Genomic DNA, 144179 nt, shown 5'->3' on the forward strand with positions numbered 1-144179 from the left:
TTGTGCTGGCAAAATGCTGCAGGGAGTTTTGCCAGCACAAGGGCGGCAGACTTGGGGCCTGTATTTGGGACCTCTTATTTGTGTACCTAGAGATACAGATTTAGTTGCTGAACTTCAGGTATCTTAATTTGAAATTTTGGATCTACATTTTATGTACATTTCATAGAATCATAGACATGTAGGACTGGAGGGGACCTCAGGAGGCCATATCCAGTCCCCTGTGCTGAGGCAGGACCAAATCAGCCTAGACCATACCTGACTGGTGTTTGTCTAACCTGTTCCTAAAAACCTCCCATTACATCTTGAATGAATATAAAGTTATCACCAAGGGTCCAAGAGGAGCGGGTTCTGTAGACATCACTGGGAGCCATTGACTACAGTGGGCCTGGGATTAGATCCATGGTGAAGCATCTTGAATGAATAAAAATGTACATAGCAATGCAGATAATTTTTTTTCAAATGTAGGTGCCTGAAGTTAGGCACCTAAATTCCTCTTGCTAGGTGCATAAATAAATGGCTTCATTTGGGGCCTGATTCAGCACAGAATTTAAGCCCCTTCCTAAGACCCGTTGAAGTCAATAGGAGTTAAGTACATGATTAAAACTAAGCAGGTACTTAAAAGTTTTTGCTGTATTGGAGCCGTTTAGCTTCCAGTGGAGTCCAAATAATGGGCAGCCAGTTGGTACTTTGTGAAGTTAAATTATGCCACTATTAGGCTGAAAAAGGATTTATTCCCATGCAGTCCTCTGATGGAAGAATACGGGTTGTTACCGTTGGCCTTGTGGAGTGATATCAGTGAGCAAGGGAGGTCAGTGTTGCTTTGTGTGGCTGCAAAGCTTCTTTCCCAACAAAAAGACAAGAAACTGAAAAGGAAAATCCGTCCCCATTCATATAGAGAAAATCATAGGGGTTTATTCTGTGACAGACTCAGCGTTCTCCAGATTTGGAATCTGTCCCACTAGCTTGAGAAGCGTTTACCAGATATAACTAGCTTTACTCCAATAGATGAAATTGACAATGTGTTTGCGTAAGCTCTTGGATTTTGATTACTTTTTATATTTAAACTGAAGGAAAAAAGGCTCTTAAGAAGCAAAACCTAGACACTTTGGAACCATTGCAGGCTTGGCAACTCTATATGAAACACTGACCTCTGGTTGCCCTTTGTATTCAAGTTGACTCCTAAGATCAAAGGAGACTTTGCCTGCCATACGCATGGAATGTGTCAGGATAATATCTTCTGTGCTTCTGTCACAGCCCGTATTTAAAATACACAAGTCAGAGTGTTTGTAAACCAGCGTATATTCATCTGAGATATAATATTCATGAGAGCACTCAGATTGTATTATTTCTTTAGATTTCTTATTATTATTACTATTTTATTATGAAGTGCATCTTTACAGAAACAGAATTATACTTAAATGGAGAAGAAACAAAACAGAATCTCAGGTAAGATCCAGCTTGAAATCTTAAGGGCCAGATCCTAAGGTGATAGTAAATCGGTGTAGCTCCAGCAATTTCAATGGAGATGCACTGACTTACCCCAGCTGAGGATCTGGCCCTACAACAGAATGTCTGTCAGTGTATATGTCTCATTTTATTCCATGAGATAATATTTTAGGCAAGCATTTGATAATGAAAATGTTTTAAAATAAATACAAATTTTGCTATCCTATTGGTCCTATCTTATTTGGGTCTCTTTAATACAGCTGCACAAACCATTTACAGCAAACTATTGATATACCAAATTTAATATCTTTTACTGTGCACAAATTATCTTCAGAAAGAATTTGATTTTTATACACTTGTTCAGTTACTCAGCATGCACCTAACTTTAAGCATGGGAGTAGGCCTACAGAAGCCAATGAAAGACTAGTTGAGCTTAAAGTTAGGCATGGGCTTAAGTACCTTGTTGAATCAGGGTCTCAGTGGATGGCTTATGTGATTATATTTAAGTTTATGTATTGCTCACTCCTTGTCAAGTTACAACTTCTCTGCCTTAGTTTCTCTGTAAAATTGGAGCAAAGTTTACCTCACGGGGTGCTGGGAGGATTAGTTTACATTTCAAAAGTGTTTGAAACATGACAACTGTGTATTGATACAAACGCTTAAATTCTCAGCAGGGACTGGTGCTTTTGGGAGCCTCCATATTTAGGTGCTCAGCTCAAGACAACTTTTAAAGGGCCTGAGTTTCGGAAAGTTGTGAGTACCCCACCCTAAAAGTCAGGCCCCTTTAAGGTGACTCAAATCAGGCACCCAAAAAAATGGAGGCACCCAAATCATTAGTCACTTCTGAAAACTGTAGCATTATATTATACATAGGCGCTGACTTCCTCAGTTCCTGGGAGTGCTCAACCCCTGCCCACCCCAGGCGCCATCCCCACTCTACCCTTTCCCTCAAGCCCCTGTCCCACTTCTTCCCACCCTCTTTCCCTGCCTCTTCCTGATCACGGTGGGGGGGAAGCACTGGGGGCAAGGGGGGAAGAGCTGATTGGCAGGGCCACCGGTGGGCGGGAGGTGCTGGCGGGGAGGAAGAGGCACTGATCCGCGGGCTGCCAGTGGGTGCTGAGCACCCACTATTTTTTTTTCTTTGGGTGCTCCAGCCCCAGAGCACCATGGAGTCAGCGCCTGTGGTAGGCCTAACTGTTTATACAATAAAAGACAAAAACCTATAAGTAAATATGTGACAGAGCCTTTTGTTGTTTGCAAATTATATATAATATAATGCTAATTGTTTTTCTAGCATGTAGTTTTCTAACATGAAATGAGTCTTTGTTGCCATACCCTGGGAGTTTTCTTTCTCGTAATAATTTTTAACTACTCGGAGGCTAAAACTATGATGAAGAGTGAACTCTCAAATAAGGGAAATAAGTGCTGGGTGGTGACACTGATTTCTCTGGTTTTGTTTTATTTTATCCTTGCGGACAGAAGAACAACATGATTTCTAGCTCTGCCCAGTATACAATTTCAAGTTCTGGTGACTCACTGTGCAGTGATTTAATCAATAGGCATTATAAAGGTCTCTCACTCTATAGATAAAACTACCACGGAAGTACTTGCTCTATATCATACAGTTAATCCAATTTATCTTAAGCCACACCTCTGTGTGTTTAACCTTTGGGGGCTGTGATCATACAAGGATACACGTTCAAACACAGCCATTTCAGATGCACTTGTAAGCAGGTAGTTGTATGTACAAAGGGTGCACTAATGTCCAAATCCGCACTCCAGTGCCCGACCTGAGGAGCCACGCTGGCCATTGGACAGATGTGGAGGGGGATGGTGCAGGTGGCTCCACCACCGCTTTGCAGAGATTATTCCAGCATGGTCCCTTACACAGTGAGCCAGTGGGGAGTAAGAGAGAGGGATGCTCTGCCCTTGCCCACCCATATTTCCCCCCCCTTGGAAATCCTGCACATTGCTGCACAGGGCAGGGAGCTCACGTCCAACAGAGCTCCATGCTGGGCTCTCCATGTGTGGTTCCCCAGATCCACGCTGACTCCCACCCTCCAGGTGCTCCCCTGGCCACATATGAGGATGCTGGATTTTCCTTCCACTGTTGAAGTTAATGGCAAAACTCTCATTAACTTCCAAGGCGGCCAGGTCTGCCCCTGTGGAAAACGCTGTGACTTTCAGGGTGTTGCCAACACAGAGGCCCGAGGACAGCAACAGGGGTTCGTTGCCCGGTGTGCGCCGCACTAATTAACACACCAGGGTGGAGAAGCAAACCAAGTTTATTTGAGCCCAAAAAAAGGTGCAAGGGAGACATAGCAATCTCAAATCCTGCACACAGATACAAGCGGTTTTTCTCTCTTTATACATAACTTCAGCTAAGCATTCCCATTACCCCCACACTCCTCATCCCCCTCTACCCCTCCCGTCTATTCCCATGTAGCAAATACATTATAAAGTAGCAATTACACTAAGCAGGTTAAATCATTCTTGGCAGCAAACAATTTATCTCGTTAGTGACTTTTTCTTCAACTGTTATCTTGTTTTACTTTCCTGGATCCGTTATTCTGCCCACCCCCCCTTAGCCAGGTGTAAGCAGGCCTCATCATTATCTCCTGGCAGTACCACGGTTGAGCTAGCTGTTGTACATTCCATTCTCGGTTACTGGCCTGCTAGGTTGATTAAAGTTCAAACATAAACATGGAAGCGCTTTGGTCAGACATGGAGTGACTTTAGTTCATTCAGGCCTACTACAGAAGGCTTTATTGACACTTATGGTTTTCCATCCTCCTGAGTTACCTAGAGTCATGCCTAGTGACACCAACAAGGGTTAAAGTTCTTTGGCTGCGCTTTAAAGGCAGCTCTGGAAGTGTGGTGCTGTTGTCATGGATGCATCCACATCACTCATCGTCCATGCTTGTGTTGCCCTTGTTGATAAAAATAGAAGTCTGTGGAACTATTATTGTCATTGATTGCAGCTAAGTCACCAGTCAGATCTGTTGTGAAAGAATTAATACAACTTACACTGCACATAAAAAACCCTAAATACCAACAACATATAAATCACATCAACTCCCTCTTTCCAAACACCACCCTTTGGCACTGTACATGCTGACATTTCAAAGCCAGCTACTGATAAAAAGGGGCTGGTTCCTTCTTCATGGTCAGAGGAAGGTGAAAGGAGTGACAGTAGGCTTTGCCAGTGCTTCAGGACACAAGACCGGAAAGGATCATGAGTCAGACAGCTGGTGAGTTTTAAAACTTTGTAAGCTGTAAGGCCAGTGTATGCACAGGAGTTGCTTTTTGGCAAGCTCCTGCACTAAGAACCTGATCTGAAGTCCATTGAAGTAAATAGCACTCTTTCCATTGGCCTCAGCTCCAGAAGCTATTTGTAATATATCTAGTTATTGCGTTTGTTGCTGGCAACACATCTTCATTACAGAGGGAAGGGAGCATAAGCTGATGAAATGCTGAGAAGAGTCTGACCTTGCTATATAGAATCATAGAACTGGAAGGGACCTCGAGAGGTCATCTAGTCCAGTCCCCTGTGCTCAAGGCAGGACTAAGTATTATCTAGACCATACCTGACAGCTGTTTGTCCAACCTACTCTTAAAAATCTTCAGTGATGAAGATTCCACAACCTCCCTAGACAATTTATTCCAGTGCTTAACCACCTGATAGTTAAGAAGTTTTTCCTAATGTCCAACCTAAACCGCCCTTCCTGCAATTTAAGCCCATTGCTTCTTGTCCTATCCTCAGAGGTTAAAAACAACGTTTTCCCCTCCTCCTTGTAACAACCTTTTATGCACTTGAAAATTGTTAGCATGTCCCCTTTCAGTCTTCTCTTCTCCAGACTAAACAAACCCAATTTTTTCAATCTTCCCTCATAGGTCATGTTTTCTAGACCTTTAATCATTTTTGTTGCTCTTCTCTGGACTTTCTCCAATTTGTCCACCTCTTTCCTGAAATGTGGTGCCCAGAACTGGACACAATATTCCAGTTGATGCCTAATCAGTGTGGAGTAGAGCGGAAGAATTACTTCTCGTGTCTTACTTACAACACTCCTGCTAATACATCCAGAATGATGTTTGGTTTTTTTTGCAACAGCATTACACTGTTGGCTCATATTAAGTCTATAATATGCAAGTAAACTATTGTTGTATGTAAAGTAAATAAGTTTTTTAAAATGTTTAAGAAGCTTCATTTAAAATTAAATTAAAATGCAGAGCCCCCTGGACTGGTGGCCAGGACCTGGACAGCATGAGTGCCACTGAAAATCAGCTCACGTGCCGCCTTCGGCATGCGTGCCATAGGTTGCCTACCCCTGGGATAGAACCATGTCAAGGCTTTAATATGTAGACAATATTTCTATTTACTCTCTCTCTCTTTCCTCTTTACCATTTTTCTCCATACATGATATATTAAAAAACTATCTTACTAGAACTTTGCAAAGTCGAGCACTCAGAAGTTAGCAAATGCCAAAATTAAGGATGCAAAAAAGATTTTCCAAAAAAATTCAGCATGAGGCAGACACTTAGCATGGGAACTTTCAACCTGAATGGTTTAAAGTTGGAAAAATTATAAGCAACCATAAACAGGGTGTCAGAATGGGAAGTGTTGAAAAACCTTAACTGTAAGTTGTGTAACCAGCTCTGCTTATAATAATTATTATTAATTGTTATGTAATTATTATGCCTATTATTAAAACATTTACCAGGCAAAAATACTCTGAGAGATAAATCTAGCTCTCAGGTATGCTATGTATGCACAAACTGAGTCAATTCAGTTAATCAAAAATACATAAAGAACATACATAAGGTAGGAACAGAGACTTAAAAGATTATTATAATGATGAAGTTAAAAAATCTCTGGTAACTGCAAACTAATAATATCCCAATGAACTTCAGGAAATATGATGTAAAACTATCTTATAAATAATTCACTATGTTCTATAAATAAGTTTTGATTGTGACTTCCATTTAATCCACCTTTGTGACCAAATTATCAAAATTAGTTCTTTTGCTTGAAAAATAAGTAAAAAGGTAATTTTGAGAGCAATTTTCTCATGTCAAATGTGTAAGTATACATACACACATAATGACATACAAGTAGCCACTTGCACATGCAATTAATCCTTTTGCACATGCAAATGAGTGTTTGTGCACCTGTTTGTTTGCTTATATATACTTTTCTGAGGGAGCTTAGTTGTAAGAATTCAGCCCTTGTAGCTGCATATTTTTGTTCATGTGAAAGGACTTTTTGTCCATTTGAAATCTAGACAATTAAAAAAAATGAAATAAAAGTCATTTCAGCCATTAAACTTGCACTTACACTTGAGACTCTGCCAGTTTTTCCTATTTTAGAGTTATATTTTCCTATATTTAAAAATGTTTTTCTCTCCCTTGTTGCTGTTTGAAAGAGACAAACTGCAGGGGACTCTGCATAGCTAATTAAGGCTGTATCCTCACTGCAGAGTTAACTCAAGTTATCTACACCCAAGTTAACTCCTCTCAAGTTAGCCGAGCTTGAGTGAGAACAGCCACATTGCGAAATCTCGGTTGCACTGCACAGAGTGATTGTGTTAGCAACTGATGAGTTGTGTTGACTCAAGCTGCAGCCTCTTCCCTCAGACAGGCCAGCCAACTCAAGTTGAAAGCACTACCACGCTCAAATTAAGGGATATTGTGTGTGGACAGTACTGGAGTTAGACACCACATGAGTTACAACTCGATTTAACTTTGCCGTGAAGCTCTTACTTCGCAGAGGAAATAGTGAAACCAATTGTACACACAGCTGCAAAAACACAGAGTAACAAAATGGGAAAATAGGCACAAATATTTTTCTCTAATCCTCTGATATAGTCATTGTAGGTCTGACTTGTCACACTAAGGAGCTTGAGAGAGCATGCTGGGGTCCATTTAAGCTGTCAAATAATGTTTGGGAAACTATCAAATGTTTCCTCATGCAGCTGTTGGTCTGATCCAGATAAGTCAAGCCCTAACTGTGTTAGCATCTAATGTAGTACAACTAATACAACAGGTACTGGCAGGGCACTGGGTTTATTTCTTAGATATTGTGACTGGTTCTTGCTTACCCTAATGTCATGTCCCATGGTGCAGTTAATGTAGCTACATCTATCCAGCCATCCTACAGGATCTTTTCTCTTTGAAATACTCCCTTGGCCTTTGACTCTGTTCTTTTTCTGTTGTCATGAAACCCTTTTAAATTCCTGGATCTTCCACACATGCTTGTCACAGTCACAAGTTATGCCTGCCATAGTCATAAGCAACCAAGATTTGCACAGTATTTATAAATGAAGCTTAGAGTGTAAATAAAAATGGCATTAGAGGCACTTAAATAGAAAGTTACCTAACCTTTATCCTGGCACTCCTTGGCTTGTGCTGTCACATCTTTGCAATCAAACAGCAAGAGTCCAAGGTATGAGTGCCCCAAGGAAAGTCATTTTAAATATGATGGTGTTAGCTTTGTTCTGCTATTTCCAGACCTCTGCGATTTTTTTTGCCTTGGGTAGCATAGTGGATTTGACCTGATAGCATAGCTTTGAGCCTCAGCTGTAGCTAAGGGGCACTCATGCTGCTCAGAAGATGGAGTACAAAGGTGCTCCTTTACCACCCCTCCCCATTCCTGGGCCCTGGAATAAATTAAAAGCAGCCTGAAAGTTACACTGGCTGCCAAAGGCCCCAGAGAGCTGTTATGAAAGCAGGAGACTGCTGGGGTGCAAGGATGGCCTGCTCAAACTCCCTGCACTCACCACAGCGTAGGAGGTGGTGTAGGGGCCACTATAATGAAAGTGGCTTTCAGGCTGCTTTGCTCTGGGTGAGTGTCACAAAGCTGCCTTAGTGGAGGGAAGAAGTGGGGCCCCTGTGTTGTTCAATAATAGAGCAATAACCATCAGAAGGATTTTTTTAGAATGTGGCATCTGTATGGTTGATTGTTTTACTAGAGGTAAACAGGAATAATAGTACTAGGGTGAAATCCTGGCCCCATTGAAGTCAAGGGCAAAACTCCCCTTGACTTTAGGGATATCACCCCTAAAGTTTAAACACTGCCCCCGCTCTAGTCTGACAATACATTTAGCTGAGTACCGTTTCATCGCTCCAATGCTCCCTTTGGTTCTTGGTTGGTCAAGGGGTTCCTGGGTGAAATGTTTTTCAATTGATCATGAGCACAGATTCCCAAATGGGATTTACTAGTGGTAATAGTTTACAAGGGCCAAGTCGTGCATGGTGCTGTGCGCCTTCTGCCGTGTCCTGTGGGCTGCTATTTCCCATTGCTCTGAGCTCCCAATGACATCAGCACAGTCTAATTCATTGGGAACTAAGGATACTCTGCACCTGGCAGGACTGGACCCTAAAACTCTAAATCTTAGCAGTCCAAATATGGCTTCAAAGAGACCCCTGCTCTTACTATTAATTATTAGTTAATAAGCACAAATGACATGCTCAGGTCTGTACAAGATACAGACACAGAGACAATCCTTGCTCTAAGGAGAATACCCTTAGAAGTAAAACCCAAAGAGGACAGACCCTTGAAGCTGCGCTGTGCTAGTTAAATGCCAGTGCAGACCTTTTAGTACTTTCTGAACAGGCCTGGACATGAGTACTTTCCTCATATATAAACTGAAGTGATTACAGTATCCTCCACCTGCAATAAAACCATACTCACGGTCCACTGAGGAGATCCCTTCCAAAGAGCTTCAGAAATCTATTTCCAAGGGCTAATAATGAGGCATCTATGCCTAAAATTTAATCAGTCTTATTTTGTTTTTGATATTTCACTATGGTACTTATTGGAGAGCAACAGGAAGAACAAACTTCTCCAGGAGTCTCAGAGATTAGCTTGATGCTGGTATGATTTATTTTAACAATGACGATGATTGGTATTGCCATAGCACATACAGGTGCTGCTCAAAGAGCAAAACCCCATTGTACTAGGTACTGTGTAGACATGCAGTGAAAAGATAATCTACACCCCAAAGAATTCATAGTCTAGGTTATGAGCTGGCACAACAGATGAATGAGACAAATTGATGTGGGGTAAAGGAGTGAATGAGGTATCAATGAAGCATTAGGAACACAGGAATTGCCAGACTGGATAAGATTCAAGATCCATCTAGTCCACAGTATCTGAGAGTGTCCAATACCAGCTGGTGCAGAGGAAGGTATAAGAACCCCACAGTAGGTAGGTATGGAGTAAGCTGCTCCCCCACAGGTCTCTCACTGCTGTCTAATAGCTAGAGATTGACTGAAGCCCTGAAGCATGAGGTTTAATATCCTGTCCAAAATTTGTTGTCAGGATGCAGTTGTCACGCAATAAGCAGGAGATGCAGCTCAACACCTGCCTAGCTCGTGTCAACTGGTAGCACAGAAGACTTAACTCCTGAGTAGTAAAGTTGAGTTTCCAAACCACGGCAACGTCCCCGTAAGTGACAAGGATGTAATCCAAGTTTTTGTTGACCAAGAAAATGGTTACACAAGGCACATTGTATAGCACTGACAGTGCTCACATCCCCTGAGAAGTAGGGTGTGCATGAGCAGCCGTGGCAAAAGTTGGCAATCCCCTTGCTCTGCTCAGTTCTGTTTTCAGTTAGCGCACAAAAAATCCTGAACAACTAATTGTTTATTGTATTTAGAAGAGGCAGGAGGGAAGCGCATTGCAGAACCCCAGTATCTGAATATTTTGGAGCGCAATGCAGATAAGCTACTCTCTTCTATATAGGTTCTTATATCATGCTCATCACCACTATATCTGAGCATCCTCTAGTAGCACATTAAACAATGTAGCTAACATCTGTCTCGTGTTTGTTTTATCACCCTCACCCCAGGAGGGGAAGTGTGTACCAGGGCGTGTTTTTGTTTATTTGTGTAACCCTTCTGCCCATCTGAGTTGGCAGCAACAAGGGCCAGGTTCAATATCTAGGGGTTCCATTTCAATAACGCAACGCAAAACCGGCTCGAGCCCCTACCCAGTGACCTGGGACAATTACATACCACCCCCCGGGCGCCTCTAAGAGGCAATACTTCCCCTCTCACAAGCACAGAGTCTGAGTGTAGCAAAATCCTTTCAACAAAGGAGGGAAACAATGCTGCATTATGTTGGGGAAACACCACAAACAGGATTCATAACACAAACCATAAGCAAAAGACCCACCCGCAAGTAAGTTTGGAAGTATCCTTTTCCCCTCAGAGTCTTAACTCCAGCAACCCAAAAAAATCACCCAAAGTCCCAAAACTCCAACACCACAAAAGTCTCTTGAGTCCAGCAACCCCAAAATCACCCAAAAGTCCAACAACCCAAAAGTGTCTGTCCCTGGTCAGTGCAGCCCCAGAGTTCAAAAGTTTATCTGCAGAGTTTTACCTCTCAGCCAGGGAATGGTGGGGTGGGGGGGGACACACAGCAGTGTTAAGGGGCACCTTACGTGATCCGAGGCCGACTGCCCGCATCTCCATGGGGTTCTGCTGCAGCCTTCACCATGAGCCACTCCGCCAACTGCTCTACTCCACCAGCCATCCCATGAGCCGCTCCAGCTTTTCCACAAACTGCTCCTTTCCACCAGCCGCTCCACTCCACCAGCTGTCCTGCAAGCCACTCCAGTCATCCCACAAACTGCTTTGCCAGCTGCTCAGCAACATATCTTGAGGCACCCCACAGCACTCAATGATTTCAGCTTTCAGTGATTTTAGCCCTTTAATGATTTCAGCTTGTGGTAAGGGAGCCTCAGTGCTGGTGCACCATTGTCCTAAAGTGAATTCAGCTCAGCAACATGTAACTAGACTCTTAATGGAATTAAAATTAGCTCTGATATTCTACAGTAGAATAAAAGGAACAGGAGCAGCAACTAGTATGTCATGCCCTCAAACAGAGCCCATACCCTCAAGTACAAATACCTATCTCTATCCTCTCTCAATTCACTGGCTTTTGGAACCCATGTCCCTTGTCTAGCAATTGCTACTTAGTTGATGGTGAGTCCCTCTGTCATAAAACACTTTCATTGTCTTTGATTCACATAATCAGGGTAACAACACTTTATTCTTCCTGCCCCAATAACAGAAACTGGGGATCCCACAGCAGCCAAAGTGACCATTTGGGCTCATTCTAGGCAGGCTGGGTGTGCCTATGCAAACAAGATCAGCCCCTGAAGTTCTTTTCCACAACTCGCCACAATTCACCACCAGATGTCAGAGTAGAGCTCATCCTGACTCTGCTTACATCTGTTTATTAATAGCTACACACATGCATGTTGTTCTATGTGTAAATGAAAGAAGGTAAAGTCAAAGAAATGTGTCTTGCACTCGGAGTGCATGGTGGTGAGGTTTGTGATGGTCTTTAGTTCATATAAAAACAACAAGGAGTCTGGTGGCACCTTAAAGACTAACAGATTTATTTGGGCATAAGCTTTTGTGGGTAAAAAAACCTCACTTCTTCAGATACTCCATGCATCTAAAGAAGTGAGGGGTTTTTTACCCACAAAAGCTCATGCCCAAATAAATCTGTTTGTCTTTAAGGTGCCACCAGACTCCTTGTTGTTTTTGTGAATAAAGACTAACACAGCTACCTCCTGATACTTTAGTTCGTATAGGAGTTCATTACACAATCCTGGGCCAGCCCTTGAGAAAGTTCTGCCCCCACCCCACCCCTCAGATGAACTTTACCCTCATTGTAGAGTTCCATTGTGCCAGAGGAGCAACTGGCACAAACAACACAATTGCCAGCTAAACAGAACACATTTGGCATCAGACTAGAATCTAGCTATCTATTGTTCCAACCATCCTGTACCCCTCGCTACAGGGTATGAACACTTAGCTCCTACAGGTGCAAAAATGAAGACCTCTACAAGCAGAGCTGAAGGAGCAGCACAAGCTTAATTTGTGTGGTAGAGGCCGGTGTTTTTGGAAATGAAGGTTCTGGGTTCTACTCCTGATGCTGCATGTTGGCTGTTTAGATGATGGTTATGTCATCCCTGTGCTGCAGCCCCTTTACCCTGGCTGCTCTGAAGAATGTCCTTGAGATAAGGGAAGCCCCCTATGTGGCATAGCATCAGCACAATGCCAGCTACGATAGCAGGTCCCCACACAGGGGACACGTTGGGGGCTATTCCTGAGGGAATGGAGACATGAGTGGAGTGCTTCTGTGCTCTGGCAGTTCCCACCTGCCTCGATGACCCCTTGGGGCCTTTGGCAGCCAGGCCCAAGAGAGAGCAGCCTTATATTGGCATCCAGATTGGGTAAGGAAAAAGTGGCATATAGTCATCTTTGCCTCCTGTTTTGGGCCTTGTGCCTAGTGCTGGTTGGGTGTAGAGATGAATGGGGCCCTTTGTGTCTATGGCTTGGTTATACTTTGCTGCCAGTGACATCTGAACTTAAGAAAACTGAAGGAATTTTAAGAATCTAATTTATTTGTATTTTGTACATTTTGTTCAGTTTGGGCACTGGGTAATCAGAGCCTGTTCTGTTTCACTGTTATTTCTAGTCACTTTCACCCTCTGGTACTTCAGCCCTTGCACGATGTTATTGACTAGTTAACACTGAGGCGGGGGGAGGTTGGGGGCAGGATGATTGTTTGGGATCCTAATGTGAGTTGGTCCTAAAACGCTTTAAAGGCTGTTTGCACTTAGTCATCAAACACACGTAGATGGGCTTGGGAGTTGGGTCCCACCCACTAAGAATAGAAGCTACACTCAGTTGTTTTCATTATTTAACAAAATAAACAGTAAAAGCAACTGGAATTCCCCCCTCCCCGGAGTGTTTTAACATCAAACCATTTCTCTTTCTCCCTCCTTGCTCACTGTTTCCAGCCAGCAGCCTGAAGACCCTTGGAGTTGATTTGCTCCAAAAGCAAAATGCCCGTCTTCACCACACTGAGGAATATCATGAGAACACCAGTCTGATTGTGAGACGAGGGCAGGTGTTTCAGTTAAAGCTGACCTTTGACCGGGAGCTGAAAGACAATGACAAAGTGGTGGTGCAGCTCAGTGTCGGTAAGAACACAACTCGTTAGCTCTCAGCAGTATGTCTAGCAATGCAGGAGTTGCCATACTGGGGTACACTAGCCTGATCAGACTTGTATGGTACCCAGTCTCAACACTAGCCAATGCTGCTACAGAAAAGGGTGAAGGATTGGATGCACCATAATGCACCTGGCCAATTTTATACTACACCATCACAGTGGAGACTTAATTTCTTCCAGACCTTGGCTGGTAGCTAGATTATAGATCAAAGCATGAGAACAGGAAATAGAACCTTGTAGTCCTGACTACCATACATCTGGTCTAACAATTAGACCTTGTCATCTTATCACATGCTGAGTCACACCTCCTCTGTATTTTGTATTGATCTATTTCCAGGTGAGAAACCCCTGGAATCCAACGAGACCCTTTTGTCAATGGACCTGAGGTCTGGGCAGGACTCCCAACGCTGGTGTGCCAACATCTCTAACACCAATGGGAAGGAGGTAGACAGATTGCTTGTACACATAATTCATTCAAGTGGCAAATGAAAGGACCACTCGGTGCTGCAATGGCAGAGTGGGTGCTCTCGGTATGCCAGGGCCTGAGGGTGCTGTGGAAGCAGGGACTACACTCAGCTTTGGGGAGAGAGAGAACACTTGTGTCACTCCCCAAGGCCCCCTTTGAGGCAGATGGATGCAAGATGGAACAGTGTCAGCAGGCTTCAACGGATGCTGAGCCCAGCCCTTTTCTGTGCCTAGGAAAGAGTCACTGCAATAGAGGAAGGGGAGTTAATTGGGAGACATGGAAGAGTACTCAGAGCTCTGAGATTGGCTTCTGCTGCCTGCTCACTAGCTTTATAGGAGAAACTGTCCCATTTAATTCATCGCTTTATCACTATATTTCTGACAGCTGCTTTGTCCTCATCCCCTCCATTTCTCCCTTCAGCATGTGCCATGGGCTTGACTAGATTCGTTGCTGAAAGATCAGAAAGTGTTACTTATACCACACATTGAAGAGGGGGGCAATGTGAGGGATAATCGCCTGCCTTGTGCTTTGCTTAGTGCCTGGTAGCTGTGAACAGTCCGGCAGATGCAGCTGTTGGAAAATACTTTCTGAGTGTGAAAACTGGGCTTCACATTTACAACCCTGGAAACAAAGTTGTCTACGTGTTGTTCAACCCTTGGTGTGAAGGTAATAGAAATGGCCTCATGACGTGGTTACGACTGCTATAGGAGATGATGTGTTCTTTAGACTTTCCCTCTTTATTCTCAAATTCTTGCACCTCTTCTCTTTAAAACACTGATGCCTAATTCTGCAAGCCATGGAACGTCAGCCAACAATATTTAGCACTGATACTGGGCCTGACTGTGAAGCCCTTACTCTCATTGGTGCTCCATTATTCACACTAATGGTCCCATTTAAGCCAGTGGCACGGTTTCTCTGAGTAGTGGCTCAACAATGGGAAAAAGGGGTTCACCATCCAGTTTATTGTGAACAAGTAGGTGTTAAAAATAAAGATGTTTTCTACCATTTCATAGAGAACATGTTTTTTCCAGGGAAGGAAGAAAGTTCAGGACTTAAATCTGAATGCTGTTTAATCATTATTCTGGAACCAGTGCTACTAACTCTAAGCTTCACTAGCTTTATGTTTCAAGAACAGAAAAGACTTGTTCAGCCTTTGAAAAGTTTTCTACAAAGTGCATGGAAATCAAGTAACATGTTCATGTGTTTTCTTCAGCTGACACGGTTTTCATGCCTAATGATACTGAAAGATTGGAGTACGTTCTCAGTGACACAGGCTACATCTATGTTGGATCAGTACAAAATATAGTTGGAAGACCCTGGAATTTTGGACAGGTAAAAGACAGTAATAATATGGGCATGATCACATGCGCTCTCTCCCTCTCTCAACATAAGCAGGTGCTATTCCAATAAATGTGACCTTTCATTGAGACTCCAGTTCAAGGAGCTACATAAGCACACACAAATCTCAGAGGTCATGAGTACTCTTACTCATTTCAATGGGAATACTCACATGCTTAAAGTAGCACACATGATTAAAGCATTCTTGGTAGAGGGTAGGTGGCTGTGGAGCGAACTTCCAGAGGACCTCAGGCAAATCCAGAGTCTAACCATCTTTAGGAACTTTGTGAAACCTTATTCTTCAAAAAGGCCTCCCCCGTATGAATGACAGAGCACAGACACCCCTTCTACTCAACCACCCATACCAAGCTGCAGTCCCCCAAGACATGGTTTTAGAAGGTAAATTAATGAAATCTAAAAGATAGAAAGCAAAAACCCTAGTCCAAGCAAAGGTTTTTACCTCGAAAAGGGAGACATGCCAGAGGCTCCATGAAGTCCACTAGGGACTTTGCTATTGCTGTTGATTTAACATGGTAGGCACTCGGATATTACCGTGATTGGAGACAGTATAAAACCCTAAATGATAGATTTGATTTAAAAAGTGGTTGTTATTAGTGTGATAATGATATTCAGAGAGTGTTAAGAAATAAAAGACCTAATTCTCCACTCTGTTACATCAGTGTAAGAAAGGGGAGAACTGGGCCCAAATGGTCTAAAGACCTGATCATGTAATTTACACATATACTGGTTGACCAGTGACTGAATGGGCATGGTGGGTAAACTACCCTGTAACTCATAAAGGTCACCCTCCAAGACAGCTGTGAGATACCATTAGCAGAGACGTGGAGGAAATCTGTATGTGTGCTAAATAGAGAGCTTTGGCCTCTAGTGCTCTCTGGCATATTTCTTGAATTATCTGTTCACACAAGTAATAAATAAATAAACAAAACAAAGTAAGAGGTATGTCTACACTGCAATAAAAGACGGACGGCATGGCTGTGGCTGGCTTGGATCGGCTGACTCAGGCTTGCAGGGCTTTGGCTGCAGTGGCTATAAAATTGTAGTGTAAATGTTTACGTTCAGGTTGGAGCCAAGGTTCTGAGACCCTGCGGGGGAGAAAGGCCTCAGAGGACGGAAGAAGAGCTCTGTGTATGCATGTCTCTCTCATTTACAGAAGTTGGTCCAATAAAAGATATTGCCTCCCCCACCTTGTCTCTCTACAGTTAGGTGGCAATATATAGATTTATTCATTCTACCTTTTACTGTCACAAGCTTTTGTTAGTCACATGAGTAGTTCCACTGACTTCAGTGAGACTATTAATGTAACTAAAGACTACTCACATGAGTAAGGATGGCTGGATAAGGTCCTATATATTAATGCATGGAGACTGGTCTATGCTTGCCCCCACAGATGAGGTCCTTCCATTTCAGGCCTAAGACAGAGATATGACAGTTCTGGGGCCCTGTTCTGTAGATAACCAGTGAACTTCAGTCTCCATGAAAGTCAATCCAGTAACTTTCATTGACACTAAATTCATTTGCCATAATAAGGTTTGGAGGTTAATCTGAGTCATATTGATTAGTTGCTGTAAGATAACTCAAATAGACTTGTTAGCATCAGGCAGTTTGCATTTGGAGCAGCAAGTAAACAGGCCTTTGTTTTTTCTCTCCAAAACAGTTTGAGGAAGATGTCTTGGACTCCTGTATGTATCTCCTGGACAAAAGTAAACTCAAGCAAAAAGTTAGAAAAGATTCTGTGACTGTGTCCAGAACCATGTCTGCTTTGGTGAGTCTCTCTGAGAAGTGACTTGTCATTGACTCATTTCTTTATATTTTGCTGCTACAAATCAGTTTGTCCCAACCCCTCTTCCTCCTGTTTGTCCTTCTGCGCCCCTGACATTTAGAAAACCATTACAGGCCTAATTTGAAATGGATTTTGCTTATAACTCACATGGAGGAGGGTCTGAAGAAACTGGCAGAGGGAAAAGGTAGCTGCAATGTAGCATCCCCACATTATCTAGCCAGTCCTTTCTGATGCATGGCTGCTATGCTGAGGTTGTACTCTCTGCAGGGCAAGAATCAGGAGAACAGCTGTTGTACATGGTATGTTCCCCTTTCAGTGCACTAGAAGAACTTATGATGCAAAATGCATGCTGAGTTACCGCTCCTCTGAGCAGCAGTTACACCTCCCCTCTGGATGTCTGAGCCTTACAGGAAGAACATGGGCAGCTGGCTGAGGGAAGCCAGCTAATGATAGCAAGACAACCTTGCTAACTGCCATAGTTACAGTGGGTGCCCTGTGCCCAGAGGAAGTGCAGACAGAGAAGGGATCTCCATGACAGGTCTGAGTTCCACTGGGTCTCTTGCCTGACTTTGTTTTCTCTATTCTCTGCGTCTTAGGTTAATTTCAATGATGAATCAGGAGTCCTTTTGGGGAACTGGTCAGGAACCTATACTGGTGGAACCTCCCCCGTGGCCTGGACAGGAAGTGCCCCCATTTTGCAGAAATACTACAAAACAAAAAAACCCATCCGCTTTGGTCAGTGCTGGGTTTTCTCTGGAGTTCTTACTACAGGTAAAACATGGCACCATCCATCTTTCCCGATACACCAAACCCTGGGGAGAGATTCCTCCACACAGTGCAGCTGGTGGTGGGGAACTTTCCAAAGAGCTTTTCCCAGTGAGGTTTCGTTCATCTATATTTCAGTCATGCGCTGCCTGGGGATTCCAGCCAGAAGCGTGACTAACTTCGCCTCGGCTCATGATACTGAGGAAAATCTGAAAGTTGACATCTACATGAATGAAAAGGGCGAAAAACTGGATGACATGACATCAGACTCTGTCTGGTAACTCTAAAGAATGCTAGATACTTCCTGTACTCCTGAAGCTTTCCTGTAGAACTTTATCTGTATTTCTAAGCACCAGGAGGTTTTTCTTTTAGAACGTCTCTATTATTTTGAGTTTGCAGCTGAACAATAAGAGGAAGCTTGAATATTTTCTATAGGCATTTCCCTGTTAAACCTGCATCTGAGAGGAATAGACAGTTTGGGCTCTAGCCGGGTTTGTGTTATAGCCTTAGCAGCCACTGTAGTTAAGGATTCCAAAGCTGTTCCATTCTAAGCTCTTGTTTTGACCTGCTCGTATCTTTCTGTTCTATCCGGCTGAAATTTTGCATGCTTGGTCTCTTTCTGAAGTTGAATTTTCCTGTAAACCACATGGAAAAGTGTTTCAGCCATCTTTGTGGGTGAAGAAAATGAAAAAAATGCCATTTTTTTTCATTATGAAAAAAACCCCTTACGTATTACTTAGTTCTAGTGTCCACATGGTTGGTGCTTGACGTGTCATGGAAACAACCCTTGGACCAGACCAAGTGACCTGATGCAATTTGGGGTTAACTTGGCCACATTATGAGCCTTTGAAAATCATACTTGGCCCATGAGCAGTAAGGGCCTAATCCAATTCTCTTTTAAATCAATGTAAGATTTTCATGGCCTACAGTGGACACTGGATCAGGTTGTACATTTAAAAAAATAACGTTAAGGGTCTTTTTCACAACGATCACGTAATGGTCTGAGCAAAAGTGGATGGGGCTGTGTGTGCATCAAAAGCCTAGCTGATTTATAGTGAATGAGGCAGGTCACGTTTAGGAGCCCCGCTTCATTCTGGGCCCGATCCAAAGCCCATTGACGTCAGTAGTAAGATTCCCATTAACCAAAGCCAGCAGGCTTTGGACAAGAATCTCACTCTGCACAGGTGCATGTCCCTGTTCCCTCTCCCCAAATAAAGGGCCAGACTGTGGCCCCCTGGTTCAGGATGAGTAGCACATGGCTCCCCAACTAGTCTTATTGCCACCAGTGGTAAAGCTGGGGTGTAAACTACCGGTCAGTGTGAGTAAGGAGAACACAATCTGACCCAATCGGACAGTTAAAGACAGAAAGAGGTAAGACTGCTGCAGTGGTTTACAGATCTCTTCTCACCACGGGCAAAGGACGTAATGCATGGAAAATACAGATTTTTCCTCTCCATTCTTTAAAAAAGTATATCTGCCATAAAAATGAGACAGGGTACAAAACTGAGCCCACTTCTTCCTCTGGGGGATCAATATGGTCACTCAGCTCTTTGGGTCCTGAACATGCATGTTAAATTGCAGGGTGCAAATAATGTTGTTTTTAACTTTGCAACCTAATTGCATGTAGGAATTTTCACGTGTGGAATGATGTGTGGATGAAAAGGCCAGACTTGCCCCAGGGTTTTGATGGTTGGCAGGCACTTGATGCCACCCCACAGGAGATAAGTCAAGGTAGGATTTACAAACAAAGAGACTCTATTGTGATTTGGGGGTGGGGGATATTTTACAAGGAACATTTTTCAGCAAAGCACTTAAACACTTTAAGCACTTGACTAGTCCAATTCATGTCAAACCTGAGTGAAGTGAGTTGCCCAAGTTCACACAGGCGTAGAGCTGAGAATAGAAGTTAGATCTCCTGGTTCCCAGCCCTATGCTCTGACCTCTTAAACGAGAGTCCTTTGGCCTCACTGCTGGTGCCATGGATGTAAATGTTATGGCATTTTTGCAATCAGAAAATCAAACATTTGATGGCATTAGGAAATGAAAATGGTTTAAGGTGTTGGAGCATGGGCTCCTGATCTGGGTTCTGTTCTCATCTCTACCCTGATTTACTGGGTGACCTTGGGCAAGTCATTTTGCCTTTCTGGGCCTCAGTTTACCCATTACTGAACAGGAGATGATAGTCACCTGCCTAAAAGAGTGTTGTGAAGACTAATTGATGATTAATGTTAGCAAAGCATCTTGACGTCCTCAGATTACAAGCACTACAGAAAGGCAAAGCACTCTTTTTATTTTACAGTAAATTCTGCTGACACACTTTTTTCAGCCTGTACCTTTTTGGGTCAGTTTCCAACATCCATCAGCATACATCTCTAGATCCTACAGATAAAGCAGGTTTCAAAGGGTTGGCCTGTGCATTAGCCCTTGTTACAGATGATATTTAATATGCTGTCCTTTGCCATTTCGGGTTTGGGAACAGAGCAGTCAGCAACTGTGTAACTGTAGCAGGAGTCAGAAGAGATGAAATAAAGAAGGCCTAGAATTATCATTGCAAATTGAAATATGCTGAACTCTAGCACAAGCAGACGAATACAAAGGGCCTGATCCTGCAGTGCTGTGTGGTGCTGAGCACTGTCAACTCTCGTTATAGTCAATGGGAATTGAGGGTGCTCAGCACCTCGCAGGAAGTGCTCAGGAAGTGCCATGATTTTGGCCTTTGGAATCTTTTGCTGCTTTGTAAAACCTGCTTAGAAATTGCATGTCTGCAGCTGGTTTCATAGGGGAGAATGTGGTAGGATTCCTAGCAGCATACAAGTGATACAAGTCACATTTCATCATGTAAAAAATCTGCTACTTAAAGGACCGTAAAAGTTTTGGGCTCAGAACTAGTGTGGAGGTTTTATTTATTTATTGCCAGGTTCAGTTACCAGGGGGTGGGCCACTGCTGTGGGAGGTCAGGGATATTATGTGTATGTGGTGATTGAGGAAAATGGAGCCTCACTTAATACATGTGAAAAGCAAGTAACATTCAACATACTCTTTAGGTGTTTACCAGTGCGGCCCTTGTCCACTAAAAGCCATCAGAAGTGGAGAAGTCTATTTGCTGTACGACTCCAAGTTTGTGTTTGCTGAAGTGAATGCTGACAGGGTCTTCTGGCAAGTGAAGAATGTGAATGGCAAACAGAAACTTGTCAAACTGCGTGAGGAGACCAAGGCCATTGGGAAGAGCATCAGCACCAAAGCTGTTGGGAAGAACACAAGGGAAGACATTACGGCACAGTACAAATTCCCAGAAGGTGACCAGTAGTCGAGATCTTTCCAGCATCCTGTAGAAGATAAGATGAGACTGTTGGTCATGTGATTTTCTGCAGACACCAGAGTAGTCACATGCTTTATCAGTGTGGAAATCCAATCGGCTGCTTTAGTAATATACATTTAAAGCGTACTACTCAGCAGAATACATTCAGAAACAGCGAGGGAATCGGGAAAATTGGCGTATGAGTATCTTTGTGTCTGCAGTGACACCTGCTGGCTGTTTTCTAGTAAGAGGTTGTAGCAAGCATGCTAGTAACAAGAGAAGTAGGCCCAATAGATTCAGCAGTTCTGCTTGATCCAAAATTGCTCCATTTCTTATCTTCTTCTATCAACAAATTATATCATATTTCAAGAAACAGCTCCTCCCCACCCCTTACTACATACCCAAAACTTGCTGTGTTAAGCAATGTGACTATTAAAACATCTCATTTGAGGAGCAGCCAAGTTGGGAAATCAGAGGGACATTGCAGAAAGGCATTTAAGTTAGACTCTGCATTTGATCCTTCTTCTCACCAGTTTTCCAATATAGATATTTTAGATAAGTTTACTTCTCCTCAGCTCTTGCAGTCTTAGGTCTTTGTTCTAGCCTATTCCTGAACAGAAGTCTGGGTTATCTGAACCTGCTTCATGCTCCACTCTGTATGTACAAAGTTCTATGGAACACTTTTAGTGTGGTTTTTGGCCACCACATATATTGATATTGACTCCCAGTCATCCTCCTTCACCCTTGAGTTGTGTAAACCTGGTGGCCTGAGTTTTCAAAAAAAGAGTAGTGTGTTTTGGGTGCTCAGCGATTTTCAGAAAGTGCTGAACACCTACCTTCTAAAGATCAGGGTCCTCTGAAGTGTCTTAAATTGACAACCCACAAAATTAATGGTCACTTCTGAAAATCTGGCCCGGTGTGTTCGCCGACTGTTTAAATCCTATGGTAGAGTAAAATCAGGAAAGATACGTAGACTAGTTTAAACATGCAGTGCTCAGTACTGGGAAGCATGTCCTGCTATGCTGTCTATATTTTAGCAGAAGGATAAACAGAAAAATTGGACCAGATTGAGGAAACTACAGTGCACATTATTTATTATGACTTTAGTTTTGCTTTTCCTTTTCCTGGTATTCAGGCTCTCCAGAGGAACGGAAGGCTGTGGAAAAGGCTTGCACCTATCTGAACTCTTCAAATTTGGCAGTTTGTGAGAGCACAGCTCCTCTTCCACCCCTCCAGGCTGGGATCCAACTGGATGTAGAGAGCGAAAAAGTTTTATGGCTGGGCAATCCCATTAATCTGAACATCATTGTACAGAACAGTTCTGCTGGTGCATTGACGATCAATCTTGTTGCCTCTTGCCAACTGCAGTCCTACACTGGGAAAGTAGAGGCCAATCTTGGATCCATCAAACAGACTGTCCAGACCGAAGGCAAACCTGGTGGGTCTATGAATCTGTCATATCCCATGTGCCTTCTCTTATGATACTGCAGTGTGTCTTCAAGAGAGCTAGTGTGGAATGACTGTGAATCAACACAGGTGTATGACCTGTGGTCTGACGATGCTTATGGTATAGCAAAGAGGGATTTGTGCAGGGGAAAGTCTATATAATTATAATTATTATTTATTTCTTCTGTAGTAGTGCCTAGGAGCCCCAGTCGTGGATCAGAACCCCATTGTGCTAGGTTCTGTACAGACACAGAACACAGAAAGACATTCCCAAAATGTTTATAATCTGAAACATTTGCATTTAATTTGATGGCCTTTTGATTGACTGAGTGAAATAAGTTTGCTAACTTCAGTGCAGTTTCCAGTGGATGAGTGTCAACAGCACTAAAACCAACACACCAATTGGCAGATTTTGGCAGCTAAAATTGGTTGGATTATTGGTGGTGAGATCGTTAGGGATTGTGAAATTAAACCCATTTGTGTTGTTTCTGTTTCTAAATTGTTGATGAACTGTTTCAGGGCTTCTGCAAATGTATTCATTCTTGATTGTTATTTGCAGAATAGTTTACACAAACTAATTTCAGATGATGGGCTGCCCCTGAACTGTTATTCATGGTGTGTCATTGGGGGTCACGGGAGAGTATTTCCGATCCCTGACTAGATGACTGAATTTTTTTAAAAAAGGACACTAATGAATGACAAATAATTAACAGCAAATAAGGCACTTGCAGTAAGAGTCTTCAGAGGACTAGTCATTCAGGCTAAAATACATTCAATTCTGGGGATTCAAGAGTGTTATTACGTTTATAAAAATGGCCATCTGAATACACAGAACGTATGTGTTAGGACACTAGCTCTGCTATTAGGCGGGGGTGGAGGTCTGCTTCATAGGTTGGCACTTTAAAGGCGAGGACAGGAAATGTAAAGAGGATTAGTTGGACGGAGGTTTTGTGCTATATAGAATTCAGTTTCTCGCAAGTCAAGTCTGGAGGCCTTTCACAAGCACTAAGGAAGTTTTCCAGAAAATTAGGAATAAAATGCAAAGTTAAGAAGAGGAGAGAATTTACATAATCACAATAAATACCTTATGTCCTGTGCCTCTGGCAAAGAAGTGGAAGTATCCCAAATGCATCTATGCATTTCATACGTCCAAATGCACTTAGGCACTTTACAATCCATCCTATCAAACTACTTCTTAATCAAGGAAACAAACTATAATAAGTGCTGAGCGCTGCTGCCAAGAGAGTTACATATGGGACAGAATCTTCCTTTGTCAATCAGATATTGCTCACTTGAACTTTTCTTCATGTCCGTGGTTCTCACACATCTAGGCCCCATCATTACTGTGCCGAGGCCTGGGTGGGACTTTCTTTGGAGTTCCATTCCTCAGCCCTAACCATGGCTTGCTTAGTAACTGCAGCCACTCCCTTTTCTATGAGTTTCAGCCCAGGGCCTCTGCAGATAATTCACCTTCTGCCCATATTGGAACTAGGGATCTAAAAGTTTAACGGGTTAATGGATAAGCATCAGTCTTATCTGTTTTGGTTAATGATTAAACTCCACTGCTGCCGGAGCCCAGGACTCCGTTGCTGCCCCGGGGGTGGCAGCCAGGAGAAACCCCGGGCACAGGGGTGGGCAGCAGAGTCCCTGGGCACCGGGGCCAGCGGCCGGGATTCCCCGCACTTGGGGCTGGCAGTAGAACCCCGTGTAAAATGTGGGGATCCTGCAGCACCCACAAAACCCCTAATTCCCCAGTTAAATGTTTAACCATGTAACCAATACAATTTTATTCAGTTACATGTTTACTTTTTTTAATTGTTATTTATATCCCTAGTTGGAACCATGTTAAACCAGAAGCAAAACAGTCACCATTTATTGGTCCATAATTAAAGCTATTCAGCACATCAAGTCTATGTAGAATAGACATCGCCAAACATTTTCATGAAGATCAACTGACTTTCTGCTTCAGCCTTCTGTTGTTGTGTACAGAAAATGCTGCATTAACATCTTTTTTTCTCCTGTTGTTGGTCCAGTTATTCAGCTCCCTCTGAATATAGCAGCTGATGCTTATATGAAGACTGTAACATCTGTTGAGGATGAACTTCTCATAAAAGTCAATATTATTGCTGAGATTCAGGAAACTAATGAAAAGCTCACTGATGAGCTAACACTAACATTCCAATACCCCCCTCTCAAGGTGGAGGTAAGAAGTTAAATGACGGATGAAGCTGTGCATAGATACCCTGGTGATGGGTGTTATACAAATGCCTATGGCTGGCTGGGTAGGTAAATAAGTGAGCTAGAATTGTGACTAGAAAGGTTAGTGAGAACTGAGCATCTGGATATTTTCCAAAGTAGGGACATGGAGCCCTGCTTCCAGATAAATGAAGGTGCCCAAACTACCCCAACCTAACATCGCAGCCGAGATTTTCAAAAATTGGAACCTAAAACTGTGCCCCTCAGTCTATATTTAGATATCCAAATAAGTGGCTTGATTTTCAAATGTGCTGAGCACTCAACACTCCTGTGGGAGAGCTGCTGGGAGCTCAGCTGTTTTGAAAACCAGGCCTCTTGTGATAGGGCTAAATACCAGAGTGAGGAGCCTGACTTTCAGCTCCTCTTGTTACAAAGGTGGCTGCAGTGTCTGACTGGGCACTGCTGTGGCAGTTGAAAGAGGTCATAAAGATGGACTTTAAATCCCTTGGCACAGTCCCACACAAAATCCTGGCTGAAAGATGAGTTCCAGCTGGTATAACTCTGTGTACATTCATGTCAATTGAAAACTGCCTCAGAGGCTACTGACAAACAGATATGTACCAAGTCAAGGGCGGGTAGGCCAGTGGGTGCCGTAGGGATCAGGGCTAGGCAAGATTTCAATCAACATTTCTATTAATGATCCAAACAAAATATTCACTCAATGTTATTATAGGCTAAAGGCCAAATCCTTCTCTGGCTTGTGCTACAAAGGCGAGCCAGGATTCTGGGAGACACATCTCTCTCTGTAGTTAATGCTGCTGGCCAGGGTGGTATTACACTGGTGGGCCTGAGGATTGTGGGGGAAGGGCATGTTTTAATGCACCTGTGAAAAGGAACAGCTACGTGTGCTGACTGCAGCTTACACGCTCACTGGCCTGTGGAGACCTAAAATATACAAGTCAGCACTGTAGATGGACGTCCTCCTCCCTTATCCAGGGGTGGCTCCAGGCCCCAGCACGCCAAGTGCGTGCTTGGGGCGGCATGCTGCGAGGGGCGCTCTGCCGGTCGCCGGGAGGGCGGCAGGCGGCTCCAGTGGACCTCCCGCAGGCGTGCCTATGGAGGGTCCGCTGGTCCTGCGCGGCTTCGGTGGAACATCCGCAGGCACGCTTGCGGGAGGTCCACCGGAGCCGCGGGACCGGCGACCAACAGAGCGCCCCCCGCGGCATGCCGCCCTGCTTGGGGTGGTGAAATGTCTAGAGCCGCCCCTGCCCTTAGCAATCTCACATCTTAGGGAGAGATCCTAGATCCTTGCATGAAAGTAAGGGGCTATATTGGCCCTCTTCCTCTCCTAGTCCATCAGTGCAGCACAAGACAGGTATAGCCAAAAAAAAAAAAAAAGAGAAGATGATGATGTTAGAAATAATACACCTTGGCAGAGAGATGTTTGAAGCAGGGACAGGAAATACAAATGGTATTTACATCCTGATAAAATGCAAACTGATAGAACCGGGGAATAGTTATCCAAAATATAGCTATCTGATAAAGGGTAATATAGTCCCAGAGCCCTAATATTTCACCTGATCTACATGAAGGAAGGGACTTTTTAAACAGGATTTTGATGCTACTCGATGGAATTAACCCTGCAGGGCAGAAAATGCAGTCCAGGATAGACTGAATTTCAGGACCCCAGAACTTAATTGGAAAGCAGTAATGGAAACCCCCTCCCCCACCTATTTTAGGATTATATAGGACCACAAATTAGATGGAAGTTTGAAATGCAAAAAAAGGGCAGCCAGTGCTTTGGTTCTCTAGGGCATATAAAGTAACGCCAAATATAGGCTAGAATCACAGAGGCTTCACCTCAGACAAAAGGGAGGTGATGGTCTCACTCTGCCCAGGACTGGTGAGACCACACCGAGAATGCTATGATTACTTCTAGGTAGAGATGAGCCAAGAGTCCACAGGTCTTCAAAATCTGGCCTAGACAAACCCTCCAGCCCAGGGCTGTTTAGACTCTGAGTTCTGGTTTGGCCATTATCAAGATGGAGGGTAATCATAATATGAAAATCTGGGGGTGTTCAAACTGGGAGGTTTGGTTTGGGCCCATTTCTGTCTCTGGGCTCCTTATTCCCAAAAAGTTGTTAACAAATTGGAGAGAATTCATAGGCCAAATAAATAGAATAACTGGAGCGAATGACCTCAGAGGAAAAATTAAAAGAGCAGAGTATCTTGTCTGAATGACAGGTAGGATGGTCACGAGAATCAGCTACCTGTATATAAACACTGAGAAGTGGGAGGAGCATGGGCGGCAATAATGAGGGGGCATGGAATGAAACTGAGCAAATGAAATGTTGGGTTGAATATTAAAGACTATTTCCTGCTAATGAAATCTATTAGATGGTAGACTCCCAAGGAAAGTGGTGGAAACTACATTGTTTGAGTCATTTAAAATTGGAGCGTACAAAGCCCTGGAGAATCTATGTGGAAAACAACTCTGTCTTGGCAGGGAAATGGATCAGATGACTAACATCTCTGGTTTCGGTTAACTCTCTGACCTCAGCTGTTTGTCGTTTTGACTAAGGCATGACTTTCTCATGGTCAGTCTCTCTTTTAATGCCATCTGCCATAGACACCTTCTATTCTGCTTTTTAATAAGAGGATGCACCTAATCTGTGCCTCTGTAATCCTTCTTTATTTTGCAGATGCCAGAAACTGCAAAGATTAATGAAGATTTTACGTGCTCCTTTATCTTCAAAAATACCTTGTCTATTCCCTTGGAAAAGTGCAAATTGCATGTAGAAGGACTGGGCATTTTTAAAATGGAAACAATTGATCAAGGGTGAGATTACACTTAAGATAATTGCGGTACTTTGCATTAGATTAATGTATAACTTCTGCTATCTGTAGAAATTTGTACACTTTTAAAAAGCAATTAGGTACATCCAATAATAAGTCCCATTGCCTTTATAAAGTCTATTGGCCCTAGTCAGACCTGATGCAAGCAGGTGCAATGCTGCACAATGTATGTCTCTGCGTAGCAGCCCATCTAACCTTGGTTTATTCAACATATACAGCTAAAGAATTGACTTTCTTTGCCTTTTCCTTTCAATGACTTTAGCCTTATAAGAGGGTGGAATGGTCTACCAAGGAAAGTAGAGGAAGCCCCATCCCTGGAGACAGTGAAAAGAAACGTAGGGCTAAATACACAGGGCACTTAGGCATTGGCATGCCGGACTTCAAGGCAGCCTGCTGCTTGATGGAGTCCACAGCCCCGAATTTAGGCACCTAGGTTCCCACCATACAATGCTTGAGGAGAGTTAGGTGCCTAAGAAGGAGATTCCCAGAAGCCAGCACACTGAGTGGAGAGGTACCTAAGTGAGCAAGTAGGAAACGCTGAGGCTAAGTCCCATTCCTCTCAGGGTGCTCAGTGCCTAAGTCCAGGCTGCAGGGGGCATCCTCTCCTGGAGTTAGGTGCCTACACCAGGTGAGCTGCTTAGGTAGCCTGTGGCCTTGCAGCCAAAACTCAGAAAGAAAGAGCCCCACAGCCCATTATAGCTGATAGCCTAGTAGTCAGGGCACTCACCTAAAATGCGGGAAACCTAAGTTCAAGTCCCTGCTCCAAATCAGGCAGAGTGGGAATTTGAAATATGCCCCAGTCTACAAAATTCCCCAGCTGTTCGCCCCAGCGGTCCATTGTAAGGATTTAGACCAGTAGCGTAGCTGGGGGGGAGCAGGGCAGCGGCCACTCCCCCACTGAGCACAAGTGGCTCCTTGTCAATTTCTTGGTGCCTTTTTACTCACTCGGGGGAGTGATAAAAAAAAAAAGGTGCCACCTACTGCGGCGCTTTTATTTTACTCATTTGGCAGCACTACGGTTCTTCAGTGGCACTTCGGTGGCATTTCGGCAGCGGGTCCTTCAGTGCTGCCAAAGACACCCAGAGCGAGTGAAGGGCCCACTGCCGAAGACCCGGACCGCCGCCAGGTGAGTAAAAGTGCCGCAGCGGGTGGCACCTTTTTTTTTTTTTTTAACACTCCCCCTGTTCCCTCCACCTGGCTACGCCACTGAATTTTAGACATGTTCTAGGAACACCTAATGAATCAGTCACTGAAGGCAAGATAGGTGGGGAAATGCCTATTCTGAGAATCCTGCTGGGACCTTGGTGTGAATGAGGGTGCTGAGCAGGTTAGAGCACCAGGAGTTAGGCAGTTTTGTGCATGCGTCCCTGCAGAAATTTAGGTACTAGTGTTAGGTAGAGCTCAGCAGTGCGGTACCTAAATGTTGTCGTTTGGTGCCTAACAGCCACTGTAGGTGCCTATGTCCCTTTGTGGATCTAGTCCTTAACCACCAATTGGCTCATTAGTTCATTCCCCACCCACCACCCCCAATAGAATTTTTGTTGCACTTTACATTCAGGCTGCAGGAAATATCAGCTCTATGTTGACTACGAAAGCTGTATTTCATTCGCAAAGAAACTGTTAGAAAGCAATGAATACATATAGCATTGTGTTAGTAACAGTCTTTTTTCCCCCTCTTCTCCTTAGGGACATAATGCCTGGTAGGATCATTAAATCCCAAATAATATGTGCTCCAAATAAAACAGGAGAGAAAAAAATTGTAGCCAAACTGACCTCTAACCAAGTCAAAGGAATATCTCAGGAAAAGATGATTACCATCACCGCCTAGGGGAATTACTCAATATCTTAACAGGGTGTCAGTCTTGGTCTTGCTGAATATGTACTAGAGATGGATGTCACTGGCACTTCCTGCCTCCTTGATTAGTAGATTATAGGCTATCATAGGAGATAAGGTAATGTAAGTGGCTTAAGGGCACAGTTGCTTTGATTCTAGTTAATGGGGATTTAATAAAGATTGTTAAAATCTACTCTCACATGTATCAATGTCAGTTTATGATGATTCAGGACTTGTTTGAGAAAGTGGGAATGGTTAGATTGTGGCTCACGCTGAGGTTAGCTTTTCCTTTTGTAACAATCACAAGCTTTGTGTAATGATAATGCCATTAGTATCTGCACACTGTTTTGCCTTTTTAAACTCCCGTGTTGGGTGAAGTAATGATTTATCTGTCAATTACTGTCATGCCCATTTTGGTGTTCCATGTATGCCTCAATTCATAGGATGGATTGTGCTGTATCGTATGTTACCGGACTGACAGTATCATGCACTGTCGTGGTTGATATGCAGGTATTATGCATTATTGTGCTCATTGTAGCATACCGTGTGGTTTCACCACACAGAACATGGCTTTTCTTAAAGAAACAACCTAAAACTGGATCACAAGCAGAAGTTTTCTGAACAGTCCCCCTTTTGTTAACTGTTGGGTAAATTCTTTTTAATTTGCACCTGCCTCTTTCATCACAATAAACCTTGTTACTCTCGGGTTCTGTAACTCTGTTATTGCTTCTTATTCCTATATGTATCTAGTGTGCTGTAGCCAATGAGCGTATATGAAAAGGCTTGGATTTTTGTGGCACTCTGGTTAAGGCATTCTCTCCCGGTGCGTGATTAGGCTCTAATTGATTTAGGCTCAAACCCACAGTGCTGTCTGTGCAGGCGAATCCAGAAGTCTGCCTCTGTGGTCCTCCTGGCAGGACTGGAGCCTTACACCTGAAGTAACTGCTCATCTTGTAGAAGGAAGTGAATGGTCATTGTCTGTAAGATGAGGGTGACCATATGTCCCGTTTTGCCTGGGACAGGCCCTTTTTTAAGCCCTGTACTGACTTTTTTTGCAAAAGTGGGCATTTGTCCCGTTTGCTCTTGCCGACTTGATCAGTTGACAAGAGCAAATGCCCACTTTTGTCAGGAAAGGGGAGAGGGGAGAGGCAGGGTTCCAGTGAGCAACGACTGCTTCATGGAGTGGGGGTGACAGGGCTCAGGCGAGCAGCAACCCCAGCCTTGCGCAGAGGGCAGGCAGGGCTCGGGCCAGCCTCACGGGGAGGGGCGGGCGGGGCAAGGGGTGACCTCAGGCTGGTATCGTATGGTGTCCTGTTTTCCCTTTGGGAGATATGGTCACCCTACGTAAGATGCTTTTATAGGGGGCTGGTAGAAAAATACCAGTTATTCTTCATGGGGAATTGGGGCGGGGGGAGAAATGTATTTGTTAAAAGCTCCCATGAACATTTACAGTGGGTTTTTTTAAAATAAAAAAATGAAACCAAAATAATTTTACTTTTGAAAATCCTTTTACTGAAAATATTTCCGTTTCTGGTTTTCCATTAAGAGAGTGGCAAGTGTTGTCAAAAATGACTGTTTTCCACGAAAAGTTTTGTTTGCCAAAAAGCCATTTTTCATCTCAATTACTTTGACAAAAAATTTCAACCAGCTCTGTTGCTATATTTGAAGGAATTGGCAACTACCATATCATTACAAAATACTGCTGTAAATAGGGTGACCATATTTCCTTATGCTAAATACGGGACACCTAGAAAAATTACAGTTATTCAAGTGTGTTCAATAGCAATCAGTCAGAACCATGCAGTACAAACATTCAAATTAGTCAACTTGTTGAGCCCCCATTAAAGAGAAATACTGTATAGTTGGATTCTTTTTATTTACCTTCTTTCTTTAAGGCTTTAGGGTTCACACAGGGAGGGGTGACACAAACACCCTCTACCCCCGCTCCCCACAATCACACACACACTCCTGTACACCTGTGAATGACCGACCTGACCCATGCTCTCTGCCCACCATGCCTGACTGGGCCCCCAGGATAGACCCGCCTCGCCTGGTATCGTGTCTTCCCAAGGCAACACATGGGCGGGAGGCAGGCAGGGTCACATGCCCCACTCCACAGATTTCTGTCAGGGTTCACACCAGAATGTGGCCAACAGCAACCTTTCAGCACTGCGTGGGAGGGAAGGGACGGGAACTGCTTCCAGCTGCAGGGGATGAGGAGGCGGGAAAGGGATGACCTGGCCTGTCTTTGCAGAGCTCATCTCTCCCCTGGCTCCCTGGTGGCTGGAAGCAGCTTGGCCCTTCCTGCCCGCAGAGTGTTGAAAGGCAGCTGACACCTCCAGGCTGCTGCTGACCACCAACATAACCCAGACGCCTCCTGTCCCTGGGCTACAGCGCTGGCAGGAAGGGGTTAAGCCTAAGGATGCATTGTGCACCAGGGCTCAGGGAACCTGACTGCAGGAGTGTCAGCGAACCCAGACAGAGGGGGCTGAGCAGGGGAGGGTGCCTAGGGGACAGAGCAGCCCGTGCTCCCTAGGGGCAGGACCCAGGGCTGGGGGGGCGAGGGGCTGATGAAGAGGGTGTTAAGCCCCTGCCTGGGGGCTGCTGTGGAGCCTGCAGGGTTAGGACACAAACAGGCTGGAGATTGCTTCCCCCATCCTCCAGCTCCAGAGCGTGGCTGAGGGGCAGAGAGGCTTCCCCGTACCAGCACACTCTACGGGGCTTTGGCACATGCAGAGCTCGGCTCCTCCTAGTTGCTGTGGCCAGTGCCCCAGGCCAGAGGGTCTTGGGCTTTCCCAGGGTCCTGGCCCAGCCAGAGGCAGGGGGGGAAGGAAGGAGCCTGCTGGCCCAGGGCGGGGCGGGGCAGGTTCTCTGCACAGTGCTGACAGCGGGGTGCGCCCTGCTGAGGGGGGGGATATGGAGGAGCAGTGGGGCTGAGGGTGGGGGTGAAGGGGCAAAGCAGGGAGAGGACAGTGAGAGGGGGAGCATGTAAAGGGCTGCCGGGTGGGCAGCAGAGGTGACACATAACCGCCCACCACCGGGTGCCTGCCCGCACTCACCAGCCACCACAATGCACAGCCAGTACTGGCTGGAAATGGGATGGGGCCCTGCTGGCTGAGAGCTGGCACACAGCAAGGGGAGCGGCCGGCCCCATGCGCTACAGCTTTGCCCTGCCACCAGCCTTGCACACCCATCCCCATTGTCGGCCACTGGACCTCACCACTCATGGGCGGGCAGCTGGCAAGAAGGGATCCAGCCAGCAGCAGGACCCACCAGTACTCATGGGGGGTAAGGGGGAGAGACAGAAAATACTGGACAATTTGCCCATTTTTAAGAAAAAGTCAGGACACCTGCAGGGGGGCTTAAATACGGGACTGTCCCTTTAAAAATGGGACATCTGGTCACCCTAGCTGTAAACTAGTTTAGTATTTAAAAAACAAAACCAAACCCACCATACCTAAAGACCCACTCTCTTCCCCAATTAAATCTAGATTGTAAATAACGTTTTTAACATGCTGGGTCTTCCGGTCACACCAGCACAAAGAGTGTGTGTGGTGTCATAAAGCGGACAAGTGGACTCCCTTCGACCCTGTTCCACTGCATGGTATATTGAACTTACTGGCACAAGCTGGATCAACCCTGAGGCTATTGTATGTAGCCATTAGCAGTCTGCCGTGCTGAGGTTTGTCGCTTACCTCGGAATGTAGTAAATCAGACCTCCAGCAGACCCTGCCACTGTGCTGCCAGGATTTTATGTAATCTGATAGTGTGACTAATACTCTGCCAGAGAAAATACAATGTCAGAGTTGCACAGTAATTGACAAGTAGGTTCTTTTGATCAAACACCTGCTTAGAAAAGCTACTAAAAATGTTGAGGGCTCTGCTATCTTCTGGTGTGTTCTGTATGGGTGTGTACAGCAGAGGAAATGGCTTAAGCCCAGCTTGAAGCATCCTTCTAGAACTCAGGCTAAAGCTGCTCCTGTGTGCTTGAAACATTCTGATAAGTCAGGATGCACCTGTGGGGTTCATTAATGTGACAATTTATACACTCCTGTGGTTATGCGGGGCAGGTGTGGCTGTCCCGCCATCCATCTGGGACAGAGGCCATGCCCCCTCCCTATAAGGCCTCTGGAGGGGCACAGTTCAGGGGGAATTAGCACTGGGGCTCCACCACTTGGTTGGGTAGAGTAATCAATAACCTCAGACCCTAGGTCCTCAGGCAGCACAGGGCACCAAATAGTTAGAGGACTCTGCCCTGTAGTCAGGACAGAGCAGTGCCGTCTATAAGCTCAAGCTCTCAGGCAAGGCAGGCAGCAAAGTCTATATGCCCAGACCCCCAGACAAAGCAGGGCACCAAACAGTCAGGGGTCCTGGCTGGCTCTGGCAGACTGCCGACAAACACAGGCCTCTTGGCCTAGAGTGGGGAGCCTGCCAAACCCGGGTGGGGTGGCAGGGGGTAGGAGGACACAGGCCCAGCTGGCTCCACCCTGTCCCAGCCCGGGGCCCTAGCAGGGGCGGACTGTTCCACCACTGGGTCAGCGGGGATCCACCCACAACATGCTGGCCGGCTGTCAGTCAACACCACAGCCAAACGATATTCAGCTCCCCGGGGCTACTTCCAACGCTTCCATTCAAGGGGGGTACTTGGGTCCCGGGGTCATTGTTCATCTCGCCAGGGTAAACAGCTAACGGCAGCCCCAACAACTCCTTGGCAGCTCCGGCAACCCTTCTGGGTCTTAGTTGCTGTAGCGGCCGCTGTTGGGTCCAAGCTCCAACAGTGCATTGGAGACATCCTCCTCCGGTGGTCCCTCTCCAACTGAGCTGGAGGGCCCAACTTTTATATTTCCAGTTCCTGTCCTGCCCCTCTGCTTCTGGCGGGGTGGGCATGAGTGTCCTGGCTCTGCCCCCTAGGAGGCAGTCCTGTCTGTCCCTTCCTCCATCTGGGAGGTCATGCCCCTTCACTACAGGTTACTTAAAGAAAGGCAGTAATTGCAATGTGTGGTTCAGGCACCATGTGACACACTGACTGGCAAGGGAGTTCAGTAGGCCCATTTTCTTGTTTCCCTAAAACGATTCTAGCATAATACTGTTTTTTAAAGCAAAATTTTTGTCAGTTCTGTAAATCCCTTTGTGCTCTCACAATTAGTTGAAATGTTTTGCATGATGACCTAATCTTCCTGCTTTGCTGCTTAACTGTATGCTTTGAAATTTTGTGATTTTTAACTAGGTAAATCCAGTCACCTTTTATATAAAAGAACAGATGCAAGGAACCACATAGCAAAGCTTTTGGGGGACTGTGAAAGGACTCATGAAGCCAGAATGTCTGTGGGTCATGACAGACACATCAATGACAGGTTGTGAGGGTAAACACACTCTGAAAATTCTGCTTAGGTCACTGCCACAGGGAAAGCGCGTGGCAAGCTAAATACCCAGTAATCCAATCAGTTAGCTGCACAACTATAACCCTAGCTGACCATATAAACCCTCCTCAGAAAAACTGATAGTGATGAGTAGAAGAAACAAGAATTTGCTATTGGCAGGACTTTATTGAATGTGGATCATAAAAAATGATAGCTCCAGTCACACTTTTTTGGCTATTTAGGGGGAAGATAAATCCCAATGGACCCATTATTTTGTGCAGATTCCAACTTCCTTCTATGAATTCCATTATAAAATAGATTCAAAGGGCTAGATCCACAAAGGGGAATTAGGCTCAACATTACAGCACCTAACTTTAGGTGTCCTGCCATTCAACAGAATCCTCACTGCTGGGCTAGGCAGTCAGGCTCCCTGTACAATGTATGTGGAGAGTTATTCACCTAGGAATGGGATACACAAAAAGGCAGCACTGAGCAGGGAGCTGCCGGAAATGGGAAATGCCAAGGAGAAGGATGTGGGATAAGATCTGCACCTGAAGAGATTTAGGGCCAGATTAAAAAAAAAAAAAAAAAAAGACATTTAGGTGCCTAGTGGAATTTTCAAACACATCTAGGGCAGTGGTCCCCAATCTTTTTACCGCAAGCCCCTCCTTATTGCTGTACATGCCCCCCAGGAGCCATGATTGGGAGGCCACAGTCAGGGATGAGGCTGCAGCTGGGAGCCGGGCTGCGGTTGGAGCCAGGGCCACAGCCAGGCCAGGGACCAAGGCTGTCTGCAGCCGGAACCACAGCCAGGCCGCAGTTGGACTAACAGTTGGGGTCATGGCTGGGTGTGGAGCTACAGCCAGGCTGGGAAACAGTGGCTGAGGCCACAGCTAGGGGTGGGGTCGGAAGTGGAGTTGCAGCCGGCGGCGGGTCTGGAGCAGGGCTGCTCTCTCCCCACTCCGTGGGGGCTGGCCCCACCATGCTCCCCCAAACATTTCTCTAGTCCCCAAAGTTTGGGGACCACTGATTTAGGGTGAAATCAATGGGTATTAGATGCCTAGGTGCTTTTGAAAATCCCACCTAAATATCTTTAAAAATCTGGGCTTTAGGCAGTTATTTCCACTAGGGAGTCACAGCCATGAATCTTCTCCTGGAGTTAGGTACCTAAGCCAAGTCAGCCATTTCTCACAAAAAACAACACAAAACACAACATGATGGTCATGCTCATCTTCTATATTCATTTCACCAGAAAGCAAGAATAACTCTCTAGCCCAGCGGTTAGGGCACTCACCTGGCATATGGGATGGCAAGGTCCATGGCCCTGTTCCAACTCAGGCAGAGTCAGGATTGAACTTGGGTTCCCACTTCCTGGCAGTGTGCACTGAGCACTGGAGTATAGGGTGTAAGGATGTATTTTGTATGGGGCCTGACCCAGTAGACCTACTCTAAGGTTGGGCTGTGCAGGTGAGATAGGTGGGGGCATGCCTAATTTGTGAATCCTGCTGGGGTTTGGGCAAGGGCTAAGCATCAGCACTGAGGCATGCACACAGCAGCCTACCATCAGAAATGTAGGCACCATGGGGACTTTACTGGTGGAAACTTAGGACCTAGGACTTTAGACACCTACCAGGTTAGGTGGCAGCTGAGTCGGGGTTCTGAGGTTCTCTGCTTTATACTTAGGCACCTAAGTCCTTTTGTGGATCTATTCCTAAGTTTGCATGAGTCTAAAAGTTAGAGCATACAGTATAGAAAAATCATAAAATCATTTATATACAAATATCTTTATTTAAAAAGTTACACAATTCCAGAAGACCATTACTACTATATATTATAAACATATGCCATAAAAAAGGGTACAAATTGTATTACCATAGCTGCCATACTTGTTCCCTAACAGTATTACAAATTCTGCAATACATCAGATAGGCTATCAAGTGGGTCTGACCTACTTCTACACCTCATGACTATCAAGGGGGAGAGTATTGCATAAAAGGAAGCCTTCATTTTCCACAAGGAATGAAGGGAGCAAGAGTTGAGGTCATCTCTAAAATTACTTCATCTCTGGAAAGAAGTGAATTTCCTGATTTAGTCTAAATAGGGCAAGTCAACACCCTCAGTTTTCTGGAGGCTCATCATTAAAGGTTTGATTGCCCTTTTCTCTCCTCTTCCTGAAAAACTTAAAATAGAAGCTACTCTGGAGTATTAGGTTACTTTTAATACATAATATTAATATCTGAATTTAAAATCACTGTCATTTAGGCCCTAGTTAATTACCGTAGAACCTCACTAAACTTTATACCCTATAGTTCAACACAAAAATGGTCTCTCCCTTCTTCTCAGCAAATATTTAATAGTGAAGTGCTGTAGTAAGGAATTGCATTACTAAGACTTCATTACTTATACAAAACATTACAAAATATTTACTGACATTTGTCAACTCAACTAACATTTGTCCAATTAATATTGTGATGCATTATCAATACTCCCCCCTCCCCTCATTTTGAATATTCCAATCATTTGCAACACATCTCCAACTCTTTAGGGCAACTAATGAGGTTCTACTGTATTCTTACAAGATGTTGCATACATTTAAAACTCTTGATACGGGATGGACTTCTGTTTGATAGAATTTTCTGTTATGCAGTGCTTAAACAAGTTAGCCAATGCGGTTATTTTCAACAACACTAGTGCAGAACGGTTTATTGTCACTACAGAAGTCCCTGTTTGAAGCTTATTCATTGAAAAAAAAAAAGTTTGTTTTGAGAGCACTTGAAATCCAGAAAGAGTGGAACAAGGGAAAGGAAGCAAATATTATGCCACAAGATTCCAAATATTCATAGTACTATTTACAAATCAGTTCATTATTAAATTGACATTCTTGCTTTATTGAAAAAACCTTAATATAAAACATGTATTTTTGAGCAATAAAGAAATATGAATCAGTTCACAACTTGACAAGTGAATTTCATCATTCCAGCATCAACATTTAGACATCCATAAAAACAACAGGCAGAAGTTGTTTAGGTACTAGTTGAATTTGTACCAATTACCTTTCTACAAATTGAGGTAATGTGAAAAACCCCTAGCATTAAAAATAAAAAGCATTGACCTGAATTAAAGTACAAAAGGAAACAAGAAATAGAGAATGTTCCAGTGAAAACTAGTCACTTTTCCTGTACAAGCACAAAGTTGAAAGGAAAATCCTGCACCACCTATGGATAAAGCTGTAGAACAACTTCAATAAGTGGGGGGTTAGAAAATCTGCCAGATGAGCTGAAGCAGACTGTTCTACTAAAAACCACCACTTGGTACATTACAAAGACTGAAATAATTAATTATCCTGAGTACATCTGATGAAGGGCTCTAGTTAATAGTGATGAAGGACAAGCTTTACTTTTAGAACTCTCTCTTTAAAGTCTATCAACATTTTAAAATGATCAGTTTTGGAAATTTATTTGTTGTTGTGGCTGATCAAGGTTCTTGACATGATTCAGATTTTTTAATTTCCTTCAAAAAAGTATTTTCAACACGCAGTTTTTCAACCTCCTGTAAAGGGAGAGAAATATGGTACTCAGAATTAGAAGAAAGTCTGTCTTCAAGAGATTATACTTATTCTAAATTGTAAAAAGAAAAGCCACGAAATGTGATGACATTAACTAATTTTTGCAAGCTGTACTACTTCTTTAGTGTTTTATAACTACAGGAGTAATTAAGAAAATTGAACAATACTGACATTGATGAAACTGACTAGCTATGAATCAAACATTGTTGCATGGAATTGCAGGATGCCAGGAATAGTTAAATAGGGGAACGAGAATTCTAGTCCTCTGATCAAGCTTTTGCTTTCTGTTCTACCTCAAATCATTTATTTAATCTGTATTCTAATTTCTGGGACACATACCTCGGTAAGTTTGGCATAATCTTTCTTCAGTTTCACAAGATACTGAATCTTCTGGTTTAGGTTTTGGTGACCTACTAACTTCCCGTTCTCCACAGCGAGAAACTCTACTTGCTTCCTTAGCAAGTCCATCTCCTGTAATTAAATAATAAATTAAATACAAATGTGTCTTTTTTTTTTTTTTGACATGTTCAGATTTTAAGAAAGCTGTTTCTTGTGAAATTGGCAATACTGCTACAGTAGAACCTCAGCGTTACGAACACCTCAGGAATGGAGGTTGTTCGTAACTCTGAACAAAACGTTATGGTTGTTCTTTCAAAAGTTTACAACTGAACACTGACTTAATACAGCTTTGAAACTTTACTATGCAGAAGAAAAATGCTGCTTTACCTCCTTTTTTAACATAGTTTATGTTTATCACAGTACTGTACTATATTTACTTTTTTTTTTGGTCTGCTGCTGTCTGATTGTGTACATCAGATTCCAAACGAGGCATGTGGTTGACTGGTCAGTTCATAACTCTGAGGTTCTACTGTATTTAAGTCTGTTGTAGCATATAACATAGCTGTGGGTCCATCCACCAATTGATACCTACTTGTTACTCACTGTCATGGGCTACTAGACTAGATTTCTCTAGTGGACAAGTACAGTTGTCTGATCTGTATTTCAGATCACATCTCTGCATAGAACTCCCCTTGGCATTTGATTACTACACTACGAAATACAGTTGAAATAAAAATTATCTATAAAGTAAAAAGCTACATTTTGGGAGGCAGTCCTTGATTCCTTTACTGTTTGCTGGTTAATTCACAATATTGACTATTTATCATGGGTTTGTCTCCCAGTCAATGAGGTTCTAGTGGATACAATTGGTGAAAGGAAGTCACACATGTTGCTTATAACCTTTTCAATTTTGTGTCTCTCTTCACATGTTTCTTCTAGTTTTGATCTCATTTCTTCTTTTTCCTGGAATGTTTTTGACTCCAAAGCTCTTGTTCGTTCTATTTCCATGGTCATTTCAAGATAGGCACTCTCTGTGCTCTTAAGGGCATTTTTGGTCTCTGCTAATCTGCAGATATAAAAGTATTATAAAACACGTCAAATTAACCACGTTAATGCATTCACATCACTCTATATCCCATCACATTCTTTTATTAAAAGGTCCTTTTGGCATATGTGCCCTGGTATATGTTAATAGGTACTGTTTAACACTGGTACATAACCACCATCTTCAATTGCCTGATCTTTTAAGGGTATGTCTACACTGCAATTAAAAAGCTGTGGCTGGCCTGTTCCAGCTGTCTCAGGCTTGTGGGGCTTGCACCAAGAGTCCGTTTAATTGTGGTGTAGGCATTCAGACTTGGGCTGGAGTGCACACTTTAGGACTCTGTAAGGTAGGAGGACCCCAGAGCTCGGAGTGCAGCCTGAGCCTGAACATCTACACCGCAATTAAACAGCCCCTTAGCCTGAGCCCTCGGAGCCTAAGTCAGCTTCACGGGCCAACTGTGGTGTCTAATTGCAGCGTAGACATACTCTAGCTAGTGTCCTTCACTTGGGATTCAATGCTGGGCAGAAGTACTCCATTTCAAGCTTAAATTTCCAACTCTCTCAACTAAGCTAATGAAATTGGAAATGGAATCCTAGCCCTCCTAGAGTGCACTTCACCCACAAAAATTCAGCACTCAGAAGGTGAACTCAGTCTCTTATATGAAGATTATATTACTACATTTAATTGCATACTGGTGAATAGCTCTTCACATACAGAATTTTGGCTCACAATTCATTCAGCCTGATGCCTTAAACATTCTTTTTCTCGATCACAAGACCAGAAGCAGTGCTCAGGAAACATTCTGCTCTGCCAAAACCTTTCTAGCCCTGGCAGGTTGTGAAGCGTAAGGTCTTAAAATGTATGTGTTACCAGTATTTCCACTGTTAATGAATACACACTTGTGAACCTATTAATGTTTTACATAAACTTAATACAGTTTCACTTCTATTTTTCCTCCCCAGAAGTCTGAGAGTACCAGCGCTGCTTCAAAAAGCAGGTCCTGTTTCCACATTCAAGAGGAGCAACAAAAGGCCTAAAGGTGAGAAGAGACACTAATAGACAATATCTTTTCTGTCTTTTGTCTGATATTTTCTCCACTTAAAAGATGACTTGCAAAGGTGGAAAAAAACATGTCTTACTGCTTCTTTATGATGCAATAAAAACAGCCTGAAAGGTTTGTTGGAAAAGGTGATTCCTCCCATCCCACCTTGCTTCTTACATCAGTAATTCAAGTCTTTTCTACTCTAGAAAACTCTTTGGTGACCAGAGCACTAGTAAAATATGACACTACAAGAGATAAGATTAAAAGCGGAGCATTGGAGAGGCGACAAGAATTTTTGTCTGACTGGTTAAAACACTTATAAATCTAGTGCTTAATGAACATGGGGGATACAAGGTGTCTTTATTAAGGATTCAACAGTTTGCCTCTTCAATTTAGGTGCAAGTGCTCACAGTACATACCCTGAGACACTTACCCACCCAAGAAATCCTCTAGCTAAGCCAGGGAATTCCAGATTTTACATTCTCTATATTTCCAAGGTTAAAAACATCAATTAGGAAAAAAAATAGATATTCACGTCATCTTTATATATGAACAGCAAAAAAACAAAAAAACCCACCCATTTTTAAAAAACATTCTTTGCCGGTCACCTTTAATTCTTTTGGCCCACTGACATTCTTCTTGAATGTAAAAAAGGAACTGCTGATGACAGCAGGCTGCATGGGGCTTTGCTGGAAGAAGAAACCATGGAAGTGATACAAATATTGACTTTAATATTTAAACTCTAAGCAGCACCAAACTACTGTGGTCATGGGAACATTAGAAAATAAAACCAAGTTAAATAGACAAACTAGAAGTTCTATATAATGTTCAACAGCAAATACTGACAAAAACGTAAGGTAATGCATAGTTTAAAATCAGCTTCTTCTGTTTAGAATTTTGCTTCCCTCTCATTCCCACCATTTGAAATCTGTTATCACAGGAGAAGCCAATAGTCTCAAATTCCTAAAACTGCAGATTAATGGCGGGCGGGGGAGAGGCGGGGAAAGAAGTTTATGGTAATCAGAACGCTGATGTGAATGCAATGTACAATACTAATGTGACATCAAGGCTAGGAACAAATGCTATACACATTACTGGAAAGCTTAATTTTCCATCTCTCTAAAGGTGGAAAGACTCAAGATATGAACATTAAATGAAGCAATCCGCTTGGTTCTGCATACCAGCAGTGTTACTTTGACAATGATTCAACTCTTGGAAACTATCTTTCTTTGTTTACATGTGCTCTGCCCTATTAAAGCAGATTTTGAAGAATATTGAGGCAAACTTGAAAACAGTTATTTGAAAAACACTACATTTTGAGGGTAACAAAAAATTCCTGCTTACAATTAAAAAGGGAAACTGTCTGGTAGTTCAGGCCAAAATTTAGTTTTTAAAGACAGGTTTTAATAATTAATGACTAAACTCAGAATCGTTTCCATTTTTTACAAGTTTTATTTGCATGGAAAATATGCCCCTGCGGGGTTCATAGTCTAACTATTGCAGCACCGTTATTGCATGAGTACTTGAAGTGGACACGGATTAGCTAATGATAATATCAACACTATTTCAAGACCGATCTTCATCCATTCATCCATCATGTCTTGACTACTGTCCACCCAATATGCAGCATATACTGCTGAGTTTCTAGTAGCAGGGACTAAATATGGCTCCCCCCATATTTATATGGCACAGGGCAATCTAATGGCACTCAAATAGTAAATTGTTTATTTTCATCCTTCATTCAAGCTGACTGAAGGGCAAAAATTAAGTAATTAGTACAATAAATGGTGAAAAGTTAGATTTTTAAAATTCTTCAGTTTTAAATCTAATGTATTGTTTTAATTCAAACAATAATCTAAAATAAAATATTAATTTTAACATGAGTGTCCCTAATAAGTGATAAGTTTTTTCAAAAAATAAATCTAAGGCCCATATTGCAACCACTTTCTCATATGCACAGTCCCATTAAGATCAGCAGGGCTACTCACATACATTTTATGCTTCTTCAAAGGACTGGCCCTCTTTTCTGAATCAAATTGACTCTGAAAAGTCTTACAAATGAACAGAAAAACTCCAGTTACTTACCCTGTCATAACTGTAGTTCTTTGAGACGTTGGAGTTAGTGTAGATGCCACTGTAGGTATGCAAGTGTCCAGGTAGGTGAGATCAGATTCTTTTTCCATAGTTGTTTCCATTGGGTCTTTGTGATGGCATAAAGAGCAGAGTGGCCTTGACTCTCCCTCATTTCCCTCACAATTTGAAACCTATGTTAGCTGAGGACCTTGAAAGTGGGAATGGAGGGTGGGTTGTGGGATCCACACTGACTACAACATCCTGAAAAATCTGTTACAATCGGTAAGCAATTGTACTTTCTTCTCCAAGAATATGGCAGTGTGGATGCCACTGTAGGTGATTGGCAAGCAGTATCTTCTTCAGGATGTTGAGAATGAGGAATGCCATCTGCATCAAAACAAAGATCTGTGTATAGCTCTCTTCAATGAGGCATGGGCTCTAGTAGCCAAATCCAGTGCACAATGTTTTACAAATGTAAGCAGATTGCACCACATAAGCAAACTAGCAGATTTTGGATGTCAGCATGTTTGGAATAGGCCGAGGAATATGCCTGAGCTCAGGTAGAGGGGGCCTTGATGGACAGAGAGGGCGGTTTATTTGCCAACAGGTAATACAGGTGATGGTGACTGAATTTTCCATGTAGTCATTGATATGAAATGGCCAGGTCTTTAGAATGGCCAGTTATTGCTACAAACAGGCATGTGGACAATTGACAAGATTTAGTCGGGTCAGTGTAGTAACTACAGGGCATGAGATATGTCTGAAGTGTTCAGTTTCTTCTCCCTAGGTGTTACTTAGGGAAGAACAGACACTGCTTGATTTATGTGAAAATCTGACACCACACTGAGATTAGCTTTGCATGAGGTCTCAGAACTCCTTTGTCCTTGTGGAATGAGGTTATGAAGGTTCTGCAATGAGCACCTGAAGCTCACTCATTCTCCTGGCTGAGATGATGGCCATCAGAAGACTATTTTAAGGGTCAAATGGTGGGAGGGCTCAAAGGGCAGCTCCATCAGCTTTAGGAGGCCCTGAGGTTTCATGCTGGGCTGAGCTTGCAAGCATGCATAAGGTCCTTAAGAAATTTCAAAACCTTTGATAGGAAAAGATTGAAAGTGACTATATCAGAAGCTGATAAACTGATATTGCCCTCACATGATCAAATTGAAGGATAATCTGGAATGTTTCCAATGCAGTAAATAATCCAGAATTTTAGGTGCTGAGGCCTGCTTTGATACTAGGCCATGTTGGGTCATACATAGAGAAAACCTCTTCCACTTGAAGGAGTAAGTCTTCCTTGTGGATTGTTTCATGCTAGGATCTCCTGAACATGTGAAGAGCAGTCGTTTTCCAAGGTACTCAGCCAATCAGCTGTAGAGTCATGACGTCTGGATGGAATATTTGTCCCTTGTTCAGTGACAAGCATGGACCACCTGGAAGCTTGATTGGAAGCTCTGCTGATTTGCAGGAAGTCCATCACCCAGAACTGCCTCCGCCTGCAGAGAGCTATGCGTATGAGTTTGGCTCGATCTCATCTGGCTTTGGCAATCACCCTGGGGATTAGCGGGATTGGAGAGGCATACAGTAGCCCGTGGTTCTTTGGGCAGGGAAGGAATCTGGAGCGTTTCCCAGGCCTGTCCTGTCAGATTTCCTGGTTGCTCCTCTGATTCTGGTGAGGGGACCCTTGCTATAGTTATGCTGAGGGGTACCAGGATATTCTCTTCATGAAGATATGTGGTGGGCCACAACTGCAAAACTAGTGGGATGGTGGATCCCACTATGACCAGAAGGGCCACAGTGGCAGATTGTGGGTGGCCTATCCGCTGCCAGTCTTATAGGGGTCCACGGGACTGGGTGTTCTTAGGGCAGGGGTTGGCAACCTTTCAGAAGTGATGTGCCGAGTCTTCATTTATTCACTCTAATTTAAGGTTTCACGTGCCAGTAATACATTTTAACGTTTTTAGGTCTCTTTCGGTAAGTCTATAATATATAACTAAACTATTGTTGTATGTAAAGTAAATAAGGTTTTTAAAATGTTTAAGAAGCTTCATTTAAAATTAAATTAAAATGCAGAGCCCCCTGGATTGGTGGCCAGGACCCAGGCAGTGTGAGTGCCACTGAAAATCAGCTTGCATGCTGCCTTTGGCACGCGTGCCATAGGTTGCCTACCACTGTCTTAGGGTATATCCTAGGGTTTTGTTACAGTCTCTCTGGTGTAGTCAGGAAACAAGAGGCCTGGAAAGAGGGAGAACTCCTCCTCTGGGAACAACAGTGCCATCTGACACAGTTGCAGTGAAGATGGTGCTGGACGAAAGGTGAGGGTGGATCCTCAAAAGCACACCTAGGCAGGAATGGGTCATCACCCCATGCTGGATCAGTGCCAGAATGGGGCTCAGTATCAGGACGAGGCAGAAGTCTCTCCACTTTCTTCCCCTAGGTCTGAGGTTATCTTCATGGATCCCTCCAAGAGATGCTATTTGAGCTTCACATCCCTGGATTTCCATATGTGGGAGGAGATGCAGCAGCAGACGGAGCATATTTTAGGGAGGTGAGCATCCCTGAGAAAGAAAACACCTCCTATACCCATATATACAGGCATCAGGCCACTGCACAGAGGACTTAGAGTCCACCATTTTAAATGGCTGTGCAACTTGGCCCTGGTGCATGGGGAGGGATGGGGTATGTGTGGTTTCCCTTATTTCCATTTTTGTTTGGTTTTTGGAACATCCAACTAAAAGGAAGAACTTAAAAATCAAACAAGATGAATATCTTTTCACAGGTAAGTTTGGTGCTTAGACAAAAGCCTGAGTGGATTGGACACAGTTGGGATTTCACATTGCTGCCACAGGTGGGGAAGGAACTGAGGGAGTTTCGAGGCCACTCTGCCCTTTATGCCCCTGCATGGGAACCACAAGGAAACACAGGGTACATGAACGGTCCCAACCGACATGGCTGGCTATGCAAGAGATTCTGAGCTCACATGCATGATGTGCATGCATACCTTACCGTGGAAGCCACACTGACACATACTCAAAGAACCTCATGCAGTTTCAGCATATTTCAGAGCATTTTACCTAGACGGTAGCTTTGTATCAAATTTAGAAACTGCTACTGCCACCTATTGATAAAAAATGCTAAGAACTGAATGTTTATTTTAGAAGATAGACAGGATTTCTGGTTTTAAGCTTTTTTTGTTCACATCTTCAATGTTAGTTGGAAAATGTCTTTTTTTTTTTAAGATGTAAGTAAATTATTTTTTTCAGTATTTAAAACAGTTTTTGTGATCCAGTTTTCAGGGTGATGAAAAATATTTAACTTACTCTGATCTAATTTTCAGGATTTCTTCCATCGCTTTATTCTGAAAAGGTTCAAAATAGGAAGCGTTACAGCAGTAACATTTAGAAGTTATAACAGGATTTATATACAATTGATTATTTAACAGCAAGCTTCTTAGTCTTTACTGACACTGAAATAATCTTGTAACACTGCTTGACTAATATTACCAACATTCACAGCTGACTATTAAGCGGTATGGTGTCCTTGTTATGTAAAAATAATCCCTTGACTGGATGAACCACAACCAGCCAGTGCAGCTGTAAGACTGGGCTGCACTGTCTGGGAAGTGCGTAGCCAGGGCTCATTCAGCACATGCCATGAGCAGTCTCCACTGTAACTTAATATTGCTTTCTTTGGGCAGAAACCTCAGGAGAGGAAAGCGGTACAAGCTGCAACTCCGGCCTTGTCTCCACTATGGGGCAAGTTGACCTAAGTTACACTACTCCAGCTATATGTTTTGTTCTGTTTCATATCAATGCAAAATTTATAATTCTAGTGAATTCTAAAGGATACTGGGCCTGATTCAAATCTAGCATTGCTTTTACACTGGTTTAACTTGACTGAATTCAACAACAGTAATGATTAGGGCCTTACCAAATTCACGGCCATGAAAAACGTGTCATGGACCGTGAAATCTGGTCTTGGGTGTGCTTTTACCCTATACTGTACAGATTTCAGGGGGGAGACCAGCGTTTCTCAAATTGGGGGTCCTGACCCAAAAGGGAGTTGCAGGGGGGTCATGGTATTGCCATCCTTACTTTTGCGCTGCCTTCAGAGCTGGGTGGCCAGAGAGAGATGGCTGTTGACCAGGTGCCAAGCTGTAATGGCAGCACCCCGCCAGCAGCAGCACAGAAGGGTGGCAATACCATGCCACCCTTACTTCTGCGCTGCTGCCATCAGAGTTGTGTGGCCAGAGAGTGGTGGCTGCTGACTGACGGCCCAGCTCTGCAGACAGCAGCACAGAAGTAAGGATGGCAATACTATAGCATCCTTACTTCTGCACGCTGCTGGTGGCAGCTCTGCCGTCAAAGCTGGGCTCACAGCCAGCCCTCTCCAGCTGTCCAGCTCTGAAGGCAGTGACGCTGCCAGCAGCAGTGCAGAAGTAAGGGTAGCAGTACTGCAACCCCTCCCCTCCCCCCACAATAACTTTGCAAACCCCACCTATCACAGCTCCTTTTTGGTTCATGATCTCTACAATTACAACACCATGAAATTTCAGATTTAAATAGCTGAAATAATAACATTTATGATTTTTAAAATCCTATGACTGTGAAACCGACCAAAATGGATCCTGAATTTGGTAGGGCCCTTGTAATGATGATTTACATCAGAGTAAGAGAGGAGAATGAGAACCAATGAGCTTGATTCATCTACACTGGGATATGGAGGCCATGTCTACACTTACCAGGCACCAACGCTGCCGTGATCTAGGCACAATGCTCTCCCATCAACTTACTTTACTCCTCTCATTGCGGTGGAGTACCTGAGTTGACCGGAGAGTGCTCTGTGGTTGATTTAATGGGTCTTCACAAGACCCGCTAAATCAGCACCCCCTGCATCAATCGCAGCAGTGTCAATCCTCGGTAAATGTAGACATGGCCTCTATGTCCTGGTGAAGATTAATCAAGCTCAGTGGATCTCATTCTCCTCTCTTATTCTGCTGTAAATCATCATTACTGTTGTTGAATTCAATCAAGTTAAACCAGCGTAAAAGCAATGATAGATTAAAATCAGGCCCAGTATCCTTCAGAATTCACGAGAATTATAAATTTTGCATCGATATGAAACAGAACAAAACATGAACAGCAACACTTACGAACAGCAACACTTACAACCAGCAAAACAACTGAACATCATATAAAAAGATAATACCTTTGATAGTCTCTCTTCAGCAATTTCTTTCTCTCTCTCTTTTAGGTGCTGAATGTCAGAGTGCTTGTGACCACTGTAGAAGTCCAAGAATGAGAATTCATCTTTCTTATGTGCAAAGGGAACCATTTATAACATAAGAGCTGCACAAGAAAAAACTAGTAATAACTTGTAATTTTCTTAATGCTTGCTCAGAGTTGATTACCATATAATCACAAAATATAGTTCTGGAAGCAGTTTTAACTTTTATATTCTTAAGAGTTTTAGTTACCAAAAATAAGTCTCCAAAAGAAAGATTTTTGCTATGGGCAGTGAAATCAGCATTTTAATTAAAAAGCAGTTTCATTTGGTGTTGGTTTAAGAACAGAAGTGTCTAATACAGAGCTTAATGATAAACCTCAGGGTTTCAAGTAAACATTTTTAGCTGCCACAATTTTGATACTCCATATGGATTGCAGAAAACAACTCCCTTCTAAGAGAACTCAAAGGTCTTGCTCAGTTAAGAGAAAATGATTTTTATTCAGAATATTTAGAGACTTGTTTGAGTTTAACAGGAGATAACAAAAACACTCAAGAAACAGTTGGAAGAAAAGAAACTATCAGAAAGCAAAAAAGTATGTTTATTTTTCTTTCATGAATCACTTGTGATTATCTTTAATATTTTAGAAAAACTATGTGAGAAGACATTTACATATACTATAGGCAGGGCTGGTAGCAAGGTCTATTATGCAGACGGCAGAAGATGTGTACAGGAAGAGAAAGGATTGTCTCATGGGGAAGGCAATTGAATTTTGCCCTGGAAATCTGAATTTCATCCCTGCTAGACTCCCTGTGTGATGCTAGTCACGTTACTGAGTCTCTTGTGAAAAGTTTCTTATATATTCCTTATTTACTAGGTGCCTGATCTGAGACCTTGTGATCTGATTTGCAGAAGTGCTGAGTGCTAGCAGCTGCAATTAAAGTCAATGGAGCTGAGGTCAGAACATATTAAGTGCTACATACTTTGAAAAAATCACGTCCACGTGTCTCATGCTGGGCACCCAAAATTAGTTGGTACTTGACCTTCTCTTTGAGCCTCAGCTCCCTATCTGTAAAACTTTGTAATATTCTAATTTGATGCTTTCTAATGGAAAGGGAGATTCAAGTCCTACCTTATATCCAGTTGTAAGGTGCCACACCTTTGTGTCTGACTTGTCCTTTATTACATTAAGTTTTTCCTTAATTGATTAATAATTAGTAGTGACAAAATCTCCTATTACACTGATTTATGCTTCAAAACAACTTCATATTTAACACTTTGTAAACCCTCTAGGGAGTTCATCAAACAGAAAAACACCAGAACAAATGAAAATTTGGTGGGAAAAAAATTCTAAAAGCAAGAGCTCAGCCTGCAGATTCAGACAAAGATCATACTTTTTACAATCTACGGGTATGCACCAGTTTGAAGCCTTTTCACCAATCATCTTTGCATTTTGCACAAAGCATAGAAACAGTTATGTTTCTTACTGTCAAAGTTGAGGTGTGGAATCCTGACTCCATTTAAGTCAATGGGAAAACTCCAATTGATGGCACTGGGACAGCATTTAGTTTTGTCTATTTTTCTTAATATGGATAGTGTTTATATTCTATTACTTTTCCCAGTTAAAAGTTGCATGAACAAGTAGTTAGGAGTTATAAACTTGTTTCTTTTATAACTTAATTATTGTACTGTAATCATTTGCAATTTCAAAGGCAATTCTATTTACTGGCCATTAAAGCATACCATAAAAATAGGTTTCATTGAGTTTTCTTAGTTTAACTAGTTCTGATACTGCAAGTATGATATTACACATACTTTAAAGACGAAGAATTACAATTTAGTTTACATAATCACTTAAGGGTTAGGACAGCTTTTTACCAGTTCTTCCTTTCTCTCTGATACTCTTCAAGCTGGCTCTGTAGGTTCCTATTATTCTCTGTTAATATCTGCATTTCCAGGCGCAGGTTTTCTAGTTCACATAACTGTCCCTAAACCAAGCAAGAAAAACACGTTATTTGAACACTACACCATAATTCTTGTTTTCGTTTACAAGTAAACAATTTCCAGTAAAGTACAGAAGGAACAAATATTCTGAAACTGTTCAATGGAAGACTTAATAAATTCTCTGTCAAGATCCTATCACAAGCATAATTTGGGGAGCAGGCGTTGCCACCTCACCCCAAACGGCAAGCCTCAGGCAGGCTCAGAATTTGCCCTCCCACCCCACTCCACATGCAGCCCCGTTGGCCTGACTGTAACTGCTCCCCCAAATACAGAAGTCAAACTACACCTATGGATCCCATACCAATAAAGCGTGAACAAAACTTGCTTTGCAGAAAGCCAACGTTGCTGGTACATCAGCAACAGAGATTGCAACAAAGTGATACAAGAGACTATCTTTTTTCAATCAGTTGATTGCTCTGCTTCTTTAGAATGCTACCAGCCCAGGAAAGGAGAAGATTAAGAGCAGGCTTCCTGCATGGCAGTGCGGAGTGCCAAACACCAATCCACTAGGATAGTCTATATGTTTCATATTAACTTTAACCTTCAAAACTACCTTTTCTGTTTACTTCTCATTACCTTTAGCCTTAGGATTTCATCATTTTTAGCTGTTCTTTCTTCATTTAATTCAGATACAAGATGCTCCAGAGTAATTGCAGAAGCTCTCCGATCTGCTATTTCCTGCTCCTGAGTTTCCAGGAATTTTGCCAGATTAACACCAAAATTAGGGGGAGTTTTTGGACTCTGACAAGTAAAAACAGTCATACTGAGAAGGGTGAGTCTTCCCTATACTGCATAAGTATACATTAAAAGATTTTACTTGTTCATGCTGTGTAACTAGGAGACAAATATCAATAATGTTGTTTACCTTACAAAACAGAAATAGGATTTCACAGACTATACAACTCTTTTCAATATACAGTCACTATTTCTGTACCCAGGCTAAAGATGTTTTCCCCGCACACACGAACTGCTTTGCTTCTTCAGTGAAGTAAACTACAGTACATAATTAAAATGAAATACTATACCTGTGGCAGCGCTATTGCAGCAGAGTCCACAAAACAGTCTAATTGTTGCATTTTTAGTTCATAGTCACTTTTCCTCTTTTCCAGTTCTTCTGTTTTTTTGTCCAGCTATTATAAAGCCCAATCAATTAAAATTCAGTTAGCACTAAAGGTTCACAGAATGTTGAAAGAATTAAAGCAAAAACTAGTAGCTTGTAAGTATGCAAGTTTACGCTATATATTCTGAGTACTTAAATATATTAGACTTCACACTATGTTTTATCGTATCAACAGTTCTTCCACATTTACTGTACCTATGGTCTTGTTCCCTTGTTGCTCTCCAAGCAAACACTATTTAAAAACATTTAAACAAGGTACTATGTTAGCAGCTAATCTGCTTCTTTTTGGCTAGCATTCAGCCTCACTCTAGTTAGAGTATGTAAACGACACAATGAAAATCAAGCTGCGGTGCGTAGTTACGTGTCAGTGAAAGGATCTGGCAGGGTAAGGCAGTGGGGAACCACTCTGGCAGTGGGGAGCTTCCAGAGCCTTTCCCTACTGCCTCCTCTTGTCAGAGCCTCTCTCTTGTTGCCAGAGTCTTTCCCTGTGGTGGGGAAAGGCTTCAGCAGGACATTGCAGTGTAGATGGGGGAAGCACTGTTTGGGCGAATGGAAATCCGTACAAGGTACATAGAGAGTGCTCATGTGTCTCTTTACTCACCTAAGCAGTGCCTCACTATCTACATTACTACTTATACTCGTGTATGTTCTGAAGATTCAGAGCAGGCTACGCAGCGGGGACAGAAGGCCAGCGAGGATAAGTGGCGGCATGTGACTTCCAGAAGGGGAAAGAGTACCAGAAATGTCCATGTACCAGTAACACAGATACAGGTGAGCAACCGTTTTCATGTTCTCTCCGCAGGTACTAGCGCAGAGAGTGGAGTGGATGATACATCTGAGGGAACAGAGCAGAAGGAGACTCCACTGATTGGAAGGCATGAGATGCACTGTCCTAGGGATGGGGGTTCCACGACCACCACTCCCAAGAGAAGGAGGAGGAGGGAGGTGGTGGTTGGGGACTCTCTCCTCAGGGGGACTGAGTCATCTATCTGCCGCCCTGACCGGGAAAACCGAGAGGTGTGCTGCTTGCCAGGGGCTAGGATTCACGATATGACGGAGAGACTGCCGAGACTCATCAAGCCCTCGGATCGCTACCCCTTCCTGCTTCTCCACATGGGCACCAATGATACTGCCAAGAATGACCTTGAGCGTATCACTGCAGACTACGTGGCTCTGGGAAGAAGGATAAAGGAATTTGAGGCGCAAGTGGTGTTCTCGTCTATCCTCCCTGGGGCAGGAAAAGGCCAGGGTAGAGACCATCGAATCATGGAAATCAACGAATGGCTACGCAGATGGTGTCGGAGAGAAGGGTTTGGATTCTTTGACAATGGGATGGTCTTCCAAGAAGAAGGATTGCTAGGCAGAGATGGGCTCCACCTCACGAAGAGAGGGAAGAGCATCTTTGCAAGCAGGCTGGCTAACCTAGTGAGGAGGGCTTTAAACTAGGTTCACCGGGGGAAGGAGACCAAAGCCCCGAGGTAAGTGGGGAAGCGGGATACCGGGAGGAAGTACAAGCAGGAGACTGCAAGAGGTGAGGACTCCTGTCTCAGACCGAGAAAGCGGGACAATCAGCGGGTTATCTTAAGTGCTTATACACAAATGCAAGAAGCCTGGGGAACAAGCAGGGAGAACTAGAAGTCCTGGCACAGTCAGGGAATTATGATGTAATTGGAATAACAGAGACTTGGTGGGATAACTCACATGATTGGAGTATTGTCATGGATGGATATAAACTGTTCAGGAAGGACAGGCAGGGCAGAAAAGGTGGGGGAGTTGTGTTGTACGTAAGAGAGCAGTATGACTGCTCAGAGCTCCAGTATGAAACTGCAGAAAAACCTGAGAGTCTCTGGATTAAATTTAGAAGTATGAACAACAAGGGTGATGTCGTGGTGGGAGTCTGCTACAGACCACCGGACCAGGGGGATGAGGTGGACGAGGCTTTCTTCCAGCAACTAACAGAAGTTGCTAGATCACAGGCCCTGGTTCTCATGGGTGACTTTAATCACCCCGATATCTGCTGGGAGAGCAATACAGCAGTCCACAGACAATCTAGGAAGTTTCTGGAAAGTGTAGGGGACAATTTCCGGTGCAAGTGCTGGAGGAACCAACTACGGGAAAAGCTCTTCTTGACCTGCTGCTCACAAACAGGGAAGAAATAGTAGAGGAAGCAATAGTGGATGGGAACCTGGGAGGCAGTGACCACGAGATGGTCGAGTTCAGGATCCTGACACAAGTAAAAAGGGAAAGCAGTAGAACAGAGACCCTGGACTTCAGAAAAGCAGACTTCGACTCCCTCAGGGAACTGATGGGCAAGGTCCCCTGGGAGAATAACATGACGGGGAAAGGAGTCGAGGAAAGCTGGCTGTATTTCAAAGAAACCTTATTGAGGTTGCAGGAACAAACCATCCCGATGTGTAGGAAGAAAAGTAAATATGGCAGGCGACCAGCTTGGCTTAACAGTGAAATCCTTGCTCGTCTTAAACACAAAAGAACAGCTTACAAGAAGTGGAAGATTGGACAAATAACCAGGGAGGAGTATAAAAGTATTGTTCAGGCATGCAGGTGTGAAATCAGGAAGGCCAAATCACACTTGGAGTTGCAGCTAGCCGGAGATGTTAGGAGTAACAAGAAGGGTTTCTTTAGGTATGTTAGCAACAGGAAGAAAGTCAAGGAAAGTGTGGGCCCCTTGCTGAATGAGGGAGGGAACCTAGTGACAGAGGATGTGGAGAAAGCTAGTGTACTCAATGCTTTTTTTGCCTCTGTCTTCACAGACAAGGTCAGCTCCCAGACAGCTGCACTCTGCAGCACGGTATGGGGAGGAGGTGACCAGCTCTCTGTGGGGAAAGAAGTAGTTCGGGACTATTTAGAAAAGCTGGACGAGCACAAGTCCATGGGGCCGGATGCGTTGCATCCGAGGATGCTAAAGGAGTTGGCTGATGAGATTGCAGAGCCATTGGCCATTATCTTTGAAAAATCATGGCGATCTGGGGAGGTCCCGGATGACTGGAAAAAAGCTAATGTAGTGCCCCTCTTTAAAAAAAGGGAAGAAGGAAGATCCAGGGAACTACAGGCCAGTCAGTCTCACCTCAGTCCCTGGAAAAATCATGGAACAGGTCCTCAAGGAATCAATCCTGAACCACTTAAAGGAGGGGAAAGTGATCAGGAACAGTCAGCATGGATTCACCAAGGGCAAGTCATGCCTGACTAACCTAATTGCCTTCTATGACGAGATAACCGGCTCTGTGGATGAGGGGAAAGCAGTGGATGTACTATTTCTGGACTTTAGCAAAGCTTTTGATACAGTCTCCCACAGTATTCTTGCCAGCAAGTTAAAGAAGTATGGGCTGGATGAATGGACGGTAAGGTGGATAGAAAACTGGCTAGATGGTCAGGCTCAACGGGTAGTGATCAATGGTTCCATGTCTAGTTGGCAGCCGGTATCAAGTGGAGTGCCCCAAGGGTCGGTGCTGGGGCCGGTTTTATTCAATATCTTCATTAACGATCTGGAGGATGGTGTGGACTGCACCCTTAGCAAGTTTGCAGATGACACTAAACTGGGAGGAGTGGTTGATACGCTGGAGGGTAGGGATAGGATACAGAGGGACCTAGACAAATTAGAGGATTGGGCCAAAAGAAATATGATGAGGTTCAACAAGGACAAGTGCAGAGTCCTGCACTTTGGACGGAAGAATCCCATGCACTGCTACAGACTAGGGACCGAATGGCTGGGCAGCAGTTCTGCAGAAAAGGACCTAGGGGTTACGGTGGACGAAAAGCTGAATATGAGTCAACAGTGTGCCCTTGTTGCCAAGAAGGCTAATGGCATTTTGGGTTGTATAAGTAGGGGCATTTCCAGCAGATCGAGGGATGTGATCATTCCCCTCTACTCAGCACTGGTGAGGCCTCATTTGGAGTACTGTGTCCAGTTTTGGGCCCCACACTACAAGAAGGATGTGGATAAATTGGAGAGAGTCCAGTGGAGGGCAACAAAAATGATTAGGGGGCTGGAGCACATGACTTATGAGGAGAGGCTGAGGGAACTGGGATTGTTTAGTCTGCAGAAGAGAAGAATGAGGGGGGATTTGATAGCTGCTTTCAACTACCTGAAAGGGGGTTCCAAAGAGGATGGATCTAGACTGTTCTCAGTGGTAGAAGATGACAGAACAAGGAGTAATGGTCTCAAGTTGCAGAGGGGGAGGTTTAGGTTGGATATTAGGAAAAACTTTTTCACTAGTAGGGTGGTGAAGAACTGGAATGGGTTACCTAGGGAGGTAGTGGAATCTCCTTCCTTAGAGGTTTTTAAGGTCAGGCTTGACAAAGCCCTGGCTGGGATGATTTAGTTGGGTTTGGTCCTGCTTTGAGCAGGGGGTTGGACTAGATGACCTCCTGAGGTCCCTTCCAACCCTGAGATTCTATGATTCTATGTGTTAGGGAAATGTGCAGTGTACATACTCTACACACTCCTGTAAGGAGCATGCAGGATAGATGTACCCTAAAGTAGTTGGATATTTGTGCTCCAAAAAATATTAGGGGTGACTTCAAATCACCCTCTTACTTTGTATCATTTAGACCGCTCACTGGTTATCCACAAAAACTACCACATATGACAAGGAGAAAAAAGAAAACCCCGTTTTGTATTGTTCAGACCTCAGGTTGTTGTGTCTTTATTTCCACTCTCATGTAAAATCAAAGCCTTCAGAATTAACCCTTGTGCTAGCTTGGGACTCCCCATTAGCAAAGTTGTAAAGCTTATCCAGACCTTTGTTCAAAATCCTTTAATTTATCACTGTCCAATGCAATGAGAAATATATTGTTAACCATAAGCAACCAGTTAGGGAGGTGTGTGTAGGTTGCAATGTATGATGTAAGTCTCTCAAAAAAAATGACTAGCTGACTCTTTAGGAGGAACATCCTAAATTTTACCTGTTCCTTAAGTTCCTGAATTAAAGCTTCTTTCTTTACTAAGTCTTCTTGTGCACACTGAAGCAATACTGCATGTTTTTTAGAAGCCTCTGTTAACTTGCTTAGCTGCTCAGTGGTATGGTTCAGGTCTTCATACAGGAGTTCTATCTGTTTTATTTAAATGGACAAACAAAAGTAGAAACAGTGAAATAAATAGAAATAAAATACCTGCTTTGGAGGAATAAAGTGGTGTACGGTAATGGTTTAATTACAAGGGTCCCTTTCCCTCTACCTTTTTTTTTGTTTAAATAAAGTCAGAACTAAAGTAAATATTCATCCCTAAAGATAACTTCTTATTTTGGCTATTCTTGATACGCAGTATCTTAGCCCCAGAGCAAAATTTTGTAACAAAGTTTTCAAAGGTACCTTAAAGTTACAGTTAAATTATTAGTCCATGTTTTCCATTATAAGTAGAGCTGCAGGTTTGTCATGGTGCGGAAAGTCATTGATAGCATGTTTTCTCAGTTTGGCCATGACTCCTCTGTCTGTGTGACTTACTACAGGAAGGGTCTAAGTGGGTGGGTTGCCAGCCCAATGCAGAGGGGAAGGGTTTGGAAAATAAGCCCTCCCCACATTTATCCGCTGGGCTGGGCAGCCCCCCACCGCTCTAGGCATTGTGCCCTGGAGGATTGGGTCACAGTACCACTCAGGTTTAGCCTACCCAGGACACTATGCCCAGAGCAGAGAGCTAGGCTCAGCCAGCTGCTGCTGTTGCCTCCATGTGAGTGCACGGCATGTTTCTCTCAACCCCCAGGCCTAGTGCTTTCAGCCTGTGTCCCCCTGCCCAGTCCCAGGATCCTGTCTCCCTCTTCACTGACCCTAACAAGTGTTCCCCACTTGGGCCCACCACCAAGGGGATAGTGAGGGGAAGAAGAGGTCCTGGCCCCTTCTGGGGGATGGGACGGAGAAGAGGTCCCAGCTGGGGAAGGAAGACATGCCAAGCCTGAGCCCTGATTGCCAGGGCACAGCCCTGAGAGCACACTGAGAGGTACCATGCCACCCTCCAGGTCCCAAGTGCCCTTGTTCATCATGGAAGATCTGGAATCTGGACTGCAGCCTCTCTTCTCAATGCTGCGGGGCTCAAGGAGGTCCCAGGGCCTCTCCTCCCAGACTTCTGCATTTGTACTTGGGCAGGGGCTTCCTCAGTTGGGCAGAGATGTGAGTACCCCACCCCATTATCTCCTGTGCAGGTGGTAGGTTTCTGGCTGTGCGGCCGCAGGCACTGCTTTCTAGGGCACATCCAATAAGGCAGGAAATGGTGGCTGCTGGGTCTCCCCTCAGAGCCAGCCAAGGGAGAAGGGGAATCTCCCATCTTGTTGTGCTCTGGGTCTGAGGACGACGACAAAACGTGCCTCAGAGGTAACGCTGAACTTCATTTGTTACCCAATTAATTTTTTTAAATTAAAAAAAATAAAATAAAAAAAAATAATCAGGGAGCAGTCAAGGTAAATTTTTAGTAACCTGCGGCTTTTACTAAGTTTACCATGACTACACCATGATTTTTGATAAAGTGCTGTGACAAATCTGCAGCCCTAATTATAACTTCTTGGGGTGTAATTTAAGCTAAAACAATCATGTTTTCCAGTTGTACTTACATAACCCAAATATTGCATAGTTTCAGAAGTAAGTTAGAGAGTTCAGTGTTTTTTTCCTGTTGCCTTACAATTACGTTTCATACTACCCTATAGATACCCGAGTTGGAGCCTGATAAAGTACCTGGACCGACTGCAGTTTAGTAAGCAATTCAGTTCTGGCTTTCACCTCACAAAGACATGGTAATATAGACTCCAAATTAGTTAAGGTCTAAAGCGAAGTCTGTGATCTTATACTATTCCCTAGATCCCTCATGTAGTAGAGATCTATTTGCAGAGAAAGGGAAGTTTGGGAGGTGAACAGTTTGTTCTGGTAGATGCAGGAATGGCGCTAAGTTGCAGAATAGAGGTACTATATATATACTCCTGGGGGAATTCTGCACTACTGTGTGTGTGCAGAATTCATGTCCCCTGCAGATTTCTTTGCTTCCCTGCAGAAAAATGGCTGACAGGGAAGCAAAGGGAACCTGCAAGAGCAGCCACGCACCACTCCCTAGCAGCACAGGTACATCATTTCAAGCACCCAGAGCAGCCGGTGGAAAAGTTGATCACTGCAAGGCTAGGGACATCCCAGCCAGTGGCTCCTACCCTGAGCCAGGATCAGCTGCTAGTCCCAGCTGAGCTGGAGGCAGGAAAGGAAGGAACTTCCTCTTCCCCTGCAAGGAGTGGCTGGGGCTAAGTCAGACCCACCCCCAGAAACCTCCCCCGAGCTGCAGGAAGCTCAGCATCCTCTTCTACTTCCTGCCCCATCACTCCTCAGCTGCTGGAGGAGGGGTCACAGTATGGGGGAGCTGCTCCCCATCCAGCCAACCCCCGTGCATCTGGACCTACCATACCCAGACACCTCCATCAAACCTCACACTGTACAACCAGAACCTCCCAAGCCCTTCATACCTGAACCCCACCCTCTGCATCTGGAGCCCCCCTGCACCCAGACGTCCTGCCTCCTGACCCCTACCCCTGCATCCAGACCACCCCCACTGAGCTCCCTACACTCAAACCCCCACCCTGATAAGCCCCACTGCCCTGCACCCTCCTGAACCCCCACATCCAGACCCCCCACTCTCCCAGCACCCCCTGCTGAGCCCCAACCACCTTCACCTGGAAGCCCCTGCAGAGTTCCATTGCCCGTGAACGTGCAACCCCTCACCAATGAGCCTCTGTACATCCAGATCCCCCCATACCTAGACCCTTCACTGAACTGCCTGCACCCAGATTGTCCCACACAAAATCCTCTCACCCCACACCTGGATCCACTCCACACTTGGATCCTGCCTGCCCCACACCTGGTGCAGAGGGGCAGGGCCCAGGGTGTTTCTGGGGCAGGCCCAGGCCTTGTGCTGTGTCAGAGTTGGGTGCAGCTTCACCACTGAGTCCATGTCCCAAGGGTGAGTGGTGGGGAGGCTGCAGGGTGATCTCCCACTTTCGTACAGCCAGTGGCCTGTGCTCCCCACTTCCATGCTGGAGCCTCTGCATTTATTTATTGACAAATAAAGCTTTCAGAATTTTGCATAATTTTAAAATATTGTGTGCAGATTTTTTTGGTGAAGAATTCCCCCAGTAGTCCGAACAGACTATTTTATGAAGACTTAGTCAAACCTGAGCACCTTCCCCTGTTAGCTATAGAACATGCTCTACAGAATAAATGGGGATGGCAGTGAGAGACTGGATACAGAATATAAAAATAAAACAATTAAAATGGAAAAGATGCAGCCTTAGTCAAACTAACTGTGCATGTTAAATTTTACTCCAGCGGGTGGAGCTTCTGGTTAAAATTATGGGTAAAGGAGAAGCTTCTTAACACAGCAACACAGGAAAAAAATGACTCTGTTAAATGCAATATTCTTTTATCATTTTTAGTCAATTATACTAAATTGGGGAGGGATAGCTCAGTGGTTTGAGCATTGGCCTGCTAAACCCAGGGTTGTGAGTTCAATCCTTGAGGGGGCCACTTAGGGGTCTGGGGCAAAAATTGGTCCTGCTAGTGAAGGCAGGGGGCTGGACTTGATGACCTTTCAAGGTCCCTTCCAGTTCTAGGAGATTGGTATATCTCCAATTATTACCTTTTATTACCTTTTTATACTTTAAGGACCTGAAACAATTCCCTTTAAACTCAGTTGAATGACTCTTACTAGCTCTAATAAGAGCTGGATCAAGCCTTTGGTATAGGATTTAAAAAAAAAAAGTACCTTATTAAATATTTAAGAAAATATTGAAACAATTTCATGGAGTTTGCCAGGTGTTCCACTCAAACGTTTGTACTTTTCTTTCCAACCAATGATATTTCGTACCCAAGTGAGGTTAAATTCCATGTAAATGCTTAAAACAAAAAAACAAATACATCCAACTCATCTGTAGCAGAAAATCACAATGTGGTACTGATGTTAGCACTCTTACATTAACTTTATCAGCTGCCTCTTTTCTCTCCAAGGTTTCTCTCAGCTCCTCAATCTGCCTTTCCTGATCCTCTATGATCGCTGTGTTTTCATCTTTTGCAGCCAGGGCAGAATTATACTTCCACTAAGAAAACAGCAAAGTTAAGTTTCAGGACTATGACAATGCAAGCAAGATAGCTAAGAAAATTGCTAAAAGCAACTCAGCTGTTGCATCTTGGAATCTTGAGATGACAGAACTATAAAATCATGTTTAGAAGATTGTCTGAGATAACGATACTAAAGGTCCAGTGAATAGAAGTGTTACTGCTTGCTAAATCCCACACACTAAGGTTTTGCATCAGAACTAAAACTGAGATTAAATTCAATGTCATCTGACTATTTTAAGATCATATCTATTAGTGATAGTCATGCCTTGTTCCCCTTTCCTAGTTCTGTTAATATCCTGTGCGACCATGGGTCAGTCAAAGGCTCTACCTCAAGTATTTGTAAAACAGGTATGATGCTAACCTACCTCATAAGGGTGTTGTGAGTAAATGTGTTTGGAAAGTACTTTGAGATCTTCCATGAAGGTTGCAATGAAACAGAGAACTATTTCCCATAGGATAAGTGTGTATGTTGGATATACCTGATGTAATATGCACACAGAAAAATTATAGTTCATATTCTGAAGTTGTATGTTCATTTCTATGCTGGGTCCTTTTGGGTTCACAGTACATGTAAAATACTGCATGCGTTGCTGTATTGGTTTGCAATAAAACGAAGTATAAAAGACTGCAAGACCTCTGTTAAAAAAAGGCACACTGTAAAGAAGAAGACAAACGTTTCACAGCTTCAGTGAGAAAGCATGATTTAGTAAGTAAGGGCCCATCTCCTGCAAGTACTTATGCAAGCAAATAACTTTACCATAAGAATCTTATTACGTCATGGGTGCTTGCAAGACTGGAACCTAGGAGTTGTCTCATAACTAGTTTCTTTCCTACAAATGAATTCAGTGACTTCAGCTTCATTTACTGATCTCTCAAACCACCAATTTCTCAGCAAAATTAAACATGAATGTGTCAGCTGATTGAAGTTCATAGGAACTGAGTAGGTAAGATAAATGTCTGTCTACTCACCATGTGGAAAAAGTTCAGTTTCCAAGACCACACTAGGCGTAAACTGCTCAGAAGAATACAATTAAAGTTGAAAGAAACTCACCCTACAGCAAATTACGCTGGTCCACATTTATGATAAAATATGTAATTGAAAAAGTGTTCAGCCTGGCATTTCATTCCATTTTTGTGATACCCAACATTGCCCCACATCTTTTCAAAAATGGAACATACATTTATGTCCTCCAGCTCTCTTGTCAGTCCATCAATAGATTCTGTCTTGTGACTAATAGATGTCCTAAGCTCCTGGATTTGGCTCATCAAGTCAGATACAACCTCCTGCAAAAGAAGAAAAATGTTGAACCCCAATTTCACTGGACTTTGTCACTATTTAAATAATTTTTGCTTAGCCCATATTTCACTTTGAACCAAGAAAATATTTTGAGTGGTTTTTTAAATTACTTTGATTAGAATGTGAAGGAACAGTACAATTTTTGAGGTTAAAAAGCACCTTTCTTTACCCTAAGGTTTCATACAAAATGTTAAATAGCTTATTTACTATTCCAAGATTAAAAGGAAAAAGACTATTTTGTTTAGTCCCACTCTGATCCTCTTCTGGTAGAAGGTTATGAACGTTGCTGTAAGAAGCAGGGGGAAATTTAACGGAGCGAGTCATCTTCAAGAAACTATTACTGGACTCTGGATTTAGTGGGGCAGTTCCCTCTAACCCCATCCAATCTTCCCAAGTTTTTCCTTTGTTATGAAAACAGAGCAAGTCAGGAATTGATTGACCATCCATAACAATGAGCTCCCATATAATTTCTTAAATGTATGTTATACTCAACGATAAAAGTTATTCACCAAAGGAGCTTTCAGAAAACTGGTATAGCTATCTTAAATGAAACATGGATTGATTTTACTGACAACAATTACAGTGAGATTCGTACTGTGTCATTCCTATGGTTTCTAATTCCAATTCCTCAGCAGATGAGCTTGACTGGAAACTCCCTGTCAATCAACAGGTGATACGTTCATGACCTTGTGTTAGCTGTTTTGTCCAGAAGACAGCACAACTCCCTTTTGTCTTCCCTCTCCAGCTGTCCCCTTATATTTCCACCCTGTTTTCTCTGGCACTGTGCCAGCCTTCTTTCCCCAGCTGTCTTGGAGACCCTGTGTCAGATGTATGAGAGTTTTTTTCACCTATTATCACAGTTAGGAAGGGATTGGCTTCCAGCTCTGCTGCAAAGAAGTCAATTTCTTTCAGAACTTGTGAACCAAAAATAAAAAGTAGCTACCTTGTCAGCAGTGTTAGTCTTCTCCAGAGAAGCAATAACCTCTTCGGCAGCAGCCAGATTCTGTTCTAATTTCTGCAACTTTGCTTCCTGGAAGAAACTTTATTTTAGTTATGGAAAAAGCCCTCAATTACCTCTTGTGTACATTTAGTATAAACGTTAACACTAGGAATAACGCAAGAGAGACAGCTGTACTGCTTAATATGCTGGAGGGGCTAAAAGATATCATAGTAGTTAAAAAGCAACTGTGATTCCTGAGACTTGAAAGCACTGAACTGGTTTTGCTATTAAACTTTAAACAGTTTAATAAAAGTTCTATTGCCATTAATATACAGGAAATCCAAGAAAACCCAGTTTTCAATTGTTAAAATGTGCTTTTATACCTGCTGCTCACATTGTGTCACCATTTCAGAGGACTGTTTTTCCAGCTGTACATTTTCAAGTACTTTCAAGAGTTCTCTAGAAGAGAAGGAATATTCTTCTTGTAAGAGACTTAATCAAAACATAAGAAAAGACAGCTTGAACAAGGAACAAACTATGTAGGTTGGTCTTGGGTCCCATTTAGTTCTAAAGGTTCTTTCACTACCAGCTGATTAATGCTATTCAAAAAACTAATGGTTCAGCTTGCAGCCATATATTGCAGCTGATGCTAGACCTTTCACATACAAAAGAACATTTTTATAATGAAACTGTTCATTAAAAATAATTAAAAAGAAGTAGTGCTGTCTTTAGTGGGTAAAGACACTGACTAAAAATTCATCAAGTAATCATCTCTATACAGCCTGGGTACAAAAATCTTTAATAGGCTTTTCTGAATGGGTGTTTTCAGGTGAACTGAAGGTGTTATTGTTGCCTCATCGGTTTTTTATTGTTTTCTCTTTTTAGAAAGAGAACGGATATCTTAGATACTAAAACATTTTTCTCTTTATATCAAGAGAGAGATAATGGCAATTACAAAATACATGAAAAGATACATCATGCATAGTGATTTCTGAGGTTCAAAGAACTCACCAGTCTTTGGGCCAAATTCATTCCTGGTAGTTAACTCAGAGGTGAATATTTTCCACAACAATGCATTTAGAAGGTTTGCATTTTTATTTTTGGAAAAAGAAATGTATTTTATGGCAAGAACTACAAAAAAATGAAACTTAGCATAGGATGAAACCATTGACTTCAACTGGAAATCAAACCCACAACAATACTCACTTTGAATTATGTTCTTTGTCTTCTTGTAATTGCATTGTTAGTTTTTGATTACGTCCTTTTTCTGTTTCCAAAAGTTCCAAAAGATTCTAAAACACACAATTTTTTATAACATTCTGTTTGAAGTATATCGATACAAATATTTTAAAAACTCTCTTCTGTTAAGAGGCCTTTGGATATTTGGTACCAACATATACATACATACATACACACAGTATTTCTAAAAAAATAATTTAAAACCAAAAGATTAGAAAAGAGGAAGAAAAAATAAAACAACTCTCAAAATGCTACACAAAGCATACACAAAACAGAAAAAAAGAGTTCTTGAACCTGGCCCTGAGTAATTCTAAAGGTAAACTCTAGTGCATGCTGACAAGTCAGCAATTCTAGTGCCAACCACCTCAGTTGTCATTATGAGAGATAGCAGTCCTATGGTTAGATAGGATCCTAAATTATTTAAGACTTAAGGGGCACAAATTAACACAATTTTCAATTTAGGTTTTAATTTTTTTCAGTAGTAATACTATACTGTTATTTTTAAAAAGGAATTTATAGTTTCCAGTCTGTCAGTTATTTCTTTAAATGCCAAACGAGAGACCTTGAAACAAGTATGCTGATCAGGTAGCCAGCATACAACACAGAAAGGAGGCAAAAGCATTTACAAAAGCCCTTGAGCAGCCTTGTTGCTGTGTTCTGCAATCACTGAGGTCTGTGAAAGGTTTTCAAGGAAAGCAGCAACTAGATGGCAGGACAGTGATCTAACACCAAGAAGAAATAAATCACCATGACAAGACCATTATTGCCAATGTATAAAAGCACCAACTTTCAAATATTTCAGAGATGCCACTTTTAGCCGGAATTGAAATCTGAACCCTCCACGGTATTCCTCCCAATATTTCTCTCAAAAGCAATGCCCAGTTTCTTTACCAACTAGCCCATCTTAATCAAGCCCTGTCAAATGATAATGATTTCTTTGGTAGACAACAGAACTTTAGCAGAAGGTGACTGGATGTCTCTTATAACCAATGGTTACAAGAATCAGCTGGAAAATTAAATAAACTTCTGGAAGTAACACCTTCAGATAGGACCACTATCAAAATAGTGAATTTTTTTGGCCTAACATTGGTAATGTCATTTTAATGAGATGAGTTACATAATTTGATTAAATGAGAGGTGCAATTATACTGTGTAACAGCTTTGGCTTTCTTACATGAAGCTCGGTTTTCAGTGCTTCGCTTTCTTGTTTGTTGTCTTCAAGCTGTTGCTTCAGCTGATCAGTTTCAAACTTCATTACTTCCTGTAAATTCTCATAGTCATCCTGCAGACTTGTTTTTCCTTCAAGAATCTTTTCATGTTCTAGCCTTCATTAAAATTTTTTTGACATTATTAGTAAACAAGAATTTGTACAGGACAATAAAAATAACTCAATTATATTTTAAAAGCTATAAATAATCCACAGAGTGCAGTCTTGTTTTATAAAAAATGGATGTCATGTCAAGACTTACAGGCTTTGGTTATGTTATTTTTTAATCACAATTCCCAAAATATTAAGAGACACCTCAAGTGTTTTAAGCAGGGCTTTAGAGTGGAGCCCGGAGCTGGAGTGAGGACCAGTAGGTTTTTGCCTGGAGCTGGAGCGGAGCAATTCAAAAATTGGATTGCTCCAAATCCCTGGTTTTAAGGGACATTGGTGGAGATGGTGGGAGAGAGGCTGTGATGTTTTGGACATACAGCCACCGTTGCTTTCCTCTAAAAAGAGCCAAGATTTACACCCTTCAAGGTTTTAAGTGATACTTCAGTCACCATCAGTCATTGTTTATCTGCTGATGGTAGTGATTAACATATTCACACATGTTTATTCAGTTACATTCTCTCTTACCCATGTATAGGTTATTTGTCTCACAAGAGCTTTCTGCATATTGTATAGCTTGATTTGTTTTCTTTTAAACTGTTGGCTTGAGGAATATTTAGGTCACTTAATACTTATTAAGGTTAAAAGTAAAAAAAGTTAGAGGGGCTATGCACCTGCTGACAAAGGTTATGAAACAAAAAAAATACAGAGCTGGTAGATTGGTATTTACTAGAGCACCTCTAAAAGGGTCAGTCTCTTAATATTTAATTAGAGGCAACAGTGAAACCATGTCATCAGTTTTGATGCATGGTTCTCGGTCTTCAATATATTGCGTAGAAGATGTCACATGCCACATAAGATGTAATCCCAATAGGATGCAATAATGCAGTCAAGACCACTTGTCATCTTGCTTAATGGAAAAGATTTCCCATGCACTGAAACTGTGTTACTTTAGTGCAAATGTGCCTGTTTAATATCACTTGCTATTGAATGATAAATAAAATCTTACCAATTTCCTGCTCCTAATAGCACTTAATGTCAATTATAGCATGTAGTACAGAAAGATTTTCAATCCTGAATTGCCAACCTTTGAACAAACTGATTTTAAATGTATGTTTTCATTTTAGTTATATGGATTTTTCGATGCACACAACAATGTGAAACAGTGACATCATGGGCAAACTAGAGTGAGGCTTTTAATTTTAGCATTAAAGAATTGAAAAAAAACAATTAAAAAACAGGCTTCCTCAACAAATTCAGTCTACTTAAGGGAGGTCAGAACATTTACTGGGAAAAAATAAAAAAACCAAAAAAAAATAAATAAATAAAAAAATCACATTTACAGTAGAACCTCAAAGATACAAACACCAGAGTTATGGACTGACGGGTCAATGGGACACCATGTGAAACTGGAAGTAAATAATCAGGCAGCAGCAGAGACAAAAAAAAAAAAAAACACGCAACACTGTATTGTGCCTGTATTGCATCTTTAAGGTAGGCATATTTGTCCCCACCACTCCCCCATGAGGGGCAGCCACTTACAGCAAGACACTGGGGCTGCCAGCCCAAGGCAGCTGGAGCCGGCTGAGCAGAAGCAGTGCTGGGGTCGGCGCTTTCACCCCTGCCACCCCTCACCTCCGCTGGAATGAGGATGTGCTGGTTTTAAACATACCCCCCGCCCCCAGGCCGGGAGGGGGACACACCGTTTTTTTTTTCTCTCTCTCTCTCTCTCTCTCTCACACACACGACAAGCTTGCAGATTCATGCCAGCACTGAGTAGGGAGCTCAGCTGCTGCAGAAGCTTGGCCTGGAGTGTCAGCTGCAGAGCCTGAACTGCACTTTGTTCAGAGTTAACAGACAACCTCCATTCCTAAGGCATCCGTAACTCTGAGATTTTACTGCAATGGAAAAATGATATGGGCACAAATGTTGAAATTAAGGGGGCTTTCCTGTAGTCTCTGATAATTTCACCACCTTTTTTCCCTATCTCCTAAATATACAGGAAATAGTTGAGCCTGTAAAAGCAGTGTGTGTATGTACCAAAAAATGCAGTGGTTAACTTGAGCTCTTCTTTATATGAATGATTATTTACAGTGAAAGTTAGCACATATTAGCACAGAATTAAGAATCTGGATGCACTCTCATATGGAAGGCTTAGAAACTTCCACTAAGAAGGAGCTGACCACATACCTAACATTATCCAGTTGGAGTTGTACATCCATGTGTCTCATAGAGAGTTGACTCATTTCCTTCTCTTGTTTTTCTCTGAAGGTGTTATACTCCATCTTTACAACAGACAGCTCCTTGTCTGCAGACTGCAGGACAATGCGTAAGTCATGGACTTCACTTTTTAATACTGTCAAAAACATGCAGAAATGTATAAAGTTTTGTTAATTTATAAAACTGCTCACTTGCAGATGCAATACCAGGGATGTTGAAAAAATCTTATGTGAAAGTTAAAAAAAACTACACACAACTCTCAGTAAAAATGGCCATTTCCTCAAAAAACTGGGGGAAAAAAACTTAAGGAGAAAAAAGGAGGTAAAAAAGGGTCAGTGAAGTACTGACTTGTAGAAAAAGTGTACACAGAATCAAAAGGATGCTGCGGGGTGGGGAGGGCATGTAATTGTAAATCAGCATTGTAAACTAAATGCATGTTAACCCAATTTAATTTTATTGGCAGTGTAATCTTGAGGGTAGATTTAGAACTTGCTTATTCTTTAAGTGTTAAGTTGTTTAAATTGTATTTTGTATTTTAAAAAGTCATCTTAAGTAGCTTTACCTGTTTACTACACTTGTGAGTTTTAAATATTCTAAGCTAATCATGTATGAGAAGTATGGAAAAAGAAAAGTCCAACTGCTTCTATATTAGCTATATCAGGAAAATGTGTTCAAACATTACTATATTTCTAGTTGTCTAACCGATCTAACTGAAATGTCAAAAATACATAGGTATGCTATGTATATGCCCTCAGAATATAATGCAGGCATTCTAGTAGATAGACACCAGTGGGAGTTAAGACAAGTGAAGACAATTTTTAAAACCTTAAAATGATAGACGGGAACAAATAAGAATGAAGGTTAAAAGTTGCTCCTGAATCTGGGACTGCAGATTCGTAGAATGATCGCGCGCCTTTTTCCTTTTTATTATTTTTAATTATTTTAACCTTCTAAAACGATATTCCATATTCACTTAGGATGAATCATCTCCTTCCATTGTCTATACCTGGAGATCCTGTGATATAGAGGAGGTCAGAGTAGATCTGGTGGCCATTTCTGACCTTAAACTCTATGACCAACTATGCAGGTTGGTCAAGAGTGGACAGGAAAAGTTACTCGTCAGACAGAATTATGTATATCTCATTATCCAACCAAAGCAGTTATTCAGTATTTGTCATAGTAGCTTCTAAACATGAAACCTCTTGAGAAATTCACACAGCATTTCAGTGCTACAGACTTACTATCAGTCTTGCTCTGAGTGTCTTGAAGTTGTGTTTTGAGAAATGTAATCTGTCCAAGGAGCTCCTGCTGTTCTTTATTCCAGTCACTTCTTTCTGATGAGAATAGCTTTAGAAGAGAAATAAAATTTAAAAATGGAAGGGGAGTATAGGAGTGTATAAATCATAGCTGAAATAATAGAAGTATTTTTATGTGTTGTGTATTTTCCAGCTCTGACTATGTAAGAAGCATTTGTCTGTATGCTGAGAAAGTAATTTTGGATATTTATAATCAAACCAATCACATGAGTCCTGAACATTCAAGTGTGTTATGGTTGTGAATAGCTTAGTAAATTGGAAGCCTATAGAGCAAGAACTATTGAGGTAATTGAGGAAGCAAACTGAGATAAAAAAGGATCTATCGGCCTCACTTTAAGTACCCTTCACCTGACAATTTAGAACTTCATATCTGCTCCTGAGCTGAAGTAGTGGAAGCATGGGGGAAGACTGATGCTCTTCTCTGTCAATCTCACCTTCCCTTTGCCAGACTCATCTTTTCTACTCTTCCATTACAACTCCCACTATACCACAAAGAGAGCATGTTATCCACGTTATGGCATTACCCTAAAATCTATTCCTTAATTTTACTGTGAGATCACCATTTATAAGCTCTGCCTATCAACAAAAGTGAATTGTATAACTCAGTGGAATAATTCCTCACACCTAAATTGCATATTTTGTCTTCAGTGAACTTTACAATCTTCCCAAACCCTTAATGATATAGATAACCACTTTAGGGAGGTAAGGGGGCTGAAGGGATTAAGTGACTTAACTCGAGGTCACAGATGGGGGTGCTGTATGGTATATGTTACATAGTGCATTGTGCATATATTGCAGAAAAATATTCCACACAACTGTTTTAGTTTTGGTTAGTTAGGCTGGGTAGATCCACAAATAGAAAAATAAAGAAAGAGGACCTGTAAGCTTTATATAGTAATGACAATTTTGTTCATTCACAGATAGAACTAGGAGTATTTTTAGCACTGCAAAATTTTTGGAAAAATGTTTTTTGTGACAACTGATAATTTACCACACATCATGAAATTGGGCAAAAAACACCACCTGTAGGTATCTTGGGTGCCTCGCCATTTATACATTTCCTCTATGATCAAACAGATTTAAATATTTCAAAATAAGTTTTAGAAAGCACTGATGCTGGCTGTTGTCTAGCTGATCTTTCTGCTCAGTTCTGGTGTTATAATTTTAGCAGTTTTGCCTCTTAAAAATCCAAATAATTCACTAAAGGGGGGCCAAAAAATAGTTGAGAAATGTGATTGATACATACTCTCTCACAAAAATCTGATTTACACAGCTACCTCACCTCTTGCATTTGTGCAGAATGATGCTCCAGTTTATCAATATGTTGCTGAAATTTTATGTTCTTACTTTCTTCCTCATCTAGCTTGATCTGAAGAGTGCTCAGTTGTTCCTGTAACATGGCAGACATGCATAATTAGAAAGCTTTTCTTTCAGTTATTTTCATATGGCATATGGTCAGACCTGCTGTGTACACCAAATCCAAAAATCTTGACTATTTTAAGTCTTTATGGCTTGAAGCAAGGACAGTCAGAGAGATAACTATTGGTTTATCAGTACCACAGGGATATCCCTTACTCCCAGTGAACTTCCAGATCTCTGGGAAATCCCTCAAAGCAAAATACAAACATGGGACCCAATCCTGCAAACATGCACATTCTTAACTTTAAGTATGTGTGTATAAGTTTAAATGGAGGGGTCTGATCCAACAAATTGCTCTTCAGAATAGACAAAAATGGACTAGATTTCTGGGAAGATCTGTGAGATATATGAAATGTTTGAGGGCAGTTCAGCAAGGAGTTCTATTATATAAAAGTTTTCATATTAATTAAAATGAGAGCCACATTATCAATATTATCTCAGACACTTTGCTTTGCTCTTCTATGGCAAAAGCATCTCTTTTCAGGAAATTTAAAAGAAGGATAAAAGGACTGAGGTTTTACACAGTGTTTAAACAGGCTCTCAAATAGTGCAGTCTCTTCTAGCTTTGAAATAAGCCACAATTTGGAATGATGGTAGCCCTTCTGCCTGAGTCTCCCTGTGATTGAACAGTTTGGTTTGAGTATTCAGGTTTAAATGCCCTGGAGCATGCCATTTCTGCTAAACTAAGACTTCTCACAAAATATAAATGAATAATATGTAAACAGAGAAAATGCATAACAAGTTTGAATTAAAATACCCAACTCTCTTTGTGGCATTTACACTGGAAATGCTAAAGGTGCATAAGTACAGCATAGCATGCTACTACACATCACAATAAATTACTAAAATATTTATTAAACATTTACTTTGGTTTTATAAGTGAATTGTTACATTAAAACAAAAGTTATTTTTGGTGAAAAAATGATATTTCTCAATGGACTATCAAAACATGCTTTTGTAAAACAAACAAAAACAAAAAAACCCAATTACATATGCACTTCCACTCTTATTCTGAAGATTTACCTGCACCATTCTGAGCTCCTCAGCAACGGCCTCATAAGCTTGTTCATTCATCTCCGGAGGAACTGGCTCATTGAAAATATTATCCACCACTTCCCGTGAACTCTGAATATCCATGGAATCACAGACAAAGATTTCAGGGCTTATTCGTGGCACCAGACGAGACCTTAGTTGGTAAGCCTTTGTTGGTGTAGTCATACTCTGTTGTAGAAATTATGAAGGAAGCATTAGTTTAAAATATAAAATAGCCACAGATTATAGTTAAGGCTAAGATTTTGTTACAGATATTTTTAGTAAAAGTCATGGACAGGTCATAGGCTTCCATTAATTTTTCTTTATTGCCCGTGACCTGTCCTTGACTTTTATTAAAAATATCCATGACAAAATGGGGAGTCGCTGGGCAGCTGCGGGGGCCGGCTGGGAGCTCTGGGGGCTTGAAGCTCCAGGGTCCTCCTCCATCTCATGACTCGGAGCTTTGGGGTCCCCTTCTGCCTGTGGCGGCTGGAAGCTGCAGTGTCCACCTGGCGCCTGCGGCAGAGAGGTGCTGTGGAGTCCCCCTCGCCACTAGGGAGATCTGCGGGTCTCAGGTGGCGGGGTACCTCAGAGCTCCTGGCCGCTGCGGTTGGTGGCGGGACCCTGCAGCTTCCAGCCGCCTGAAGTCACGGAGGTCTTTGGAAGTCACAGAATCCATGACTTCCATGACAAAATCGTAGCCTTAATTATAGTGTAATATATTTCATAAGTCTATAAACAAAATACAGGATAAAGTAAAACGGTCAAAGCTGGTCAATTATATTCCACACAACTGCCTGTTTTTTTCTGATTTGCAACTCAGTTACAAGCAGTAGTGCATCAGGAAGTATTTCAAAACAAATGACAGAAATGAAGATATCACTTTAATCATATAGTGAGCTCATATACTGAAAAACTTGTCAGGAAAAGTATCTTACACTCTACTCTGATTTTTACTAAAGAAATTTTTTGTTTCATCCAACTCAGATGTAACTATATACTGCTGTATTTACAACCTCTCTAACAGATTCCTGTACCTTAATAGTTTCCCTGTGCATTTTATTCAATTGAGAGACTTCATGACGTTTGTGTGCCTTGGTTGCCTCCAAAATATTTTCAAGATGCTGGTTTGCTTTCTGAAGGGACTGAAGTTCTGACTCCATTTCCAGATGCCTTTTCCTGTTTAGACACAAGATTTTACCACAAAGCCCAAAAGTCATCATGCACTCTAGCATCATTAGTCTGACAGTAAGGTGCTGTGTAACTGTCATACTGAAAAACAATTCCAGACACTTTCATCCAAGCCATCAAAATATTTCAATTTTGAGACTATGCTATTTATAGGATCAGTGGACCCCATTAAGAGAGCTATTAAAAGCTGCTTTGTGATCAGATAATTAACAAAATACATGCACACTTAAACATAGCCTTAAAATGGAAAAATCACTCCCTCCTTTATCCAGCAACACCTGAGTTCAGAGCTTCTTGTTTTCTCTAAAGAGCAGATTGCATCTTCCATACCAAAACTTTGTGAATCAGAAATCTGAACTGAAGCTTGACGAGATTAATAAAACCTCTAAATATTCTTTTCAAGTATTGTTAAGATAACATTCTTAAGTATTTATTTTAACATGTCAAAGTAATTTATTAAAGGTAAATAGTTCTTTATTAAAGGTAAGTAGTTCTTTAATCTTGGGAAGATCTTTCACTGTGTAATATTTAGTAGTTTTGTATGTCAGTAGTGTGATAGCTGGCATTCACATCATTGCAGTGTCAAGAGTGTCATGCAAGCATGGATTGTTTGTGAAACTGTTTAGTGTTATCACCATCCACGTCCCATTCTGATCTCAGAGTCAATAACAAAACTTCATGAGCATCAATGGGAGCAGGATCTCAGTTTATTGCTGCTCAGGACAGAGTGGAAACTGGTGCCAATGTATTTGCTGAACCATTACGTGTGTGGGTAAAACTATTTAAGCTTTAATATAGGGGTTTTTTTAAATGCAAGTTCCTTCATGGCGCCTCTCCCCTGCCCACATTCTCCACCTACCAGACTGGAGGGAGGGGAGTTCGGCAGTTCTGCCCTGCGGCAGGGTGGTGGGGCTAGAGGCTTCTGCCCAGTGGGGAGGGTGGTCTAGGGGCTTCAGCCCTGCGGAAGGCATCTGCAGGGGTTCAGGGCAAAATCATGAAAAAGTAAAAAACAATGGGTTCAGCCCTCCCTTTGTAGCCAAGCGGACTTCTACTATGCAGATCAGGATTTGGGGAGACTGCATACCATAAAGATCTGCTCTCCAGGGACTCCCTACATCCTAATGTGAAGAAGCAGGAGCAGGGTAAGTGGATTTCCAACTATACAAGACTAATGTGATGTCTGTAAACTGTTGCTCAATGGACTGTGATGATATGAGGAGGATTGTTTTCCCTTTCTCCCCTCACTCTGGCTCTCTCTAGAAGACAAATTTACTTGGGCTGTATTCTAGGTCCAGAATTTGACTGTAAAAGAATATCAATACATGTATATTCTAGCAAAAATATATTTTGCAGAAGAATATTAGTTTAAAACATTTCTACATTGTTTCCTCTCACTTGGTTAGCTCTTTAAATTCTTCATATTCTTGTTTTGAACTTGCCAGTTCACTCTGAGTATGCAGCAGGCGTGCTTTCAACCTTTCAAAAGACACCAATGAATTGCTTTCTGTTGAGGTAGTGCTGGAATACAATTGATGACCTAAGAAACAAACAAAGATATTCTCTGATATCATCCTAAACAACTCAAAAGCATAATAAGCTCTATCAACAAAATAAGAACAATTTTTTGAACATTCCAGCAACTCAGACTAAGCCAGATGGACACTAAGAATAGTCCACATGAACCTAAGCATTATGTAATTTTTTTTTTAATTTGTATTACTGTAACACCTAGGCAGGAAGCACAATCTCACTGTGTTAGGTGCTGTGCAAACAAAGAGAAGGTCAGTTCCTGCTCCAAAGAGCTTACAACCTAAACATGAAAAAAAAAGAAAAGAGAGACAACAGATGGATACACTCAGATTGATGGGGAAGAACAGGTAAACAGTTAGACAACATTGGTCAGTATGATAGACAATGGTTGCAGTACACCAGTTGTTTAGCCATTGTCAAATTTTTTTGCATCACAAAAAAGGATGAAATAGAAAATGACTATGTATTGCAAACTACTACACAGTATTATCACATGCACTGAACGGCACTTTTAAAGAATGTTTTTAACATTACCATGTGGTAGATTCAATTGATGAAAAGTTTAAAAATTAAAATGTAAGTTTTGCAAAAGTGTTTCACATTGAGATGTGTGCATTTTGTATTATGTTTAGACAAACAGATTACTTATGCAACATTTTAAGTTTCTCATTTTAAAATGTTAAAATATTAATTTAATAAAGAAGAATGTTAAACCATCAAATTCATATGATCACCAAAAGCACTGCCACTTAAAATATTTTAAATGCTAAAGAAAATACCTAGGGTTTCTCAAAAATACACTAATTATTACATTTTAAAATGAGTATTAGCTTATGAAAGGAATATGTCATAGTGTATTTTTACCTCCATTATTTTTCTCTATGGCTGAAGCTTCCAAGAAAGCTTTTTCTAGTTCTGCAATGGTCTGAGCATCAAGTTCTTGAGCCTTTTTCACTGACTGTAAGGAACGAAGTCGTTTGTTCTCCTCTCTGAGGCTGTGATTCTCCATGGCATACTTAGCAATTCGTGGGTGTTGTTCCATCTATGCATATGTGACATGCAGATATTTGTTGAAGTGTTGCAAAAAAGAAAAGTAGTTTACAAAAAAGGCTATTTTACGGAGGAGTCAGTATATAGGGCTGCCAATCTGTCATCTTTCACAAGTATTAAATTGTAAAGGAAAAGAAAAAGGGGGCTTTCCTAAACCACAGAGGACTTTTCAGATTTCTTAAAGAGCTGGCAAACTGGTTTTATTACTTCACTGAAATTTACTCTCAAAATGCGTATAGATGAGTAAGTAATGATCAAAGAATTCCTGTATATACTCGTTCATTAGCCCGTTCGTTTATAAGTCGACCCACCAAGATGGATAAGTAAAAATAGCAAAAACTGTACGAGTCTTTCATAAGCCAACTCTATATTTCAGGGGTTGGAAAACTTTGGCTCCCAGCCCGTCAGGGTAAGCTGCTGGCAGGTCGGGATGTTTTGTTTACCTGTAGCGTTCACAGGCACAGATCACCTCAGCTCCCAGTGGCCACGGTTTGCTGTTCCCAGCCAATGGGTGCACCACTTTCCGCAGCTCCCATTGGCTGAGAACAGCGAACCGCAGCCACAGGGAGCTGAGGGGCTCTATGCCTACAGATGCTCCAGTTAAACAAAATGACAATGTATTAGATATTCAATTCAATGATTCCACAGAGTTTAAAATCATTCAATTTTGGTGTAGACCCGTTTATAAGCCGACTCCCGCTCTTTGATGCGTCACTTTTTTTACCCAAAATATTCGGCTTATTAACAAGTATATATGGTAATCAGTAAATTCCATTTTTAAACATTCTGTAGTATTGCAGGAGGGACATAATTTTAATCCTGATCATTACATATGAGCTTCTTCCTCTAGAAACATTAGGATCACAATTTAGCCTAGAATATGTAGGCTCAACTACAGAATTAGTAAAGTAGTCTGTCTTTCTGTTCTATCTTTAACACAGGACTGAGTTTCCTAACTGTAGCGGTAAGCGCTTTCCTTAACATCAGGAATTCTATCAGTGATTTAAACCAGATAGCATTAAGTATAGTAATTTCATAGTTTAGAGAACTGGGTAGATTTTGCTTATGATACCTTTGAACCAACAGTGATCAAGGTCAGTTGTTTTGTTATCTTTAAACAGTAAAAAAGCTCTTTCTTTTTCTGTTGTTCATTAGCTTCATCAGATTGTTTTGGAATGGAACAATAAGTAAAAATATTTACCTGTTCTCTCAGTGTCCGCAATTCCTCCCTCAGTTCATCGATGAGATCATCCTGCTCTTTGGGCACTAAACTGCCATGAGCCTCTTTGTGTAATCTCTCCAAGCGAACTATATGGTCCTCCCGGAATTTAACTATCATTTTATTGGACTGAATGAATTTCTCCTTTTTGCCACAAAGATCTTCTAGTTGAGCAACTTTTTCTAACAAAGTCTTAAAACAATAAATACTGATTTAGTAGTTGGGGGTAAAAAGGACAATGGCAATCTCCAAATAGATGTATTTATCACAAACTTGAACAAGTTCTACCATACTACCTATGACAATATTTTATGTACAAAATTAAAATATTTTATTATCCCATTCATATTTTTGTAAGTGAAATTGAACTTGTGACTTTTTTTTTTTAAATCAACTCATTATGGGGCACAATCTGATTATTAATCAAAAGTTTCCTATGTTTTTTCTTTATTAAACTTGGACATTACCTTAAAAATTCAAAATTTGACTAGTTTATAATCTCTCCTCCCTGTAACTACACTTTGCTGTCTTTGTAAACAGAATTTTTAATTTAACAAAGCGGGACAATCTCAACTGTAGTGGAACTTCAGTAGGTTTACTCATCCTTAGCTTTAAGCAAAAAATAAGCAGGATATGCTAGAGAAAAGGCAGTGAATTCTTACCTTCTTTTCACTTTCAGATTTCTCCAAGAACAGCATTGCCTCAAGAAAGTAGTTAATGTAATTTGTATTTTCCTGACCTTGTCCAAGAGCAGCTAAATAGAAAGTTAAAGAATTAATAAATACGGTGTTTCAGATTCAAATTATTTAAGTTTTCCTTCATGTTTAACAACTATATTTATAGCATTTCCAACACTTCATTTTTCCCAAAATAACGTATTGAACATATGTATGGGCATATATACATTACAGTTATAGAACGCCCTCTAATGATACTATTAGGGTCTGTCAATTTATGAGATACAAAACTTTACTCACGCAAAACTGACATGCAAAGTTGTACCTAATGAGTAAAGGGGTTTTGAATTTAGCTTTTTACAAAAAAAAAATATTCATGTGTTCAACTAAGGAAGTTGCAAAATATGGAATTAGCTTCAGATGCTTTTTTAGCATTTTATAACATGAATTTGGCATTAATATTACATTCTGTGCATAATAAAGTGGACTATCATAGATATTTATGGGACACTAATCACCATAATATCTAAAGGGCAAAATAATTATCCCATTATGATTAGAGCTGAGTGAATAACTGATTTTTCAGGTTGGGGGCACAACCAAATAAGGTGAAAATATTCCGGTTTGACTCAAACAATTTTTTAAACAATCTTTTCTTCAAATAAAAAAAAAAAACTCAAAAAGATTTTGTTTCAAATCAACCAGAATGTTTCAAGTTAATTCAAAAAAAATTTTTTTTTCAGTTTTTCAATTAGTTTCAAGTTAAGGCAAAACATTTTGATCCATTTGAAACAATCTTTTTTGCATTTTTCATTTCATTTTGGACATTTCAGGTGTTTTCATCCTTGTGTGTGTTGTTTTTTTAAATTGGACAAATTTAAAATCAAAATGAGATTTCAAACTAAAAAAACATTTCAACATGAAAAACTTGAAACGAATGGCTTTTTTCAACTGAAGCTATTTGTCAAATTTGACGAACAGTTTCAGACCCTCCCGCCCCCCAAAATCAAGTCATCAAAAAATTTTCTAGTTAATATATATATTTTCAAATGCCATTGCATTTTACAATCAACTGATAATGATACGCCATATCTTTATTTCTACAGCTCAAAATGCGTGCCAAGATTCTTAATTGCTCAGACTATGTCTATTGTGTCAGTTTTCAGACAAGATTTTTCTTTTCTTAAAATGTATACGATAATTTGTAACAGATTTAAAACATCATCCTTTAGTTTTTCCAGCTTCCAAGCTATTGCAACAGATGTGATATGAAACTATTGAGATTTCTGCCTATATCTAGACATGATAGCGTGAGTGACTGATTTAATATCACACGTTAACCATTATCACATATTTTTATGATTTAGACTCTAATCCTGTACGTAACAGCGGATGTGTGATTTTTTTTTCCCTTGCAAAAAAATGAGCAAGGATATTTTATATTAGTCAAGTCTTTTAAATGCAGTAACTCCTGGAGCTGGATTGAAATCCCTTGTGTCTTTAGAAGATCAGGCCACAATTGGTACAGGAACACAATAAGAGAATTACAAGGCCAAGATTGCTACCATAGTAATAAAATACTTTGGGGTAGCATATTTCAGTGAGGGAACTATGCTCAGTGGGAAGCTGTATCAGGCTCTGTGCAGCAGATACAACAGTTCAGTGAAAAGCTACAAGTAAAGTTTGAAGAGTAATAAAAATCCCATTAACTTTATTCTCTATAGAATTGTATATAAGACTAGCTTTTTATTTTCATTCCCACAAAATATTGTTTCCTAGAATTACATTCAGAAATGAACAAAAATGGAGTAAAAGGAAGCCAGAATGAACAGGCTTGTGCAACAACTTGTCTAATGAGAAAAAACAGAACCCCTCCACATTACCATCATAAACAAACATTTTGGTTTATCTCAAGGGCTTAATTTCCAGCACTTTTATGAACTAAATGCCTAGAATTTTCTTCCAGCTTCAACAGCAAAAGTCAAACTATATTAGAAGTTTTGTCTAATGCACACAATATGGTAAGAGTAAAACGAAAACAAAATGATTAGATTAACACAGGTTCCTTCAAAATTAGACATTTGCTATTGTAGTTGTGTAAAATAGTATGTTGCGCCTAAGCAAAATGCAGTCCTTAAGGCATACAAACTACGTGATGCTATTTGTTCAGCAAGTCAATAACAGAACAATTTAAAATCTCCTTTTTGCTCTAGAATGCAGGAGCTTTCTATTCTTTTGTTTCTCCTACCTCTTGACATAGAAATATCCTGAGCAGACTGCCCTAAAGTAAGTTGAGCAAGCTGCTCTTTCAATTTCTTCACTTCAGCTTGGAGCTGGCTCACATTCCCTTGGGTGTCTTCGTTTATCACAGCCTTTTTAGGAATTTTGAAAGAAAATATTAAAAGCAATGAATAAAATATTTAAGATTACATTTTTTATATGAAGTAACATCAGAAACAATCTATTCTCAAGGTAATTAGAATCAAATATTGGAAAGCAGTAGATAACTGCCTGTACAGCTAACCATTTTAAAGGAGAAGAATCTTTGGGAACAGGACAGAGCTCAATTTCTTTTTCAAATATCTTGAACTTCAATAGTTTCTTAATATCTGAAAATCATTGGCACTTGAAAATTTAGTCTATAGTTTGCTGAACTAGAATTTAATCCTGAAAATTTTAGGCTGCACAAAGGCAAACAGCACATAACAGACTACATAGCTGCAAAATCAGAAGCCAATATACCTTCAAGCTCACTCAAGATGCAGGAAGAACTTAAAAGTTACCACACATTTAAACAGGTAATAGCATGTTGTTTAGATCCAAAATTTCGACAGGAAAAACAGAGTATTACAAAGCTTTAAAATAATCTTGAAAGCATTTAATTAAAGCTTTATTTGAATTTACACATTTCCATGGAATGCTGCAGATTCAAAGAACAAATAGCCAATGAAAAACAAATAAATGCAAATAGCATGTTTCCATTGTCCATGCTGAATAAAGTATAAAGGATAAACTGCAGAAATAGTGAAAAGTACATTCGATTTTTTAAAAATAAATAGTTTTAGTTATTCTAAACCAGGGGCGAGCAAACTTTTTGGACTGAGGACCACATCTGGGTGGGGAAATTGTATGCAGGGCCAGGGCAGGCGGTTGGGGTACGGGAGGGAGTTCGGGGTGTGGGAGGGAGTGCGGTGTGCAGGTAGGGGCTCAGGGCAAGGGCCTGGGGCAGAGGAGGAGTGCGGGGTGTATGAGGGGGCTCAGGGAAGGGGGTTGAGGTGCACAGGAGTGCAGCATGGGGCTCAGGGAAGAGGGTTGGGTGCAGGATGCAGCAAGGAGCTCAGGGCAGGGAGTTAGGGAGCAGGAGGGGTGCGAGGTGCAGGCAGGGGGCTTAGAGCAGGGGGGCAGGGTGTAGGAGGGGTTTGAGCTCCGGCCCGGCACCGCTTACCTAAAGCGGCTCCAGGGTGACAGCGCGTGCACTGGGGCCAGGGCAGGATCCCTGCCTGCCTGCCCTGTCCCCGCGCCGCTCCAGAAAGCGCTGCAGCCCCTGGGGGAGAGGGGACAGAGGGCTCTGCAAGTGCTGTCCTTGCCACGCCTCTCCCGAAGCTCCCATTGGCCGCGGCTCCCCATTCCGGGCCAATGGGAGCTGCAGGGAGGCGGTGCCTGGAGGGACATGCAACATGCAGCGCCACAGGGGGCAATCCCGCAGGCCGGATTCAAATCCTTGAGGGGCCAGATCCAGCCCGTAATTTGCCCACCCCTGTTCTAAACCCAAGCAAGCAAGTTTGTTTTTTTCCAATATGATTTTCATTTGAGTTAACCATAGTAAAACGTTTCTTAAAATGAATTGGTTCACATATAATATAAATGACAAAATATTGTATTTGTTTAAGTCGTGATAGTAAAGATATTAAATAATTTTTTACCTTGTTTTTAATCAACTTTGCTCGTTGAGCAAAATTAAGAGTGGACAGAGTTTCACCAAAACATCTAGATCCAGGATGAACATTTGCAATTATGCATGTTTTTGCATTACCTCCAAGAGAATCCTGTTTGAAAAATATGAAAATAGGCTTAAATTGAAGGTTTTTGGTTAGAGCTAGAAATTAATACTTCTTTCACAAGTTGTCTGGTATGTAATTTTAGACTAGAATGGGTTTACTTGAAAAATCTCTACATTTGTTTGTGAAGCTTTATTTCAAAGATGGCTATGAAAGGAGGACACAACCTTAAATATAAATAAGAGTTTAGTTTCAAGAACCTTAATCTTGTTATATTGTGAAGGGATTTGTAATTAAACGAGGATCATTTCAGAAATTTAGAACTGGGCAGTGTGCTATCATTGGCAAAAGGAGACTCAGGAAATCTGTAATGAGATATCAAATATTTCACTTTAGAATTCTGGTCAATAGCAATTGAAAGTTATTACCACCTTGAAGGCCAGCCATTTGACTACCTATGTGAAATATGTTGATTACCTGGCTGTATTTTCTACTGGATAAGCATCATCATCACAAAAAAAAAATATATCACTCACAGACAGTCTTAGCAGACAGGCTGGAAACTGACTGATTGATCAAAGAGACAACTAACTTCTCACTGTTAGATATAGATCTTTAGATATGGTAGTATTATTTGTTAAGTGCCGGCAGTGCACTTATATCCGTACAGAATAGAATAGCTAAGGTATCACCTAAGGCACTTGCAATCTAAGACCCCAGTCCTGCAAGAAGACTCTCAAACTTGAGTGGTGTTCTGTTTGGGGGTAAGGATCTGTTGTTGTGGATCTCTTTATAAAAGAGTGGGGCACCAGAAAACAATGGACACAGACAGAATTTCAACTTTTTATACTTATATGAATGAGAGAGATAGAAATTCTTAAAACAGAGGATTAAGACCAACAGATTGCATGGAAAAAGTGTTTGGAGAAGGAATGGGTAGAATGCTGTCATAGTGGAATAGGGAACAAATGTCTGTGACATCACTAATACTACCATGGATTGCAATCAGACTTGGTATTTGATGTCACAGAATGAATTCTGGTTAGTGATGGTATTCAACAGAGAACACTGGAATTCACTCAATCCTCATAATTGCTTTGCAGTTTCGCTTTAAAAGAGCCCTTCATACAATGAGAATACTTGTCTTCTAATCTTCAGGAAGTTTATCTGTCACTAATACCAGCTACATCCTGCTAACATTTGGTGTGGCTAGTTTGAGGATAAAACCTTTAAGGTTAGAAGCATTTCATGTCAGTGACTATTACACTTCTGTGATATATAGGCTTTTCCATACTGCAGGGGAATAGAGCTTATCCTCCACTCTCATTAAAATAGATTAGCATACACACACAATATAAAATAAAAGCACAGGTAACTGAAGACATTCATTGCAACAGCAACAGAACATATCTCTCTGTTGTCTGGATATTATCAATATCTTTTTCAAAATTTCTCTTTTTCCTTCTTCAAAAAAAACCTTTGAGAAGAGGAAGAAACTGAGAAGTCTGTGTTTTTCAGATGCTTACAATTCATCCTAAGACCTTACTACAGGCAAAATGATCATTCAAAATCCTATGGCATGTAGAAATTGATTTTCCAGGAAGTATTAGCAACAGTGAAAGCAAGCAGCCCAATTTTACAGAACTGAGCTCAGTTTCTCTCTTCTCAGTATAAAAAACAATGTATTTTTCTTTTAAAACTATTAAATGAAAACTGAATATTATATGTTACCCGTAGCAGAAAAGTGAGCTTTGAGTCCCTGTAGCAAATGTGCCTTTGTTTTCCATTACCCACATCAACAAGCGCTGTGATCACTTGGCCCAGGCAGCTTAATGACCGGTTTATGTTACCTGCCTCCTAAAACATACGAGAGTGAAAGTGAGAAGACAACTGTCCTGATTAAAAAAAGGTGGTTTTTTAAAAAAATCTTTAACTGAAGAGAAAAAGAAAGTAACCACAGATATGTAGCACCAACCTTTAACCTGACTCCTTCAGTATGGGTATCCTTTTGTCTCTCAGACCCTGCCAAATCCACCAAGTTCAGCTGGGAGGATCGGATGTTAACAACCTCACCGTTCTTCTCCATTGAATCCACAGTAATAGTGAAGACCGCATGCGATCTTGAGGATTCTCTATTCATTGAGGTAGATGCTACACGGCGATTTCTCCAGCCCATAGTTAACACCTAAGCAGCAAGAAGAGACACCAAATAGCACCATCTAGTGTATTTCAGAGTGATCCCAACACTCAGATACAATGGGTGAGACAGAGAGTAAATATATTCCAGTATGAGGCCTTTCAATAAACCATTTCAACCACTGACTTTTAGCACCAGAATATCTTCATATAAAAATTTAATACAGTTGGAAATCCTAATGAGTATCACAGTGTTTATGATTTGAACATTAGCTTATAGGTTTAGAAATAATTATTCACTTTCCTTCACTCTTGTCAACCCAATTCCATGTTTAGACTAAAGTGTAAAAAATTGCTATGCTACATTTTGACTGCCATCTCACTGATATGACTTTCCAAGTCTTTGCTATATAAAATGTCCTTCTGTTTTCCAAAGTTCTATTTCCCCTTTTTATGTTTTTATAGAAATATGTTAACATTGTACAAATAAAACCTTCTAAAACCATAGACAAGCCATGTGCTCTGATCATTAGAAGAGTAAGACTTATTCAACACCTGGAAGTACAGTGTGAAGGATATCTGGAACAACAGTGTAGTGGGACAAAGAAACCTGCTACTATACCACTGAGGTCCACTGCAAACATCAGCAGATGATTAACATCAATGCATTTTTATACTCCCCAAATCCTACAACTTTCATAATCTCTAACATTCACCTAGGACTGATGTGGAACATGCATGCTTTGGAGAAAAGTTAGAACAAACAAAATATTTCTCTGTTTATAGATGTTCTATTTCTACAAAATATTTTTCAAAAGATACCAGCATTTTATTTTTAGGCACTTTAATTTTTGCTAGAGCTAATACTGTACAATGTTGCTGATTGATATCTGGACATTGCCCTAACAGCATGAAACAGACTACCTGATATGCTTCAGCAGCGGAGGTTAACACCTGCTCCACAGCACCGACGACAAAGACTCCCTTCTTGATATGTTCCCTGAGAAAGAGTCCAGCTGAAGCAGAATCCAGCAAGTCAAATATCTGTTCATTGTAGATTTCAATAAACGAGCACTTACAGAGAAAACTCTTACCAGTACCAGCCTGTAAAACATGAAAACTTCTACTATAGACGTATAGCTTTTATGAGACCTGGTCTCTAACACAGTATGGCAGTGGTTTGTTTCATTTCCTTCATAAAGGTATAAAGTTATTATTGATGTATATTGTATCTTAACACCATTTATGGTGCCCAAAGGACAATTTTTTTTACCTAGAAGATAAAATCTTCAGTATAGAAATTTAAATCTTTCTATTGGCACTTGAAGCTATCAATATACAAAGGATACTATAATAAATGTAAACTGGTAAAGTAGATGCAAGACAGCTATAACAAGAAACTTGAGCCCTAATCAAAATTTAATTTATTCAGCTACTTCATAAGTAAGACATTCCTGTGACCTCTGTAATATAAAAGTTTTACCTTTTCTTTTTCACGTTCGATTAGAAAAAAGAGATATTCAAAGCTCCGAGGAATAACTCCTCTCAGGTTATGTGTGAAATTATCAGAATCAGATGGCCCTAAAGAGATTTAATTAAAACAACATTTAGTAGGTTTAATTAAGAAATGCTATTCAACAACAGCAGTTGGTTGGCACTCTCATATACCATTATACAAAACTGCAACTACCAGTCTTTTAACCAATCATTCACTGCAAAACAAAGAAAGAAGAAATCAAGCTATTTCTCAATAATCAGTTGATTTTGCTTTGTCAACTGACATTTAAAAAGATCTAAATTAAATTAGTGCCTTTGAAAGGCTGAGAGATTTACAGCTCTGGATACTAAAGTCTATTTATTCACAGAATAGGTGCACACACAGACCAAGAAGTAGCAGTGCAAACTTCCCACCAATGTGCCTGCCTCAACCGTGGTCTGCAGGGACCATTTCAAGTATTGAGAGTAATTAAATTGCCTTGTTCATCCAATTCTTAGCAAGTCTCTGAGCCATGCACTCCCTTCAGTTTAGAGTTTTGGCAACTGTCCCTCTTTAAAAGTAAAAAGGGAGACTGACTAACTATTGTATTTAAAATTACCAGTGCTATGAACAGCACAAGAATAATGTAAACTCCTTTTATATACAGATGGACCTTTAATTCCAGACTGGGAAGGCGGCCTTTTTGAAAATGTCCATATATTTCTATCTATATTTAACATAGAAAAGAGGTACTTACCACAGTATTTTTCCAGAAACTGAGGGGTTGGGAACCAAAAAGGGGAAACTAAAAAGATGTTTTTAAAATTTTCTAAAAACTACTTGACTACAAACATTTGATTTCATTGGGCTATTTACTTCAGCTGGAAAATAGGGAATGGACTTTTTTACCTCAAAGAAAAGAGGGCAAGATGGTACCCATCCCCATTCTCTGGGAATGTTGTGAGAAAAACAGAAACTGCACTAGGAGTGCTATGCAATCCCAAAAGCAGTAAGATTAAAAAATTATCTGCAGACGAAGGTAAAACCAAATCACATAATTTACAGAGCATAAAAAAAGTTTTAAAACTAAACCATATCTCAAAACTAGTATTGAGAAAAAATCTTTATATAAATGAGTCTTTTATACACTTACCCATCATAGTAAAAGTCTTCCCTGACCCAGTTTGGCCACTAAAGAAGGAGAACAAAAAAAAAATCCCAAATAAGCAAAATTTATTCTAGCAGTGACATCCCTCATTGAGCTGCATCTTTCATGCAAATTGGCAGTTTGACATGGACAAATCATTTCTCATAAGCTGAAGATGTAAAAACACACTGTAAACTTGAAGTCTACCACTGTTGTAAGTTGTGTTGTTGTAGCCATGTTGGTCCCAGGGTATTAGAGAAGAAGCTTTGTGTAAGCTTGAAAGCTTCTCTCTGTCACCAACAGAAGTTGGTCCAATAAAAGATATTACCTTAATGGCCCTAATACCCTGAGACCAACACAACTACAACCACACTGCATCAGATAGATAGCCTCAGAAATACTGATTAAGAAATTAAGTACTCTTCTACAAGTAAATTGCAAAAAGTTTTACCATGTCACACTTTGGGATGCTGTATCAAGTGAGAAGGCAGCTTTTTTTTTTTTTTTTTAAAACAAATACACCAGCGTATGAAGTTATACCCCGATACTTAAGTTGGTATTCATTCATGCAAGTAATTTTTTACAACTCATGTTTAATATGAAATAAATGTAAAATGTCTTACTATGCAAAGATGGTTCCATTGTAACCATTCATACAAGATTCAACAATGTTTTTGGCTACACTTGAAAACACTGCCTCCTGATGAGAAAAAAGACAAGGAAGGTTTCATAAACATGAAAGACTTTCTACAAGACTTTCTTCCCCACTATTTTCCACACTATAAGAAATTTATCATAAAACAATGTTACATACAGAACTTTGTGTGTTTATATATTAAATGATGCATAGCCAGGCTAGATGCATCAAATGACTACCCCTTCCCCCCCCCGCCCCCGCCCCAAGCAAATGCACCAACAATATGCCACACAACCCTTTACTAATGCTGACTGCAAAACAGGTAAGTGAACTTTGTTATGGTACTAAATCAATTGCTCAGTGTTATGGAATTTAATAAATTGCCTAACTACTACTCCCATCTATTGTCATGTATTATTCTGTTAGGCCTACAGCAGCGGGCTTCAGTGGTAATTTGCTTATACAGAATGTTTCTCTAGCAGCATCATATATTATAGGACCATAATATCCCATCTATCATTAAGCACAATTTCCCACCAATTTCATTGTACAAATGCAAAGAGCAATTCTTAAGAAAACTTTAAAAAGAGAAATTCTTAAAGCAGTGGAGAGGAAAATGAATTTGCTGTGATAGCGTAACTATAACTGAGCATTGCCAGCCTGGTTACTGTAAAAAACAGGGAGAGATATTGATAAAGATATTGTATAGTTTTTTCGTATTTTAGTGAGCTTGTCATTTTAAAACCATTACCTGGGTTGTGTCCATATTTGCAACATGATCAAAGGTGAAGATCTTGGGCTCAGGCTTTGAATGTAGACGAAGAGTGTTTGATGAAAGAACTGATAAGCACAAGCCTTGATCCCCATCAGCTAATGCAGCTCCCTCTGAAGGGGGACGTACTCTCACATAGACCTTGATGGCATCACCTTCCGTACTAATGAAGGAATATTTATATATAAGGTTGTCTGAAAACATGTCTGTCAGCTACTTGAGAAAAATATATGAAATTAGAGAAGTCAGACTGAGTGGGGAAACTCATGCAGAGGTTTACCCTGAAGTTGTACTAAACTAGATAATGTCTGTAAGAGATTAGGAACAGACCTACTGCAGGGGGCTTATTAACCCATATCTGTTTAATGCAAAGTTTCCTGCACCTTCCTCTGAAGCATTTGGTGGTGGTCACTGTAGGAAACAGGATACTTGGTTAAATGGATCCATCTGATCCAGTAAGCCAATTCCTATGTTTCTAATCACTATTATACATTTAACTGGTATGTCCTTCAAAAAATTAGTCCAAATACAGTTTTGCATATGATCATTTCATATTATTAAAAGGGATCCCCTGAAAGCTTAACATACTGCAATACAAAATACACATTAGGGTAGAAGACTCCTGTTCTTGGGTCAGCAGAGATGACAGCCTCAAACTTGGGTATGTTAACTGCATCACTCCTGAATGCTTTTCTAGGGCTTGGCTACACTTGCAGATGTTGAGCGCTGGGAGTTAAACCAGCCTTCAGAGACCACAGCAGGGAAAACACTGCTGTGTGTTTACTGTCAGCTGCAAGCACACTGGCGTGGCCACATTAGCAGCTCATGCAATGCCACAAAGAGCAGTGCATTGTGGTAGCTATCCCAGTGTGCAAGTGGCTGCAGCGTGCTTTTCAAATACGGGGGTGTGGAGTATGGCAGGGAGTGTGTTGTGTGTTTTAGGGGGCAAAGAGTATGTCAGCATGCTGTCTTGTAAATTCAGAGAGCAACAGATTCTCCTCCCCTGCCCCTCTGTCTTTCACACACACACTCACAATAGCAGCATTCCACAGTAATGGTTTGCTTTGTCCTCAAGCAGATAAGCATGCCAGCCATCAGAAACGGAGCTTTGAAAGGGGATATCCACATGCCTGCAGCCAAGTTCAAAACAATGGCCGCTTGACTTCAGGGGATTATGGGACTTTCTGGAGGCTAATCACAGCACAGTAATGCAACATGTTGTCCACACTGACAGCTGGGCATTTCAGCCAGGGCGCAGCAAGCTTTATACTTCTTGTGGAGGTAGATTACGAGGAGCGCTCCAGCTGCAGAGTCCAGGCGCTCTAAGTGCCTTGCCAGTGTGGATACCTCGGGAATTAGGGCGCCCGGGGCTAATTTAATGTGCTCTAACTTGCAAGTGTAGTCAAGCCCCTAGAAACTGATTATAGACTAGCATTGCAGTGTTAGAACTGAACTTGCTTAAAGGAAAAAATGTGGTTGGAATAACTAAATATGAAAGTGGGAGGGATAATTGCAGTATCAAATGATGGGATGAATGGAAACAATACATGTCATATACATATCAGACTTTCCCCAAACAGCCTTTTAATGTTAGTATATGAGAAATTAATACAAAAATGAGCAAATAGTCTTTTACCTTGGTGTATTTGACAGAGACAGTGTGGCATCACGTGAATCTCCTGTTTTGTTTTTTAAAGAAAAAAACATATATCAAACTGTCAAGGAAAACAATTTATAACTATCATTAAAAAAGTATTGCAAGTGATATCAAGGGAGTTAAAATTGGAAAAATTGTCTACTTGAGAGCACTGTACAATCAGTATGACCTCAACTCTACAACTGTTTGCACAAGGCCAGACCACTGCAACGGTGTGGAACACCACAGAAGCAAAGATGCAGCCAGTGCAATCAGCTGCAGGATTACAGTCCTTATCTACTTGGGTGACATTTCTTAGATGCATAGACTACAATGGACCATTGTGATCAGCTAGTGTGACCTCTTGAATAGCACAGGCCATAGCACAGAACTTCCCCCAACTAATTTCAAGAACATAGTTTTTAGGAAAACATTCAGACTGGACTGTACTGTTTACGCTGACCATTGCCCTTCCACCTAGTTGCAACAAATTAAAAAGTCTCTCTCCTGTAAGTGGCTACAGTTTGCCCCCTCCATGCTCAGAATAGTGTCTGTCTCCTTGTCCTTTGCCCCACCCCCCGAGATACTCCAGCCCCCTCCCCGAGTCATACTTGCCCCATCTGCCCCAACCTGTGCAGAAAAATCATTGCTCCATGGAGGTGGGCCTGTAGTTGAGAGACCATCAAAATCAAGGAGTCCAGACTGTGGTCTGGATGCACCTTTCCTAAGCAGGGCAGTTGTCTAGGATGTGTCATAACAGGCTGCCCTCAAGTATGTTTAGACTCCTGTTCAGCATTAGCTAGAGGCTGGCACATTTCATTGCTTCTGAAAGCCAACCTGACTGGGTTCCTTGAATCCTTCCATTCTCCCCATCAGTGCTATTCCTCTCTATTTCTAACCTCTTGCAACCCCCCACCTCCTGCCTATGTCAGGGGCTCTGTGTCCTCTTATTCACCCCTTCCACCATGCCAGGGGCTCTTTATCTCTCCCATGTCTCCCACCCCACGGGCTCTGTATAGGTCCTGCAAGTCCCTCTCCTCCCTTATCGTTGTTCCCTCGTCTCTCCCTTTCCCCCTATTCCAGGGGCTACCCCTCCATCACGTGCCACTGTGCCTCGTTCTTCCCCAGGCCAGGTGCACTGTGTCCCCCCCATTCTTCCTCCCCATGCCAGGGCCCCCGTGTGCCTCCCCGTTTCCCCACCCCCTGTTGTTATTTCCTGGCTTTCTGCCTGGGAAACGAGTCCCTCAGGCTCCCAGCATGTCACACGCCATTGAGACCCCGGGCAGAGGGGAAAAGGCGTCCAGCTGACTGCAGGGGCCTCACTCAGCGGAGCCACAAATGGAGCTCGGGATTGGATGGGGCACCTGCCCCCGCCCAAAGGCAAATATCGGCAAAGGAAACGTCCCCCAGCAGCGCCGCTGGCACAGGGCGGGTTGCTCGTGCTTGTCACAGCTCACCAGGGGAGCGGCTGGTAAAAACCGTTAGGGGAGAACCGGGGGGGAGGCACCGAAGCTCTGAAAACCCCTGAGGCGGCAAGACTGGGGCGCGGGGCGTTAGGAAACGTGGCCAAGCCCCGGAGCCAGCTCAGCTCTATCACTCCCCGCGAAAGACCCGTCCCCCCCTCACGCGACAGGGAGCTGCCAGAGGCGGTTTCTAAGCAGCCTTTTATGACCCAAACAGAACAAACACAGACCAGCCGTCGCACCGCGCAGTGACGCCCCCTCACCTTTGGTCCCCGGAGCCATTGTCCGCGCAGCCCCCGGCGCCCTTCCTCGCCTCCAAACCCCGTTGCGCCCAGCGCGTTCCCCTCCCCCAGCGTTTGGAACTCTCGGCGGTTCAAAATGGCGGCCTGTTTGAATTTGGCGCTAACTGCCCGCGGGGGGGGGAGTGCCTCCCGCTGTGAAGTCATCACGGGGGCGGCCATTGGTGTGTGTCTGTGCCTGCACAGCCAGCCTCTGTCACGTGACGGGGGGAAGTGTCGCGTCCGCCTGTTCCGGGCCCGGGCGGAAGTGCGTCGTTGCTCTCGCCGCCGCTGCCGCCTGTTCCTCTGGCAGCCATGAGCAAAAAGACGCAGGTCTCGTACGTGCCGCCGGCCGAGCCCGCCTTCCTGAGCCGCCTCAAGAGGCAGGTTGGGTATCGGGAGGGGCCCACGGTGGAGACCAAGGTAATAAGCTGCCCCTCGAGGGGCCCGGTCACAGCCCGGCCCGCTGCCGAGACCCGGGGATGGGCTCCCTGGAGACTAAGTGAGCCCCGGGCGAGCATAGCCGTCTCCCCTGTGCGCTGGGAGCTGCCCCAACCCTTCCCGCCCCCGGCCTGTGGGGGAGACCCCCGCCCCGAGCCTGGCGGTCGCAAAGCCAGAGTCCCGCTGCCCCGTGTGTGAGCGGAGCCGCCCCCCGCCGCGGCCTGGGCAGAGGTGGCGGCAGCAGCCGCGCAGGGCTCCCCACTCAGCAGGGAGACGTGTCTCCTCAGCCCCCGTTGACACGTGTCCTGAAGGGCCTGACCCCATGGCCTGCTGCCAGCCCTGCGCTGCTGTAGGACAAGATCCCGTCACATTAGATCGAAGGGAGCTTCCCTCAGACCTAGGAGGCCCCGGGAAACCAGTTGAAGTCAAGGTTTATTTCAGAGCCAGGAGCTGTCACCAGGGCTGTCCTTTCCCCTCTTGCATCAACAGCCAGTTGCACTGAGCAAGGGAATAAAGTTCTTTTAAAAAAAAATCAACAGAAACTGGTCACCTTCAAGCCCTAAGGTGTGTAATAGGGAGTTTTTAAAGGAATACTCAACTTAAAACAGTTAACACTTCTGTTAGGCGATTCCTAAGATCATTTTTCTTAATCATTTTCCCTGTTTTTCATTTGTTTACATTGTGCATTAACACTCTGTGTAGTCAGTTTCACTATTCCCCTTACAGAGTCAGTTACTCCTATTTATTTGTGTGGGTTGCTCACACAAGAGCAGAGATAAGTAAATGCCTTTTAAAATGGGAAACTGCCTAGAAAATCACAAGTGGGCAAGAGGGACACAGGCAGATGTAGACTTGGACTCTAAATACATTCTGTGGGTGGCGTGCCTGAGATCACTTATTAATTGACGTTTCAAAAACTCCCGCACCCCAATCTGGGTCTATGCTGGTTATGTACTATGTATATATCTTATTAATTTGTAACTGGCACTTGAAATCCCTCATAACCCAAGCCTGACCCCAGATGTACAGTATCTTCCTTCTTAACTTGTGTAAATTTACTTTTAAATATTAACTTGAATAAGATTTTTAAATCTGAAATTACTTTTAACTCACTGTTTCAAGTACATGCTGTCAGTTAATACTGTTATTTTTAAAAGTGTGTGCATAATTTAAAGCAGCCTTCCAAACTGCCCTGAAGCTTATAACACAAACTCTCTCTACTTAAAACAAAAATGGTCCTCTCCCTCTATTTTTCTATCCTGTTCAAGGGGGAAAGAATCTAGCCCCAAATGAGCTTCTTCTCTCTCTCCCCTTACTGGGTTGTCTAGCATCTATCCTGTTTAAAGTGAAGACTTGAGTAATTTTTACTTATAGTGGTACTGTCATCTTTAAAGGTAGACAAGTGAAAAACTGAGTTAATTGCATCTAAGGGCCTGATCAGGCACTAGCTTGTAAGTATCACACAAGTGCTCTAGTTAATGGAGTAAATATTATTTAGCATTTGTATTATGATAGCACCTAGAAATCTTAGTCATGGACCTATTGTTCTATGCCACTGTAAAAACAGACTAAAACGACTGTCTATAGAGCATCTCATATATTCTACTCTACTCCAGATTTTTGGGAAAAGACCAGAACAGTAATAAAAAAACAACAACACACATAGCAAAGTTGTCATCACTAACACCTAGACTCAAGGATAGTAACCAAGATAGTACTTGCACTCTCACTTCTGTTTGCCTCTTTATCCAATATATACAATTTCCTGTTACCTTAGTGGGCTAAAAGATTGCAGCTCTGACTCTTCCAGCTTCTGATTGATAATGGCCTTTAGTAGTAACACCTGGCTCCTAGGTGCATGTGTTTGGGCCCAAATGAACCTTGAGGGAAGAGAAGAAAGGAAGTAACCTGGCCAAACTGAGTCAGCCTCCTAAAGTACTTGACTGCCCAGTTATAAAGTTATTTCAGATACTATACCTGACCTGAAATCCCTGCTGATGTTCTTTAAACACACACCGGGATACTGTGTGTGCCTAAAATGCTGTCAAATGCATAAAGAGTCTGATCCTACTAATATTAAAGTTAATGAAAAAACTCCATTTTACTTTAGTAGTACAGGATAAGACCTAAAGTAAACAAACTAGGAAGATATTTCTTCATACTGAATGCTTAGAGAAAAATAGTAATCTGAGATGTTACTTTTAACAGCAAGAAAAATAATTTTATATAAAAAAGTTGATAGTTTTCTCCTTTAGCTTCTAAACAATATTTTAAAATCCAGTATTGTCATTTTTGTTTTTTATATATATATAATATAAAAAAAGCTACTACCCTACCTGCTTTACTGTAGTCTGCTTTTGCAGAATTTGCCAGCGGAGGGAGCATGTTAACCAAAAAGAGCTGTTTCTGGAGCTTTGCAGTTGTAAAGGCTGATATTACTGATTATTCTAAAAAAGTAAGCAACCAAAGGGGGGAGATAAACTCCAATCAACACGGCTAACTGAAAATGTTAATATTTGCTCAATAAAAAATGGAGAGCATTGCTATGGAAAGGAATCTCTTTAGGTCTTAAGAGGGTATTAAAAATAATGGAAAAGGGCAAAATGTTACAATAATGTTTTTTGTTTTTTTTTTAAATCAAACATTAACATAAATACTTCTGTGATGATGTGCTACATCGGGGTCCCCACTGCGGTGCCCGCGGGCGCCATGGCGCCCACGGGGGCATCTTAATGCGCCTGCGTCCTGGCCGCAGAGGCATTTTGGCGGGGATGCCTCTCGATGATGACGCTTGTCACCGACAAGTGATGTCATCGAGAGGCGTCGCTCCCGAATTTCGGCGGCGACACCTCTTGATGACGCCGCTTGCCGTCAACAAGTGACGTCATCGAGAGGCGTCGCTCCCGAATTTCGGCAGGGACGCCTCTCGATGACGTCGCTTGTCAACGGCAAGCGACGTCATTGAGAGGTGTCGCTGCCGAAATTCGGCAGCATTTCGGTGGGTGTTTCACCGCTGCAGTGGTCCTTCGGCAGGCGCCTGCCAGCCGAAAAGGTTGGGGACCACTGTGCTACATGATTGAAAGGCAAATAATGTGGTTCTGAGCTTGATGTCTCTCTCCCCTTACTGGGTTGTCTAGCATCTATCCTGTTTAAAGTGAAGACTTGAGTAATTTTTACTGATTAGTGTGTCTCCTGTTCTCTTGGATGATTTGACTATAACTTTGGGCTATTTGGGCAGCTGAGAGAGGTTGACACTGATGGCCAAATCTCTCTCCTAACTGACCTTACCACAAGAGTTGATTTGATATGATGATCAGAATTGCTTTTATTTCTGTGTCTCATCTAGAGAGAGCAGCTCCCAGCTCCTGAGGAAGATCGTGAGAGTGGCAGTGACAAAGAGGATGAACAACCCCAAGTGGTAGTACTGAAAAAAGGGGACCTGACCCCAGAAGAAGTGATGAAAATTAAACAGGAGATCAAAGATGCTTCAAAATCAGGTATGAATTTTAGAATATTAATCTTTTGTTTTATATAGCCCAAAACAAAGAGACAGTAAGCAAATAAAGGAACAGGCTTGCAGATGTAAGATTAATTTTCTACAGTTTCCTATTACCTCATATTCACAATTCCTCATTTAAATAAATTGCTCCAGTGGTTCCCAGGCTGAGCTCTGTAGTTCACATAGCACTTGCCTATGATCTCCAGAGACCCGACTAGTGGTTCCAGCTGTGAAATAGCAATCCTGGCTCTGTGGTTTCAGCTGTGAAATAGCAATAAGCTAAAAAATACCATGGTTTTGTGAAAGTCATTTTTGGTTCCCTCTCCCCTTCCCTTAATGAATAACAAGCTCAGTGGTGTTTGATTTAACATTTTTTTTCAACTTCGGTGCCATTCTGACATTTTTAAATGAACATAGACAAAACTTTAAAATATATGATCCTCAAAACATTAGGGTCTAATTTAAAGCTGTGAATGAAAACTTAACTATCCTACAATGCTAAAAAAGAAGTGATGAGCGTATCACTTGTTATGCCTGTTAAACTTTCTAGAAACAATAAGAAAGTTACAGAACTCTCTAGAAGCCTAGGGAAGAGATCTCAATAGAGTTACAGGTGATGGAAAAGAAGGATATAGCTAGTGTGTGGAATCATCTGTCATTGGTGCAGATTTGAACTGCTAGTGGGGATTTGGGTTGTTAGAAATCTGGAGGCTTCTGGAGGTAGGCAGGACATCTGTTTGCATGGTTCTCTATAGAACTGGGTGGTTCATCATCTTTTTCAACTTCCACAATGTTGAATTCACCTGGTGCTAGTTTCTCTTTCTAATACCAGGAAATGTGAAAGCTGATCAGTACTACATATTAGTAATTTAATGTATAGTGACTAACAAGTATCTGAATGAATTATCCATTCAACAGGCTTAAAATTGAAAAAAGAGGGAGCAAACAAGCAATTGAATATATTGAAGTAAATAAAATAAAATTCTTCTTTAGTAAAATGTAAACCTTGACAAGAGTTGTCTGTCAGGATAGAAAAGATTTGTTTTCCTCCCAGAGTACAGAAAATCATTTTCTTCAGACTGCTTAAGATCAAATGTTCCGTTTTTAGAATAAACCAAAAAGCAGATTTGAATTTAATAAGAAAATTGTAATCTCTGACCCAAACATTATTGTGAATGTAGCTCAAATGAGCAATCTAAAAAATTAATTTCGCCCTAAATATACTCCTCCAAACAGATCTTAACTCATATGTACACTACAAGATGCTGCAAGTGATAAAATAGTGGAAAATTAAAGGAGGAACTAAAGGAATCCAGTGACTCAAATGCAAGCTTGTTGATTGAACATGAGAAATCATTCAGTAATGGCAACAAACAAGTACAGGAAAATATGTTCCTACTTAATGCTGCTTTTGATTCTATGTCTGTAAAGGCAACTATAGAAAATTGTATCCAAGTTGTTGAAAAAGCCATTCAGGAATGCAAAGAAGAAAATGACAATGGGGAGGTCTCTCTAATTTATTGGACAATGTAAGTAATATGAAATGAAACAATTTAATGAGTGCAGTTACCTTACAAGGTTGATTGTATGGGTGTTCAGAATAATATTCAAACATTGTCAACCCTGAACACATTTCTAAAACACACTGTGGAAGTTCAAAAATTCCTTCACAATGATAGCTGCTTCGGGGTGTGGTTTTTTTTTTTTTTTTAAGTGATGCCCCAGCTTCACAGATGATGCCCCAGCTTCACAGATGATGATGGAGCTCTCAAAGTTTGTGGCTTTACTAAGTAAACTGAAACTAGAAGAGAGCATGAAAAGGACTTGGTCACACATAGCATGCAGTTACCCAACAAGCGACTATTTTGAGAAGTTCTAAACTTATAAAAGGAATTGAAGGAGGTTTCGGAGGCTTTGACGGTTTACCAGATGATGACATTGCTGTCTGAGTAGAAATCTCTTAACCAAGAACTAGAGCTGCCCAAGGGGGGAAAAAATGATCCAGAGAAGCTAGGAATTTTTGCCTGTTTTTCCAGTATGTTTTCCTTCCTCCCTCCCTCCCCTCTAATACAAAGGCTAAAAATTGAGCCCAAAACAGAAAAGCTGAAATGTAGCTGCTGGAATGAAATCTTGAGTTCCTTCTTTCTTTTCTACCATTTAAAATAGAAGATACAGTTTTTGTAGTCAAAATTTGTGCTTGTGAAGGAGGTTGTGTCATAGTTATTTGCAGCAAAATTGTGGGAAATTATAGAAGTAAAATTACAGAAGAGAAGACAATTGAATCCAGAATTCTGCCAGTTTTTTTTAAAGATTTTTCATTCCTGTCCAGCCAGTAAAGCAATGAAAGTTTATTAGTAGAGCTTCAGGATTGTGTTGGTCTGATCCTCATAACAGGCTAAGTACTTAACTTGGGAAAACATTATTTGCTGCTTATCTCTATTAAAAAGAAAATACAAAAAAATGGTGGGCCTTATCAGTTAGTAGACTGGAGGTGGGGGGAGAACTCTATTTACAGAATTGCAAACTCTTCATTTCTGAGACTGTGTGAACAGGTTTATGCTTATTCATAAAGATATTTGTTACTCAAGCATTATGTGCTTTGTGTTTCATTTTGTAAAGGTTTCAGGGGTTCTTCAGATAAGTGGATTTTTTTTCCCAGCATGTCAAAAACCTCAACCACTGTGAAAAATACCTGAAAAACCATTTAATGTATTACTTTTCCATGTAAACAATTCATATAGCAGCCACAGGAATCTTAGTTAATCACTGTGAAGGGGAAGTGGTCTGCATAATCATATATGGAAAGGGAGGTGGTCCACGCTATTAAAAAAAATCTGAACTGATCTGCTCTAATGGGTAGAATAATAATCTGTGTGGAATAAAAGTAATATCTTTCATAAATAGGGTCAGTGAGATGGTATGCAAATGCACCTGTACAGTTTTGCCACTGTAGCTTAGTCCTGAGTTTTAGCACCTGTGCATTTATCTTCAGTCCTAAGCCTTTTGAGTAATGGCTATCAGTTGTGGCAAATTGTGTAGATTTTTGTGATATGGCCAATAGTAGCAACTTGGGCTTTAGAACCACTGTTGCAAGGGGCCACGTACTAGTTACAATCAGGGGCTCTGAGACACTTCACTATGATGACTGCTGTTCTCTTGCCTAGACATTGCATTCTCTTAGGCTGCTGACCTTTGCTTGACAGCCGATGCAGTTAATATCAATAGGTTCATCTCCTGCCTTTGTTCTGTTGACTTGTGTTAACAGTGGGAGCAAACAACACAAGTGTTAGCATTTGCTTCTGTGCTAGGAGATTTCTGCTGTAAAAGGGCCACATATGAAAGTTTCTACTGCCATGTAGATGGCTGTGGTGTAATGGTACTGCAGCTCTCTTTGATCATCTTTACCCTGTCAACCTCATTTCCAGTTACAAGGATTCACACTCAGGTCTCTGTTAACCATTGGTAGGTACAGCTGGCTAGCTCCACTCTTTATTAGAGGTTTTGAATATTGTGTTTGTGTTTTTTGCCAGTTACTTTTCATGTTTAAAAATAGCAAAGTATCATGAAAAGATTGTTGTAGAGTAATTTCTTATTTCTTACATTTTATTTTTCAAGTTGTGAACCTCTGAATTGACAGTGGAATGAATGTAATTATATATCACACAGACAGTTCATTAACTTGTATTCATATGAAGACTGAATGGAGATGGAGGAAGAAAATGCCAGAATTAACATTCCATTTTACCATATCAGGATCAGAACAAAGGCAAACAGGTTCCAAGCAACCTATGCCCAACAACCAGATGTGGATGGGGGCTGATTTATACTCAGGGTATTGTTGAAAGTATTCAAAAGTACCTAAAATATCCTGGTTTGATGTTCTGCCTTCTCGTTTAATATGGCCACAGTGATTCTTCATTCCAAAGGTCCCTGCTCACAGACATCAGATTGCGAGATTATTCTGGGATTTTCTAAACCTCATTTACATTCCTCCCTATACAGCCTTGTTCACTAACCAGTTTGACACGACTGTACCTTTTATTTCAAGCCACAGTCCTCCCTGTGACTGGCTTTTTCTGAAACTTATGAACTATACTCTTGCATTAATCTGGGAAAAATAGCTGATTTAATGTTCCAGCTTCACTTAGCCTCCTTCCAAGGCAGAGCAAAATTTAGTAATGCTCTTACATTGGCTTTTTGGAAATACAGTCATGGTGAGCACTTCAGCTATGATTAACCTTTATACATAATCTTCTCTACTGAAATCATTTTATCCATGGAGGACTTGCTAGAGGTTTTTAAAAAGTTGCTATTTATTTACCAACAATCTTTTTGCTTAAATTTTCTTTCATGCAGCATTCTGAAAAGAATTATTGTAGGGTCAATAGTAATAAAAATGGTTTCATGAAAAATAAGATTGCAGAAAAGTAAAAATGGTAATTGATACAAGATACCTTGTCCCTGCATTCATTATAATCGCTAGAACAGGGGTTTGCAACCTTTCAGAAGTGGTGTGCCGAATCTTCATTTAATCACTCTAATTTAAGGTTTTGTGTGCCCATAATACATTTTAATGTTTTTAGAAGGTCTCTTTCTATAAGTCTATAATTTAGAACTAAACTATTGTTGTATGTAAAGTAAATAAGGTTTTTAAAATGTTTAAGAAGCTTAATTTAAAATTAAGTGGCCAGGACCCGGGCATTGTGAGTGCCACTGAAAATCAGCTTACGTGCCGCCTTCGGCACACGTGCCATAGGTTGCTTACCCCTGCGCTAGAATTTATTTTTCTGGTGCTTTTCTAGTTCGTCTGGTCTCTGAGACATTCTGCTATATGCAGAGGACCAAAACTTAGAAGCAGGTGTCCTTACTCATTTGAAGTCTCTTAATATTATAGAATAGAATATCAGGATTGGAAGGGACCTCAGGACGTCATCTAATCCAACCCCCTGCTCAAAGCAGGACCAATCCCCAGACAGATTTTTGCCCCAATTGAACTCTCAACCCTGGGTTTTGCAGGCCAATGCTCAAACCACTGAGCTGTCCCTCCCCCTGTGCCTTCTTTAGTCCAGCCAAGAAATCTGACATTTAGTCTAGCAAAGGAGGGACAATCATTGCAGCTGTCAGTCCACAAATTGCTTTCCACAGAGCCCTGTCTTAGCAAATGCAGGGATGATGTTTCAATGGCAACTGTTCTTAGTTGCCCAATAGGACCTGTGCCTATGTCCCTCTTCCACGCTGATGGAACAATGAGAACCGACAAAGCTGAATTAAGGCTTCAAGCTGAAAGAATCCACGAGTTGAGAGCATGCAACAAGAAACCACAGTGTACATCAGAGATGCTGTGGCTGTCACACAAGTCACGGCTATAGAAAATTACACACATTCAATGATTTGGCTGCTAAGTACTTGAGGCAGGCCCTAAAAGGATTTGACAAAGCTAATTCTATAAATCAGCGTTTTTGACAGATACACCAGTAACTGTGAAAACTGCAGAAAGTGCCAGACAGGATGTAAGGTTGGATACAGGAGTTACCAGATGACAGGTAGACACCCTGCTCCTCCATGGAAAAACATGGCAGGCAACAGTTTTAGAAACATGGCAGGCAACAAGCAGGCACTTGGTAAAATTACTCTGTGAATATGCAGCTGAGAGTGCAGGAGCACACCCCAGCACACACGCTCCCTCTTGCTAAAAGCTTTTCCAATGGTGAAGCAGTGAAGTCCATCACCTGCGGAGGTGCTAAAGAAGCCTAAGGCTTGTACAGTACTCACAAGGAAGCTTCTGCATGTTGTATGTGCCAATATGATCTGTGTATCTCAGTGCAAAGGAACCGTAGTAATTAGGTCCCCTGATTCAGATATTTTGGTCCTTGCTGTTCGCTACTTTCCAAAACTGGAACACACAGCTAACATATGGATTGAAAATTCCAGGCTTGTTCATTTTGCTTCGGTGGGGTGGGGGGGAATTCTGCCTGATCTCTTGTGGGTGCATCAGAGAGAGCTCCTTTCTTGTCTGAAGGAGCTATTTCAGCACTTCTAGAGGTCAAGCTGCTGGTTAGCTGGTCTATAGCCTTAGTAAGTGGCCTTGATTTTAGCTGTTTCTAAAATCTTGTATTAAACGTCAAATTTGATTTCCAAAAGTACATCAAAAGTTTGCAGTAACATTTCACTTCATTTAGATTATCTCTTTAAATGAATGAGGCTGATTATGTGAGGAACAAGCATAGTTAAAAACAATGGTTTGGAGAATTCCTGTAATAAATGGTTAGTGAGGCAGGTACGGAGATGGAGGGAGAAAGCTGAAGAGTACTTTTGGGCTAAGTGAGAAAGCTGTGATAAGAGTATATTAATCAGTTATAAAACAGTTGTATCCAAACTTTCAGAGTCATGCAACCATTGAGAAATTCATCAGGCTGCTACAAAACCTCTTTAGTCATTGTCATTAAAGGGACACTTACAACTTGATGTCCAATCACATTTATGAGAGTTTTATGTATTACATGTGACCTTGAGCCCCTGTGAGCTTTTTCTGGCGTTTGTGTCTTCTGTTGCTGTGTGAATGACCCATGTAAATAGAAATTGACTTTACAGGAAAACTGGTGAAACTGACTACACAAGTTGCTGTCAAACAAAAAGTAAGCAAACTAGAGAAAAATGCTGCTTTCCACTCTGGCACCAGTCTTTTAGTTATAGTTATCTTGTAAGGTGTGACTTGTAACAAAAAGGTAATCCACATTTTTTAGAAGATGACTTTTTTTTAAAGTTAGAATTTTAGATCAGTTTTTGAATGCAGCCCTCTTAATCTTTCAAATTATGGATTTGGGATTCAGGTAAAAGAAACTATGACTAAAGTCATACAGTGATTTTAAAAGAGCCTGTTAATGCAGTTTAGTCCTTGTTTTCAGAAGTAATGCTTTACATTATATTTTGCATTCTTACATTTGCTTGTCTGCTCACTTTTCTGCTGTCTTCAACTCTTTCAGTACATTGTCAGAAATCCCACTTTCCCTGATTTGTAGTCCTGGTGTTGGCTTTTATCGGGTTTTGGTTTAAGAACTTCCAACGCTGAGATTGATTCTTTAAGTTTTTCACTGACCCTTTCCAGGACACATTTTTATCAAAATCTGGAGGTCATCAACACAAATATAAAAGTCAAGAAAGACTAATCAGTCCAATGTAATCTGAGAGAGGATGAGATGAAGTTTATTACTAGCTGAAAGAAGGCATTCTTGGCAGATGTTAACAAATCAACACTGCTTTCCTTAAACATTTTAGATAAATTTGATTTAAGATCTCATTTTCCTGTTCTCACTCTTTCCACAGATTTCTTAGGTAAGACCATATTTGCCATATTTCCTCACCTGATTCATTCTCTCTGTCTAACATTACTGACATATTTTAAGTGAGAATATAGGGCTGCCTGAAATTGGTCTTTTTTTTTTTTTTTCCCTTCTGCTGGAAAGAGTGTCCTTGAACATCTAAGAAAAACTTGATAATGTCTTTCCAGGCAGAAATCTAAAGTCTCTCCAGCTACTTCTGAATACTCCATAAACAGTGTTCAGTCCTTGAAAGCCAATGCTAAGGAAATTACAATGTTGCTGTTGCCCTGATCCTTTGCCCTATCTCTAGCATACCCTTCCTTATAAAGACCTCAAACCAGGTTACAAAGACTTCTGGCCAGTTTTTCCACTTTATACATGGGGAAACAAACAAAGAGGTGAATTGGCTGGTCCCAGGTCACACATCAGGTCAACAGAAAGAAGAGCTAGTAATAGAACTTGGAACGTCTGACCCACCATGCTTCTGTACTAGACTACATACCTTTGCTGTTTATTCTTCTAGAATTTTCCCATTGGGAACTAGTCATACTGAAACTATCATATGTGGTTTATGCTGACTCCTTGAATGATGTTATTAAGTAGTCAGACAAGGTGGGTGAGGTAATATCTTTTGTTGGTAAGAGATGCAAGCTTTCAAGTGAGATACTATTCAGCCACTTAAAAAAAATGCTAATGGAGTTGTCCCTCCACAACCCTATCCTTATTATGTACATTCACTCCATTCCTTTGTGTTCAGACTCTGGGTTAGGCTATGTGCTAAAACTTATTCTGCCAACTTATGCACACAGAATACAGTGAAGAAATGTGTAGAAATGACCAGAAAAACTCTCAAGGCTTTTTAGTCCCAGACTTGCTTTGATTAATCTGTTGTTTATATTATGACGGACAAATTATTGGTTCTTATTTAAAAAAAACAAACTGTCACTCCACAGAAATGCAGTAATCACTGTGTTTGTAGGACTGAGCAAAGCAGATTTTGTGTTGCTCCTTTGCTTTTGCAGCAGCAATTTATTAGTGAATCCTATTCCCAAAGCTGAATTGACATATATTGATGGTGGTATGCATAGAGGCCTTGATCTTACAAAAACTTGGTAATTGGGTGTACTCACATGTATAAAGTTAATCAGGTGTGTAATTGTGGTGGGGGGTTTTTGGTCACATGCCACAGAAATAGTAGATCTTGTTAAACCAAAGCTGTTTTTCCAAATAGACTAAAGCTCAATGTTTGACAAATAAAAAAAAATACTCAATAAAGGGAATTGTTTAATTATTAAACCTCTGAGAGCAAAATCTAAAAAATAGAGAGATGGGGCATCGGAAATGTTTTTAAGTCTCTTGTATCAACATTCGAATGTGATGATATTTTGGTAGTCAAGGATGGGGTGTATTTTTGGTGAAAACCTAACAAATCTTTTCCATCCATTCCAGAGCCAAAGAGTGAACGCTTCTTAAGTTTATTTTTGTATATTAAATACAGGACAAATTAATAAACAATAGGATGCATGAACAACAAATTCATCTTATGTATAATTCACAATAGGCCTGCTAATAAACATACATATATTACTATAAAAATCATATCTTATTCACATTTACTTTTGATATTAAGTTACTGGAGGGCTTTTCTTTGGCTATAATTTTTATTAATGGGAACCACCATTACATTTTACAGTGCACAAGTTTACTCTTCTTCCAAAACCAAGAAGCTGCTGAGTTGATTGATTTTGTGAACAGTATTATGCCTGTAATACCTGCTCCAGTATAAGTCATTGGCAGGATTGGAACTCCTAGTCCTTTAAAGGTTATGTTTGCTCCTGGAGAAGATTTGTTAAGGTGAGAGAGTTTTGGGGTTTTTTTAGGTGATGTTTCCTCTATTACTCATAAATTACTAAAACAGTGGTGTTGTCTGACCTGCTCTGTGGATGCATATCTCAGTTATTTGGGTCCTAAAAGTATTACTATAATATAAACAATGTAACAGTTTTTACAGTCTTAGCATGCACCTTAAACGATCTTGGTCAGTTTCAAATAAGATTTCACAAGGCTTTCTGTAACTGAAAAGTTACAATGCACCTCCTCAGTATAATAAACCTCATGATAATGATGGTAAAAGGGCACAGAGTATGTTATTAAATGGGGATCAATAAACCACAATCTTGTCAAACACCGCTGTTATGTCATCAGGAAGTTTCTATTGCACAATTGATTTTAAAACAAATTATTGTACTTAAGAAAAATGTGCACAGCAGAATCTCTGATTCATGAATGTCCTTTTGTCTATAAATCGTTTCAGTTGTAAGCCACTGCAGCCTGAGGCTTTGCTTCTAATTCATAACGGTGGTTTTACATTTATCAAAACAAGATGGTACATTCATGCAGCAGTTGTTCTCCCCCATTTTGGTAATCCCAGAATATCTTTCATTTCAAATTCTTATCTTCGTTAGCACAGGTAGATGAGCAGAATTCATTAATCCTCACACATTTTCAGGATCCAGTGTGGTGACCATGCAGATACTTTATGCATTTACCTACAGTGTAAAGAGACCTTATGAAGTTGTTTGCAAAAGAAGTAATGTCAAGGTTTGGGGGTTTTAATCTCAAAGCAGCAATTGGACATAGTTTATGGAAGTATATGCACATCATCTACCCTTTGCCACTAAGATAAATTTACCATATGTAGCCCTTCAGAGAGCTTGATGAGACATTACTGAGGATGTATTATCACCATCAAAGGGTGAAATGAAGGCTGAGAAGTTAAAGGCACAATTGCTCTCTACTTTTGCACGTAGATGGAGCTACATATAGGTTGTTTGCAAGAGATTGTTTCTAGCTCTGCAGCATGCTCTCTCTTCTCCTTATAACTCTGACAACATCCACAGAAGCAATGCTACCGTGGGAGAAGAAATGGGTCAAACAGATATATGGATGCACTCCACAGAGCAACCATATGTGTGCATCAAGGAAATTACTCCATGATGACTTTATAGTAAACAGGAAATGGGACACTTTATTTTGGTGATTTTTTTTTTTATTATTTTTATTTCAGAGGTCTTCTCATGCTGATTTTAGCTGAGGAAAAGTGAAGTTCAGTATGTATGAACATATAAAAGGAAATCTTGATTTTTCTATCTTTTGTTATAGATGAAGAACCAGAGCCTGATGATGGAAAAATTGTGTTCAAGAAGCCAAGTAAGCGTTCATCAGAAGAGAAATTTTCAGGCCTGACTGCAAGTTCAAGTAAGAAGAAAAAAGAATCAAAGAAAACTAAGAGGGATTCAACACCCCCTCAGAATGCAGCTAAACAAATTAAAAATAGCAGCCTTCTCTCATTTGATGATGAAGAAAATGATGATTAAGAGTTGTGCATGTTTTTCTGTTTTGCATACTTTCCCTTACAAGCATTAGAGCAAAAATGAGGTGCCTCTTTTAGGTGGAGACTTAGGGCCTGCTTCTCCTTTTACTCTGGGGTAAATCCACTGATGTCAGAGGAAGACCATATAGAACTGGTGTGAGGTGAGAGTCAAGCCCTAATTTTTCAGTTCAGATGGTACTGCATGCACAGTATTTTGGACTGTATTTTTAAAAGAGAACTTAAATGTGTGTGCAAAATAAAACCCATACAAATGGCTGTTTAAGATCCCATATATTAGCAAAATACTTGTGTACATGTAAAACTTACTAATACATTTGCAAACAAAATATTTTAAAATAATTTCCCCCATTTAATTTTTTTTTCTGTTTACTGAGAGGCCAAAGACCTGAGTTCATAGTTGTATATTTTTGTTCTGTTAGCGTTGACCTCCCTAACAGTCAAAACAGTATAAAGACTTGGGGGCTAAAATCTTTGACCTTTACTCAGGTACAACTTGAAATTCTCCCTTCCCTCCCCCTGCTCCCCATATGTATGGGCTGAATAATTGGGTCTGTGTCTTGTAATCCTTATGTGTTTGACTCAGCACCTAGTAAAGCCATGAGAATTTTGACTGCTGCCCTCAGTGGATGCAGATGAAGCCTGCAAGCACTGACTTCAGTGGAATTGCTCTGTGAATAAGAGTTACAGGATTGGATCCTTAGTGATTGCATCAGATCTTGCACAGGAAAGAAATCTCTGAACTGTGAACTTGGAGATTATGTAGGGAAAGCCATTTAGTCCATTTTGGATACCATGGTGATGGGCTATGCATAAAAAAACTGGACCGAAAGTATTTTTTTTGTAATTACGTCTATGTATTCATGATTATTTGGGATCTCAGACAGCTTGTAAAGTATTTCATTTCACTTTTAAGCTATAGAAAACTGTTTGTTTAGAGTAGAAACGTAAGCAGGAACTGTTGTGGAAAGCTGCTGATTTTATAGTATGAGATACAATAAGTCATGAAGTTGTGTAGCTGGAACAATATCTAATTTGTGAACTCTCATCTGCTGTACGTGACAGTAGAAAAGTGACCATTCTTCAATGGCTTAGACAAAAAGGACTTGCTAAGATTCAAGATAATGTTGAGAGCTGATGTGGTTTCCAAGAACAACAAAATCCTCTTGAAAATACTATGTCCTTTGAAACTGTTTGGACATATTGTATGTTCTGTAATTATATGTGACCAGGAGCTGATGATAGACTGCTGCAGAATTATAGGATAAGAGACCAGGACCCCATTTCCTTGGTTATGTGACAGAACATGTGAAATGAATGGGAATGCAGAGCTTCATTAAGGAGCTGATCTAAAGTTGCTGTGTGAGACAGCTATTTTTAGTTTAATTCTGTTAATATTGGTATTAAAACATTAAATGTGTGATAAAGAATTTTATCTTTTGTGCATGTTTTATAAGTGGTCAGAATATATTTATATTATTTCAGTAGGTGACACAGTTATCTAATCCATCTGATTTGAAGCCATTTACACTCTAAATCAGTGAATATGCCCATCATGAAATTTTATGTTGCCATACAACACCTGCAGTGATCCCAGTACCAATGACATCTCAAAACAATATTTTCTAATATATGTAATTTAAATGGGAATGTCACTAGTGCATTTATGGATTTGGTTTGAATTTTTCTAAATATGTTTTCTGCCCATATTTAGAACATATATCAAAGAAAATCACAGCAAATAGTTGGTAAGTTATGTGTTGCAACTAGTTAATTATGTGCACTAAAAACTCATTTGAGTCCAGTTTTTTGGAAAACATAATATAATGAAAAATCTTGTTTGGAATATCTACAGCATGTTGCCATGAACATTTCAACATATATTTTCTTGGACTTAAAAAATAAATACTTTAACTCAGTGGCTCTCAATCTGTCCAGACTGTTGTACCCTTTTAGGAGTCTTGATTTGTCCTGTGTACTCCCAAGTTTCACCTCACTTAAAAACTATTTGCTTACAAAATCAGACAGAGAAATACAAAAGTGTCACAGTACACTATTACTGAAAAATTGGCTTACTTTCCCATTTTTATCATATAATTATAAAATGCAGGCAGTCCTTGGACTTACAACACAATTGGTTCCTAAAAATTGCATTGCAAGTCGAAACATCATAGCTTGGAACCACAAAATACTCCATTGCAGGACCGAGCATCATAAGTCGAAACCAATTGTTGTAGATCAAATGAAGGTATCCATTCAGAAATGTCATAAGTGCCGTTCATCATAAGTTGAACATCATAAAGTTGAGGACTGCCTGTAAAGCAATTGGAATATAAATATTGTACTTACATTTCAGTGTATAGTATATAGAGCAGTGTAAATGTCATTGTATGAAATTTCAGTTTGTACTGACTTCACTAGTGCATTTTATATAGCCTATTGTAAAACCAGGAAATATCTAGATGACTTGATGTACCCCCTGGGAGACTTCTGTGTATCCTCAGGGGTACATGTATCCCTGGTTGAGAACCACTGCTCTAACTCACTAAAACCCCTTTGAAAGAATGAGTTAATCTGTGAGTACAGCAGTGCATATTTAAACTTTTATGGACCTATTTGTCAGTTTAAAAATACTCTTTACATCTTTCTCATACAGCCTGAATGCTCTTCACATTAGCTGCAAGGCAATTCCAGGGACATGGTTATCAGGAGATAAATGCTTGCCAAGAGATCAGAGGGAATTTGGATTTACCTAAAAATTACAAAGAGCCCCACAAACCTACAGCTGATTCTGCATGTTCAAAATAACTCATAAGTTGTTTGAGCACAGTGAATAAATACACTTAAATAGAACTGCTTATTGTGTAGTGAAAGAAATTTGTAAGTTTGAGAAGAATTATTTTGAAGTATTAAGTAGTATTTTTGAGTATCAAACCCTACTCAGTTGGTACAGTAATAGATGCACAGGCCACTAAAATGCAATTAAATTGAAGTGGGCTTACCAGTTTAGTCAGAAAATAACAATGAAAGTACATGCTGGTCTTGAGGCAACATATCAGGGAAAGGAAATGTAAATGTAGAATCCCAAATTCTTTCCTTTACTCTAAGATCTATAGAATTCCAAGCAGGAGAACTTTGCATTATTTGTATTGCACCTACTACTAACTATATAACTAGTTGGATATATTTAATTGGAAAGTGAATGATACACACACAAAAATAGCTAGTTAGACATGGGAATTCACTTAATGTGACACACCAGGAGAATTATACACTATTAGCTCAACATGACACCTGCATGGGAACTGGGACTCAATCCCTGGCTCTCTCACTGGCCTGCTTGGTGACTTTGTGCAAGTATGATGTGGTGTACGCTCCCCACCAGCCCTAAAAGAGATGAATTAGGCCAGGTGGGCCCAATCAGCCAATTAAGCTGCAAAGGAAGGAGATTTAGGCCATGTGGAGGTTGTCAGGGAGGAAGTTTGCAATCTCTTTCCTTCAGGTAAGGGAGAAGGAAGTGGAGATAGGAACTCCTGAGAAAAGGGATAGGAACCCATGGGGAAGGGTTTACCTAATAGGCCTAAGAGACAGGGGTCTGACTAGGAAAGCTGATGGCGGGGGGAAACTTAAAGAAGCACAGGAAGAAGTAGTCCAAGGAAGAGAGCGGTAGGGTTGGTGAAGTCCCAGATCTTAATTGCTCACTATAGAGCCCTGGACTGGAACCCAGTGTAGAGAGTGGGCCTGAGTTCCCGTACCATCCATTGCAGCATAGTAGGTCTGGAGCTGTGAATGGGAAGACTGCCTGAGTCACTGTGGGAGTGACACAGTCAGGGCAGTAGGCATGCGGACTGCTTGTGCTGAGGGACTTTGCAAGACTCCCCTGGAAGGGGAAATCACAGTGTGACTTGGGAAGGCACAAAGCAGACTCCATGAGCGGGAGAAGAACTGCAATGATGGAGGAGAAGAAAGGGGGCACTGAACCGGGCAGAGCTGACCACCAGAAGGAGGTGCCATCCAGAGGTCAGTAGAGTGCACTATGACAGGGAGTCACTTCATCTTTCTCTGGGGGAATATGGTAGCTATCTCCTTTGTAGGATGTACTGAGATCTATGGATGAAAAGTGCTATAGAATGGCTAGGTTTTATATTATTTGAGGATATTATTGGGCAGACTGTTAAGACAGGTTGCCTAATATGGAAATCTCTTGCACAGGCTTCAGTTTTTGATGTTTAAATAAAGGCTCAAGGAACTTTTCTTGCTTCATTTGAGACAATGAAACATTCATTGGTGACCATGCTAGTAGTAGTTCTACTTATTTAAGCAGTAAGTTGATACTAGCCCAGCAGACAAGAGCAGCACTACTATGATAGATACCTAGGTTTGAGAGTTACCTTTGGCGTCGGTGTGATTCTCTGTCAGGTTGCAGAACTGGAACTGTCTCTCCTTTCTTGAGCAATTCCTAGTAGTTGATTTCAGAGCAGCCCTGGTGCTAGCCTTGAAGGAAGCTGATTGCTCTGTCTGCAGAAGGAATAGCACCTTTGTCTAAAAGAGAGACAATGGAAAAAATAGAAGTAAAACAATGAGAATCCTCAGTATGCTGACTGGTCAAGCCTTATTAAAAACAAATACATGTGCCAAAGCAAATAAGAAAATGGTAACAGTGTGGGGACGTTTCCCAAAAGAATCTGCTCCTGATTGTATATTTAAATTGTCTCGAGGTTAATTTTATCTCCAAGTAAGACCAAATAAATCAGCGAGGACTTGTAAATGATTTTCACTGGACTAACCAGAAGTCAGAAGAACAAGAATCCTATTCCTACTGTGTCTATATCATAGAATAATAGAATATTAGGGTTTGAAGAGACCTCAGGAGGTCATCTAGTCCAACCCTTTGCTCAAAGCAGGACCAACACCAACTAAATCATCCCAGCCAGGGCTTTGTCAAGCCAGGCCTTAAAAACCTCTAAGGATGGAGATTCCACCTCTCTAGGTAACCCATTCCAGTGCTACACTTTCTAAAGGAAACACCTTATGCTGTAGACGGTGGAGAGAAGGGTGTGCTTTGAGTGTGCCAGGAGCACCAGAAGCCTGTATTTAACTGTGCTTTAAATATTCTTGATAAGCTTCAGTACTTGTTTTCATTTACAGTGCTTTAATGAATAATCCTGTTAAGAAGATGCAGATTTATAATGAAGCAGGACTGTCATTGTTTCAGTTGAAAATACAATACAGAAAAGGGAAAGAGTGATGCTTCATATGGTTACAGAGGACTGATTTCATTTTCAAGGACATCGGGAATGCTTGAAAATGAGTCATTACTTTTGGTGTAGCACAAGAGGTATGATATGCAGTCTCAGCAAGTATTCTCCAATGAAGCCAGTTAATACAGTAACTTGAACCTTGATCATGCTATCCTGTTCCTCTTTCCCCTGCCAAAAACCATGCATGAAGTGGATGCTCTGTGCACGGATCACACACAAGGGGTGGAATATCAGCTGCCTCTGCAGCACCATGCTACTGTCTCCAATCCCATAGTGAGGTGATATTCATTTTTAAGAAGAGATTTTCCATGCTGTAGATTTCCCTCCTTTAAGAGAGTTCTAGGTGCTGTGAATAGCACTGGAATTAGTATAGAGGAATAAGATCTCTGTGTGATGACAGTATGCTGCAGTGATCTCTCAGGATCTCAAGGATAAATTAATTCTTGGGTCCAGGCTCCTGGTGGCATCCTGACTCCACCCACTTTGCCCCATGGAACAATTTGGTGAAAACTCCATGAGATTGAATTTGTGGAGTTTTCCTCCCCCTTAATCCCCTCCTGTAGGTTTTCCATGAAGGGACAATTTAGTACCCGTTTACTGCAGTCATGTCTTTCTATCAGTTTATCAGGACAGCTTGTCATCTGAACTAGAGTGACAGCTAGCAGTAGCATTAAGCACTGGTCACCCTCCACGTGGAGAAATAGCATGTACAGTAAAGTGGCTCAGTTGCCACTCTAGTGTTGATGGTGAAGGATTCCATCCCCCTTGGCTCCCACATCATTCCTTATTGCAGGGATTCTCAAACGGGGCTCTGACCCCTCAGGGAGTCACAAGGTGGTTACATGGAGGTCATGAGCTGTCAGCACTGTGGGGCTGACAGCCCTGAGACCCTGTTAAATTAAATTACCCACCCATTTTTAATTTATAAGGGGGGTCACGCTCAGGGGCTTCCTGTGTGAAAGGGGTCACCAATACAAAAAATATGAAAACCACTGCCTTAGTGTAATGCCAGTTTACTAGGGCTATTCATAGTAGGGAGAATTTAGGCCACAATCTTATGTTCTGTAATACACATGAATTAGTATAGGAGGTTGTTGTAGAAACTCCGCTGGGTAACAGTGATCACTGCACAATTTTAATTTTGATATCATGAAAGCGAGTTACTTCCTTAGACACAACACTGTAACAATGAACTTTGAAAGGGCTATGAGGATTACAATTAGCAGGCTGAAGGGCGCAGTAAAATACTTAAAAAACATACTGTCTGCCTGGAAGCTATTTAAGAACATCATATAGTTGCAGATGTTTTGCATACCTCTGAGCAAAAGCATGTAAAGGAGGGAGAGTGAAAGTGGTATGGTTACATAGAGAAGGATGAGTTCAGTAAGACTAAATATTGTTCCTAAACAATAGTGAAAACCATCCCTGAACATCACAAATCGAATGGAACATAAATAGTCTTGGTAATGTACAGAACAGGAAAGAGACAATCTGAACAAAAGATGAGGACCAAGATTTTCAAAAGTGACTAATCACCTTGGGCCATATTATTAATTATTTATATTACTGTAGTGCCTAGGAGACCTAGTCATGGTTAAGGCTATGATTATGTCACGGAAGTCACAGAATCTGTGGTTTCCAGAGACCTCCATGACATTTTCTGCTTCAGCCCTTGGGCCACAGGGCTGGAACTGTCAGCCAGCGGGAGCCCCAGAGCGCTCAGCTGTGGCACGCTCCCCGCAGCTGCCAGCCTCGGAGCTCCGAGTCATGGCAAGGGGGCCTGGAGCTCTGAACTGCCATGGGCAGGGGGGACCGGGGATCTCCCAGCTGCCAGCCAGAGCTCTGAGCTAGTGCTGCAACGAGGGGACCCTGCAGCTCCCAGCCACTGTGGGTGGTGAGGGGACTCTGGAGCTGCAGCAGCGGTGGGTGCTGGACCCTCCACTCTCCATTTTGGCACAGTTATTTTTAGTAAAAGTCACAGACAGGTCATGGGCTTCCATGAATTTTTGTTTATTCCCCGTGACCTGTCCCTGACTTTTAAAATAACCGTGACAAAATCTTAGCCTTAGTCATGCTTGTGCTAGGTGTTTGTGCAAACACAGAACAAAAAGATGATTCCTATCAGAAAAGGCCATGCCCCTGTCATCTAAAAATCACACCACTTTGGATGAGTCTTCATTAGAAAAAAAGTGTGTTCTTAACTCAAGTTAGCTAACATGAGGGTAAAATCTTAATGAAGACAAAGCAATCTGAAGTTTTCACACAAGTTAACAGGTTGAGTTAAAGGCTCCAGGGAAGCCTAGGGTTCACCTTGACCTATTAACATATGTTAAAACTACAAACTGCCTTGTCTTCACTAAGATTTATCAAGATGTTAGTTAAGAACATGCCTTTTTTCTTCATGAGGGCAAGGCCTTTTAAGACCTAAAAATCACCAGTCATTTTTGAAAATCTTAACCAAAGGATATAGATATAACAATAAATACATTTAAACAAAATCTACAAATATATTAAAAGGAAGAAGGGCAAATGTGGGACAAGCTTCGGCCTGGAACAATGTTGGCACAAAACATTGCCACGTGATGAAAGTGAAACAGGGATTTACAAAACTTTTTGTATTGATGTAGAAATAGATCTTGAACAAACATTTTGTAGTGATAAAAAAAAAGCCTGAATATTTTGATTGATTAAATGAAAACTGGAACATTTCATCATGTGTACCCAAAGAAGTTCTTGGGACAGCATGACATTGTCTCCAAAACAGGACCTGTCCTGGTACAACTAGGACATGATCTCTTCAGGCTTAAATAGAGAAGAAACGGGAGAAGGTATGGAACAGCTGTTTTGGAAATATATATTTGATCTGCACCGTTAAGATGGGACTGGAGCATAAGAATCACACTGTTTTATTCTGGCCAGTAAAACTGTAGCAAAAATATCATTTAGTTTGTCAGTCTCTCCCTTTTTCCTCTGACATGCCATCTATCTATAGAGAATAAATTAAACATCATTCTAATCAGCTCCACAGTTTTGTAATTTAGGGGCTACAAATAATTTATGGAGTACTGGATGGAATTTAAATCAGTTTTATGATTGTGGTAAATTATTGCAGACAGACTAAATTTGTATGAAAAGCCAACAGACTTCAAGCTGTTTAGATTCTGGTGGACAACAACCAGATCAAACATTCAAGGCAGGCATTTTCAAAGGCACCTACGGTAGTTAGGTGTTCAATGCCGGTGGAATGTTGATGGAAGTTGGGCATCCAACTTCATTAGACTCCTTGAAAATTCCAGCCTTAATTTTTTTTTTTAACGATGCCAAATGGTTTTAAGTAATTTTGTAAACATCAAAATTAGAAAAAGGACAAATTAAGAGCAATAATTTAATTTAATTGGGTTTTGCTTAGCCTCTACTTAAAAAGATACTAACTTGTATAATCTAGTTCAAGTGACTCCTGGGCCCAGAGCAGTGACTAGGTACTGGATTGGGTGGTACTTACCAGATTTCCCTCTGCAACATCAGCCTTAGTTGCTGGTTATTACCCATTAGTATGTGTCTTGATCTTTATATCAGTCTGAGGCTGTATTTGTGAGATTTACCCTGCTTCCAGAACAAAGGATCAGTCTTATAGTACAATATAGTGATTGAGGCCCTTTAATTTTAGTGAGGTCACTTTTGCTTCAATGTGATACAGTTCCAAATTAAAAGTCACATGATTAATAAACTTCTGCATATTTTCAATACTAATATAGAGGAAGATTAATTCATAGGCAGAAGGTCAACACAGGATCTATGAAGCATTTATGTCCCACTTCACCCTGTTTTGAACTGAAGTGGGACTTGTGCCAGCCCTCTGCACAGGAGAATGAATTTCATCCATGGAAAGACAATATTTTGGAGTCTTTTCATTGTTTCAAACAAAAGACAGTTTATTAACATCTCCAAGCCACAAGCTGATTTTGTTTGTTTCATTGTTCAGGCATGTTTTCATCATCCAAAATAAATTGTGTCAGATCATTGAAGGCTTGGACTTCATACACTACAACCGAATGGGAATAACTTTATTGAACACATTTACTCTGGCTTGACATCGGGCCAAATTATCTGTTGCTGTGACTCTGCAGTGAAATTACAGCAGCAGAGAAACTGGCCCCTTGCTGTTCTATAATATGGAGCAGACATAACTAAAACAAATTCCCCAAATCCTTTTCCCCCCGCATTGGTAAAACCTGATAAGGATTCTTTGAGTGTAGCTTTTACCTTGGTTGTTCCCAACTCCTGATCAGGAAGACAGATGTGGTCTTTCTAGGATCTTACCATTAAATTTAAAAGGCAAAGTATGCTATAACAGTGTCTGGAATCTGACTTGAACTGACAACATCCAAGAAATTCAAAGATTAATGTTGGCACCCCATCCTTAAACAACCAAACATGACTACCATTTAATAGGAATTGCAGCATACATTGTAAGAATTATAAAACAACAACCAATTGTTCTCAGACAGTACTTAGGGGTGATACAACTAGGTCACTTATGTCCAGTTCCTGATCTCAGTTACACTGATGAAAATACAGAGTAACGGTACTGAAATTACTGCAGATTTACACTAGTGTCCCTGAGATCGGAATCTTACCCAGGCTGAGAATATTCACTGTGAATTTCCTTGCTCTTATCTCTTCAAATCAAAGATGTAATAAGCATCATTTTTTGGCATTTAACATTCTAGGTGGGGTTAATCTCATTTACTAACCCATCATGGTTTGACCACATGCTATACTTCCACTCACTTATTTCATTGCATCCTTTCGCAGTTCAATTTATCATCAGTCCAGTGCTCTGTTTCACTATGTGGCTGTGTGAAATCACTAATATCACATTTTATGCATTCAGTACATTTCCCCCTCTTCCTCAGACAGTTTGTATTCCTCCTGCTGCTTTTCTGTTGCTTGTTCTTTTATTCCTGTTGATAACTTTCATTTCGTCTCCTTTTTGCATCTTACCCTTCAAGCTGTGCTTATGTTACAAACTGCAGTTCAGCAGTTTAGCAATTGGACTCTGTCCAAATACTACCAAATGCCACATCTTTTAATATCAGGCAGAGCAGCTTGAATTCTCTTCATCATTGTGTCTTTTACAACACTTGGGCATGTTTTCAGTGCCAATGCAAATGGGGAAAAAAGTTAGATAAATAAAAAGAAGGGACCCGGGGAAAGGAAGCAAAAATACTTGTGGAGTTTTTTGGAACACTTACCCCCTGATCTTAAGCTTGTACTGCATGATCCAGATGCTCAGCTAGTGTAAATCAGTGGAGCTACACCAGCTTACACAAGATGAGGATCTAGCAACATGGCTTTAGTGACCAGTTGTGCTTCTGTGTTCAGCTTGTGTTTATGCAGTGACAATCACAGTAATGCCAGGCTGTAGTGTTCATAAATCACGAGTCAGGCCTCTACAAATCAGGAGAGGGTCTTAAAAACTATGAGATTTTTGCAGTAATTCACTTTGGAATTATATTTAATTTTGAATCTTTAGGGTTCATGTTTTCAAGATTTTGGCCACAACCCTCAGGGCTAGACATTTATTTTTTTTTTCATTTTTTGATTACAGCTGTAATTCTCTCATAATCATGTGGCTTCAGGAACTGGGGTTTTAAGAAAAACACCACATATCACAAAAGTTGGCCACACTGTCATTTGTTGTCCTGTCATCGAGTTGTCCTATCTTGTATGGACTGAGAGGGTTGCCATTACTTCCTTACAGGTACCATAATAGTCAGCAAGCCCTACTGCCTCTCTTTCCTCTGTGCTTCATTGGTCACCCTTGACTCTTGCATACATGTTGGCCACATTCATTGATTATCCTGGCTTCTGAGCATGCCTGCCATTGACTTCAGTAGGCTTTAGAGCAGACCGGTAGAGTGTATGGGCAAGAGCAGTTTTCTATGGCTGTTTCACTTTAGGCTTACAGTAGGTGTAAGTGCTTTAGTAATAAAACTTCCAGGAGATAAGTGGAGGACAAACGAGGCAGAGTTTTGTCCAGATCACCACTACCTTCCCCCCAAGATCACATCATCATCTTTGTAGTGCATTCCTCATGCATTAACTGTCTGTGCTTCAGTGTACTCAGGGGATGAAATTCATCCCTCTGCAGTGAGCCTGCACAAAGTCCATGCACCCCTTAAGTCATAGCTAAGGTACATAGCCCTTGTCCTGGCCTTTTGCACAGGGAAGAATTTCACCCAGGGTGAGCTTATGAGTGCTTCCTTTTTAAGTGCCTTGCGTTACATTCACTTTTCTTCTCTTGGATGCACAGCACATCAGGTGGGATTATTTGGCTACAAAGAGGAATTTACATTCTTTGCGCTTTTGTTACCACTGCCATTGAGAGGAAGGATGGTCTTGTTGTTCAGACCCTGGACTGTGCTCTCGCAGCTCTAGGGTTCAATTCCTAGTTCTGCTGCAGACTCCCTCTGTGAAGTTGAGCAAGCTTAGTTGCTCATTGTCCCCATTTTACAGTTCATCTATGTGTTTGTCCAGCACCTGTCACAGAGAAGCCCTGATCTGGGTTAGGGCTTAGTATTGGAGTTTTCAAACCATGCACTGATAAGCAAGGGGTTAAGCAGCTACTCTGGGACCAGGCAGCTCCACCCTGCCACACTTGCAAAGTGTGCATGGCTTGGAGGAGGAGCACAAAAAGAGAGCAGCCCAGGGCAGCAGCCTGATCTACACCCTGAGCTCCTGAGCTATGCAGGAGCACCTGCTGCCTGATGCCTGGCTGTAGCGACACTGCCAAACTCAAAGGGATGGGACTTGTGTGTCTAAGAAGGTCTCAGCCTTTATTTGATTCCCAGGACTTTACCAGTTGGGAAAGAGTGATCCAGGGAGGTAGCAGTGTAGCATGTTGGTGGTACAGGACTTATCTGCTTACACTGTGCCCTAGATCAGAACCCAGTAGAGAGGGTGGGCCCAGGTTCCTCTACCAACCTCTAGGGAGGTTCTGAAGACAGAAGCTGACCCCTGATTTGGGGAGTCTAGGGAAGAGAAGGCCTTGTGGAGAGAAGGTCAAGATGCTGAGACCTCAACCCAGGAGGTAAAGGAGGCCCCAAACCCCCTTGCCTAACCCAGAATGCTACCCTGTTGCTGGACTTTTTATATATGCTGAAAAGGGCAGACATAATACACGTGACCTGGCTGAGGGCTGAGTCACAGAATGGGCAGACCACTGCAGAAAGAAGAGAACCTGCCATGCCATGCCCAACCACTGGATGATGCCTGCCACAAGTGACCCCTTTAGAAGCCTCTGGGCTGGCACTGTAATACAAATAGTAGTTTATAAATTCATAAAAGATTTTTAAAAGGACTTTTAATAATTTTAGTCACCTAACAGCAATCACTGAAACAGTAGCAGTTATTGCTGAGAAGTAAGTATATAAAATGTTTTCAGACACAATTGAATCCTATAAACATTTAATTCCTTTATCAATAATTCTGATAAACTGTTTTCTGTGTACACTCGCTGTCTCTTTTTCCTTCTTCCCCCTCCTTCTGTTATATACCACATTCATTTTCCTCCTGGACAGCTGTGGATTTGTTGGTATACAGATTAATTTTGGTATTGACTGGAATGAATGCTCTGCGGAGGGGAATAGCATTACTATTCATACCCCAAATTAATCAATATAACTATAGAGGAATAAATATTTTTTTAACTGAGCAAGCATCCTGTCTAGTTTTATTTCATTTTTCCTAAAACACTTTGGGCCAGATACCATCCCCAGTGACTGTAAATCTGTGTAGCTCCATCACAATCCATTATGCTAATTTACCCCAGATGATAATCCGATCCATTTTGGTTTATTTATTTATTTTAAATGGTAGTTCATTTATCCATGAAAACTTACCTACTATCTGTCCTCCAGTAGTTTTCAGTGAGATGCTGCTGGCTCCTGCTGCTGACTGGCAGCTCCAGTCCCATTGGTGGTTTTGATCCCTGAGCAATGCTTCTGTTTTCTCTTCTCCTCCTTTGTTGCAATGGCCCATAGTGGTAGTAGCTAGTCTGGCTCTTTCTCCTTGATCCCATTGCTTCTATCCAAATTCAGGCTCTTCTTTGCTAATGATAAAGAACATATGAATGGCTAAAAAGCACCAATAGGATTTTTGACTGGCAGTGTTCTGAAGGGATAAAAGTAGAGATGGGTCACAGGGAGGGAGCTGAAGGATAGAATGGAGGCTTTATGAATTCTTACAAAGGGAGCACTGCAGAGGAAAGGGGTGGCATAGAAGAAGATGCAATCACACTTGTGGGAGAAGTTTTAAGCTTAGAAAAGAGACAGCTGAAGGGTGATATGACAGCTGTCTATAAAATCATGAGTGGTGTGGAGAAAGTGAATAGGGAGAAATTCATGAATGGTGTGGAGTGGTGTGCAGAAACCTCTGATTGGCAGAAGCTGGCACTGGATGATGGGATGGAGCACTCAGTAATTGTTCTGTTCTGTTCATTGCCTCTAAACTACCTGGCACTGGCCACTGTTGGAAGACAAGACACTAGACTAGATGCACCATTGGTCTGACCCAGTCTAACCATTCTTACGTTCTTAAGTGGACAAGCAGGTGGATGATGGTAGCAATCATTATGGACTGCAGGGAGCAAATCAGTAAGATACAAGAATTGAGGGGGTGATTTGTAAAAGGCCTTGAAGGTGAGTTAAGAAGCTTGAAGTTGATTTGATGTAAGGATTTGGTGTGGTGACATGGTTAGAAGCATGGACAGGGAAGATGATTTTGGTGGCTGCATTTGGATGGGCCACGGGGAGAAGGCAATGTGGGTTTTAGGGTGGCATTTTACCTAGAGATGTGACCAAGCTGTAACGTTTGTGTGAAGATTAGGATCCATACTTAGCTAAAGTTCAGAGGTGGGTCAGGTATTGGGATTTGGTTTGCCCCTTTCAGTACAGAGATAGGACTGGGCTACAAAGTTTGAATCCAGATTTAGATATGAACTATCCCAAGATTCAGGCATTTTGTTGCAAGTCCAGCTGTAACTCCTACCTCACTTCTAGTGGGGGGAAGAAGCCCTGCCCCCAGGGCCGATGCAACCATTTAGGCGACCTAGGCAGTGGGGGGCAGCATTTTCTTCGGCAGCGACCGCGGCGGCTGGATCTTCGGCCACCCCGGTCGCCACCGGCATTTAGGCGGAGGGAGCTGGGGCAGGGGAGCGCGGGGAGGGCTGCCTGCAGCAAGTAAGGAGGAGGAGTGGCACGCAGAGGAACTCCCCGCCCCAGCTCACCCCTGCCCCGCCTCCTCCCCGAGCACACAGTGGCTGCTTCACTTCTCCCTAAGCTGATTGGCACCGCAAGCCTGGGAGGCGGGAGAAGTGAAGCAGCTATGGCGTGCTTGGGGAGGAGACGGGGCAGAAGTGAGCTGGGGTGGGGGGGTGCCTCAGGGTGGGTGGTGGGGAGCGGCAGCTGGGGGCGCACGTCTGGGGGGTGGGGGGAGCTGCCGCAGGGGGGGGCGCCTCAGGGCAGAGGGGGGGAGCTGCCATGGGGGGGTGCCTCAGGGCGGGGGCTTGGGGACGGGGGAGGGCGCAAGGTGGAAGTTTCACCTAGGGCGCAAAACATCCTTGCACTGGCCCTGCCTGCCTGCCGCATCCCTATCCTAGCTAAAAGAACAGGAGTACTTGTGGCACCTTAGAGACTAACAAATGTATTTGGGCATAAGCTTTCGTGGGCTACAGTCCACTTCATCGGCTGCTACTCTGAAACCTATCCTTGCTAAATGACTCTTTGGGAGCTCACTGAACCATAGCAGCGGTGACAATAGTCATTTACCTCTTGCACCAATACCGCCATCTGAGAAGAAATAAATCACTATTTGGAAGTGGCTCACACATAATGATTTTGCTCGGTAGTTCCCGCCACCAATCTGTGGTAAGATAATAGCAGCGTAAGTTACATATCAGGCACACATTGTTCAGATAATTCATGGGACTGGATGTAAGCGGTAATATGTGAATTGTATCAATTTGGCATTCAGCTGATGCAAAATAAGTGTTAGTAACACACAAAAGGTCGAGGAAGTGTGTGGAGGGAAGCAACTGGAAGGTGAGTGATAAAGCAGAGGAGGCTACTCCTCCTCTGCTTTCCCCTCTTGCCCTGCCACATAAGCTACACTTATTTTGCAAACACACTAAAGTCAGAGCCAATTACTTCACAACTACTGCTTACATCACTGGAGAATTTTGCTCAGAGACTTCTGGGAGAGTTTGTAACCAGTTACACCAAGGTCCAAATTCTGCCTTAATTTACACCTGAAATCAATGGGGAAGCCAGGGCAGAATTTTGTCCTGCTTCAGCTGGTTGTTTCTTTAGTAAGATTAATCAAAGCTGGGAGTGAGGGAGAAGATTTGCAGGTCCCCATTGGTCAAACAGTATCTTTTTTAGGTGATGCAGGCCTAGTGCTCTACATGAGCTATTGGTACTGTAGTTAGAACAACACCACGATGACACTGGCTTTCCACATCTGTGTCTGCTGGAGAAAGGGAGCATTCAACAATTCCACAACAGTGGGTCTGTCACATCTTTAGGATGAGTCCTAAACTCTGATAGAATTGGCAGCCAAGTATGTGTGTTGGATCATCAGAGCCCTTATCTGGGAGTTGGAGGGTACCTGCCAGTAGAACTGGTGTGATTCAGCTACACAGAGGGCAGCGGTGGCTCCAGGCACCAGTGCTCCAAGTGCGTGCCTGGGGCGGCAAGCCGTGGGGGGCTCCCTGCTGGTCCCTGCAAGGGCGGCAGTCAGGCTGCCTTTGGCAGCGTGCCTGCGGGAGGTCCGCCGGTGCTGTGGATTCAGTGGCAATTTGGCGGCAGGTACGCCGAAGCTACGGGACCGGCGGACCTCCCGCAGGCATGCTGCTGAATCTGCAGGACCAGGGACCTCCCGCAGATGCGCCGCCGGCCAGCCAAAGGCAGCCTGCCTGCCATGCTTGGGGTGGCAAAAAAGCTAGAGCCGCCCCTGACAGAGGGGGCAGCATTTGGGGAGTGTCAGGCAGGGGGAAAATACACCTTGGACAGTCTGGAAACAAGTTCATTGAGTGCACCATAGGTAGCTTTATAAAGGAGATGTTTGCAGGAGCCCTGGGAGCTGTGGAGGCAGGGCGGGATGATCTGCTGATGCTCAGATCATAAGAACATAAGAAAGGCCGTACCGGGTCAGACCAAAGGTCCATCTAGCCCAGTATCTGTCTACCGACAGTGGCCAATGCCAGGTGCCCCTGAGGGAGTGAACCTAACAGGCAATGATCAAGTGATCTCTCTCCTGCCATCCATCTCCAGCCTCTGACGAACAGAGGCTAGGGACACCATTCTTACCCATCCTGGCTAATAGCCATTTATGGACTTAGCCACCATGAATTTATCCAGTCCCCTTTTAAACATTGTTATAGTCCTAGCCTTCACAACCTCCTCAGGTAAGGAGTTCCACAAGTTGACTGTGCGCTGCGTGAAGAAGAACTTCCTTTTATTTGTTTTAAACCTGCTGCCTATTAATTTCATTTGGTGACCCCTAGTTCTTGTATTATGGGAATAAGTAAATAACTTTTTTTTATCCACTTTCTCAACATCACTCATGATTTTATATACCTCTATCATGTCCCCCCTTAGTCTTCTCTTTTCCAAACTGAAGAGCCCTAGCCTCTTTAATCTTTCCTCATATGGGACCTTCTCTAAACCCCTAATCATTTTAGTTGCTCTTTTCTGAACCTTTTCTAGTGCTAGAATATCTTTTTTGAGGTGAGGAGACCACATCTGTACACAGTATTCGAGATGTGGGCGTACCATGGATTTATATAAGGGCAATAATATATTCTCAGTCTTATTCTCTATCCCCTTTTTAATGATCCTCATATGCTGTGGGGGCGTTAGGCTGCCCAGCAGCTTCCATAGAGCAGCTTGACAGCTGTTCCATGGCATTGGGAGAGGATTCCTTCAATTCTTTTCCCTTACAGGTCTCCCGAGCACCTGCCTGAGATACTTGGGCTAAATGCTGAGGACCGGATTTGCTTATCGTCCATAGCTCAGCACCTGCCAAACAAAACAATCTGCATTAAATAAAAAATTAACAAATGCAAATCATCTTGTAAGTTTTCAACATTTCTCTTCTACCAGAAAAGGGGCAAAATTCGTGTGTGTTTTAAGCATCACTCTCTGCTGTGTCTTACCAGCTCTAGACATTGTCTGACATGCTTTATGACTATATTAGGATTTCAACTAAGCACCAGACTGTAGCTGTGTCTTTATGTAGGTAAACATAATTCTGTTATTGAGTAAAGAGAGAATTACATTTTAATCCCACTTGTCTTGCTACCACTCCCCTAAAAAGAAAAAAAACCTGCCTCCAAATGGACATTCTTTCTCATTTAAATAAATTCTGGTCATTTTAATCTGGCTCTGATTGTCCACGTTTCATCACCAAATATTTTGTTATTTTCCCTTCACTCCCTCACCTTGATTCTGAATGTGTCTTACTCAGTATCATAAACTGATGAGCACTGTCAAAAAGGGAGCAAATAAGATTTTATTCATTCTTACCTCCTGACAATAACTTGAAATTGTGAGCATGCCTCTCACCCAGTCAAGACCCAAATGTGGGATGAAATGTGTACCAGTGGCCCAAAGTGAGGGATTAAAAATTACTGATGCAGGACACTTAAAAGGCTGTGAGATTCCAACCTTAACGCAAACCACTCTTTCTATACTGTCAGCCCCATGATTCTTTTTTTCCAGTGTCAATCATTTTTAACAATCAAAGTGAGGGGACCCAACAGAGCGCACTTGGGGATAAAAGCAGAAGATGACCCTTGAAATGAAGGACATTTGAAAGACATCATTCTGAGACAAATGGACACTGATTGCTGATTGCATTGTTAGCTGATGCCTTTGCTTCCTCCCTTCCTGCAATGAGACTCAAAACTGCAGGTGGCAGCAGCACACCATCCAGGACAGAGCTTCCACATCCCATCTTTTCTATTCTGCAGGAATATGCCACTGCAGAGCTCAAAAAGTTCTCCTCTGCAGCAGAGGAAATCTTCCTAGGCTATATTTGTTTTTAAATGGATTATATCTGGGTTTTCTTTATTAAAGCTTCTAATATCTGGCATTCAAAGAATATAATCACTCTGGACTATCAGTGCTGGTACTGGCTTGTATTAAATTTTCCGTTGTCTTCCCAGTGAAATACCTTTTTCTCTTGCTTGCTTTCTTTTTCTGACCTTTCATCTCAGCAGGGGTTCTGACTAGAAAGAGGGTTCTGGAAACGCTGTGTGTTTTTCATTAGGTTTTTCAGCATAAGTGTTGCATGGCACATTTCCCCCCACCCCCATATCTACAGTAACACCTGCTGCTTAGGTTTTATTTAATTTGAGATGAACGAGAAACAAAGTACTGCCAGAACCGAGATAAAAAAATGTCAGCTTTCTGTAGGGTTTTTTATTAGTATTATTATTTTCTGTTCAGATTCAGCAAAATGGAATTCCTTGTAGCACCGAGGAGGCCTGCTGTGCACTCTTTTTCTGTAAGATTGTTCTTAAACACTGACATATGTTATAGCAAGGTACATGCTATCCAGGGGGTAATACTACCTGTTCCTCTGCTGTAATGAGCCACAGAAGAATTTTACAGTAAACTCAGGGTGTGTTAGATGTTATAGCAATGAGTTAGTGGGGAGTTGCCGACACAGGCTCATGCACTGCCCTATGTCACTGAACAGTCAACAAGGCAGTATTAGAGCAACCTATTTGATTCTCACCCTGACATACATACACATCTGATGGCTTCTGAGTTAATTGAGGGATGATGGGAGAATAAGGATAAAAAATAGACAAACAGTGCTCAGCAAGACAGCCTTAAAATACTGTAGAGATAACGCAGACTCAGGTGATGGCCAGGACAAAAATGGCTTCCTTTATCAAGCCCTAATAAAGATTACCTACCGGATCCTAGCTCTGGGCTGGATCATGCCAACCCTTACACACATTGGTGAGCACTTACTCATGCTAGAAGTCCCTGTTGACTTCACTGAGACTACTTGCGTAAGTGCTCACAACTGTAATAGCAGCCCTATGTGTTTGCTGCTGTCTAAAACATCCCATCATGAATGTCTAAATCAGGCAAATTCCCTTTGATTAGACAGGTCAGATTCCTTAAAATATAACCTATCAATCATGATTATTTATGACTTATTTAGCAGCACAAATGTGCCTAACACTTTATTAAGCAAAACAAACCAGAGTTAAATATTTAAACCATCAGCTAAAGTGATATTTGTAATGCAAAAGGGAAAGCTCTAATAAAACATAATGTCCATTATATCATAAAGAGCAGTGGAGTTCAAATCAATGTATTGATATTTGTAAAATTATAAAATTAAATTTCTAACCACTAAATGCTTGAAAAAGGATATTTGGTCACCCCACATAATGTGATTACACCAAGCCTGTATGAATATGACATTTGAGAAAGACAAGACTTAAACATCATGGGCTGAAGTGATTGGAGTTATATCAGGGAGGAATTTTATCATATATCTTTGAATCTGAACTCTTGTTTATATACAATAAGCAGTGTATCCTATTAGAGAGAGCACTGGACGGGGAATCAGGAGACATGGATTCTATTCTTGACATTGTGCAAGTCATTCCCACACTCTGAGCCATGTAAAGTGGGGTGAATGATACTTACTTCCTTTGTAAAATGCTTTGGGAGCTGAAAGGTGCTATATCAGAGCTAGGTACTATTACTATTTTTATTACATTTCCCATTTTCAGAAAAGTGGTTTGTAGTTTTCCGTTTTGAAGGAAACATAATTTAGCTACTGGTATACAGCAACGCTCATGTTATGCAGTTAAGTCAGATTGCACTCAGCCTCTATATGGGTGCATGAAAGGAGCAAAGGATCCCCACCACCACCACATCAGAACCAGACACAACTGCTGTCCATAAACTCTCCTGAGTGCAGTGACTGCTCCTAGGGCTGGTTTAAAAAAAAAATAAGAAGAAAAACACTGTAAAATAATTGTGATTTCCCCATTTTTTAATCCTCAAAATGTGAAATTGAGGGGAAATGTTAAGATTTTCCAAATTAGCTCTATTGCTGATCACAAATATGGGAAACAATATTCATGACAAAAATTCATGATTTTTTTGGTCAAAATTTTGAATTGCAAAAAATTTCAACCAACTCTACATTGCTAATAGTTCTAGTCACCCCAAAACAAGGGAAGGAGGAGCAAGGATCATACTCAGAGGGAAATTAATGTTGCACCCCCCTATAAAGGTAACAGTGGCTGTGTTCACCAGGATCTGCAGGAAGCTTTGCAGCTGCTTGAGGCTTGATGCCCCCGGGAGCTCCCACTGGTACATGTTCCTTGTGCAGGGTTGTGACTTCCTGCCATAAATGAGACCTAAATGTACAAAGCATTCCAGATATGAACAAGCCATTGGCATCATCCCACTACCTTGAAGTTAATGGGACTTCTGCCATTGACTTAGAGGGAGCAGGACTTGGGGCTTATAATTGTTGTCATGCATGCACACAAAACTCTGCTGTGTGTGTCAAATGCCTGGTGACACGGCGTAGTTGGTTTCTGTGGAGATTGCATTGAGGTGCTCCAATTCTAGCCAAAAACAGAACAAGACAAGGGCAGAGTGCTAGCCTTAACTTTTATTTCTCCCCTGCTCTCATTGGATTGTGCTGCAGCAATAATGCTACTTCCATGAACTGTGGGTTTTTGATGTGCTAATTTTTTCTTTCTTTTTCTATTGCGATTTTTTAATGGAAACAAGAGACAAACAAGTGGCATGACAGCCAATGTAGCAACTCTTTAAAGCCCCAGTTCAGCCAAGTACTTAAACACGTATTTAAGTACTTGCCTGAATTAGGGCCTAAATCTGTTATAGATCATAAAAAGCCTTTCTATACTATGGTTTGTGAACTCTATTCAGAGACTTTCTTAGAATGTGGCTTATTAACCGAAATAAAACCAACAGACTGACATGTGGTGCCATTCTGGTTTGTCAAGCAACTATGTAGGCCAACATTTTTCAACTTGAGACCTTAAAGTTAGGCATCTAAATTCATAATTAGGTGCCTAAACATCCATGTTTAGCACCTAAATCTTGTTAGATTGTTTTTTAACATTAAACTTCTTAGAGCAGAGACCATTCCTGTGCCTGTGTGCCAGTTAGCATAAATTTAAGAAGGATGAATTTAAACTGGAACAGGTACAGAGTAGGGCTACTAGGATGATCAGAGGAATGGAAAACCTGTCTTATGAAAGGAGACTGAAAGAGCTTGTCTTGTTTAGCCTAACCAAAAGAAGGCTGAGGGGAGATATGATTGCTCTTTATAAATATATCAGAGGGATAAATACCAGGGAGGGAAAGGAATTATTTAAGCTTAGTACCAATGTGGACACAAGAACAAATGGATATAAACTGGACACTAGGAAGTTTAGACTTGAAATTAGAGTAAGGTTTCTAACCATCAGAGGAGTGAAGTTCTGGAACAGCCTCCCAAGGGGAGTAGTGGGGGCAAAAGACATATCTGGCTTCAAGACTAAGCTTGATAAGTTTATGGAGGGGATGATATGATGGGATAGCCTAATTCTGGCAATTAATTGATCTTTGATTATTAGCAGGTAAATAGGCCCAATGGTCTGTGATGGGATGTTAGATGGGATGGGATCTGAGTTACTACAGAGAATTCTTTCCTGGGTGCTGGCTGGTGAGTCTTGCCCACATGCTCAGGGTTTAACTGATCGCCATATTTGGGTCGGGAAGGAATTTTCCTCCAGGGAAGATTGGCTGAGGCCCTGGAGGTTTTTCACCTTCCTCTGCAGCTTCGGGCACAGGTCACTTGCTGGAGGATTCTCTGCACCTTGAAGTCTTTAAACCATGATTTGAGGACTTCAATAACTCAGACATAGGTTAGGGGTTTGTTACAGGCGTGGGTGGGTTAGATTCTGTGGCCTGCATTGTGCAGGATGTCAGACTAGATTACCATAATGGTCCCTTCTGACCTTAAGTCTATGAGTCTATGAGGTGCTCTCAGATTATAAATATTTAGTGCTATTAGCAAATAAATATGTAGCCTGATTTTCAGTCGGGCTGAGCACCCTTAGCTCCTATTGACTTCAGTGAGACTATTTATCAGGAGTACGCATCCCCTGAGCAAGGATCTGAAGGATCAGATACTTTATTGTTGGTTAGAAGTTCCCACAATATAGAGAGAGAAGGTGGTGAGGTAATATATTTTATTGGACCAATTTCTGTTGGAGAGAGAGACAAGCTTTCGAGCTTACACAGAGCTGTTCTTCAGGTCTGAGAAAGGTACTCAGAGTGTCACAGCTAAATATAAGATGGAACAGATTGTTTAGCATAAAGTAGTTAACATATTTCAAGGGATCACTACAATAGTTTAATAACAGGATACAAATGTGGTAATATTAGTGTTGATATCCAAGGGGATTCAATGTCTTTCAAATGAAATGTTTTGACAATGATCTTGGTACCCACCTCTAGTGGTCATCAAAATGAAACTCAAGCTCTCCTAGTACTTAAAAAAAAATAAAAAATAAAAAGGAGAGAGAGGATAAATTCAGTCCCCTGGACCGTATTCCCCCCCTCACAGTCATGCAAAAATGTTTACAGGATCAGACCCACCATTAAAACATAAGTTTAAATTTCAGACACAAGCATCTCCTACTACATGCATAGGCTTCAATATTGTATTGCCCAGTCACAATCAAGCTCATTTGATCCAAGTGCTCCTGTATAGAAAGTTATATTTTGCAAGAGCTAAGAAAAAAACTAGTGGTGTGTCACATTCAAGCCTGTGCACAATTATTGCTGTTCACATGGCTGCCCCATTTGCCTAGCCACTCCCTGTTTACAAACCATGTATTTGTAAAGGCTTGAGAGACCTTGTCCATGAAAGGTGCTATGGAAATGTAGAATTCTCATCTTGTTCATTCGAATGGAACTCCATATTTTCAAAAGAATGTACCAAAAGCATTCGGCAGGTATAGCTAGGAGCCTGCTTTCCGCAGATCCTCATCCAGACCATTTGTCACAATCCAAATATTCAACAAGGATTTTAAATCAGCACTCTCTTCCCCACCCCTTCTTTTTCTGCCCAGGATAGGTCTGCCTATGACTATAAATATTTGTATTGGGCAAATATTTCAGTGGATTTATAACACCTAAATTGATAGTTTCTATGTAATTAATTTAGGTGTCTGTTCAGCTGCTGATTCATGTGCACAAGTTCAATTAGCATTAATGGGAGTTATTCATGCTTGTCGAGGGCAGAATAGACCCTGTAATAATGTAACATGGAATGTTATATAATTACTGCTGTAATTACATCATGCACACACATCACTTCTACTTTGCCTCACTAACAGCCCTTCAAATGCAGCTGCTAACCACCGATTACACTACACTACAATGCAGAGGTGACCATTCGTTCTTTGTCTTGGTGCCCATCCACTGAGGATATACATAAGTAAATTAGAAACCAGCAGTCAGCAATTTGTAAAGCTAGAAGTCTCTTATTCTAGGTGATATTGTGAGTCAGAGACAATCACAAAAAGCAAACCTCAGCAGAACTGCATATCATCCCTCCTTTTGTTAGTTTTATTTTATTAAAATCCAAGCAAGCAGATTACCAACACCTTTAGCCTCCTGATCAAAAGAGATTTGAACATGCATAAAGGGCACTTTTCAAGGAAATACTAAAAATAGCTATATTGGGAAGATTGTGTATGTATATGTCTTTCTGTGTGTGTATATATGTCATTGTGCTATACTCCCTTTAGAAGGAAAAGTTATACCTTGTGCACAGTTGTGAATTACTGTAATCTGAAGAAACTGAGAGAGATGAATTCTTTCTAACTATACAAAAATACGGACTGGATAAATGTCATCTCAGGGCGTGATGTACATATAAAATTTCTAGCCACCATGAACAATTGTTTCTTGGAGCAGCTAGTCCTGGAACAGATAAGGGAAGACACAGTTCACAAGTCCTAAGTGGAGCACACAATCTGGTCCAAGAACCACTCAGTAATAGTGACACAACAGTGACTGTACTGTAGTTAAATTTAAACATCCTTGTATGGGGGATAATACCAAAAAAACCCACCTCAGTAATATTTAACTTTGGAAAGGAGAAATACATAAAAATGAGGATGCGTGTTAGAAATGAAAAGGAGCGGTGTTGTGGGGTGTTCACCCCACACTTACCCTGAAGATGTTAATGTAGGCTATGAAGGGAGCCAATTGACCAGAGAGGCCACAGCTGAGGGGAATCAGGTGGCGTAAGTGATCCCTTGACTGAATGAGGGAGCGGAGGAGGAACACGCTGGGTTTATAAAAGCAGGAAGCTGATAGCAGAGAAGAGGTTGCAGGGAAGTGGTCTGTAGTTACTCCCTGGGAGAAAAGAGTTTGGACTGGCAAACCCAGAAAAGGGTGGAGATCCACAAAGGTAAGAAAGGCTCAGGGGACAACCAGGATGGCATGGGATAGTACAGACCTTGAGTGCTAAAGAGAGGGCCCCTGCACTGGAACCCAGAGTAGAGGGTGGGCCCAGATTCCCCTACCAACCACTGGGGAAGTGGCACAGACCAGGCAGAGGAGAGCGGACTGCAAAATCTAATAGTAAAAATGTTTTTAAAGTACATCACAAGCAGGAAGTCTGCCAAACAGGCAGTGGGGCCACCAGCTGACCAAGGTGTTAAAGGAACACTCCAGGGAGACAACAAGGCCATTCAACAGAGAAGCTAAATGAAGAGGATGTGGGAGGAGATACATCAGAGCTATCCTTTTTGGGCAACAAATTTTAGTCCTGTCCCAAACTGACGTGTCAACAGAGGAGGTTTTAGAACAGATTGATGAATTAAACAGAAATAAGCCACCAGGACAAGGTGGTATTCACCCAAGAGTTCTGGAGGAATGCAAATATGAAACTGCAGAACTACTAACAGTGTTATGTAACATATCACTGACACAAGCCTATGTATCGGATAACTGGAATGTAGCTAATGTAACACCATTTTTTTTAATGGCTCCACAGGAGATCCTGGCAGTTACAAGCCAGTGAACCTAATTTCAATACCCGGCAAGTTGGTAGAAACTATAGTAAAGAACAGAATTATCAGACACCTAGATAAACATGGTTTGTTCATGAAGTGTCAACACGGTTTTTGTAAAGGGAAATCTTTGAGGGTGTCAATAAGCACATGGATAAGGGTGATCCAGTCAATATAGTGTACTTGGATTTGATACGGTCGATCACCAAAGGCTGTCAAAGAAACTAACAATGGATAAGAAGGAAGAACCTCTCATGGATCAGTCACTGGTTAAAAGATAAGAAACAAGAGGGTAGGAATAAATGGTCAGTTATCACAATGGAGAGAGGTAAACAGTGGGATCCTCCAAGGATCTGTACTGGGACCTGTGCTGTTCAACATAGTCATTAATGATTCGGAAAAGGGAGTGAACAGTGAAGTGGCAGCATTTGCAGATGATACAAAATAACTCAAAATACTTAAGTCCAAACCTGACTGCAAAGAGTTACAGGCAGTAGCATTGGAACAATTTTTATAGTGGGGGTGCTGAGAGCCATTGAATCAAACTTGCATCCGACGAAGTGGGTATTCACCCACGAAAGCTCATGCTGCAAAACGTCTGTTAGTCTATAAGGTGCCACAGGATTCTTTGCTGCTGAATCAAACTGTAAACCCTGTATATGATGGAATCCACTGCAAGCCAGGAGGTGCTGCCACACACCCCCAGCACCCTCTAATTCCAGCACCCCTGGTTACAGGGGGAACTCAGAGTGGTGTGACTGGGCAACAAAATGGCAAAAGAAATTCAGCCGTGATAAGTGCAAAGTAATGCCCATTGGAAAAAATCCCAACTATCTATATCTATAGTGATGGGTTCTGAATTAGCTGTTTGTACAGCAGTGGTCAAAAAGGCTAACAGTATATTAGGAAAGGGTTAGAAAATATCATGCCACCATATAAATCCATGGTGTGACCCACACCTTGAATACTGTCAAGTTTTGGTTGCCTCATCTCGAAAAGGATACAGTGGAATGGAAAAGGTTCAGAAAAGGGCAACAAAGATTATCAGGAATATGGAACAGCTTCTGTATGAGGAGAGACTAAAAACATTAGGGTTGTTCAGCACAGAAAAGAGACGACCAAGCGGGGATCACAATAGAGGTCTGTAAAATCAGGAGTGGTATGGAAAATGTGCATACAGAAGTGTTATTTACCCTTTTCCATGCTACAAAAACCAGGGGTCACCCGATGAAATTAATGGACATCAAGTTTAATACAAACAAGAGGAAGTACTTTTTCACACAATACACAATTAACCTGTGAAACTAGTTGCCATGGGAGGTAGTGAATGGCCAAAAGTATAACTGGGTTCAAAAAAGAACTAGATAATTTCATGGAGGATAGCTCCATCAATGGCCATTGGCCAAGATGGTCAGGGATGCAACCCCATGTTTTGGGGAAGGGGCCTAAACCTCTGACTGCCAGAAGCTGGAAGAGGAAGATGGGTGGATCACTCCAACAGCCCTGTCCTATACACTCCCCCTGAACCTGTGATACTAGCCACTGTTAGAGAAAGGACACTGGATTAGATGGACTATTGGTCTGAGCCAGTATGGAAGTTCTTATATTCTTAGGTAAAAAGCAATTTCCAGCTGGTGCATGCTTAGTACAGAAATATCGACCAAACAACTGACCAATAACAAAACACACAAATCTATTGCAAAGAAAATTTATTTTAATACTTCTGCTTGTATAGATCCCATACAAAAATGTTTTGCAATGCTGAGCTCTCGTTCCAGGCTCTGTAGTGACATCTACCTAAGCAACTAGTACTAGAACTGACTTAATATGAACAAGGAAGTAAACAAATAGATTCATGTTAATTTCAAGCTCCATTAAAAACAACAACAACAACAAAATCAATGTTTGCCAAATGGGAAAAAAATCAATAGAGAGAGAGAAATGTTATTTTCAAGCTTTTAAATGAGATATTGAAAGCAATAGAGAGTTTAAAAAGTAAAACTATTGGAGAGTTCTTGACAGTGTCTTTTTAAGCTGTACTGCAAATAGGAGTAGGAAAGAGATCAATGAAGTTTTGGATGCTGTAAGAACAATCATTAATAGCAATATTGTTCTGTCTAGGCACACGGAGGCACACAGAAGTGAAGTGATTTGCACAAGGTCACAGGCAGAGCCAGGACTGGACTCAGTCTCCTGACTTCCAGTCCAGTACACTGGACCAGAAGCAGTGACTGAGACAAGGCACTGGAGTGCTGATGGTTACAACTATCAGGTGAAATGCACCTTTCAGGGGGGTCTTCTGGATGAAGGATCATCTTGTGGTTGAGGCACTCGACTGGCATTCATAAAATCCAAGTTCAATTCCTGGCCCTGCCCCAGGCTTCCTATGTGTCCTTTTCCATCTGTGAAATGGGAATAATACTTCCCTGTCTCGCAACACTGTTGTGAGGATAAATCCATGAAAGTGTGTGGGACTATTTAAGAACATAAAGAGAGAAAGACATTTGAAAATCAAAATAAACCAGGTTAAATTAGCCTTTGGTTCCCAACACATTACACTAGAACCTCAGAGTTACAAACATCAGAGTTACAAACTGGCTGGTCAACCGCACACCCCATTTGGAACCCGAAGTATGCAATCAGGCAGCAGAGACCAAAAAACAAACAAACAACCCCCCCCCCCCGCCGCAAATACTGTATAGTACTGTGTTAAATGTAAACTATTAAAAAAATAAAGGGAAAGTTTTAAAAAAAAGATTTGACAGGGTAAGGAAACTGTTTCTGTGCTTGTTTCATTTAAATTAAGATGGTTAAAAGGAGCATTTTTCTTCTGCATAGTAAAGTTTCAAAGCTGTATTAAGTCACTGTTCAGTTGTAAACTTTTGAAAGAACAATCGTAAAGTTTTGTTCAGAGTTACCAACATTTCAGAGTTACTAACAGCCTCCATTCCCGAGGTGTTCATAACTCTGAGGTTCTGCTGTACATGGAATCTGTTACATCCCAGAAGCAGACTAGACTCCTTTCCTTTTAAGAGAAGCTGTGCAGAGGATTTATAGTCTCTTAAGACTATGGCAGGAATATTTCCCCACACTATGATATTGATTGGATGTTTTTGCTCTCAACTGTGTCTTCTCTAAATTGCCATAGTAATCAATTTCTGGAAAATGACAATTTAAAGAGAGAGAGAGAGACAGAATGAAAGAGAGAGATCATCCTTTTAAACTCTGCCCCTTGACCAAGTGCATTCTTAGTAGACAAATATGAGTCCCTGTTTGATAGAGTTTAACTAAGTGAGCCAAAGTGGCAAGCACCCTATGTAAAGGAAAGAGACCTAGAGCTCTTGATAAAATAGAAGTGTAGAGCAAGGTAAGATCTACCCAAAGAACTAGAGCAGGTTATTCCATAACTTCTAACATCTTCCTCAGAAGCATTTGCTACTGGCCACTGAGAGACAAAATCCTGGACTAGACAGACCATTGGTTTGACAATTCATGTGCTTCTAATTACAAAAGAGAAGGTAGAGAGTCATGTATGTCCCTGGACAGGGATGTGCATTATGAAAGATGTGTGGTCTAAAATAGTAATGCCTGTCTAAGTAAAGGATATAGTATGTGCCTGTGCCAGGCTCCATAGTGCCACTTGTCTGCTGGGCACCTGCAAAAAAGAACCCTGGAGGAGGAGAACAAGAAGATAGGTCCTAAACTGCAGAGTTTGAGGGCAACTCCCCCAGGCATGAACTGATCAGTTCTATCTAGTAAGGAAACTGTGACAAAGGGAACAAAATAATCAGCTGTACAATGCAGACAGGCAAGGCAAAACCTCATGATGATGACAAATGGTTGCAACCCCTTTAAAACACTATTAAAGATATAGGCAAATAAAAGTAGAATGGAACAATCCTGCAAAAGAAGGGACTGATGACAATTCAAGTATTTGGCAATATGCAGATTTGTTTTGTCAAGGCATCAGTTGACTGCAGTCGAGATGCATCCTCTGTTAAAAACAGCATATGAACACCCCACCACCTCACTACCATTACATTATTTGGCCTATATTCTAAATGGTGTTTACTTTAAATCTTCTTGATTCAGTTGCTGCACCTTGGCATCTTGTCAACTGGAAAATATAAGTAAAGAAGTGAAGGGAACACAGTTAAGTTGATATCCTAAATGCACACAAATCCCACATGCAGTGGCAACAACAAAAAGAATAACAAATATACTACATGAAAATCCTCTTAAGTTCCTTTTTTTCAGTTACAGCCCTACGTACAACAGGAAAAAGTCTTAAAACTAATCCCCCTAATATTCCAGAACTAACAGCATAGGCATGGTCCTCTTATGGGTCTCTCCATATCTCCAGACAAGCACAGCTGCTGCTAGTAAATTAATGGCTGGGAGAGAAGAGGGAGGGAGAGAAGAGGAAAGGTAAAGATGCACTGGTGGCCTTGTCTACACCAAAGCCAAATATTATTTTTATTGGAGCTTTTTTACATTCAGCAACTGACAGCTCTATACACAGTAATTTTAAAAAATGGCTTAAGAACATAAGAATGGCCATAGTGGGTCAGACCAAAGGTCCATCTAGCCCAGTATCCATTCTTCTGACTACCCTGGAGGAATTTTGTGCCACTGTGTGTGCACAGAATTCATGTCCCCTGCAGATTTCTTTGCTTCCCTGCAGAAAAATGACTTTCTGACATGGAAGCAAAGGGAAGCTGCCAGAGCAGTCATGCACCACTCCCTAGCTGTGCAGGTACATCATTTCAAGCACCCAGAGTAGTCGGTGGAGAGGTAAATCACTGCAGGGCTGGGGAAATCCCAGCCAGTGGCTCCTACCCTGAGCCAGGATCAGCTGCTAGTTCCAGCTGAGCTGGAGGCAGGAGAGGACGGAACTTCCTCTTCCCCTGCAAGGAGTGGCTGGGGCTATGTCAGACCCACCCCCAGAAACCTCCCCCAAGCAGCAGGAAGCTCAGCATCCTCTTCTTCCTTCCTCATCACTCCTCAGCTGCGGGGGGAGGGGTCACCCAACCCCCGTGCATCTGGACCTCCCATCCCAGACACCCCTGCCAAGCTTCACCTTGTACACCCAGAACTCCCTTAGCCCTCCATACCCGAACTCCACCCCACTGAACCTCAACCCCTGCATCTGGAGCCCTCCTGCACCCAGACCTCCTGCCTCCAGACCCCTACCCCTGCACCCAGACCACCCCCACTGAGCTCCTTGCACTCCAGCCACAACCCTAACAAACTCGACCCTCCTGAACCCCCCTGAGCTCCCACATCCACACCTCCATGCCACCAAGCCCCACTCTCCCAGCACCCAGACTCCTCTACTGAGCCCCAACCACCTTCACTTGGAAGCCCTCGCAGAGTTCCATTGCCCCTGCACCTGGATCCCCTCCAATGAGTAGAAGGGGGAAACAGGGAGGCATGGGGTCAGGGGGGCATGTAGAGCATGGAGAAGTGAGGAATGCGGGGAACACATTCCCTTGCATGAGGGAAGGGGTGGAGATTACAGGAAGTCTCTGAAATAGGAGACAGGAGCCGGGAGGTGGCACACAAGGAACTTGCGTGGGAGAATGAAGGGATGCCAGGAGCCCCTGGTGTGTGCAATGAGCTTGGCCTACAGAAGCTACAAAATATGCAACCCTCTAGTGTACTCACTGCTTATAGGTGGTTTTTCTCCTGCAATCATGGCTCATCTAGCAGGTTTTCAGCAGGTCTCAGAAGCCATGACAAGAATATTGGCTTCTTGGATTATCCATCTGTAATACCGGTTCCCCTGGAGTCTCACAGTCTGGAAACTTCTTCCACCTTGTAACTCATCTTTCTTTTTCCATTTTTACTCTGGCAGTATTCTTTTCTTTGTTAAACTTGTGTCTTGAAGCATCTCATTGCTGCATAGATCTTGGCAATTTGGACTTCTCTTTCTGGTCTTACATGATCCAAGTTCTAGACTAGCTCACTTCTGGGGGCCAGACATCTAGCTGGTGTAAATCAGTGTAGTTCCAATGGAACTACCCTGGTTTATACCAGCTGAGAATCTGCTTTGGCTTGTCTCCCTCTGTATGGGTTTTACTTTTTCGTGTAAGGCAGAAATACCCGGTTCTTTACACTCTACTCTCCTGAGAGGCACAGCTGTGTGCTAATTACCTCTCCAGTCCGCTAGGAGGAAATATAAAGGGATATAGAATGCTTCTACACTCCAGGAACCAAGTTCTGCCCTCACCATATAGAAAGAGAAATGCATGGGCCTTTTCTCTTCTCTCTTACATCAGTTTTACATTCCTTTAATTTCACTCACCTCAGTATAGTCACTCCTAATTCACCATGGTGTAAGTGAAATTAGAATTAGGCCCATTAGCTTTAATGGAATTATTCTGGATTTACATAATCATTAACAGGCTCAGAGTTTGGTCTTTCACAATGATTTTTAAAGGCCTTTCTCGGCTCCAGACAGTGCATCCGCCATACGCACCCTTCCCCTAGACCTACACCACTGCTACATAATTATTTTTTTTATTGGGGGGAAGCCTGCTTTGGAAAATAGGAGCAGCTTCCAAACTAGGCTTTTAAAATTATTATCATTTAGTTATTAATTCAAAGTTGAAAGTTGCATAGTCATGGCTGAATCAACATTTAAACCTTTGACTGCATCAACGTCCAGGGAAGGTTTGGAGCTATTATTACACTGATTAATTACATTTCATGGGTGTATTGGAAACACTTGGCTTAGTCCTATGCCTCAATGCATATCCAAGGTGTGCCATTAATCTGCCTGACTGTACAGTCTGTCCTATCTTATTGCTTAATTAAGACTCTTCAGTAACTTACTTGTTATTAATACCGATTTATATGGAGCTAAAGATTCATCTATTTGGGGATGAGTTACTGAACTGCATTATATGAAGTAAATCAATAAAATATTACTGGAAATGAAAATTACTCTCTCTTGATCTTCAAACCTTTCATAAAGGTACAAAGAAAAGACATTTAAGTGCGGCACAGAAGCTAAGTTTCTGCTTTGCAGGGATGCCAACTTAATCACCTTTCCTGTGTTCCTTGGTTGCTGTAATAAAGCTATGACATGCTGGAGGGCTGATAAGAAGCTGAGCTGCGTGGCCTGAGTCAGCTGACCTGGGGCAGGTTTCCAATACCCCTGTCGTACTACAGCAGTGGCTCTCAAACTATTGTACGGGTGACCCCTTTCACATAGCAAACCTCCGAGTGCGACTCCCTTTATAAATTAAAAACTTTTTTATCTATTTAACACCATTATAAATGCTGGAGGCAAAGCAGGGTTTGGGGTGGAGGTTGACAGCTCCCAACCCCCATGTAATAACCTCACGACCTCCTGAGGTGTCCTGACCCCCAATTTGAGAACCCCTGTACTACAGGTCTCAGTATCCATTGTCTTCTGTGTTTACTGCAAAACCAGCAACTTAAAATCAGAAAGACAAGGTGGGTGAGGTAATATATTTTATTGGACCAACTTCTGTTGGAGACAGAGACAAGCTTCTGAGCCACCCAGAGCTCTTCTTCAGGTCTGGGAAACTTATTCAAAGTGTCATAGTTAAATACAAGATGGAATAGATTATTTACCATATGGGACCACTTCACCTTGAAGCTCAAAAATGTGTCTCTCACCAACAGAAGTTGATCCAATAAAAGATATTACCTCATCCACCTTGTCTCTCAATATCCTGTGACCGACACAGCTACAACTACACTGCAACCTCAGACTAGTCTGTTACAGGAGTGCTATGTATCTGTATATGTGGAAATAGTTGGTTAATAGAAGGTGCCAGTAGATGGTGCTCAGTAGCAAAGCCGGCCTTATGGGTGGGCAAGATGGGCGACTATCCAGGGTGCTGTGATCAGAGGGGTGCCGTGGTCAGGAGTCAAGGAGCAGGATGGGCCTGGGGTGCAAGGCCACTGAAGGGAGCTTGAGGAAGGGGGAGAAGGCAGCAGGCCCAGGGACAATGAGGGGGTGGGAGGGAATGTGGAAAGGCAGCAGGGGCCAGGGGCACCAAAATACAAGTTCGTCCAGGGAGCCGTTTTCCCTAAAGCCAGCCCTGCTCAGTAGCATAATTCCTGGGTTTCATAAAGCCAATGAAACTTCTCATTGGACACTGCAAACAACTTCCTCTGAGCAGCTCTTTCCATTAGCTAATACACTTTTTCTTAAAATAGTTTGTTCTCCAGTGCCCTGTTCAGCTGATCCTGGTGACTTTCACAGTCTGACTAGGGATGTTTGTTTGGGAAGTGAAGCTGACTATACACAAAGTGCTGTCTAATGCACCAACAAAACAAACTGGGAAAAAAGCCACTTTGTCTTTAATGTTCAGTTATAGCAATCTTAAGGGTTATTTGTATAATAGTAAATAGATTTTAAGTTGATGTTCTCAAATCATTGATTGCTTATCTGATCCATTGGAAGTTTGGGACAATTCTTAGCACAAGTTACTGATTTAGCATCCATTACTACAATGAGTTTCAGAGGTGTAGGTGCCAATCTGCAAAGATTGATTGCAGGGATGGGGCATGAGACATTGTCAGTAAGATACCTCTTTCCTGAGATGCTAACTCTAAAGACTTCTGATTGAAACAGTACTCCCTGGAGACATGTCTGAGGCCTGTTATGTGACAAGGGTATTAACCCTCAGGACAATGTCCCAGGTCATGTGACTGGGGTCACAAAGTAAGTTTCAGGTTCTTGCTAGTAGTCCTGTTCTATAGGCAACTTGTACACCTGTTGTTTATCTGCATTTGTGTACTGTGGACAGCGTGTGTGTGACTTACTATTTCACTATGTGATGTTGCACTCTATATGATTTTATAAAATATGCTAATGAGTGTGATTATAATGGAACTGGAATATGCTTCGTGCAAAAGGTCTCTTGTAAGGTATCATTACAAAGCTTATAATCTACTGAGTGTGTTCATCCTATTTGTATGAATGTATCACTCTTGTTTCAGAAACTAGAAATATGAAATATAACTCTGAGGCCCTATTGTAATTATGCAAAGGGTGGTCCATTAATGGTAGTTTGGAATCTTGATGAGTCCCATCAACCAGGACAACTGACTGCAGATGGGTGTGTTTTACTTGTAAGTCTTCCTGTATACGTGTATGCTGGCAATTGGGTAATGAAGTCTTACAGTGATCATGTCACCTGAACTGGAATCCATCTTTAACCTGGTGTTTTTCCATTGAGAAGGAGGGGGTGGGAACCCAGAGGGACAAAGGATTCCTGCCTTATGCAAAAGATATATAAGTGGGTGGAACAGAACAAAGGGGCAGCCATCATGAGAAATCCCCTAGCTACCACCTGAGCTGGAACAAGAGCTGTACCAGAGGAAAGGATTGTGCCCAGACTAGGAAGGCGTCCAGTCTGTGAAAAAAACTTATTGAAACATCTCTGAGGGTGAGATTTTATCTGTAATCAGTTTTATTACTGTATTAGGCTTAGATTTGCATGTTTTATTTTATTTTACTTGGTAATTCACTTTGTTCTGTCTGTTACTACTTGGAACCTCTTAAATCCTACTTTCTGTATTTAATAAAAACACTTCTTACTTATTAATTAACCCAGAATATGTTTTAATACCTGGGGTGGGGGGAACAGCTGTGCATATCTCTCTATCAGTGTTATAGAGGATGAACAATTTATGAGTTTACCCTGTATAAGCTTTATACAGGGTAAAATGGATTTATTTGGGGGTGTAGACCCCCTTGGGAGTTGGGCATATGAATGTTAAAGACCGGAACACTTCCGTAAGTTGCTTTCAGTTAAGTCTGCAGCTTTGGGACATGTGGTTCAGACCCTGGGTCTGTATTGGAGCAGATGGGCGTGTCTGGCTCAACAAGACAGGGTGCTGGAGTCCCAGGCTGACAGGGAAAGCAGGGGCAGAAGTAGTCTTGGCACATCAGTTGGCAGCCTCAAGGGGGTTTCTGTGATCCAGCCTGTCACACACTATTTCAAGTTCATGTGAATGGAAACCATCTTTAAAGAGACCATATCACACTGATTTCCAGCCTGCTTTTTTTTCTTCCTCCATATTGTACCATGGAGCATACTGAGCCACTCCCTGCTACCAGGAGACCTGGCACAGTGACATATCCTATAAGCTATAGTGGGTGGCTGTTAAAGAAACTCCAAAGTTCAGGCTATTGTAAAAAAAAAAAAAACAACACCTAAGACCTTAGTTTTTTCCCGATTGGTTCAGAGTGCAAATAAATTAAAGACACTCACTCTGAGAAAGTGAGTCAAATGGCTATTTTTGCTGAGGCACCTGAAGCACATTGGCTAGACTCAGCTGATCAGGAAACCAGAAGAAGTACCATGTGACTTCTACAACGATTTGACTTCCACCAGTTAGAAACACCCATTTAAAGCTGTCTGAAAATTTCCATAGACAGCCTGATAGTGCAAAAGCTTGAGTCCAACATCAATGCAAATATCACTGATACAAAAAATATTTGCTTGAAGAGATGCCACTAGAAAATTTAGAGGTTTTTTAATTTCATATCTAAGTTTTGGGGTGTTCAGATCAGTGGTTTTGGTCCAAGTTCATTTCTGATATTAACTGTGGGGAAAGAGACCAGCAAGGAGGAGAAAGAGAAGAAGTAACTGTAAATCATCTAGACACTTTTTGTTTTATTATTAGCTAAGTTTGATATTCCTCAGCTGCCCTTTTCCTAACCTTTCCCTCCCCTACCTCCATCCTTCATTTCACTGAGATTATTCTGTATGCTTGAACTGTTCCTCTACAAAAGCAAAGTACAAAATCTTGAGACATTTGCCCCTGGAAAAGAAATATGCTTTAAGTAATATACAGGAGGAACAACCCCAGGAGGGGTTGGGGCCAAAAGGTTGTCACAGGAACTTGTAACTGAATAGAACACCTTTAATACTGATGGAAATTTTACCAGCCCTGCCATAGCCAAGCCTTCTCACCTCTTCAATCATATTTGAACATTCTAGCAGCCTTGGCACTTCAGTGAAACTTTATTTAGCCACTTCTCTAGCTTCTTTTTCCCCACAAAATATTGGCACACACACAAGGGTGGACACTGCCAATCTCACACAGACCCATTCTTACACAGTAGCTATTAAATGTTTTACGCTCTGTTGGAAACAGCTTTAATAAACCTCCACCACCTCAGATTTTTCAGTCCCCTTCTCCATGCCCTTCCTTGTTAAACATGCAGACTCATGAAGAAAAATACCAGTGTTGTTGCTATACACATTCACCTATGTGGTATAAGCTATAAGAAATGTATGTTTGTGGCTGTAAATATAATATACCTTTATACAACAACATACATAGATATCCAGGATCAGATTTTCAATTTGGCCTTTATTGACCCTCCAATCTCTGTGGGTATAAAACTGCCAGCACAAATAACTAGATGCTGTTTTGTGGCGGCAATGTAGGTCACTTAGGGTCTTAAGCCATTTTTTTGCAGTTGAGTCAGGGACATGGGCATGTCTGTGCGGGAAGGTTTTACTAGTTATACAGCTATAACCCCTTGTGTGGACACTCTTCTGCTAGCGGCTTTTTTATTCAGTTTAATTTCAACCCCTCCTAAGTGACCTAAGCTAAATGAGAAAATGGCCCCTCTACCAGAATAAGAGTGTCTACATGGGGGAGGGGATTATACCATTATAACTATATCAGTTTAAATTCACATGCTAGTTAGTACCAGTATAACTTTCCAGTGTAGACAAGCCCCTAGCCACCAGAGTGACCTTAACTACAAGTGGAAAAAGGTCAGGGTGCAAAATGACAACTACAGTTGTTTGCACTTGCAACAATGGAAGATAGTGTCAGAAAAATTGCCCCGTAATTATATATATATGATATATGCATTTATAGCACATATATCGTAGCAATATATATGTGCTAAACTGCAGAACCATGGGCTAATTGTATCATGACCTCCTCACTCACCTGCCCCCAGTTCACTTTAGCCATTACCTCTAAGGACTGCTTTTTGGGTGGAATTTCCAATGGGAATTGCACACCTGGTTCCCTAAAGGTCTGTCTACACTATAGCTAAACACTCACAGCTGGTCCATGTCAGCTGACCGTGGCTTGCAGGGCTCAGGTTGTGGGACTGTAAAATTGCAGTGTGGACGTTCAGGCTTAGGCTGGAGCCAGCTCTTGGATGCTCCCTCCCCCCACCGTCAGAGGGTCCCAGAGCTTGAGTTAGGACCCCATGAGTACAGAGGGTCCCAGAGTCTCAATGTCTACACTGCAATGTACAGCCCCACATGGCCCAAGCCAGCTCACTCGGGCCAGCTGCAGGTGTTTAACTGCAATGTAGACATACGCTTAGGCAGCTTTGGAAACCCCACCCCATTCCCATAATCCTCAGAGCAGTGTTTTCTACTGCCGCCACTTTATCTAATTCCCCCCACAAAAATCTTTCCCCTCAAATGTAAAATCACTCCTCCCCATCGAAATAAGTCACTGGTCTGTTTTGTTGTCTGAGCTATATTCAGTCCTCAGCCAGTCACAGTCATAAGGGCAAGTATCTCATGAATCATCACTGAGGCTAGAAATGGACGCTTTTTAGGAAAAGCTAGGAAACATCCTTTGCAACTAGATACATGTCACAGTCTTCAGGCAGCTGCCAGACTCCTCCTACTGGACAGGCACTGAAATGTCTTTAGGGCACCCCCATCTGCCTAAAGAGGAGACCCTATAACAGCTTTAATAGCGTTAGATAGTCTTTTTGGGCTGATGGGGATGGGCTTGGCTCCCACTCCCTTAGTCCCTGGGGTCTGTTCTTGGTCTGTTCTCAGATGCTTTAACCCCCAAAGGGGTAGAGGATAGCAGCACCAATTGACTTGCCCTGGGGCTTGTCAAACTTACTCACTTGCTAGTATACCAGGGTTATTGTCTCCTTGTAAACGCAGGGAGGGCTGGTAAACAGCCTGCCTGAACACCATCAGGAGCTGTAGTGTCATCGTCTGCTCTGTCCCAGCAACTGCTGGAAACGTCTTGATTTTAAGCTCTTATTCCCCCCTTGACAAGATTGACAGGGCCAGCCTTGCACACAGCAGCTCTTTACCCCCTTCATCATCGGTGCAGGGTTTATACACCCTGTCACAACACAGCAAGTGTTTCTAGCCTTGAAAATATCAAGGCTGTAGACTCGTGACATTGTGATGGATAGAAAAGCTATTTTAGAGAGCGCTTAGAGGTTTCTAAAATGTATTGGTTATAATTTCCTCTCCCTCTTAGGCCTCTGCTAAGGCAACTTAGCTTTACAGGTGGAGGGATTAATAAAATACCTTTTAGTAATGTTTCTTAATTAGTTTTTTTCCTGCAAATTCTGTGCTGTAAACAAAACAAGACAATGTGGCATTGTATAAAAGTTTGATTGTCACTCACCTGGGATCACTTGTATAACTTACTTGTGGCCTTGTTAATCATGAATAAAGGAGGCATCTGAAACTTATGTCAATAATAGCTTTATGCCACACCAACCCATTCTGTATCTACTACCTATATCCTTAGGTATACATACAAAGCTAGGTGGAATAAATTGGCAAAGCTCTACTGAGGCCAACTGAGCCAGAGCCAGGCTGATTTCCAACAACTGAAGATCTGAGTCGTACTTGATATTATCAATTATTAGATTTATTATTTGTTGAGTGTCAACAGTGCACTTTGTGTTGTGCAGATCAAGGTGCTTGCCCTATTATCTAATCAGACTTGGAGTGCCTCCAGATATGTGCTGGAAATGGGGCCTGGGAGATCCTTGCTTAA

At 41.7% G+C, this 144179-nt stretch overlaps 3 protein-coding genes across 5 annotated transcripts; 2 read left to right on the forward strand and 1 right to left on the reverse strand.

Annotated features, from left to right (window-relative positions):
- Positions 1–4622: 4622 nt before the first annotated feature.
- Positions 4623–30161, forward strand: TGM4 (transglutaminase 4). The gene is made up of 14 exons (XM_039525747.1): positions 4623–4697; positions 13266–13448; positions 13815–13921; positions 14480–14609; positions 15157–15275; positions 16960–17067; positions 17682–17856; positions 17989–18127; positions 19478–19581; positions 20895–21146; positions 22284–22586; positions 24628–24797; positions 27493–27629; positions 29333–30161. Exons 1-14 carry the CDS (start codon positions 4682–4684, stop codon positions 29472–29474), a joined length of 2085 nt encoding a protein of 694 aa, XP_039381681.1. The 5' UTR covers positions 4623–4681; the 3' UTR covers positions 29475–30161.
- Positions 30162–36605: 6444 nt separating this feature from the next.
- KIF15 (kinesin family member 15) lies at positions 36606–90437 on the reverse strand. 2 transcript variants are annotated; one of them, XM_039523686.1, is made up of 35 exons: positions 90320–90437; positions 88594–88636; positions 86937–87120; positions 86172–86248; positions 85555–85592; positions 84408–84505; positions 83849–84028; positions 82764–82973; positions 82520–82645; positions 80714–80836; positions 79039–79162; positions 76776–76867; positions 76096–76305; positions 74709–74886; positions 73710–73851; positions 72161–72302; positions 71115–71312; positions 69955–70062; positions 68598–68703; positions 67327–67492; positions 64996–65146; positions 63789–63874; positions 62966–63041; positions 62586–62672; positions 61525–61629; positions 60201–60323; positions 56173–56319; positions 51155–51259; positions 50706–50870; positions 50004–50113; positions 48110–48182; positions 46222–46259; positions 39645–39810; positions 38745–38876; positions 36606–38389 (listed from the first exon to the last, which is right to left on the reverse strand). In XM_039523686.1, exons 1-35 carry the CDS (start codon positions 90336–90338, stop codon positions 38315–38317), a joined length of 4203 nt encoding a protein of 1400 aa, XP_039379620.1. In that variant the 5' UTR covers positions 90339–90437; the 3' UTR covers positions 36606–38314. The 2 variants fall into 2 exon arrangements, with proteins under 2 accessions (XP_039379620.1, XP_039379621.1); XM_039523687.1 differs by lacking the exon at positions 90320–90437 and adding an exon at positions 90051–90143.
- On the forward strand, positions 89871–106419 carry KIAA1143 (KIAA1143 ortholog). Of its 2 annotated transcripts, none has more exons than XM_039523689.1 (3): positions 89871–89973; positions 94122–94272; positions 104756–106419. In XM_039523689.1, the coding sequence occupies exons 1-3, from the start codon at positions 89932–89934 to the stop codon at positions 104968–104970; spliced, it is 408 nt and encodes a 135-aa protein (XP_039379623.1). In that variant the 5' UTR covers positions 89871–89931; the 3' UTR covers positions 104971–106419. The 2 variants fall into 2 exon arrangements, with proteins under 2 accessions (XP_039379623.1, XP_039379622.1); XM_039523688.1 differs by lacking the exon at positions 89871–89973 and adding an exon at positions 90387–90757.
- The last annotated feature ends 37760 nt before the right edge of the window (positions 106420–144179 follow it).

The sequence above is a fragment of the Mauremys reevesii genome, linkage group 2 (genome assembly GCF_016161935.1).
Source record: "Mauremys reevesii isolate NIE-2019 linkage group 2, ASM1616193v1, whole genome shotgun sequence".
NCBI classification, from domain to species: Eukaryota; Metazoa; Chordata; order Testudines; family Geoemydidae; genus Mauremys; species Mauremys reevesii.

Bases quoted from the DNA above. Each gene is read 5' to 3' on its own strand.
- TGM4 (XM_039525747.1), top strand. The intron at 15,276-16,959 runs GTAAAAGACAGT...TCTCCAAAACAG, and splicing joins GACCCTGGAATTTTGGACAG to TTTGAGGAAGATGTCTTGGA. The intron at 24,798-27,492 runs GTAAGAAGTTAA...TTTATTTTGCAG, and splicing joins ACCCCCCTCTCAAGGTGGAG to ATGCCAGAAACTGCAAAGAT.
- KIF15 (XM_039523686.1), bottom strand. The intron at 82,646-82,763 runs GTTGGTGCTACA...CGTATGTTTTAG, and splicing joins CTGAAGGAGTCAGGTTAAAG to GAGGCAGGTAACATAAACCG. The intron at 50,871-51,154 runs GTATAGTATTTC...TTTACTTGTCAG, and splicing joins CTGCAATAGCGCTGCCACAG to AGTCCAAAAACTCCCCCTAA.
- KIAA1143 (XM_039523688.1), top strand. From the start codon at position 90,650: ATGAGCAAAAAGACGCAGGTCTCGTACGTGCCGCCGGCCGAGCCCGCC. The intron at 90,758-94,121 runs GTAATAAGCTGC...TGTCTCATCTAG, and splicing joins GGCCCACGGTGGAGACCAAG to AGAGAGCAGCTCCCAGCTCC. The intron at 94,273-104,755 runs GTATGAATTTTA...CTTTTGTTATAG, and splicing joins CAAAGATGCTTCAAAATCAG to ATGAAGAACCAGAGCCTGAT.